Source organism: Pristiophorus japonicus, chromosome 13 (genome assembly GCF_044704955.1).
Source record: "Pristiophorus japonicus isolate sPriJap1 chromosome 13, sPriJap1.hap1, whole genome shotgun sequence".
Classification (NCBI taxonomy): Eukaryota; Metazoa; Chordata; class Chondrichthyes; family Pristiophoridae; genus Pristiophorus; species Pristiophorus japonicus.
This window is the reverse complement of record NC_091989.1, coordinates 175,040,994-175,168,491: the sequence shown is the minus strand read 5'-3', so window position 1 is coordinate 175,168,491 and position 127,498 is coordinate 175,040,994. Positions and strand designations below refer to the sequence as shown.

The following is a 127,498-nucleotide window of genomic DNA, read 5'->3' as shown; positions in this document are numbered from 1 at the left end:
AAAAGCTTCTATAGATATGTGAAGAGAAAGAAATTAGTGTAGACTAATGTAGGCCCCTTGCAGTCAGAATCAGGTGAATTCGCAATGGGGAACAAGGAAATGGCAGACCAATTGAACAAATACTTTGGTTCTGTCTTCACTAAGGAAGACACGAATAACCTCCCGACAGTACGAGGGGACCGAGGGTCTAGCGGGAAGGAGGAACTGAGGGAAATCCTTATTAATCAGAAAATGGTGTTAGAGAAACTGATGGGACTGAAGACCGATAAATCCTCAGGGCCTGATAGTCTGCATCCCAGAGTACTTAAGGAAGTGGCCCTAGAAATAGTAGATGCATTGGTGGTCATTTTCCAAAATTCCATGGACTCTGGATCAGTTCCTATCGATTGGAGGGTAGATAATGGAACCCCACTTTTTAAAAAAGGAGGGCGAGAGAAAACAGGGAATTATAGACCAGTTAGCCTGACATTGGTGGTGGGGAAAATGCTGGAATCAATTATTAAAGATGTAATAGCAGCGTATTTGGAAAGCAGTGACAGGATCGGTCCAAGTCAGCATGGATTTATGAAAGGGAAATCATGCTTGACAAATCTTCTAGAGTTTTTTGAGGATGTAACTAGTAGAGTGGATAAGGGAGAACCAGTGTCTGTGGTGTATTTGGACTTTCAAAATGCTTTTGACAAGGTCCCACACAAGAGGTTAGTGTGCAAAATTAAGGCACATGGTATTGGGGGTAATGTCTTGATGTGGATAGAGAACTGTTTGGCAGACAGGAAGCAAAGAGTGGGAATAAACAGGTCCTTTTCAGAATGGCAGGCAGTGACTAATGGGGTGTCGCCAGGTTCAGTGCTGGGACCCCAGCTATTTACAATATACATTAATGATTTAGACAAAGGGATTGAATGTAATATCTCCAAGTTTGCAGATGACACTAAGCTGGGTGGCAGTGTGAGCTGCGAAGAGGATGCTAAGAGATTGCAGGGTGACTTGGACAGGTTAGGTGAATGGGCAAAAGCATGGCAGATGCAGTATAATGTAGATAAATGTGAGGTTATCCACTTTGGTGACAAAAACAGGAAGGCAAATTATTATCTGAATGGTGACAGATTAGTAAAAGGGAAGGTGCAGCGAGACCTGGGTGTCATGGTACATCAGTCACTGAAGGTAGGCATGCAGGTACAGCAGGCAGTAAAGAAAGCAAATGGCATGCTGGCCTTAATAGCAAAGGGATTTGAGTATAGGAGCAGGGAGGTTTTACTGAAGTTGTACAGGGCCTTGGTGAGACCACACCTTGAGTATTGTGTGCAGTTTTGGTCTCCTAATCTGAGGAAGGACGTTCTTGCTATTGAGGGAGTGCAGCGAAGGTTCACCAGACTAATTCCCGGGATGGCAGGACTGACATATGAAGAAACACTGGATCAACTAGGCTTATACTCACTGGAATTTAAAAGAATAAAAGGGGATCTCATAGAAACATATAAAATTATGAAGGAACTGGACAGGTTAGATGCAGGAAGAAAGTTCCCAATGTTGGGGAAGTCCAGAACCAGGGGTCACAGTCTAAGGATAAGGGGTAAGCCATATAGGACCAAGATGAGGAGAAACTTTTTCACCCAGAGAGTGGTGAACCTGTGGAATTCTCTACCACAGAAAGTTGTGGAGTTCAGTTCGTTGGATATATTCAAGAGGGAGTTAGATGTGGCCCATACAGCTAAGGTGACCAGGGGGTATGGAGAGAAAGCGGGAGTTGGGTACTGAAGTTGCATGATCAGCCATGATCATATTGAATGGCGGTGCAGGTTCGAAGGGCCAAATGGCCTGCTCCTGCACCTATTTTCTATGTTTCAATGTTTCTAAACCCTAGAGGAGTATAGAAAGTGCGGGGGTGATATTAAAAAGGAAATTAGGAAAACAGAGAGGGCATGAAAAAATATTAGCATATAAAAACAAGGAAAACCCAAAGATGTTTTATAAATGCATTAAGAGCAAGAGGATAACTAAAGAAAGAGTAGGGCCTATTCGGGACCATAAAGGTAACCTGTGTGTGACGGTGGAAGACGTGGGTATAGTTCTTAATGAATACTTTGCATCTGTTTTCACAAAACAGAGGAACGATGCAGACATTGCAATCAGGGAGGAGGAATGTGAAATATTAGATGAAATAAACAAAGTGAGAGAGGAATGAGAGAGGAATCATTAAGGCGTTTATCATCTTTGAAAGCGGATAAATCTCCAGGCCCGGATGAAATGTATCCCACACTTTTAAGAGATGCAAGAGAGGAAATAGCAGGGATTGTGACCATCATTTTCCAATCCACTCTGGATGCAGGTGTGGTGCCGGAGGACTGGAGGACTGCTAATGTTGTAATGTTGTTTAATAGGGGAGAAAGGGATAGACCGAGTAATTACAGGCCAGTCGGCCTAACCTCAGTGGTGGGAAAATTATTGGAAAAAATTCTGAGGGGCAGGATAAACCTTCATTTAGAAAGACACAGATTAATCATGGATAGTCAGTATAGATTTGTGAAGGGAAGGTCATGTCTGACTAACTTGATTGAATTTTTTGAAGAGGTAACAAGGAGGGTCAATGAGGGCAGTGTATATGATGTAGTGTATATGGATTTTAGCAAGGTTTTTGATAAGGTCACACATGGCAGACTGGTCATGAAAGTAAAAGCCCATGGGATCCAAGGCAAAGTGGCAAGTTGGATCCAAATTTGACTCAGAGGCAGGAAGCAAAGGGTAATGGTCAATGAGTGTATTTGTGACTCAAAGGCTCTTTCCAGTGGGGTTCCGCAGGGCTCAGTGCTAGGTTCCTTGCATTTTGTGGTATATATCACTGATTTGGACTTGAATGTAGGAAGTATGATTAAGAAGTTTGCAGATGATACAAAAATTGGCCGTGTGGTTGATAATGAACGAACAAAGCTGTAGGCTGCAGGAAAATAGCAATGGATTGGTCATGTGGGCAGAACACTGGCAAATGGAATTCAATCCGGAGAAGTGTGAGGTAATGCATTTGGGGAGGGCTAACAAGACAAGGGAATACTGAGAAGTGTAAAATAAAAGAGGGACCTTGGAGTGCATATCCACACATCCCTGAAGGTAGCAGCATAGGTCTATAAGGTGGTTAAGAAGGCATACGGGATATTTGCCTTTATTAGCCGAGGCATAGAATACAAAATCTTGAACTATATAAAAACACTAGTTAGGCCACAACTAGAGTACTGAGTGCAGTTCAGGTCACATAACAGAAAGGATGTGATTGCACTAGAGAGGGTACAGAAGAGATTTACGAGGATATTGCCTGGACTGGAGAATTTTAGCTATGAGGAAAGATTGGATAGACTGGGGTTGATTTCTTTGGAATAGAGGAGGCTGAGGGGAGACCTAAAAATTATGAGGGGCCTAGTTAGAGTGGATAGGTAGGACCGATTTCCCTTAGCAGAGGGGTCAATAAACAGGGGACATAGATTTAAAGTAAGTGGTAGGAGGTTTAGAGGGGATTTGAGGAGAAATCTTTTCACCCAGAGTGTGGTGGGGGTCTGGAACTCACTGCCTGAAAGGTGGTAGAGGCAGAAAACCTCACCACATTTAAAAAGTACTTGGATGTGCACTTGAAGTGCCGCAACCTACAAGGCTACGACCAACAGCTGGAAAGTGGGATTAGGCTGGATAGTTCTTTGTCAGCTGGCCGAATGGCCTCCTGTAAATTTCTAAAATTCTATGATTCTATGAAATAAAGGTCCTTCCATTTAGTGGACCGCCAAACAAACTAAGTCCCCCACAGTTGCTCATTTTGGGAGCTTGAACCCCCCCCCCCCCGCCGCCCCCCCATTGCCTGGAAATACACTTGTAAACAACCTTCATGGTCGCAGTCCCTTAAACCCTTTCAAATCACCTGCAAAAAGGCATCATTAGCATGAAGCAAAACTGCTGATACAGACCCCAGTGGTTGATTCGACAAACTGATTATCTGCTTTGATTATCTGTTGTTTCCCTCAAATTCTAATTTTCCAAGCGAGTCTATTTTGTTTTTTTAAATAACATTTTAAAATGAAATGTTTATTGCAATTTTCTTTTGCAGCTCGTAGATACACAATATATAGTGCCCTCAGGACACAAGAAGGCAAAGCAAACAACAGCAGGCTTCCCCTGATCCAAAGTCAAAAATATGGCTTAACAAGCCCCTGGAGAACAATATCCTGAACTACGTGCAGCAACAATTCACCTGGAAGAACACAAGTGCTCTAGAGGATGACAGCGAACAGATAGCCATGCCATAGAGCAAGGAAGAAAAGCAACAAAATGAATATAAACGAGCTGTGCTGTTTCTAATCAACGGGGTAAGGGTACGAGGTTTCCATATGGCACATATATTCCCTATCCCTCACAACGTTGAATCAAAGATTGGCAGGCAAAACCGTAATCGAACAATGGGCTGCCTTTAAAAGAGGAGATGGTTCGGGTAAAGTCGAGGTACATTCCCACGAGGGGGAAACGGAGGGCAACCAAAGTCAGAGCTCCCTGGATGACAAAAGAGATAGACAATAAGATGAAACAGAAAAAGGAGGCATATGACAGATGTCAGATTGAGAATATAAGAGAGAGCCAGGCTGAATATAGAAAGTTCAGAGGAGAAGTGAAAAAGGAAGTAAGAGGGGCAAAGAAAGAGTGTGAGAATAAATTGGCAGCTAACATAATAGGGAATCCAAAAGTCTTCTATGGCATATAAATAGTAAACGGGTGGTAGGAAGAGAGGTGGGGCCAATTAGGAACCAAAATGGAGACCTCCGCATGGAGGTAGAGGGCATGGCTGAGATACTAAATGAGTATTTTGCATCTGCCTTTACCAAGGAAGAAGATGCTGCCAAAGTCTTCATGAAAGAGGAAATAATTGAGATACTGGATGAGATAAAAATTGATTAAGAGGAGGTACCAGAAAGGCTGGTTGTACTTAAAGTAGATAAGTCACCAGGAACGGATGGGATGCATCCAAGGATGCTGGGGGAAGGTGGAAATTGCAGAGATACTGGCCATAATCTTCCAATACTCCTTGGATACGGTGCTGGTGCCAAAGGACTGGAAAATTGCAAATGTTGTACCCTTGTTCAAGAAAGGGTGTAAGGGTAAATCCAGCAACGACAGGCCAGTCAGTTTAACCTCGGTAGTGGGGAAACTTTTAGAGACGATAATCCGGGACAAAATTTGTCATGTATGTAACCTCTATATAACACCACTGCAATACTGTATATACTTAAGCAATGCACACTTTGACCACAGGGGATGACACTCCTTACTTGGTCATCCAGGTATATGAAGGGAGGTCCCACGCAGGGTCATCACTTCTTGGTCCTGTGAATAAAGGCTCAGGTCATAGAGCGACCTTGTCCATAGAATGTGCCTTGTGTGGGTTTTGTGCCATTGAGTAAGGACTTTACATTGGCGACGAGAAACGGGAATCAATGACCCATGAGAATTGCCACTGGTAGCACAGAGGAACGGTACTGTGTTGGTGAGGACTAGGACGATTTCATTGAGAGGATCCAGCAAAGCTTTCACGAAAGAATGGCTGGGAGATGCAGCGGCCGACAAGTGAAGGGCACATCTGCTGACTAGCTGCGGACCTAAGACTTGACCTACTAGCACCCGAAAAGCCAGCGGACAAAACCTTTGAAGAGCTCAGCAAACTAATCGGTGAGCACCTCAAACCGGCGAGCAGCTTACACATGGCCCGACACAGATTCTATACCCACCGACGTCGTGAAGGACCGAGCATACCAGACTTCGTTGCGGATCTCCGGCGTTTGGCCAGCCTCTGTAAGTTCACAGACGCCTGCAGGGGGGAGATGTTAAAGGATTTCTTTATTGAGGGCATCGTCATGCGGGGATTTTCCGAAAGTTAACTGAGACCAAGGACTTGACTTTGAAAGTGGCGGCATTGATGGCTCAGACTTTCATGGCAGGGGAGGAGTAAACCAAAATAATATACGTGCGCAATTCTGCCTCCAATGCGGCTGGGGATCATAAAAGTGACTCAGAGCCCCGCAGGCAGGCATGGGCAGTTCGACACACCCCAGGCAGCAATAGACCCCAGAGCAGGTTTTAAACAGAGACAATGGCAGGCTGAACGGACATTTACGTCATCACAGTGGACAATGCGGTCCGGGATGGGGCCATTGACACCCACTAACAGGGTACTCAAGGGCAATCAAAGGGACAATCAGCAAGGAATGCCGGGTCATAGCTCCTTTGTTCACAACAATGGGAATTTCAGCTCATGCTGGAGGTGTGGGGGCAAACACTCTGCCAGGACTTGCAGGTTTCAATAATTCGTCTGCAAAAATTGCAACCTCAGTGGCCATTTAGCTCGAATGTGCAGGAAGCCTGTAACCAGGCTAATTTACGAGGTGAATGGACCAGAAGAGGGGTCTGTGATGCAGGATGACTCTTGGGGCAAATCAATGGACGTTGAAGTTCAGCGGGTTCATGTGGCAAACATTCACAGTTCATATACCAAAACGCCACCAATGATGATGAAGGTTTTATTAAACGGCATCCCTGTACGCATGGAGCTGGACATGGGGGCCAGCCAGTCACTCATGAGCGTTCAACAATTCAAAAAGCTATGGCCACACAAAGCCAGCAGACCCAAACTAGAATGCATTGAGACACAACTACGGATGTATACCAAAGAAATCATTCCAGTACTAGGCAGTGCAATGTCACACACAATGGATCAGTGAACCGGCTGCCGCTCTGGATTGTCCCGGGCAATAGTCCCGCACTGTTGGGAAGGAGCTGGTTAGCTAAGATGAACTGGAAATGGGGGGATGTGCACGCAATGTCATCTGTGGAGCGAAGTTCGTGCTCACAAGTCCTACAACAATTTGAATTACTATTCCAATCTGGCTTCGGGACTTTCAAAGGTACCAAAGTAGTGATACGCATCACCCCGGACGCCAAACCAGTGCACCACAAAGCCAGAGCGGTGCGGTATGTGATGCGGGAGACAATTCAGAGCGACTGGGCAAGCCCCATCGTTCCCATCCTAAAAGCGGATGTTTCTGTCAGGATCTGTGGCGACTGCAAGGCCACTATCAATCGGGTGTCCCTACAAGACCAATACCTGCTCCTGAGAGCGGAGGATCTTTTCGCCACGCTGGCAGGCGACAAGCTGTTTACCAAGTTGGATCTCACTTCAGCCTACATGACCCAAGAACTGGCCGACGAATCTAAACTACTGACCACCATCACTACGCACAAGGGACTGTTCGTTTACAACAGGTGCCCGTTTGGCATTCGATCAGTGGCCGCGATTTTTCAAAGAAACATGGAAAGCTAGCTCAAATCCATTCCTGGAAAAATCGTATTTCAGGACGACACCCTCATCACGGGTCATGATACCGAGGAACCTCTCCGCAACCTGGAGGAGATGCTATGCCGACTGGACCGGGTAGGCCTGTGACTCAAGAAGTCTAAATGCGTGTTTTTGGCTCCTGAGGTTGAGTCAGGAGGGTTGCTGCAGATGGGATTCGGCCCACCGAATCCAAAACAGAAGAGATTCGACGAGTGCCCAGGCTCGGCAACACATCGGAGTTGCGTTCATTTCTGGGACTTTTGAACTATTTCGGGAACTTTCTGCTGAACTTAAGCACATTGTTGGAACTGCGTCACGTGCTCCTGCGTAAGGGTTGTGATTGGTTTTGAGGGGACTGTCAAGAACGGGCTTTCAATTGGGCGCGGAACCTACTTTGTTCAAATAAGTTATTGACCCTGTACGACCCCTGTAAGAAATTGGTTTTGACATGTGATGCATCGTCCTATGGGGTCGGGTGCGTGTTGCAGCAGAGTAATGCTGAGGGCCAACTACAACCTTTGGCTTATGCTTCTAGGTCGCGCTCTCAAGCAGAACGGGGATATGGGATGGTTGAAAAGGAGGCACTCGCGTGTGTCTATGGTGTAAAAAAAATGCATCAGTACCTTTTTGGCATGAGGTTCGAATTAGAAACGGACCAATAGCCATTAACATCCCTGTTGTCAGACAGCAAGGCTGTCAATGCCAACGCGTCAGCCCAAATACAGCGATGGGCTCTCACGCTGGCTGCTTATGACTACACCATCCGGCACCGGCCAGGCACTGAAAATTGCGCTGATGCGCTCAGCAGGCTTCCACTGGCCACCACCGAGGGGGCAGTGGAACAAAGCGCTGAGATGGTCATGGCCGTTGATGCCTTTGACAGCGCAGGCTCTCCCATCACAGCCCCCCAGATCAAAATCTGGACAAACAGAGATCCCCTCCTATCTCTGATTAAGAAATGTGTCCTGACTGGGGATTGGGACCCTGCACACGGAGCATGCCCTGAGGAGGTCAGACCGTTTCACAGGCGGGTGGATGAACTCTCCATCCAAGCTGACTGCCTACTATGGGGCAGCTGGGTAGTCATGCCCCAGAGAGGCAGGGAGGCATTCATCAGGGAACTCCACAGTGAGCATCCAGGCATCGTTCTGATGAAGGCCATTGCCCGGTCACATGTTTGGTGGCCGGGAATTGATTCAGACCTGGAACACTGTGTTCGCAGGTGCACGACGTGTGCCCAGCTGGGTAATGCCCCCAGGGAGGCCCTGCTCAGCCCGTGGCCCTAGCCCACCAGGCCATGGTCACGTATTCATGTAGACTACGCGGGCCCGTTCATTGGAAAAATGTTTCTCATTGTGGTTGATGCGTACTCGAAATGGATCGAGTGCATCATTTTGAATTCGTGCACGACATCCACCACTGTGGAGAGTCTACGTGCGGTCTTTGCAACCCACGGCTTGCCGGACATCCTTGTTAGTGATAATGGCTCATGTTTCACGAGCTACGAATTCCGGGAGTTCATGTCGGGCAATGGCATCAACCATGTCAGGACAGCACCGTTCAAGCCGGCTTCCAATGGCCAGGCGGAACGTGCGGTCCAAATCATTAAACAAGGCATGCTCAGGATTCAAGGACCCTCGCTTCAATGCCGCCTATCGTGCCTCCTGCTGGCCTATAGGTCCCGACCGCACTCGCTCACGGGGATCCCGCCCGCTGAGCTACTTATGAAACGAACACTCAAAACTCGGTTGTCCCTCATTCATCCAGTCCTGACCAACATAATTGAGGGCAAGTGCCAGTCCCAAAACGAGTACCATGACCGAAACTCAAGGGGGAGATGTATAGAAATAAATGACCACGTATTTGTCCTCAATCACGCCGTGGGGCCCAAATGGCTTGAGGGTACTGTAATAGACAAAGAGGGGAACAAGATCATCGTGGTTAAACTTAACAATGGGCAGATATGCCATAAGCATCTGGACCAAGTAAAATAAAGGTTCAGCATGGACACTGAGGAACTTGAGGAAGATCATGAGATGGTGCTCACACCACCGCCAGGGAACGAGCAACAAGAACATTCAGCAGCATGCACAGTCCCGGCGGTCAGCCCGGACAGGTGACAGACACTCACACCAAGGCTCAACAACCAGAGCCCCAACTGCGGCGCTCCATGAGGGAGCGTAGACCACCTGAAAGACTTAACCTATGATCCCAATAAGACTTTGCAGGGGGGGGGGGGGAGGTGATATCATGTTAGTAACCTCTATGTAACACCACTGCAATACTGTATATACTTAAGCAATGCACACTTTGACCACAGAGGGTGAACTTGTGGGAGACACTCCTTACGTGGTCATCCAGGTATATAAAGGGAGATCCCACGCAGGGTCATCACTTCTTGCTCCTGTGAATAAAGACTCAGGTCATAGAGTGACCTTGTCCATAGAATGTGCCTTGTGTGGGTTTTGTGCCATTGAGTAAGAACTTTTCAAAATTAACAGTCACTTTGACAAGTGTGGAGTAATTAAGGAAAGTCAGCATGGATTTGTTACAGGCAAATTGTGTTTAACTAAATTGATTTGAGTTTTTTGATGAGTTAACAGAGAGGCTTGATAAGGGCAATGTGGTTGATGTGATGTACATGGACTTCCAAAAGGCGTTTGATAAAGTGCCATAAAATAGGCTTGCCAACAAAGCTGAAGCCTGTGGAATAAAAGGGACAGTGGCAGCATGGATACAAAATTGGATAAGTGATAGGAAACAGAGAGTAGTGGTGAATGATTGTTTATCGGACTGGAGGAAGGTATACAGCGGTGTTCCCCAGGGGTCGGTACTAGGACCACTGCTTTCCTTGGTATATATTAATGACGTAGACTTGGGTGTATAGGGCACAATTTCAAAATTTGCAGATGACATAAAACTTGGAAGTACAGTGAACAGTGTGGAGGATAGTGATAGACTGCTGATGGAATGGGCAGACACGTCTCAGATGAAACGTAACGCAGAAAAGTGCAAAGTGTTACATGTTGATAGGTAGAACAAGGAGAGGCAATATAAATTAAAGGTACAATTCCGAAGGGGGTGCATGAACAGAGAGACCTGCGGGTATATGTGCACAAATCATTGAAGGTAGCAGAGCAGATTGAGAAAGCAGTTAAAAAAACATACGGGCTCCTGGGCTTCATAAATAGACGCATAGAGTACAAAAGCAAGGAAGTTATGATAAACCTTTATAAAACCTTTATAAAACCCTGATTCGGTCTCAACTGGAGTATTGTAACCAATTCTGGGCACCGCACTTTAGGAAGGATGTGAAGGCCTTAGAGAGGGTGCAGAAAAGATTTACAAGAATGGTTCCAGAGATGAGGGACTTCAGCAACGTGGAGAGACTGGAGAAGCTGGGGTTGTTCTCCTTAGAGCAGAAAAGGTTGAGAAAAGATTTGATAGAGATGTTCAAAATCATGTGGGGTCGAGAGCGAGTAGACAGAGTGAAACTGTTCCCCTTGGCAGAAGGGTCAAGAACCAGAGGACACAGATTTAAGGTGATTGGCAGAAGAACCAAAGATGACATGAGGAAAACCTTTTAACGCAGTAATTGGTTAAAATCTGGAATGCCCTGCCTGAAGGGGTGATGGAAGCAGATTCAATTGTGGCTTTCAAAAGGGAATTGGATAAGTAAATGAAGGAAATATATTTGCAGGGCTACGGGGAAAGGGTGGGAAGTGGGACTAGCTGATGTGCTCTTACAGAGAGCCGGCACAGGCTCGATGGGCCGAATGGCCTCCTTCTGTGCTGTAACCATTCTATGGGGCCAAGTTTCGGTCTGAGTTGCTCCTGTTTTTTTTGGAGCAACTGGTTTAGAATGGAGTATCTTAGAAATTGCAATTCTCGGCATTTAGTTTGCTCCAGTTCTAGTCAGTTTCAGTTTGGAACAGATTTTTTTTTCCAAAAGGGGGCGTGTCCGGGCACTTACGCCCGTTTTGAAAGTTTAGGCAGTGAAAACTTACTCCAAACTAACTTAGAATGGAGTAAGTGTAGATTTTTGTACGCTCAGAAAAACCTTGCCTACACTTAGAAAATCAGGCGTAGGTTACAAATCAGGCGTAGGGAACAGGGGGGGGGGGGGGTGGTGGGGCGGAGAAAGAGAAGTTTACAAACATTAAACACTTCAGTTTTACAAATAAGGAGCCATCATCAATAATAAATGATAAATACATCAATAAATCAATCAGAAAAAAAAAAATCAATAAATAAAAAATTTTCTACTCACTGACTGCAGCACCAGGAGCCCTCCAACAGCGTCCTGGGACGCCCCCCCCCCCACCCTCCCGCCCCGCCCGCAGTGTGTCTCTCTCTGACTCTGTCAGTGTGTCTCTCTCTCTGTCTGTCTGTGTGTCTCTCTCTCTCACTCTCTCTCTATCAGTGTCAGTGTCTCTCTCTCTGTCTGTCAGTGTCTATGTGTTTCTGACAGCGAGGGGAAGGGGTGGGGGGAGGAGGAGTGGGGAAGGGAGGAGGAGAGGAGGAGGGGGGAGGAGCAGTGGGAGGAGGAGGAGGAGGAGGAGGGGAGAGGGAGGGGAGGGGAGAGGGAGGGAGGGAAGTGAGAGGGAGGGAGGGAAGGGAGGGGGAGAGGAGAGGGAGGGAGGGAGGAGGAGAGGGAGGGAGGGAGGGGGAGAGGAGAGGGAGGAGGCTGAACGGGCCCGGTCGACGTGAAGAAGCCGGGCCCAAGACTTCGGGCGGGGCATGCCCCCAGCAAGATGCCGGGCGGACCCCGCTGAAGGAAGATGGAGCGGACCGGAATTAAAGGTAGGTGGCCAGGGGAAGCGGGAGCTTGGGGGTGTGGGGAAGCAAGAGCTGGGGCGGGGGGGGGGGGAGTGGATCGGGATCTGCGGGGGGAGCGGTGTGGGAGCTGCGGGTGGGGGGGTGGGAGCAGGCAGCGGAGCGGGAGCTGGGGGGAGGGGCGGGGAGTGGGAGCTGGGGGTGGGAGCGGGCAGCGGTGCGGGAGCTGGGGGAGGGGCGGGGAGCGGGAGCTGGGGGTGAGGGGGGTGGGAGCAGCCAGCGGAGCGATAGTTGGGAGCTGGGCGCGGGAGCTGGGGTGGGGTGGCGGTGGGAGCGGGCAGCGGAGCGGGAGCTGGGGGGGTGGGGGTTTGAGAGAGCCAGCTGAACAGGGGAGGAAGCTGGAGCCAGAGCAGGAGCTGGAGGAGGGAGGTGCAGCCTGATCTTCGTCGCCCCAGTGAGCCCATTCGGCCAGGGCTAGGGGCGGCGTGCTTCGGGCCCCTCCCACACAGTTTCGGGCGCCTGGAGCTGCTGCACATGTGCGCCCACTGTAGCGCGCATGTGCAGAGGTCCCGGCACTGATTTCAGCGCAGGGACCTGGCTCCGCCCCCCACAGCTCCTGCTGCGCCGCGCCAAGCTCCAAAGGACCTGCAGGGAGCTGGAGAATCTGCAGGTATTTTTTTAGGCGCACTTTCGGGCACGAAAAACGGGCGTCTAGGTCGGTGCTGCGCCATTCTAGGCGCGGCCCCAAACTTGGGTCCACTGATTCTATGAACAAAGCCTGGATTCAGTGAGGGAATTTCGTCGAGTGGGATTGAAGCAGCTGAAGGAACAGCCTGTAATAATAATAGGGCAAAGGGACAGAGGGACAGATAGACAAGATCAGTTAGAGGAATGGAAAGTACGGATGGGGAAGAGAGGGGCTGTAGAAGATTGGCGAGATTGTAAGACCCGGAAGGGATTTAAACACAAGAAGAAGAATTTTTCAATTGGGGGACCAGATAATAGATCAGTGAAAATGGTTGCAATGGGCAAGCATAAGTTGGTGTGGGTTGGGACAGGATAGGGGCAGCCAAATTTTAGGTGAGCTGAATTTTATGGACGATTTTCTGCAGTGGCAGGAGCAGCAGCAGCAACATGGTGAGTGGGAAGAGTGCCGAGGGAGTAGCAGCCAGTAAACAGGTGAGTGAACCCTGAGGACTTTACTGTGCATTAATAGAAAAAGATTATTTCCATTAGTGGGCGACTGGGGAACAAGGGAACAGAGACCGAGGATTCTCATTGGAAGAACCAAGGAAGGAGGAAGGATTTTGCACTTAGGGCTGGTACTCCATGGGATGTTTCACCAGAAATGGCTATTAGCCAGAGACTGGAACATAGTTTAAAATGGAATGGGATCATTATTTGAAAAGTTGGAATATAAAAAAGGATCTGGGTAAATGGGATTTCAGGAGAGCGTGCCAGCATCAGCACAGGCATCAGGGGGCTGAATGACCTTCGCTGGTGCTGTTATTTCTATCATTCTATAAATACTCTCCTTTGTTGAGTCCAAACCCAGATAGCAGTTTTGAAATGCTAGTGCTGAGTTGAGTTGAGGACGATGTGCCCTGTGAAAAGTGCCCCAAACACTGATCCTGCTGCTCTTTGCACTACCTCTTGGTTTGTTGGAGGTCGGTTGTGTGACGTCCAAGTACAGATCGGCCTTGACTGAAGTTCAAAGTTCAGAGTCGTCACCTTTACAAACAATCTGAGTGCAAGGAGAGAGGTATAGAGATGGGGTCTGTCTAAAGTAGCATCAACTGGGGAGTCTGACTGCACCTTAAGGATTCTGGCTGTAGTTATAGGGTGATTATTGTCGGTTTTAGTGCCACCCCCCCTTTTAGCCAGGGGGCACTTATTTAATTTGTGTTTTATAGTGCCCTCAAAAAAAAAGGGACACTGAAAAGTTTTTGGAGTGTGCCTCCCCCCGCCTCTTTAATCAGGGGGGCACTTGATTACTGATACAGACAATAATAGTTATAGGGTGATTATCCCCCCTCCTAGGTGGCGTGCGCTGGCGACGTATTTCTTCTGCCAGCAGTACTGCCTCAATTACGACACGCAGCTCCTGTTTGTGAGCCTGGGGGGGCATCAGGACCGCCATGCGGGGGCTGCCTAGCTTTTACCAGGAACTCATCAGGATCTGGAACAGAGTCGCCACCAGGAGCAGTTCTCCCCCGTCTGGAGTGGCGGCTATCCTTTGGAAGCCGCTGTTCAGGAATCCGTACCTCCACAACTGCGGTTTTAGGTTGCAGGCGGACGAGAGGGCTGTGTCTGGCAAGGTGACCAGGGTCAGGGACCTGCTAATGATGGAGGAGTGGGCTGGATGGCGCCAGATGGGCAGGCACGGCGCCTATCCTGGGCCGACGTCCGGCGCGCGGCCAATGCCATCGAGTCGCTAAAAGCAGCACTGGGCCCTGACTCCGTTAGGTGTGCCGAGGAGGCTCAAGCACACGGGGAGATCCCGTCCAAACTGACCCCCGTTCGGACGGAACTCCTCATTGGCACCAAGCCCCAAAACCTCCCTCGGGAGCCGGCGCCTCACAACTTGAGCCGCCTCGGGGAAATCCCCTCCGTGCCTTTCAGTTCTGCGCGGAGGGGATTCCTGTACGGGCTGCTCTTGTACACTCTCCACCTTGCCATCCTCGTCTGTCGTCCGGACACGCCATGGCGCACCATCTTGCCGTCCGGAGGAGGCGAGGGTCCCCAGTGGAGTGCACTTTACGTGAAAATCCTCCCTCTATTGGGGACTTGGCCTGGAGGGTGTTGCACGGAGCAGTCCCGTGCAATAAGTTTTTAAGTCGAGGTTCACGGGCTCCCAGGCCGCCTGTAATTTCTGCGATCGAGAGGAGTCCGTGTTCCATGTTTTTGTTGAATGTACGAGGTTGCAGCCTCTCTTCCAATATTTGAAGGGTCTGCTCCTCAAATTCTGGTTGCACTTCAGTCCCACACTCCTGATCTTTAGGCACCCTGTGCAGAGGGGAGCGGGCAGGTCAGAAGGCCTCCTCGTAGGACTGCTCCTGGGCATGGCCAAGGGGGCCATCAGCCGGTCCAGGCAGCGGGCGGTCGAGGTGGTCGTTCAGCCCGACTGCCTGCCTCTCTTCCGCGGTTACATCCGAGCCAGTGTGTCCCTGGAGATGGAGCAATGGTACGCTCGCGGCCTTCCGCGAGAGGTGGGCGCCGGAGGGACTGGAGTGCATCATCACCCCAGGCAACCAAATTTTGATTTGATTTATGTTACTGCCATAGTTTAATTTGTTTATTGTGTCGGGTTTAGTGTCCCCCCCACCCTTTTAGCCAGGGGGCACTTGTATAATTTGTGTTTTTAGTGTCCTCAAAAAAAAGGGGGCACTTGTTTGAAAGTTTTTGGAGTATGCCCCCTCTTTAACCAAGGGGGCACTTGTATTAAAGTTTGCAACAAAATAGTTATAGGGTGATTATCAGTGGATAATAGGATTACTACTAGTTACAGGTAGATAGGGGCATTACACCGAGATATCAGTGAGTTTTTTTCATTTATTCACAGAATGTGGGTGTCACTGTTAAGGCCAGCATTTATTGCCCATCCCTAATTGCCCTTGAGAAGGTGGTGGTGAGCTACTTTCTTGAACTGCTGCAGTCCATGTGGCGAAGGTGCTCCCACAGTGCTCTTATACTTCTTTGCACAACTGAGTGACTTGCTGGACCATTTCAGAGGGCAGTAAAGAGTCAACCACATTGCTGTGGATCCGAAGTCACGTGTCGGCCAGACCGGGTAAGGGCGGCAGATTTCCTTCCCTAAAGGGCATTAGTGAAGCAAATGGGTTTTTACGACAATCCGGTAATTTCACAGTCATATTACTGACACAAGCTTTTTAAACTGAATTTAAATTCCCCAGCTGCCGTGATGGGATTTGAACTCACGTCTTATAATACTGTTGGTTATGAGGAGAATCTGTGTATTACCAGTACTACTGTGAGTTATTGGTACAATTCAGTAAATTACTATTCATTAATGATGGAATCAAAATATCTGTCACCACTGCAAATCACTCCCCACTTTACGGTTTTCCCACTTCCATAGTGTCAGCTGTGGCTCAGTTGGTAGCACCCTCACCTCTGAGTTAGAAGGTTGTGGGTTCAAAATCCCACTCCAGAGACTTGTGCACAAAAATCTAGCCTGACACTCCAGTGTAGTACTGAGGGAATGCTGCACTGTTGGAGGTGCCATCCTTCAGATGAGATGTTAAACTGAGGCCCCGTCTGCTCTCTCAGGTGGACGTAAAAGATCCCTCAGCACTATTTTGAAGAGCAAGGGAGTTACAAAGAAAAGAAAAATTGCATTTATATAGCGCCTTTCACGACCACCGGAAATCTCAAAGCGCTTTACAGCCAATGAAGTACTTTTGGAGTGTAGTCACTGTTGTAATGTGGGAAACGCGGCAGCCAATTTGCACACAGGAAGGCCCCAGAAACAATGTGATAATGACCAGCTCCAACATCTGAAATTCGGCAACCTCGGGGCCGAGACCTTGCGGTTTTCGGACCTCGCTGTTGGCGCTCCTCGCCACCCGTCAATCCTCACCACCCGTCGATCCACGCTGCCCGTCAATTCCAGCCGCCAGCTGGTGTTGCGGTTTTTACCGGTTTTTAACTGGTTTCCTTGTCCCTCACTACGCGATGTTGCCAGTTTGGCCACCTCAAAAAATGTCCAGTTTTCGGACAATTACGACTTTCGGACAGCCGGATTTGAGACATTGTACCTGTAATCTATTTTTGTGATGTTGATTGAGGCATAAATATTGGCCAGGGACACACGGGATAACTCCCTGCTCTTCTTCGAAATAGTGCCATGGGGTCTTTCACATCCACCTGAGAGAGCAGACGGGTTTATCGTCTCATCCAAAAGACGGATCCCCAATGTCCTGGCCAACATCCATCCCTCAATCAACATCACTGAAACAGACCGTCTGGTCATCACCATGCCGCCGTCCGTAGGCCGCGTGCAGATTGGCCACCGCACCCCCCCACACAACTGTGACTACACTTCCAAAAGCACTTCATTGACTGAAAATCGCCCTGGAACATCCACTGATCTTGGAAGGTGCCATACAAATTTAAGTCTTTCTTTCTTCACCCTTAGTTTCTCTTCTTCGCCTGTTCTCGGAACTTCTCACACAACAGCTGCTGGTGCAAAACTGAAAACAAAGTTAGTCAGCTACAGGTGTTCCAAACTTTAGAAGGCAAACAATGCTTGTAGACATTGCATTATCAAACCTTCAGGCATGCCTCCAACCAAGTTGGCAAAAGCAGGAATAAACATTTTTTAACCCCCACCAATTACCTCTGTGAATAATGATTTGAACAGAGTAGTTGTTAAGTCTTTCAATTAATTTCTATCATTATCACTTACAATGGCTTCTCTTCCCACTATACATCGTTATCTCTGGTGCCCCCAAGGTTCTATCCTTGGCCCCCTCCTATTTCTTATCCATATGCTCCCCCTTGGCCACATCATCCGAATGCACGACGTCAGTTTCCATATGTACGCCGATGACACCCAGATCTACCTCACCACCACTTCTCTCGACCCTCCAGTCTCTGAATTGTCCCACATCCAGAGCAGAAATTTTCTCCCAATTAAATATTTTGAAGACCAAAGCCATTGTGTTTGGTCCCCGCCACAAACTCTGTTCCCTAGCCACCGACTCCATCCCTCTCCCTAGCATCTGTGTGAGGCTGAACCAAACTGTTCGCAATCTAGGTGTCATATTTGACCCTGAAATGAGCTTCCGACCACATATCCGCAGCATAACTAAAACCATCTATTTCCACCTCTGTAACATTGCCCTTCTCCGCCCCACCTCAGCTCATCTGCTGAAACCATGCCTTTGTTACCTCTAGACTTGACTACTCTAACGCACTCCTGGCTGGCCTCCTCCATTCTACTTTGCGTAAACTTGAGGTCATCCAAAACTCAGCTGCCCATGTCCTAACTCGCACCAAGTCCCACTCTCCTATCACCCCTGTGCTTGCTGACCTACATTAGCTTCCGGTTAAGCAACACCTTGATTTCAAAATTCTCATCCTTATTTTCAAATCCCTCCATGGCCTCGCCCCTCCCTATTTCTGTAATCTCCTACAGCCCCACCCACCGAAATTTCTGCGCTCCTCTAATTCTGCCCTCTTGAGCATCCCTGATTATAATCGTTCAACCATTGGTGACCGTGCCTTCTGTTGCCTAGGCCCCAAGCTCTGGAACTCCCTGCCTAAACCTTTCTGCCTCTCTTTCCTCTTTTAAGATGCTTAGGATCTACCTCTTTGATCAAGTATTTGGTCATCTGCACCGGAGTGTCAGCCTAGATGCTCAACCCATAAACATTTGACTCCGAGGCGAGAGTGCCTACCCACTGAGTCAAGGCAAACTCAAGTCATGATCCTCCACCCTCTCCTGACCCGACTTAATCAGCTTTTGGATTTGACAAACAGTGGTAATCCTATGATTGGTTGAGTGAGCCTTTCCTAATGCAACACTCAAGGCTTTCAACAGCGACTGAGAGCTGGCCTGACACCAATTGGCCAACAATGCAGCTTCATGACATCACCCAAGCTGAGCACATCCGAGTCAAGGGTCATTTCCGATTCCCCTTAGCAACCGTTCGTCGCTCGGGTGCGGGTGTTGTTTCGTTGCTGGATCTCGGGAGGAAACGATGGTAAAAACAAAAAAATATATATAAAATCAGTATGATAAAAAATGTACTCTTGTTATATCGAAGAGAAGGTGGTGAAACAAGTGGGTTTGCGAGCGAGGTTGTGGTGTCTGCTTTGGCCCTCCCGGCCCTCGGGGTCTGTCAGTGAATGTCCGGCACTGGGCCCAATGACTGCATTCACCCATTGGGTTTGGGTTAACTGTGTGTGTGTTTTAAACATTATGTTCGCGCAGACCCAGCCTCTTCTGCTCACACCCCGCTTAATTATGCTTAAAGCAACAACAAAAAAAAACAACCCACAAAGTTGTTTTGTCGGTTTAAATGGCAAGTTTTCATCGCAATTATATTTTATATTTTGGGGAATGGGTTTTGTAAAATGGTTTTCTTTCTTTTTCTCACTCTCTCTCTCTCTCTCTCTCTCTCTGTAGCTCTATTGATTTTTAGGCAGAACTGAGCTTCAACATTTTGTTTAATTACCCCAACCACGCCTTTTAAATATCTGGGCTGCTGGAAGTGCTCTGTGCAGATTCTTTTCTATAAAGGATTAGCTGAATCTTCGACTCAGCAATATGGTAAATTAATTTCAAATTCATTTATTTGTCACTCGGATTGTGGTTATGGTGAGTTATTGTCAGTATATGACGAATGATGATGATTCGTTTAGAATAGCCCCTAGCAGTCTGATTACAGGTTTTGGCCTTCCAAATATGTGTTGTTGCAGAGAGAGAATTTTGAGCTGTATAATAATAGGTTAAATCGCTGGTCATTGCGGGCCTGTCAGGAGCAGTTTGAGGTACTGATTTAAGAGCATTGCATATTGACAAAAGTGCTTTTTTCAACCAACAGCATATTGGTGTTGATAATTCTACTGATAAAATTCAAAATGACAAGATCATCACAATATTGTTTTAAAAAAAAATTAATTTGTGGATGTGGGTGTCACTGGCAAAGTCAGCATTTATTGCCCATCCCAAATTGCCCTTGAGAAGGTGGTGGTGAGCCGCCTTGAACTGCTGCAGTCCATGTGGTGAAGGTGCTCCCACAGTGCTCTTGGGGAGGAAATTCCAAGATTTTGACCCAGTGACGATGAAGGAATGGCGATCGGTTTCCAAGTCAGGAAGATGTGTGATTTGGAGGGGAACTTGGATGTGTTGGTGTTTCCATGCGCCTGCTGCCCTTATCCTTGGAGGTGGATAATGCACTCGTAAATAAAAACAATGATAATTAGAATTGTGCTTGTTGGAAATCTCTAAACTGACACCTATAAATTTGCTTTTGTAACTACCTTTGTTTGAAAGCAGTACCGCCCTTAAGACTAAAGACTAAGTACAGTGGTTCAATTACAGTAAATCCCATCCTGCACCAAAAGTACCTTTTTTGGACACAAACTGTTGATGCAAAATGTCTCCACTTCTCAAATTCTTCCCTCTTGAACATCCCTCATGACAACTGCTCATCTGTTTGGGCCCCAAGTTCTGGAACTGCCACCCTACACCTCGCCGCTTCTCTACCTCTCTCCTCCTTTTAAGATGTTCCTTAAAACCTACCTCTTTAACCAAGCTTTTAGTCATCTGCCTTAATTTCTTTTGTGGCTTGGTGTCAAATTTATCTGTTCTGTCTTCTAATACTGGTGAGAAGCACCTTGGGACCTTTTACTACGTTAAAGGTACTATATAGAAACGTAGAAAATAGGTGCAGGAGTAGGCCATTTGGCCGTTTGAGTCTGCACCACCATTTAATAAGATCATGGCTGATCATTCACCTCAGTACCCCTTTCCTGCTTTCTCTCCATACCCCTTGATCCATTTAGCTGTAAGGGCCATATCTAACTCCCTCTTGAATATATCCAACGAACTGGCATCAACAACTCTGTGGTAAGGAATTCCACAGGTTAACAACTTTGAGTGAAGAAGTTTTTCCTCATCTCAGTCCCTTATCCTGAGACTGTGTCCTCTGGTTCTGGACTTCCCCAACATTGGGAACATTCTTCCTGCATCTAACCTGTCCAGTTCTGTCAGAATTTTATGTTTCTATGAGATCCCCTCTTATCCTTCTAAATTCCAGTGAATACAGGCCCAGTCGATCCAGTCTCTCCTCATGTCAGTCCTGCCATCCCGGGAATCAGTCTGGTGAACCTTTGCTGCACTCCCTCAATAGCAAGAACGTCCTTCCTCAGATTAGGAGACCAAAACTGAACACAATATTACAGCAGTCAGTCGGCGAGGCGCGAGCTCGGAGCAGCGCAAGTCCGGGGATTTCGGGAGGCCTATAAAGGCCAGCAGGAGTTCGAGCAGTCAGTCGGAGAGGCGGGAGCTCGGAGCAGCGCGAGTCCGGGGATTTCGGGAGGCCTATAAAGGCCAGCAGGAGTTTGAGCAGTCAGTCGAAGAGGCCAGCTGGAGCAGCTGCAGTAGGGAGGCAAAAAAGAAGTAGAAAGAATTCGAAAGGTGACATCACAACCAAGGAGGTAAGTGATTGACTGGTGATTGGTAAGTAGTTTTTCTTTTTTTCTATATCAGTAAGTAACATTTAGCATTGTTGCCAAATTAAGTTTATCTAAGGGTTAAGTCATGGCAGGACAGCTCAGACACGTGTTATGCTCCTCCTGTACTATGTGGAAAGTCAGGGATGCTTCCGGTGTCCCTGACGACTACGCATGCGGGAAGTGTATCCGCCTCCAGCTCCTGATGGACCGCATTGCGGCACTGGAGCTGTGGGTGGATTCACTCTGGAGCATGCACGATGCTGAGAATGATGTGAATAGCACGTTTAGTGAGTTGATCTCCCCACAGGTAAAGAGTACACAGCCAGATAGTAAATGGGTGACCAACAGGAAGAGCACTGCAAGGAAGGTAGTGCAGGGGTCTACTGCGGTCATCCCCCTGCAAAACAGATACACCGCTTTGGGTACTGTTGAGGGTGATGACTCATCAGGGGAGGGCAGCAGCAGCCAAGTTCATGGCACCGTGGGTGGCTCTGCTGCACAGGAGGGCCGGAAAAAGAGTGGGAGAGCTATAGTGATAGGGGATTCGATTGTAAGGGGAATAGATAGGCGTTTCTGCGGCCTCAACCGAGACTCCAGGATGGTATGTTGCCTCCCTGGTGTAAGGGTCAAGGATGTCTCTGAGCGGGTGAAGGACGTTCTGAAAAGGGAGGGTGAACAGCCAGTTGTTGTGGTGCACATGGGTACCAACGATATAGGTAAAAAACGGGATGAGGTCCTATGAGACTAATTTAGGGAGCTAGGAGCTAAATTTAAAAAGTAGGACCTCAAAAGTAGTAATCTCAGGATTGTTACCAGTGCCATGTGCTAGTCAGAGTAGGAATCGCAGGATAGCCCAGATGAATACATGGCTTGAGGAATGGTGCAAAAAGGAGGGATTCAAATTCCTGGGACCTTGGAACTGGTTCTGGGGGAGGTGGGACCAGTACAAACCGGACGGTCTGCACCTGGGCAGGACCGGAACTAATGTCCAAGGGGGAGTGTTTGCTAGTGGGGAGGAGTTAAACTAACATTGCAGGGGGATGGAAACCAATGCAGGGAGACGGAGAGAAATAAAATGGAGGCAGAAGTGAAAGATAGAAAGGAAAATAGTAAAAGTGGAGGGCAGAGAAACCCAGGGCAAAAAACAAAAAGGGCCACATTGCAGCAAAATTCTAAAGGGGCAAAGTGTGTTTTTAAAAAAAACAAGCCTGAAGGCTCTGCTTCAATGCGAGGCGTATTCTTAATAAGGTGGACAAATTAACTGCGCAGACAACAGTTAACGGATATGATGTCATTGGCATCACGGAGACATGGCTGACCAGGGTGACCAAGGCTGGGAACTCAACATCCAGGGGTATTCAACATTTAGGAAGGATCGGCAGAGAGGAAAAGGAGGCAGAGTGGCATTGCTGGTTAAAGAGAAATTAATGCAATTGTAAGGAGGGACTTTAGCCTGGATAATGTGGAATCTGTATGGGTGGAGCTGCGGAATACCAAAGGGCAGAAAACGCTAGTAGGAGCTGTGTACAGACCACCAAACAGTAGTAGTGAGGTTAAAACGCTAGTAGGAGCTGTGTACAGACCACCAAACAGTAGTAGTGAGGTTGGGGACAGATTCAAACAAGAAATTAGGGATGTGTGCAATAAAGGTACAGCAGTTATCATGGGCGACTTTAATCTACATATTGATTGGGCTAACCAAACTAATAGCAATGCAGTGGAGGAGGATTTCCTGGAGTGTATTAGAGATGGTTTTCTCGACCAATATGTCGAGGAACCAACCAGGGAGCTGGTCATCCTAGACTGGGTGATGTGTAATGAGAAGGGATTAATTAGCAATCTTGTTGTGTGAGGCCCCTTGGGGAAGAGTGACCATAATATGATAGAATTCTTTATTAAGCTGGAGAGTAACACAGTTAATTCGGAAACTAGGGTCCTGAACTTAAGGAAAGGTCTATTCAAAAGGAGTTAGATGAAATCCTTACTATTAGGGGATCAAGGGGTATGGCGAGAAAGCAGGAATGGGGTACTGAAGTTGCATGTTCAGCCATGAACTCATTGAATGGCGGTGCAGGCTAGAAGGGCTTAATGGCCTACTCCTGCACCTATTTTCTATGTTTCTATGTAACTTTGACAGTATGAGGTGTGAATTGGCTAGAATAGACTGGCAAAAGATACTTAAGGGGTTGACGGTGGATAAGCAATGGCAAACATTTAAACATTGCATGGATGAACTTCAGCAATTGTACATCCCTGTCTGGAGTAAAAATAAAACGGGGAAGGTGGCTCAACCGTGGCTAACAAGGAAAATTAAGGATAGTGTAAAAACCAAGGAAGAAGCATATAAATTGGCTAGAAAAAGTAACAAACCCGAGGACTGGGAGAAATTTAGAATTCAATAGAGGTGGACTAAAGGTTTAATTAAGAGGGGGAAAATAGAGTATGAGAGGAAGCTTGCTGGGAACATAAAAACTGACTGCAAAAGTTTCTATAAATATGTGAAGAGAAAAAGATTAGTGGAGACAACGGTCCCTTGCAGTCGGATTCAGGTGAATTTATAATGGGGAACAAAGAAATGGCAGACCAATTGAACAAATACTTCGGTTCTGTCTTCACGAAGGAAGACATAAATAATCTTCCGAATGTACTTGGGGACAGTGGGTCTATGAGAAGGAGGAACTGAAGGATATCCTTATTAGGCGGGAAATTGATGGGATTGAAGGCTGATAAATCCCTGGAGCCTGATCATCTGCATCCCAGAGTACTTAAGGAAGTGGCCCTAGAAATAGTGGATGCATTGGTGATCATTTTCTAACAGTCTATCGACTCTGCATCAGATCCTATGGACTGGAGAGTAGCTAATGTAACACCACTTTTTAAAAAAAGGAGGGAGAGAGAAAACAGGTAATTATAGACCGGTTAGCCTGACATCAGTAGTGGGGAAAATGTTGGAATCCATCATTCAGGATGAAATAGCAGTGTATTTGGAAAACAGTGACAGGATCGGTCCAAGCCAGCATGGATTTATGAAAGGGAAATCATGCTTGACTAATCTGCTGGAATTTTTTGAGGATGTAACTAGCAGAATGGACAAGGGAGAACCAGTGGATGTGGTGTATTTGGACTTTCAAAAGGCTTTTGACAAGGTTCCGCACAAGAGATTGGTGTGCAACATCAAAGCGCGGGTAATGTATTGACGTGGATAGAGAACTGGTTGGCAGACAGGAAGCAGAGAGTCGCGATAAATGGGTCCTTTTCAGAATGGCAGGCAGTGACTCGTGGAGTGCCGCAGGGCTCAGTGCTGGGACCCTAGCTCTTTACAATATACATTAACGATTTGGATGAAGGAATTGAGTGTAATATCTCCAAGTTTGCAGGTGATACTAAACTGGGTGGCGGTGTGAGCTAAGAGGCTGCAGGGTGACTTGGACAGGTTCGATGAGTGGGCAAATGCATGGCAGATGCAGTATAATGTGGATAAATGTGAGGTTATCCATTTTGGGGGCAAAAACAAGAAGGCAGAATATTACCTGAGTGGCGGCAGATTCGGAAAAGGGGAGGTGCAACGAGACCTGGATGTCATGGTTCATCAGTCATTGAAGGTTGGCATGCAGGTACAGCAGGCAGTGAAGAAGGCAAATGGTATGTTGGCCTTCATAGCTCGGGGATTTGAGTATCGGAGCAGGGAGGTCTTACTAAAGTTGTACAGGGCCTTGGTGAGGCCTCACCTGGAATATTGTGTTCAGTTTTGGTCTCCGAATCTGAGGAAGGACGCTCTTGCTATTGAGGGAGTGCAGCGAAGGTTCACCAGACTAATTTCAGGGATGGCTGGACTGTCATATGAGGAGAGACTGGATCAACTGGGCCTTTATTCACTGGAGTTTAGAAGAATGAGAGGGGATCTCATAGAAATGTATAAGATTCTGACGGGACTGGACAGGTTCGATGCGGGAAGAATGTTCCCGATGTTGGGGAAGTCCAGAACCAGGGGACATAGTCTGAGGATAAGGGATAGGCCATTTAGGACTGAGATGAGGAGAAACTTCTTCACTCAGAGTTGTTAACCTGTGAAATTCCCTGCCGCAGAGAGTTGTTGATGCCAGTTCATTGGATATATTCAAGAGGGTGTTAGATATGGCCCTTACGGCTAAGGGGATCAAGGGGTATGAAGAGAAAGCAGGAAAGGGGTACTGAGGGAATGATCAGCCATGATCTTATCGAATGGTGGTGCAGGCTCGAAGGGCCGAGTGGCCTACTCCTGCACCTATTTTCTTTGATTCTATGTGAGGCCTCACCAAGGCCCTGTACAACTGCAGTAAGACCTCCCTGCTCCTGTACTCAAAACCTCCTAGCTATGAAGGCCAACATACCATTTGCTGCCTTCACCGCCTGCTGTACCTGCCAACTTTCAATGACTGATGCACAATGACATCCAGGTCTCGTTGCACCTCCCCTTTTTCTAATCTGCAGCCATTCAGATAATATTCTGCCTTTGTGTTTTTGCCCCAAAGTGGATAACCTCACATTTATCCACATTATACTGCATCTGCCATGCGTTTGCCCACTCGCCTAACCTGTCCAAGTCACCCTGCAGCCTCTTGGCGTTCCCCTCACAGCTCACACCGCCACCCAGCATAGTGTTATCTGCAATATAAATAAAAGTTGTTGTCTTTGGTAAAGATTGTACATTCATGATTAGTTGCCTGTTAATTCTGATGCAACATTCGACATTTGGGCCCAATCCCTTTTTTCTGCTCCAGTGCATCTTGCATACAGTAAGTACATGTTTTTATTCTTTCCCCCCCCCCCCACCCCCTGCCTTTCTGCTTTCTCTGCCCTGGTCTCCGGGATGGCTGGACTGTCATATGAGGAGAGACTGGATCAACTGGGCCTTTATTCACTGGAGTTTAGAAGGATGACAGGGGATCTCATAGAAACGTATAAGATTCTGACGGGACTGGACAGGTTAGATGCTGTTCCACAGTGCAATAGAATATGGATTGTTAACTACCAACCTGGATTTCAGCGCTATCCGGTGAAGGGCTAAGTGAAATTATGGTGTTTCCCTTGAGGGAGAGCGAAAATTGGAGTGTCACTGTCATTGCATCGTATCTGCCTGACTTCTCAGAAGAGCATGGAAATGATGGGAAGGGGAATTTAAAAAAAAAGTTTGAAATGAAACCTACATATTTTATTGCACACTTCCTCCTGCATTGTTTACAGATGCTAGGAATAGCACATATTGAAAGAATGCATCCAAGAAAAAAAGAAAGACTTGTATTTATATAGCGCCTTTCACGACCACTGGACATCCCAAAGCGCTTTACAGCCAATGAAGTATTTTTTTGAAGTGTAGTTGCTGTTGTAATGTGGGAAACGCAGCAGCCAATATGCGCGCAGCAGCCAATATGCGCACAGCAAGCTCCCACAAACAGCAACATGGTAACCACATAATCTTTTTTTTTAGTGATGTTGATTTGTGGGATAAATATTGGTCAAGACACCAGGATAGTGCCATGGGATCTTTCACATCCACCTGAAGGAGCAGACAGGGCCTCGGTTTAACGTCCCAACTGAGATACGGCACAGCACTCCCTCGGCACAGCACTCCCTCGGCATAGCACTGCAGTGTCAGCCTCGATTTTTGGGCTCAAGTATCTGGAGAGGGACTTGAACCCACAACCTTCTGGTTCAGAGGGGAGGTTGCTACCAACTGAGCCACAGCTGACTCTGACCCAGCTGTAAATTTTTTTGCACCCCGATTTTGGTTGGCGGGGCGGTGGGGCGGGCGTGGTGGTTGATGCCTCTACTCCCTACTCTTTCCTTGCTAGTTATCTGACATTTCGGAGGGAATTACAAGTGGTAAAGCACATTTCAAAGCCACTTGTTTTTTCTAATTATTCCTTTGATAGCCATGCCCATGTATCATCTCTGAAAGCGACATTGTATGCATCTGTGTACTCTGATTCCAGAATAATGCGAGCCCAACTGAAATGTTTCTGGAAGGGTTGGCTGTCTGACTCCTTTAAACTTTTGGTAATGTTCTGTACTTTTGTCCCTATGTGTCGCACAGCACGTTTCGTGATGTAGCCAGCTGCCAGCTTAGTGTGGCTTAAGAGTTCTGTCACTGCTGTTTCCAATCCTAGCATTACCAGTGGGTGAAAAGAGTGTGTTTCAAGAAAAATTCATTTGTTCATATTTCTGAGTATCAAATGCTGATCGAGGTTTAAGAAGTTAAGTTTAGAGCATACATTGATCATTTATTGCAATTGAGAAGAGTGTAGAATTGCTCTAGGATCTTTGATTAGTTTATTAGGATTCTTGGCTGCTATATTTATTGGAATGAGTTTTAATCTCTTTACATATCACGAGTAGATTTTTGTTTTCCTTGCTTTTGCTTTTGTGGTATTTCTTCCCCTCCACGTGCTATTTTCCCAATCGAACTGGTCGAACAGCCTATTTCCTGGCCTCTTGCCAAGTCTACTTTTGAGATAGCCATCAAGATGTATGTCATTGCAGCACCACCCTTTAATTTGAGCAAGTACCTTTCTCAGGTGGGTTGGCCACGGTTGAAATATTTGCATTCGTGTGGAATTATAAACTTTATACTTTCCTTGGGCTCAATACTTTTACAGTGCTGTTTGCTCACTGCTGACTTGAATCAAGGTTTTTCCCAAATGTCTCCTTGTCTCTTGGGTACTTGCTGCTTCTTGTGGCTCACTTCCCATTGAGTCGTGTTGTCTTTCTTACTTTGTGATTTCTCTTTCATTGCCCTGCTTGGCTCTGCAGTCTTTCTCTTCACACTTTTTTGTTTGCTTTTTTTATGTACTTTTCTCTCACTTATAGAATCATAGAAATTTACAGCATGGAAGGAGGCCATTTTGGCCCATCATGCCCGCACTGGCCGACGAGCTATCCAGCCTTATCTCACTTTCCAGCTGTTGGTCTGTGGTCTTGTAGGTTATGGCACTTAGTGCACATCCAAGTACTTTTTAATATCTCGATTTAGTTTAGTCTCGTCCACTCTATATTCACATTTCAAAATCTTAAAATTAAATACACTGTAACAGAACTCTTTATAGCAGGCCATTAGTTCTATCCTGAAGGTTTCCACATCCTCAAGTTCTTAATCATTATTATACCAGTCAACACACTTAAAATCTGTCTAATGCCATCTTGTATTAATCTATTTTCTCTCATTTACAGAGTGAGGTAGAGGAAACTCTGAAGAGGATTCAATCTCACAAAGGTGTGATTGGCACTATAGTTGTGAACTCAGAAGGTATGTTGCTCTTTATATGTCTTAATGCATTTCTAAGTTGCTGTATACACCCAGACCTATAACACGACGTACAGAGCTGCTTTTATATTCCTGTCATTATAATTTGGATCCAGGAGACCAGAGTCCACAAATCGGCTTCGTTAACGTAGTGGTAGATTTGTACATCCAGTTATTCATGGGTCGACAAGTCTGCCGATGTGGCAAAGGAGTTTGCAGAATTATATAGCATAAAAGGAGATCTCAGAGCAGCAAAGGTTAAGAGGTGGTTTGATAGGTGTTCAAAATCATGAATGGTTTAGATAAAGTAAATAAGGAGAAACTGTTCATCGTGCCTGTGCAATTAATCCCACTCCCCTGCTCTTTCCCCATAGCCGTGTGTATTTTTCCCTTCCAAGTATTTATTCAATTCTCTTTTTTTAATTTTACTTTTGAATCTGCTTCCAACCACCTTTTCAGGTAGTGCATTCCAAATCATCATAATCCACCGTTTTTAAAAAAAAAAAAAAAATTGTCTTCAATCTGTGTCTTCTGGTTACTGATGCTTCTGCCATTGGGAACAGTTTCTCATTTACTCTATCAAAACCATTCATGATTTTGAACACCTTTATCAAATCTGTTCTTAACCTTCTCTGCTCTAAGGAGAACAACCCCAGCTCTAGATTATAGCCCCTCACCCCTGGTATCATTCTCGTAAATCTGGTAAAAGGATATTAGGAATGCTGAGAGAGAGCATAAGAAATTCTTGGCCAGTAAAATTAAGGAAAACCCTAAGATGTTCAATTAAGAGTTAAGAGGGTAACTAAGGAGCTAAGGAAAGGGTAGGCACTATTCGAGACCATGAAGGTAATCTTTGTGAGGAGGCTGAAGATGTTGGTAGGGTCCTTAACGAATACTTTGCATCTGTTTTCACAAAGGAAAGAGGTAATGCAGATACTGCTATAGAGGAGGAGTGTGATATTCTGGATGAAATAAATATAGAGAGAGAGGAAGTATTAAGGGGTTTGAAAGTAGATAAGTCCCCAAGCCCGGATGAAATGCATCCCAGGTTGTTGAGCAAAGTAAAAGAGGAAATAGCAGAGGCCTTGACCATCATTTTCCAGTCGTCTTTGGATATGGGCATGGTGCCGGAGGATTGGAGAACAGCTAGTGTAGTGCCCTTGTTTAAGAAGGGAAAAAGGATAGACCGAGTAATTACAAGCCTAACGTCAGTGGTGGGAAAATTATTGGAAAAAATCCTGAAAGACAGGATAAATCTGCATTTGGATAGGCAAGGATTAATTAGGGACAGTTAGTATGGATTTGTTAAGGGAAGATCGTGTTTGACTAACCTGATTGGATTTTTTTGAGAAGGTAATCGAGAGGGTCAATGAGGGTAGTACGTACGATGTAGTATATATGGACTTTAGCAAGGCTTTTGATAAGGTCCCGCCTGGTAGACAGGTCATGAAGGTTAAAGCCCATGGGATCCAGGGCAACGTGGCAAGTTGGATCCAAAATTGGCTTGCAGGTAGGAAACAAAGGATAATGATTGATGGATGTATTTGTGACTGGAAGGATGTTTCCGCAGGGCTCAGTACTGGGTCCCTTGCTTTTTGTGGTACATATCAACGATTTAGATTTGAATATAGGGAGTATGATCAAGAAGTTTGCAGATGACGACACTAAAGTTGTCTGTGTGGTTGATAATGAAGAGGAAAGTCATGGGCGGCAGGAGGATATCAATCCACTGGTAAGGTGGGCAGAGCAGTGGCAAATGGAATTTAATTCAGATAAGTGTGAGGTGATGCACTTTGGGAGGGCTAATAAGGAAAGGGCCACTTAATAATGTAGATGAACAAAGGGACCTTGGCGTGCTTGTCCACAGAACTCTTTTTGGGAGGAAACTAAAACATTAAATCGTGTCCCCCTCACACCAAACATTTTCAAGGCCCTTTTTTTGTGTTTTCTTTTGGTTTTTTTAGGGCACTAAAATCATATATTTTTTTTTCTCCAAGTGCCCCCTATAAAAGGGGAGGGGGACACTAAAAACACCGGCAATTAAAACAAATTAAACTTTAAAACATAAAATCAAATTAAAATTTGGTTGCCGGGCGTGATGATGCACTCCAGTACCTCCGGTGCCCACCTCTCGCGGAAGGCCGCGAGCGTACCGGTGGACACCGTGTGCTCCATCTCCAAGGACACCCTGGCGCGGATGTACGCGCGGAAGAGAGGCAGGCAGTCAGGCTGAACGACCACCTTGACCGCCCGCTGCCTGGACCGGCTGATGGCACCCTTGGCCGTGCCTAGGAGCAGTCCTACGAGGAGGCCCTCGGACCTACACGCTCCCCTCCGCACAGGGTGCCCAAAGATCAGGAGTGTGGGACTAAAGTGCAGCCAGAATTTCAGGAGCAGCCCCTTTAAATAATAAAACAGGGGCTGCAACCTTGTGCATTCGATAAAAACATGGAACACGGACTCTTCCAGACCGCAGAAATTGCAGGTGGCCTGGGAGCCCGTGAACCGGCTTAAAAATTTATTGCACGGCACTGCTCTGTGCACCACCCTCCAGTCCAAGTCCCCGATAAATAGTGGGAGGACTCCCGCGTAGAGTGCCCTCCATCGGGGACCCCCGCCTCCTCCAGACGGCAAGATGGTACGCCATGGCGTGTCCGGACGGCAGGCGAGGATGGCAAAGTTGAGAGTGTGCAGGAGCAGCCCGTACAGGAAACCCCTCCGCGCGGAACTGAAAGGCACGGAGGGGATTTCCCCGAGGCGGCTCAAGTTGTGAGGCGCTGGCTCCCGAGGGAGGTTCCGGGGTTTGGCGCTGATGAGGAATTCCGTCCGGACGGGGGGTCAGTTCGGACGGGATCTCCCCACGTGCTTGAGTCTCCTCGATGCACCTAACGGAGTCAGGGCCCAGAGCTGTTTTTAGCGACTCGATGGCATCGGCCGCGCGGCGGACGTCGGCCGAATTTAGGCGCCGCGCCAGCGTGTCTGGCGCCATCCAGCCCGCTCCTCCGCCATCGAGCAGGTCCCTGACCCTGGTCACCTCACCAGCCACAGCCCTCTTGTCCGACTGCCACCTAAAACCTCGGTCGTGGAGGTACGGATTTCCGAGCAGCGGCTCCTGCAGGACGGCCGCCACTCCAGCCCAGCCGGTGGAGAGCTGCGCTTGGTGGAGATTTTGTTCCAGACCCTGGTGAGTTCCTTGTAAAAGACAGGCAGCTCCTGGACGGCGGTCCTGACGCCCCCCCCCCATGCTCACAAACAGGAGCTGCGTGTCGTAGTTGAGGCCGTGCTGCTGGCGGAAGAAATACGTCGCCAGAGCACGCCACCTAGGAGGGGGCTCGACGTAAAGGTATCTCTGCAGGGTCTGAAGACAGAAAGTCGCAAGCTGGGTGCTGACGCACACCAACGACTGACCGCCCTCCCCAAGCGGGAGACTCAAGACCGCGGCAGAGACCCAGTGCTTCCTGTTGTTCCAGAAGAAGTCCACCAGCTTCTCTGTATCTTGGTGACAAACGCAGGGGGAGGGGTCAAAGTGACCAGCCGGTACCACAGCATGGCGGCCACCAGCTGGTTTATGACTAGCACTCGACCCCTGTAGGACAGCACTCGGAGCAGTCCTGTCCAGCGCCCTAGGCGAGCGGCGACCTTGGCCTCCAGCTCTTGCCAGTTCGCCGGCCAGGCTTCCTCGTCGGGGCTAAGATAGACTCCCAGGTAGAGGAGATGGGTCGTGCTCCAGGCAAAAGGCCTGAGCTCCTCCGGCAGGGAGCCCACCTGCCACTGACCCATCAGGAGTCCGGAACATTTCTCCCAGTTGATCCTGGCGGAGGATGCGGCCGAGTAAATCTCTTGGCACTCACCCATCCTCCGCAGGTCAGCGGGATCCTCTACCGCGAGGAGCACGTCATTGGCGTAAGCCGAGAGGATGTAGAGCCAGTCCCGTCAACCTCATCCGTAGGAGGCGCAGGAAAGGCTCCACGCAGATGGCATATAACTGGTCGGACATGGGGCATCCCTGGCGCACCCCTCTCCCAAAGCGAAGGGGCGCCGTCAAGGACCCATTAACCTTAATCAGACACTCCGCGGCGGCGTACAAAAGTCGGACCCGGGCGACGAAATGTGTCCCGAACCCGAAAGCGCGCAGAGTCTCGAACAGATAGTCGTGATCCACCCTGTCGAACGCCTTCTCTTGGTCGAGAGATAGGAAGACGACCGACAGACCAGCCTCCTGGGAATGATGGATGAGGTCCCGGACCAGATGGATGTTATCGTGGATTGTCCGGCCCGGGACCGTGTAGGACTGGTCGGGGTGGATCATGTGGTCCAGCACGGCGCCAAGGCGAGCAGACATCGCCCTGGCAAAGATTTTGTAGTCCGTGCTGAGGAGGGAGACCGGGCGGCAGTTCTTAAGGAGGCGGAGATCGCCCTTCTTGGGCAGCAGGACGATGACTGCCCTGCGCCAAGAAAGGGGCATCTCCCCGGTCGCCAGACTTTCCCCCAGGACCCGCGAGTAGTCGCCCCCCAGGACGTCCCAGAACGCCCTGTGGAACTCCATGGTCAGCCCGTCCAGCCCCGGGGCTTTTCCCCTCGAGTGCCGGTCGAGGGCGCCGGTCAGCTCCGCCAGGCTTAGCGGAGCTTCCAGATTTTCGCCGAACTCCGGGAGGACCTTCGGCAGGTTCTCCCACAAAACTCTACGCGCTTCCTCGCTGGACAGATCCAGAGAGAACATAGCTCCATAATATTCACGGGTCCTGTTGTTGACGCCCTCCGGATCCGAGACGAGAGAGCCGTCGTCGGCCAGCAGCGTCAAGAGCAGCTTACGGACACTGTCTTTTTTCCAGCGATTAGAAGAAGGGGGAGCCGCGGTCCAGATCCCTCACGAACGCGCCTCGGGACCCGACGAGCTGAAGGTTCTTCAGCGCGGCCTTCTTCGCTTCGTACACCGTCTGCAGGGCCGGATCCTCGACGACTTGACCGAGACGGGACTCCAGGTCGAGCACCTCTTTTTCTAGGCGCCCGACCCTGGCCGCCCGCCTCTTGGTCGACCCCCTCGCATACTCTTGACAGAAGACGCGGACGTGAACCTTGCCCACGTCCCACCATAGCCTCAAGGAGGGGAAGCCCCACTGCTTCCTTCTCCAGTCGGCCCAGAAACGACGGAACGAGTCCTGGAACCGCACGTCCTCCAGCAGCTGGTTGTTAAAATGCCAGTATGCGGACCCCGCCCTCGTGCGGAGCGAAGCGAGCTCCGCCCACACCAGGTAGTGGTCCGAACACGCCACCGGCCGCATGGAGGCCGCCGGGACGCAGGAAACATACGCCCGAGACACGTAAAGGCGGTCGATTCTGGACCATCCTACTCCAGGCCTCACCCAAGTAAAGGCGCTGGAGTCGGGGTGGAGATTTCGCCAGACGTCCACCAAGTCGAAGGACCCGACCAGGTCCCTCAACTTCTCGATCGCCGTCATGCTCTGCGGGGCACCGGAGCGGTCCCTCGCCTCGAGGGTGCAGTTAAAATCCCCCCCCCGAGGACAATGCAGTCACCGATGTCGACGGAGCCAAGAAGCGCGCTTGCTGCAGGCCGGGCTGAGGGGCGTACACGTTCACGAGATGGAGCGGCATGTCCCCCAGGCGAACCGTGACATGCAGCAAGCGGCCTGGCACGGGCTCCTCGACCCCCAAGATTTCCGGCTGAAAATGCGGGGCCAGCAAGATGGCCACCCCACAAGAAGTGGCGGTGAGGTGGCTCATGCGGACCTCTCCTTGCCATTCCAGGAGCCACATGGCTTCGTCTCCCGGAACGGTGTGGGTTTCTTGCAGGAAGCACACCGCATATTTCCCCTCCCGCAGGAGCGAAAAATTGTTAAATCTACGGCGTGCCTCTCTGCCGCCGTTGATGTTGAGGCTGGCTATGGTTATCTTCATGACAAAAGCATAGTGCAACCTCTACCTAACCTATTGTGGGGGTGGGGGGGGGGGGGGAGTGGAGTCGTTTATTGACCTCCACTCCCTCAGCAGCCCAGCGAGGAACCCTTTGAGCCGGCTCAGCTCAAGGCCTTGCGCCTTTGATAAGGGCCCGCCCGCGGCCATGGTTTTAGCGGCGGCGCGGACGGACGCGATGAACAGCCCCGGCTTGGACCATCTTTCCCGGGCCAGATGGACTCTGTTGCGGCGACCCTGGCTCTGGACCAAAAAGTCCCGGAGTTCCTTTACAGGAATGAGGGGGGACTCGGCGGCGGGCACGAGGAGATCCACGCCTCACTGGTGATGGACTCTAGATCTTCTCCCTCGTCCCCCTCCGGGAGGTCGCCGCCAGCAGCCGGTCCTGGCTCTGCCCCGATCCCACCCCCAGGATCGTCGGCAGAGGAGTCCCCACTGGGCTCTTTTAAAAGTGGTGCTGGGTCAGGAAGCGACAGCGGAAGGGGTTCCTCCTCCGCCCCAGGAACCGGAGAACATGGAGAGACCTGGCCAAAGAAATTCTCCAGGTCCTCCAAGTACCCCAGCTCCAAAGTAGGGGGCGAGGGTTGGTGTTCTTCCCCCCCCCTCCCCGCCGCCACCCCCCGGCCCAGCGTGTGGATGTATATTAAAAATTTTTACATTTTCATTTTCTGCCGAGTCGTGCAAGTCCCGGGGGAAGTTGGATATTGGCTGGGCGGGCTCAGGTTCGGCCTTTTTGGCCCGCCCGCCTCAGTCCCTGGGACGCTCGACCCGGCGGCAACGCATTCCTCCGCTGGCCCCATGCACCCCATGACAGGCAGATCTTCCACGCCATCCCCGGGAGGCAGAGGCTGGGCAGCCTCAACTGCCCCACCCTCCCCGGGGACAGATTCCTCTCGCCTACGGCGCAGTTTGGGGGTGCTGGTGGGGGACGCGGGACCCGTGGCGGACACCGACTCCTCCGCGGAGGGATGTTGTTCCCCCTCTGCCTCATTGGAGCGGCGCCTCCTTTTGTTCCTGGGGGGGCGCGGAGGCAGGGAGACCTCCATGTCTGCCGAGGCCCCCTGCTCCACTCCCCCCTTTTCCTTTTCTTGCCCGCGCCCAAGCCCCTCTGCGGTAATGGTCAAGGGCACGGGCTCAGGGCACCCCGCGCTCGCCGGTGACAGGGTTGGGCTGAGCGCGGTGATCAGAGTGTCTGGCGCACTGAGGGGACCCGCCTCGAGATGTTTCGCCTTCCTCCGCGCCGCCTTTTCGGTCGGACGCTCTTCCTCCCCCCTGCCGGAGGCCGTGAATACAAAGGCCTCCGACGATGTCCGCGCACCTACGGCTCCCGCTTCGCGGACGCAACTGGGGGGAGGGGTGGCGGCGGCGCCAGCCTTGGCCGCCTTCTTGCGAACGTGCCCCACCTCCCTACAGGCATGGCACCGCACGCCGTCCGACGTCCAGAAGACGCGGTCGGCAGTCCCCTCGTGCACCACATTAAATGATCCCTCTGTTGTCTCCTCCCGCGCCAGCCGGACAAAGAGCTGGCGGCGGAAGGAGAACACGTGGCGCAGGCTGGTCTCCCTGAGGCCGAGCGGTATGGGGTTAATCCCCGACCTTACCTCCCCCAGTTGGTGCAGGTGAGGGAGGAGGAGCTCAGCGGGAACAAAGGGCGGGACGTTCGACACGATGACCCTCTGCGCGGTGTCCTCGTGAGGGTCCACCGGCAGGAACGTCCCGCCCACCGTGAGCCCCTTTTCAATGGCCAGGGACACCGCCCGCTCCGACCCCAGGAAGAACACCGCCTTCCCAGACATTTTGGAGGCTGCGACAATGGCCGAGGGGCCGACTATCCCAGCCATTGCCCGCACGCACTCCTCAATGCTCATAGTGGGGTGAGTGTAGCTCTTGACCCCGTGTTTTTTTTGTAATTATTTTAAATGGTGGCAGGGCAGCAGGAGGCGCCGTGGATGTGGATGCCGCCTGCGCATATGTCTTAGCTGGCCCTGCCACCGGCGTGGATGGGGTCACCATCACGGGGTCCCTTAAAGGGCTACACCCACCCCAAAGTCACAGGCCTTAATGTTCTTAAATTGGCCTCGTTGGTGTTTGAGCAGAGGGAGCTCTGAAAGAGGCACACCTCTCCCCTAGTTGACGATTGGGGAGGGGCCTTGCTCCCTCTGCTCAGTTGTCTTATAATTGATTTTCCCAATTCGGAGAAAGGGGCTTTCAGAGAGAGTGACAGAGAGAGAGAGGGGGGGTGGGAAAGAGGGAAGCTGTGAGGGCAGGTCTCCCCTCACAGTGATGGGTGGTTTTTTTTTTGTGCGCTTCCCAGATGGCAAACAAAACAGTCTTTGTAGATAGTCTTCGGGTGGGGGGGGAGAAGATGTCTTCACCTAGGGCAGCTGGAGCCTCCCTGGCACACACTCCCAATGATGTTAATCAGTCTTCAGCCAGGTAGCTCCAGCTATCCCAGGCTAGGCAATGGGGGAGGGGTGCTTCAGTGGTGTGTGGGGCCTAGTTATTTAGCAAGACCCCCACACACACTTCCACACGCACACAACCCCCGCGATGTTCCGGCCCTCTAGCAAGTCTTCTTTCCTCCCCCTACCGATATAACAAAGTCTTTTGGGGAATGCACCAATACACCCACGTTTTGATGATGAAGTCTTTCCCTCCTTCCACACTGGATAGTTGTTCTTTTCCCCCTCTCCAACTCTTTGTAAAAGTAGTAATGATGTTGAATTTTCTACTCTCCTCTTCTCCCTCTGGATGAATTGGAATTGTAGTAAGCCCCTTCCTCCTCTTCCTGGGCTGTTTCACAGGGCTCCCAATGGCCTTCCAGGCAGGAGCAACAGCAGGGAGCTCCTTCTCTCACTGCAACACAGCTCCAAGTGAATAGGCCACGCCTCCAACAGCTCCACCATTGGTCCACAGATCCCTGAAAGTAGCAGGCCAGGTGGATAAGTTGGTTAAGAAGGCATATGGAATGCTTGCCTTTATTAATCAAGGCATAAAATATAAGAGCACGGAGGTTATGCTTAAATTGTATAATACTTGGGTTAGGCTACAATTGGAGTACTGGTCGCGATAGTATAGGAAGGACGTAATTGCACCAGAGAGGGTGCAGAGGAGATGTACTAGGATGCTGCCTGGAATGGAGAATCTTAGTTATGAGGACAGATTGGATAGGCTGGGTTTATTCTCATTGGAATAGAGGAGTTTGAGAGGAGATCTCATCGAGGCTTTTAAAATATTGAGGGGCCTGGACATAGTGGATGGTAAGGGTCTATTTCCATTGGTGGAGGGGGCGATTACAAGGGAGCATAGTTTTAAGAGGGTTGTGGGAAGATTTATAGAGGGGATTTGAGGGGGGGTTTCTTTACGCAGAGGGTTATGGGGATCTGGAACTCGCTGCCTGGAAGAGTGGTGGATGCAGAAACCCTCACCACTTTTAAGAGATGGTTGGATGGGCACAAAGTGCTGTAACCTGCAGAGTTACGGACCTAGAGCTGGTAATTGGGATTAGACTAGATGACCTTTTGTCAGATATAATGGTAAGTACTGCAGGGAATAGAATATGGCCAGGGTGATGATCTGGACTAGTTTCGATCGCCTGGAGAGGAATTTTCCCAGATTTTTTCTCCCTAAATTGGCCTGGATTTTTATCTCTTTTTTTGCCTCTCCCAGGAGATCACATGGCTCCGGTTGGGGTGGAGTGTAGATGTTTTTGTATAAGGGATGTTGCAGTGGTGTGGGGCAGAATGGTGTTGGGCTGGGTGCTCTTTGCCTTTCTGTCATTGTTCATGGGTTTGTATGTAACCTTTAGGACTGCTAACGAAGGGCCGTGCAGCTCATTGTCGGCTGGCACAGACACGATGGGCCGAAATGGCCTCCTTCTGCACTGAAAATTTCTGTTTTTATCTCTTCTGCGCTCTTCTCAAGGCCTTGACATTCTTCCTGAAGTGTGGTGCCCAGAATTGAATTGATGGTATAGAGCTGGGAGCTGATTCACATATCTGTCTCCCAGAATTTCAAACTAAAATGCTACCAAAAAAATGCCGCTTCTATACTCTTTTTGGATGTTGAAAGTAAGATCTTTGTCTCCGCGCATTATTGTGGATGGTGTTTGGCTCACTATGGAGAGTTCAATCACTTACTCCTGGCCCAGTATCACTCTCCTGGTCTCCTACTTGCATCTTCCAGGTCTTCTGCTCCCTGTTTGAACAATAGTAACAATACATGGACCAGTTAGCACAGGTCAAATTTTCTGCCCTCTGGGGAGCTGCAGTGACTGATGTGGTGTCACTCGGTTGCAGTTTCTTCCCCCACCCCCCAAAATATGGTACACTGACATCAACAACAGTTTAGTATGGTAAATGTGGATGAACAGAAGAGTGGGCAATATGGTGTCAGTGACATGGTTTAAAAAACATTGTGTGAAAGATCTTCAAATTTACTCAAACCAAATTGTTCGATATTTTAAATATAATCAGTTTATATGAAGTGTGAGCGGAGTAAATACCAGCCAACACTGATGCATTGAATAAAATGGCATGGACAAATGTAGCATGTTCTAATTCAAGAATGCTTGCTAACTCCATTATTTTGTTTGTTTCTGGCAAAGCCAGTTAACTCTGGCAGTGACAATGGATGAAACAGGACCTTTTCAATGAGCACTTGAAGCAGCAAATGTAATTGGAGTATTTCTTCATGTTTGAATTCCAAACACTAACATTTCTATTTTAGTCTTGAGAGCAAATTGGGTGTGTAAGTCATTTGTAACACCTATTTCTGGGGCTTAGAAGTAAATTCTGAGAGCCTGTGCCAACATGAAATGAAATCAGAGCTCTGACTGGTGTTGCTTGACCCACAATTTTGAGTACGGTATCATGGGAAGATGACCACTTGTATCAGGCAGGGTGTGGAGGGTAGTGGTAAAGATGGTTCCACAAAGTGGGTTCAGTAAATACTTGAGTTCGGGCTGTGTTGCATGGAGGATGTGTATCGAGGATATGGTGGTTATCCTCTAATTCTGCCCTCTTGATCATTCTTGATGATAATCGCTCAGCCGTTGGTGCCTATGCCTTCTGTTGTCTCGGCCCCAAGCTCTGTAACTCCGTCGAAATCTCCCCGCCTCTCTACCTCTCTCCTCCTTCAAGACGCTCTTTACAACCTCTTTGACCAAGCTGTTGGTCACCTGCGCTAATTTCTACTTATGCGGCTTGGTGTCATTATTATCTCATAATACTCCTGTGAAGCGCCTTGGGATGTTTCACTACGTTAAATGTGCTATATAAATACAAGTTGTTGTTGGTTTATGGAAAATAAAACTCCCAAGGGTGTATTCAGACTAGAACTGTAATGTTGGTGTAAAGCAGTTTTGCATCTTTTGATACGTCCTTATTTCCTGCAGTTATAATAAAAATGCAATCCCAATCTGGTGTCTGAGTTCTGAGACGAGTGAAGTGGAGTGAGACTTATGGAAGAGGTAGTAATTTCCCGCTGATTCACTTTGGGGTATATGGATTTTAGCAAAGCTTTTTGATAAGATCCCACATGACAGACTGGTCATGAAAGTAAAATCCCATGGGATCCAGGGCAAAGTGGCAAGTTGGATCCAAAATTGGCTCACAGCCAGGAAGCAAAGGATAATGGTTGATGGGTGTTTTTGTGACTAAGGCTGCATCCAGTGGGGTTTTGCAGGGCTCAGCGCTGGGTCCCTTGCTTTTTGCGGTATATATCAATGACTTGAATGTTGGGGGTATGATTAAGAAGTTTGCATATGACACTAAAATAGGCTGTGTGGTTGATAATGAAGAAGAAAGCTGCAGATTGCAGGAAGAGATCAATGTCCTGGTCAGGTGGGCGGAATAGTAACAAATGGAATTCAATCCAGATAAGTGTGAGATAATGCATTTGGGGAGGTCCAACAAGACAAGGGAATACACATTAAATGGTACGTCACTGAAAAGTGTAGAGGAGTGCAAGTCCACAGATCCCTAAAGGTAGCAGGCCAGGTAGATCAGGTGGCTAAGAAGGCATATGGAATACTTGCCTTTATTAGTCGAGGCATGGAATACAAGAACAAGGTTCTGCTTAAACTGTATAAAACACTGGTTGGCTGCAGCTGGAGTACTGTGCGCAGTTCCGGTCACCACATTACAGGAAAGATGTGATTGGACTGGAAAGGGTGCAGAGGCGATTTACAAGAATGTGCCCTGGACTGGAGAATTTTGGATCTGAGGAAAGATTGGAGATGCTGGCTCTGTTTTCATTGGAACAGAGGCGGCTAAGGGGAGATCTGATTGAGGTGTATAAAATTATGAGGGGCCTGGATAGGAAGGACCTGTTTCCCTTGGCAGAGGAGTCAACAACCAGGGGACATAGATTTAAAGTAATTGGGGGGAGATTTAGAGGAGATATGAGGGGAAATTCCTTCACCCAGAGGGTGGTGGGGGTCTGAAACTCACTGCCTGAAAGGGTGGTAGAGGCAGAAACCCTCATCACATTTAAAAAGTACTTGGATGTGCACTTGAAGTGCTACGGACCAAGAGCTGGAAAGTGGGATTAGGCTGGATAGCTCTTGGTCAGCTGGCGTGGACAAGATGGGCCGAATTGGTCTCCTTCCGTGCAGTAAATTTCTATGATTTCTATATTTGGGCTTTGATGCCCAATTCACACTGCCAAATTTAGTGCTTGTGAAGTGAACTTGCACTGGAATATTGTCTGTTTAACTCATGGAAACCAGAGGTACAATGGAGAATTTATTTGACTGCAATATGAGGAGTTTATTGTCTGAACATTCTGTTTCTTGGCTTTCTTTCCTCCCCCCCCCCCCCCCCCTCATTGGGACTGGACATTATAATTAGACATGTTGTCCTTTCATGTCTAGAGTCTATGTTTGAATCTCGGTAAGACTGGTGGTATCAAAGTACTCTATTTCTGTAGACTTTTTGCAAAATGAGCCCAGTACCTGGGGTTTCACGTTCATAGTGCAAAATTAAGGGCAGTGTTTGTACTAATTGGCAAGCTGATTCAGAGAGGCCACAAAGATGGTTGATGTAAATGGGGAAAAATTCACATTGGTCCAAAAGTGGCTGCTCTTGAGGTTGGGGCCTCAGGTATAGTTCTGTGACAGATTAGAGGGAACTTTGTTTCTGCATCCTTATTTCAGATGCTAATGCTGACTATCTGAAATAGGAAAGTGCTCCATTCATCAATGCTGACATCTCTTGCCTTGATCAGCACAAAATCTCACTGGATTTTTTAAAAGACTAACACCCATATATATCTCATTTGTACAATATCATGGCTGGATATTCAAATGTACTTTCAATATTTTATAGTATTGCTGTTTTTTTTGGCACACTTACTGTTACTCAGTGTTAAGTGATGGATTTTGTTACATCATTTCATGATTTAGTTCTACACCTTTGCTCAGTGTCAATCTGAGGCTGGAGCCTGGAAGGTGAGGCTGTACAGCAAATCAAAAAGCAGCATCCTCCGCCTTACCAGTCAGCACAATTATGTCAGTCCATAAATTACTCTACCCTCGCCCCTTCCGATTCACTGGGGAATATTGTGCGGTGTTTATTATTCCCAAGTGAGGCTAAATCTTGGGAATGGATTTTTTTTAAATGGCTGAATGGTAGAAAGTAGCAGTTACAAATTACAGGAGTTTTGTGGGGGTGGTGGGGAGAAGAGGAACTGCTGACTATAATGCTTCAGTATTGGGACCCCTACTCTTTGTAATGAATAATTGATAATATTTGCAGATGATACCAAACTCGGTCAATTTTTAAAAAAAAATTAATTCATGGGATGTGGGGGTTGCGACCAGGGCCGGCATTTATTGCCCATCTCTAATTGCCCTTGAGAAGAAGCTGGTGAGCCACGTTCTTGAACCGCTGCAGTCCGTGAGGTGAAGGTTCTCCCACAGTGCCGTTAGGGAGGGACTTCCAGGATTTTGACGGAGCGTCAATGAAGGAATGACGATGTACTTCAAAGTCAGAATGGTGTGTGACTTGGAGGCGATGGTGCCCCCATGCACCTGTTGCCCATATCCTTCCAGGTGGGTTTGGGAGGTGCTGATGCAGAATCTAAGAAGGCAGTTTGGCAATTACAAAATGATTTGAACAATATAAATAAAGTGATGGAACAATGCCAGATTAAATTTAATGCAGACAAATGCAAAGTACTGCATGTTGGAAGAAAAAATGGGTAACATAAGTAGTTCATGAATTATGCTGAAATAGTTAGGGGATGGAGTTGAGCGATCTAGGGATCTTAGTAGATTTGGAGCTCAACGTGTCTCGCCATGTTGGACAGCAATCATAAAAGCAAATAGAATGCTGAACACGCTAGCCTAAGGAATGGAGTGACAAAGTCATGTTCAAACTGTACATACCTTGAGTATTGTATTCAGTTGCGAAGGAAGACACTTCAGCCCTGGAGGCTGTTTGTCGAAGAGCCACATGTTGACACTGCCTGGCAGAGAGCCGAGGTGTGAAGAAAGACGGGTGAAACTTGAGGCGAGTGAGAGGTGATCTTCTAACATATGAAAAGACGGAAAGGAAAAGACCATCTTGTTCATCAAGCCTGTCCCAAATGGGTAATAGTATGGCAGATCTGGGAAATTATTTAAAACTAAATCATGATAAGACAGTACAGGTTCACAGTTCAAACTAGTAAAAAGCATAATTGCGAGAGATATCAGGTGATCTTGACATTGATGCATGGAATGAGGTTGTGAGTAGAGTAGTGGAAGCGAAAACCATGGCATAATTTAAACAGTTGAATACTATGATGCTCTTTTTAAAGATGGTTGAGCTAGGATGGGTTGATTGTCTTCCTCACACTTTTGTCTTGTGACCTAAACATTTGTTTTCTTGAATCCGAATGCTCAACACCTTTTTGTTTTTCTCAAGTTTGAGAAAATCTACTTCATCAAAATCAAAAGTACCTGTAGTAGGATTTTTATAGTTGATTCCTTGACCCAATCAGACACTCTCCATATGTTAAGTGCATGCGTCTAAACCCGACACTTGCAATCTATCAAAAATTCTTTTGACAAATCCGCTGCATCCGAAAGTAAAGGGCCTCCGTGGACGGAGAGTACTCCTGCTTAGCGAGTAGCCTTCAAATTCTTACGACTAAAAAAAAAAATCAGCGCAAGTACAAAAAAATACATTATTAAAAATAATTTTCCAACATTTAAAATCTTATTAAATAAGGCAAATTTATTTTTAGATCCGTTAAAAATTGTAAAATGAATTTTCAAAAATTTAAATTTTTGTTTTACATAATTAAATTCCGTTTTTATTTATTTGAAATGTGATTTAAAAAAAAAGTTATTTTCAGTTTGTTTTTTGTGGTATTCCCATTCATACTTGTGGTAAGTCCATACATACGGGGATTCCCCCTACTCTGATAGGTTGGGCTGGCCCACGTGATCCCATTGATGCGTACGAAACCCTTACGCTCCTGGGACACGTGAGTCTACAAAGGCCTTCACATAAGGGCCAGGACTGCAAGCCTACAAACCTCCAGGACTACCATTCGTAGAAATGTTTCAGGTCGGAGGCATATGCCTGCGGGAAGCCTCCAATTGCAATTTCTGGGCTTTAGAACCTGGAACTTGCGGGGACCCCACAGGCATGTGCGCGCCCGTGGGGAGCGTGATTTCAGGCCCAGGATGTTAAACAACTTCTCACTTGCATATCAAATAGTAGTGCTGACTGAGTAGCAGGATTACTATTCCATTGCTTTCATTGGGCCCAATTTTCCCCAACCCCTTTTTTCGGCGCACTTACCTTAATTGCGCCGACTTTACGCGCTGGAAACGGTGTCGAAAAAAAGGGGCCCATCCTGCCTGCTCTGCCGACTCTCCGGTGTCCCAGTGTGGTATAGCTAGTGAAGCGGGGGGGCGGAGCAACAGGCGAGCGCAGAAAGCACTGCCGGCAGCTGCGCGCATGCGCAGTGAAGTCTGCGCACATGCTCCTGCCCTCCCTGCGGGCTGAGCGCAGGACTCAATGCTCACAGCGCCTATCCCTGGCTAAAAGGACGCCCTGATCTTTGCTGCACCCTATCCCCGGCCGAATGGCCTTCCGGTTGGCCCGCTGACTTCCCGGGGCTTCGGTTTTATTTTTTATTTATTGATGGTTGTGTTTGAGAGTTTTGATTTGGGGGGGGGGGGGGGGTGCAGAGGAGGAGGAGGAGAGTTTTGCGTGGGGGAGGTCTTTTTAAAAAAAAAAACTTGATTCTGGTATAAAGGTAGGATTTCTATTTTTTATTCTTGATTGATTGCTTATTAGTTTTTATGATTTGTTTATTGCTTTGTAAGTCTTGGTGCAGGTCCTCTCAACTTCCTTGTATTTTTTATTTCTTATTGAATGCTTATTTTTGTGCTTTCAGTGCTTTGTAAGTGTTGGTGCTTTAAATGTACTAACCTGCGCTGAATTCTTAACTGCCAGCAATGTTTTTCAGAGCTGGCCACATACGCTGACCTAAGTTGATTTGGAGTAAGTTTTAGCTGGCCAAAGTGGCATAAATGGCCAAAACTGGCCTAAGTGTCTGGGAACGACCCCTTTTTGGGAAAAAAAAAACTGAACTTAAAATAAAATCGTACCTAACTGACTTACTCTGGAGCAAATATTTTTGGGGAAAATGGCATTTTTTAAACTTGCGCCAGAAAAAACAACTTCAAAAAAAAATTGATGCAAGTCATGGCCAAAATTGGGCCCATTATTTGGGCAGATTTGCATGCTTATTAAAATCATTGACATGGTTCAGGATTCTTTGGCCATTTTTCCACAAAGACGACTTGGATGCATGTTTTTTTAATCTGTTTTCTGAGCAAAAGCTGCCAGCCTTTTGGGACAGCCCCATATTGATTGGACATGTAGGCAGCTGTATTTAAAATTCTTTTGCACAGATTGCAAGCAATTCATTGGCAATGTCGGAGCATTCGGGAAGATATCTAGTACCTTGGTTTTGACGAACCCTTTTGATCATGACTAGTCTTTTAAAGTAAGTGTTTTTGAAATCACGATGCAGACACCAGAGAGGCTGGCTACGAGGGGGGGGGGGAACCCCTTGTGCTGGTAGGAGAGTTCCTGTTTTTACATTCATTATGCTTATCCACCGAAATGGGCTAGCGTGTGTGTTGTCCTTATTTTGTATTAAAATGCGAATCGAATTGTCAGCTGTGGCTTAGTAGGTAGAACCCACGTTGCCACGTTTCCTACATTACAACAGTGACTACACTTCAAAAGTACTTCAATGGTTGTAAAGCGCTTTGAGACATTTGAGAGATGCTATATAAATGCAAGTCCCTCTTTCCTATCTTTGATATGTTTTGCCTACTGTGAAATAAAGCAGCTTCCAAGTCTAACCAAACCCCGTTTAAGGGAGCGACTAATACCACCAAAACTGGGTAGATATCTATACCAGACCTGAATTCATAATTGTCAGCTTATGAATTGTTTTTTGAATTTGACACTTGACCCATTGCTTTAGCATCAGCCTGGAACAGTGGGAAGTCGACTCACTGACTGAATTCATTTTGCATAGAACCAGTGCATCTGACAGAGAAAGCGGAGATAGGTATGATACGGATTAGATGCATAATAAAGCTCCACACAAAAAGCTCTACGTACAACCTCAGAAGAGCGCTTCAGTTTTGTACATGAGCTGTATTTGTGATCTCAGACTGTCAATTTCAGTGTTGTGTCTTCACACTTGAATTCATTTCCTTTGAGACTTGTACATCTTTTGGAAAGGGAAGAGGCTTTCATCACATCAGTCTGGATTCAAACCCAGGTCTCTGAGGGTAAGCAGCACTGTGTTATCCGAATGTCACCCGTTACATTATTAGTAATATTGCTGGTATCAAACATTAATATGTATTCTTTTTAAATCAATAACTGATGGTGAAACAGACAGAATTCTGAATGTAAGAAATAGGAGCAGGAGAAGGCCGTCCAGCCCTTTGAGCCTGCTCCGGCATTCAATAAGATCAAGGCTGATTTTCAACCTCCACTCCACCTACCTGCGCTATCCCGATATCCCTTGATTGCTTTCGTATCTAAAAATCTGTAATAAACCAGTGCAACTTGAAAAGCCTAACGATCATGAATATTCTGGGACAGATTAAAAATCTCCCATTGCTTATCCCTAGCCTGTTGGGATACTTTGGGAGCAATACATTCTAACAAATAATCTGTTGAGATTTTGGGCTCAAATTTCCCCATGAGTTGCACTGTTTTTTTTGGTGTAACTTGATTTTTCTGATGTATCTTTTTAGTTGCAAATATGGCCATTTAATTAGCGCCAGTGTAAATGAGTTAGTTAGGTTTTTGTTGGGTCAGTTTTTTTTTCAAAAGGGGGCATTTCCAGCCACTTACACCATTTATGCCAATTTGGCCGGAAAAAAGTTGTACAAAACTAACTTAGGGCAGCGTATGTGTCCACTGTTGTCCGCACAGAAAGACCTTACTTACAGTTAAGGAATCGGCTCAAGTAACTACATATAATGCACCACCATGCACAAAAAGTAATAAGCAATTAATGAACAAATAAAATAGAAAGATCCCTGCACCTAAAGCACCAAGACCAAAGTAATAAGTAATCGATAAATAACACATACAAAAATAGAAGGAACCCTGCACCTCAATCAATCAAACAAATAAAAAAAATAGAACTCCTACCTTAGGGAACGCAGTGGGCCGCTGATGAGGGAGCCCATTCGGCCAGGGCTAGGGACGATGTGCTTCGGCCCCTCCCACACAGCCTGCAGAGCGCATTTGCAGAAACAGCCTGCCAGGAGCTACTGCACATGCGCGCAGACCCGAGAATCGGCCTTGATTGCAACTATTTTTGGGGGCGTTGCTCCTGATCTAAAATGTTGGCGGGGGTTTTGGAGGTGCGCTGAAAAACCAGCGGGCCAAATTTGGGCCCTTTGTATTTAAGTTCAAGTTGAGCCAAATTAAAAATGATAGCAACATGAAACATTGCAAATCGTTCTTTTATTCCCATATTTCCATGCACAACAAATTTTCCATCTTATCTGCTTTTTGAACTGCCTAGAGAATTTCAAGCACTTCCTCACAAGGTGCCACTTAGCTTCTCCTTGTAGAGCAGCGGTGGTAGAAACGAGGATGGAGATTGTTTGCCCATCTCTGGGGCTAGGTAATAATGGACTTCGAATTTTGTGGGCGAGGGGAGAAAGCAGGGGAAAGCAAAGATGGAAAGGAAAAATAGAAAAAAATGGGAAAGAAAACTTGTATTAATGGAATAATAAACAGTTTTATATGTATTTTCTTATATTGTGATGTGCAACTGGTGAGCTTAATCAATTTTCTCTGGCATAGACTCACAGAAATATGATTTGTTGTTAATCTGAAAGTTTTTCTAATCATCTGACTGGTAAATCCAAAATCTGCTCAGAAGGGGGAGTCAAAAGTCATTATCTGCCACTATAGTTTGTTTCCCCCTCACTCTACCTTGCCATTTCAGTACTGTACTAAGTTGTTGCTTGGGGGAAGCTCATTAAAAGCTGCCTCAGCTGCACCGACTGCACATAGTTGGGTGCTCTGGCTTCTTTCCAAACCTGTGAGCACCACTGCATGTGCATATCATCGGTGCTGCAATTGGAGGAAGCTGCTGTGTGCGTTTGACCAATATAACTAGCATAGTGCACAAATAGGAAGATACATCTCTATGTGCAGCCCCAAGAGATAGAACCAATGAGATAAGTAGGTATGGGGAAACTCCAATGTGTATCTTCATGTCACAACATTCAGGGGATTTTAGAATATTCTCCTAGGTCCAGATATTCGATTGGTGCAGTTTTGGTTGGACTCAAAGTTGGAGCAGATTTAGTGGCTGTGGTCTGTCATTTCTGCACTGCACCGACACCACAATGGCTATAAACATGGTGTTACAATGGTGTGTCTTTTTTTTCTCTCCGTTTTCTTCTTCATATATCCGGCTCTTTTGAGTCCCTTGTGCCATCTGATCTTATCAGCACAAGACAAATAGTAAAACTACAGCATATCAAAAGTATTGCAGTGCAGCCTCTGGTGAGATCAACTGGTTATGATAATAAAGGGTAAAAAAAATAAGTAAAAATTAAAAACCGACCAACCAAATTATATTTATGCAATGAAAGGGGTTCTGTTATTTGTTTTGTATAATTGCTTGCAGGGTCACAGAACCCCATTGTAATAGTGCATCTTGGACTGCAGCAATAAACTATTGAGTGTCTCTCTGTGTAAGCGAGTAATACTATCTCTGCACATCAGGATAATGGAATGCAAGTCCACTGGCACAGTTTAGTTCTCCACATAATGAGTTTCTACTCTCAATTGTGCAGTTTTGGTGAGGTCTTACACTAAAGCACCACTCTTACTTTCCAGGAATTAGAAAATCTCTGGGGAAAGTAAATCGGGGATGCTCTTATGCATCTCCCGATGTTAGACAAGGATTCTGGCAGCATGGAGGCAGTGGTGGAGAGGTCATGCAATGTGTCATCAGCATATACACTGAAACCTGTAAATTGCAGACACCTTGGGCACTGGCATGAGCTGTCCTTTTTATTTCAGGTGTCCTTATTTTCAAAATGGTAATTGTACAGGTACAGTGGTAACATTTTTCCCAACAGTCTTGAAGAACCAGCTGAGATTATGATCAGAACCTAGGGTGGCCAACTCTGGTTTGAGACAATCCTGGCGGTTTCACCACATTCTGCCTGACCACACGCCCCCAGTCTCCAGCTCTCTCCCCGAGCCCCCATTCCCCAGATGCCATCTCTTCCCGGATTGCCGACTCCTGAGCTCCCTCTGAATTCCAGCCCTCGTGTGTTCCCGACTGCAGTCGGTCCTGGTTCTCTGCGGCGGTGAAGGTGATGGGAAATTACGCCGTGGGGCAGTGTCTAGAGTTCATTCACCCTGCCAAGGGACAAACGGCAGCATTGACATACAAGCGCGAACTAGCCATACAACTGCATTTTCACCTGTGTTGCCCAAGAATTTGGGGGCAGAAAAGAAGCAAACAAAGGGGAAAGTGCTGGTATTCCTGACTCAGTGAAACTTCCAGATACAACAGCTTTGCAACATGCTGTGTCCCATGTTTTAAGTTGTATAGGTTGAACCTGCCTTATCCGGAACCCTCGGGACCTGGCCTGTTCTGGATAAGGGATTTTTCCGGATGAGGGGTGGTCATGTTAAATTGGATGGTACAGGTACTGAGCAAGAGGATATCTGGGCTGGCTGGCTTGAGACTGGGAGTGCGGCGGCGGTGTGGGGGGATTGCGGTCAAGCCAGCGATTGTGGGAGTCTTCAATTTGTTCATGTCTGAGTTCTGCACATGCACCACCCGGTGGCCAGGAATGGTTCCGGATAAGGAAGGTTCAACCTGTAATCGGTGGTTCATAATTTGCGAGAGTGTGTGTGGTTTCAGAGTGCCTCTTGTATATTTTACCACGCAGTTTATACTGAGACTGTAGTTCATGACTTTGGTTAGGGCTGTTTTAGTGCTGTCTTGATGGAAAACAGAATCTCTCCATTTAAACAGGGAGGTGGGCATGGATGAGTGAAGCAACAACACATTTGAGGACCTTTGGATAAACTCTCCTTCATATACTCATAATTGTTCCTTGGAGAGGAAGAGGTTGGATATGGGCTGGTTGTTAGGTCAGCAAGATCAAGGATAGTGTTTTCCAGGTAGATCTTGATTGCATTGGTAAGCTACTTGGGAGAAACGTTTTTTTTTTCCAGATGAGGATGTGTTTAAAAAGCAGGAGGAGAAGGGGATGTTGATGGTCAGAGGTAGCCTTGACTGAGATCGAGACTACGGAAATGGAGACCATGGAGATGGTCTAGTTGAGGTGTGGCCCTGAATATGGTTAGGAACACGTGGGTTTGTATGGAGTGAGGTTCAATCGTTTTAACTTTCAAATCTCCTTGCATTTAATTTTATCTTCATTTTTAATTTTAATAAAAACGATGTACTGCCAGTTACATGGTTGTGGGGCATGTTTTATTCCCACATAACAGATGTCCAGTTTGTAGGGGATGATTTTATGCTCAGTCACAAATTTGGAGTCTGATATTTAATGGTAATCTACAGTTTGGGATGGTTTTAAGCCCTGTAATATTTAGTATAATATTCTAAATGGCCTATTTCCTAACTAGTAATGTGATCATACATTAGTTGGTGCTTTAATATCCCATGTGCACTCTGTTATTCGCTGAGTAAATGAGAACTATTGCAATCAAATTAAAGATGATGATGGTTATGCCATTAAATTGTCCATGGTCCTAATATAGTATTTCCTATGAGATTGCACATTGAATGATTAAGGCAGCATTTTATTGAAGCTGTAGAATTTATTGAGGCAGTTTTGTGACACTTGGCCGTAAATCGCCTTGCGAATCTGATAGAGGCACTATTATTTTTCTTCCCATCCCCAAGTTCCGCAGCTGAGATCAGCAGGCAACCTTTTGATGAGCTGTAAAACAGAAACTCTTCAAATGCTCAGCAGCTCACCTTGCTTCTAAGAGTGAAAGAAAAATTCAGTGAGTTGGGTGTGGCCCAGGTAACAACACCTTGTATTTATGTAGGAAGGACATTAGCTTGGATGATGTGGAATCTACATGGGTAGAGCTGCAGAACACCAAAGGGCAAAAAACGTTAGTGCGAGTTGTGTACAGACTTCCAAACAGTATTGGTGATGTTGGGGAGGGCATCAAACAGGAAATTAGGGGTGCATGCAATAAAGGTGCAGCAGTTATCATGGGTGACTTTAATATGCACACAGATTGGGCTAACCAAACTGGAAGCAATACGGTGGAGGAGGATTTCCTGGAGTGCATAAGGAATGGTTTTCTAGACCAATATGTCGAGGAACCAACTAGGGGGGAGGCCATCTTAGACTGGGTGTTGTGCAATGAGAGAGGATTAATTAGCAATCTCGTTGTGCAAGGCCCCTTGGGGAAGAGTGACCATAATATGGTGGAATTCTGCATTAGGATGGAGAATGAAACAGTTAATTCAGAGACCATGGTCCAGAACGTAAAGAAGGGTAACTTTGAAGGTATGAGATGTGAATTGGCTAGGATAGGATAGATTGGCGAATGATACTTAAGGGGTTGACTGTGGATGGGCAATGGCAGACATTTAGAGACTGCATGGATGAACTACAACAATTGTACATGCCTGTCTGATGTAAAAATAAAAAAGGGAAGATGGCTCAACCGTGGCTATCAAGGGAAATCAGGGATAGTATTAAAGCCAAGAAAGTGGCATACAAATTGGCCAGAAATAGCAGTGAACCTGGGGACTGGGAGAAATTTAGAACTCAGCAGAGGAGGACAAAGGGTTTGATTAGGGCAGGGAAAATGGAGTACGAGAGGAAGCTTGCAGGGAACATTAAGACGGACTGCAAAGGTTTCCATAGATATGTAAAGAGAAAAAGGTTAGTAAAGACAAACATAGGTCCCATGCAGTCAGAATCAGGGAAAGTCATAACGGGAAACAAAGAAATGGCAGACCAATTGAACAAGTACTTTGGTTCGGTATTCACTAAGGAGGACACAAACAACCTTCCGGATATAAAAGGGGTCAGAGAGTCTAGTAAGAAGGAGGAACTGAGGGAAATCCTTATTAGTTGGGAAATTGTGTTGGGGAAATTGATGGGATTGAAGGCCGATAAATCCCCAGGGCCTGATGGACTGCATCCCAGAGTACTTAAGTAGGTGGCCTTGGAAATAGTGGATGCATTGACAGTCATTTTCCAATATTCCATAGACTCTGGATCAGTTCCTATCGAGTGGAGGGTAGCCAATGTAACCCCACTTTTTAAAAAAGGAGGGAGAGAGAAAACAGGGAATTATGGACCGGTCAGCCTGACATCAGTAGTGGGTAAAATGATGGAATCAATTATTAAGGATGTCATAGCAGCGCATTTGGAAAGAGGTGACATGATGGGTCCAAGTCAGCATGGATTTGTGAAAGGGAAATCATGCTTGACAAATCTTCTGGAATTTTTTGAGGATGTTTCCAGTAGAGTGGACAAGGGAGAACCAGTTGATGTGGTATATTTGGACTTTCAGAAGGCTTTCGACAAGGTCCCACACAAGAGATTAATGTGCACAGTTAAAGCACATGGGATTGGGGGTAGTGTGCTGACATGGATTGAGAACTGGTCAGACAGGGAGCAAATGGGTACTTTTCAGAATGGCAGGCAGTGACTACTGGGGTACCGCCAAGGTTCTGTGCTGGGGCCCCAGCTGTTTACATTGTACATTAATGATTTAGACGAGGGGATTAAATGTAGTATCCAAATTTGCGGATGACACGAAGTTGGGTGGCAGTGAGAGCTGCGAGGAAGATGCTGTGAGGCTGTAGAGTGACTTGGATAGGTTAGGTGAGTGGGCAAATGCATGGCAGATGAAGTATAATGTGGATAAATGTGAGGTTATCCACTTTGGTGGTAAAAACAGAGAGACAGCCTATTATCTGAATGGTGACAGATTAGGAAAAGGGGAGGTGCAACGAGACTTTGGTGTCATGGTACATCAGTCATTGAAGGTTGGCATGCAGGTACAGCAGGAGGTTAAGAAAGCAAATGGCATGTTGGCCTTCATAGCGAGGGGTTTTGAGTACAGGGGCAGGGAGGTGTTACTAGAGTTGTGGCCACACCTGGAGTATTGTGTACAGTTTTGGTCGTCTAACTTGAGGAAGGACATTCTTGCTATTGAGGGAGTGCAGCGAAGGTTCACCAGACTGATTCCCGGGATGGCGGGACTGACAGATCAAGAAAGACTGGATCAACTGGGCTTGTATTCACTGGAGTTCAGAAGAATGAGAGGGGATCTCATAGAAACGTTTAAAATTCTGACGGGTTTAGACAGGTTAGTTGCAGGAAGAATGTTCCCAATGTTGGGGAAGTCCAGTACCAGGGGTCATAGTCTAAGGATAAGGGGTAAGCCATTTAGGACCGAGATGAGGAGAAACTTCTTCACCCAGAGAGTGGTGAACCTGTGGAATTCTCTACCACAAAGTTGTTGAGGCCAATTCACTAAATATATTCAAAAAGGAGTTAGATGTAGTCCTTACTACTAGGGGGATCAAGGGGTATGGCGAGAAAGCAGGAATGGGGTACTGAAGTTGCATGTTCAGCCATGAACTCATTGAACGGCGGTGCAGGCTCGAAGGGCCAAATGGCTTACTCCTGCACCTATTTTCTATGTTTCTATATACGCCTTTAATTAATTAAGGCGCTTCACAGGAGTATTGTAAGACACAAATTTCACACCGAAATTACATCAGATGACCAAAAGCTTGGTCCAAGAGGTAGGTTTTAAGGAGCGTCTTAAAAGGAGGAAAGAGGGGGAAGAGGTTTTGGGAGGGAGTTCCAGAGCTTAGGCCCTAGGCAGCTGAAGGCACGGCCACCAGTGGTTGAGTGATTATAACCAGGGATGCTCAAAAGGGTAGAATTTGAGGAGCACAGAGGGGGTTGTGAGGCTGAATGAGATTAGAGATAGGGAGGCGCAAGGCCATGAAGAGATTTGTAAATCAGGATGAGCATTTTGAAATCGAGGTGTTACTTGACTGGGAACCAATGCAGGTCAGCGAGCACAGGGGTGATGGGTGAATAGGAATTGGTGCTCGTTAGGACACGGACAGCCTAGTTCGGATGACCTCAAGTTTATGTAGGGTAGAATGTGGGAGGCCAGCCAGTAGGTATGTTGGAGTTGCTAAGTCTAGAGGTAACAAAGTCATGGATGAGGGTTTAAGCAGCAGATGAGCTGAGGCAGGGATGGAGATGGGCAATGTTATGGAGATGGAAATAGGTGGTCTTAATTATACCACGGATATATGGTTGGAAGCTTGTTTCAGGGTCAAGTATGACACCAAGCTTGTGAACAGTCTGATTCAACCTCAGACAGATGCCAAGGAGAGGGATGGAGTCGGTGCCTCGGGAACGGAGTTTGTGTCGGGACCAAAGACGATGCCTTCGGTCTTTCAAATATTTAAGTGGAGAAAATTTCTGTTCATCCCGTACTGGATGTCTGACGAGCAGTCTGACAATTTAGAGACCATGGAGGGGTCGAGAAAAGCATTGGTGTAAGGTACTCCGAGGCCGAACTCTAAACAATCGCCCAAACCTTCACCGAAGCATATGAGAGTATGGTCCGTCCATTAAACATCCGTAAGACAAAGGTTCTCGACCAACCTGACCCCGCCACACAGTACTGCCTCCCGATTATCAAGATCCATGACGAGGCCTTGGACAACATGGACCATTTTTTATTTCTCTGGAGCCTCCTGTCAACAACGGCAGACGTCATGACTATGTCCAACACTGCCTTCAGTGTGCCAGTGCAGCCTTCGGTTGCCTGAGGAAGAGAATGTTTGAAGATCAGGACCTCAAACCTGGCACCAAGCTCATGATCTACAGAGCAGAAGTGATACCTGCCCTCCTACATTCTTCAGATACATGGACTATTGTGTTCCTAACATAGATGAGACTGCACACAGGGAGGTTAAAGTAACAGTGACCTCAGTCTTTATTATGACACTCCAGAGTGAGGAACAGGCCTTCGGGGCTGGCTTCTATACAGTGCTCCCAAGGGATGCTGGGATCCCTTGAGACTTCAGGGGATGCGTTCCCTGGTGGCGGAACATGGGAATGCATGCTTTACAGATACACATCATCACTTCCTCCGCCGCCCCCCCCCCCCACCCGCCGCAAAGTGAAAGTGAAAACTATTTACAAGGTGAGGCGGTCGGGAGCCTTTCTTTCCCTGGTGGACCGCCTCGGTACAAATGTCTGTTCTGGTGTGTTGGCTGGGCTGGCGCGTTGTTGGCCCTGCAGGGCTGCTGGGTGAGCCTGGGCTGTTGGGCATGATGGTTTCGATTTCCTGGTTCGGCGTGGTGTCGTTGATCCTTTGGGTGTGTGTTGTGGGCTCTCAAAAGGTGGTGTCTGCTGTGGGTTGTTCAGGGAAGTCTGTGAACCGCAGCCTCGTTTGGTCCAGGTGCTTTCTGCAAATTTGTCCATTGTCTAGTTTGACTACAAACACCCTATTCCCTTCGTTAGCTATCACCGTGCCTGCGATCCAGTTGGGACCATGTCCATAGTTTAGTACACCGGGTCATTCAGATCAATTTCCCGTGACACAGTGGTGCGGCCATTGTTTACATTTTGTTGCTGCCGCCTACTCTCCCAACTGATCATGCAGGTTGGGGTGAACCAGCGAGAGTCCGGTTTTAAGTGTCCTTTTCATGAGTAGCTCAGCTGGGGACACCCCTGTGAGCGAGTTGAGCAGTACTCGGGGCAGGCAGGTTTGGAGTGAGCCTTCTGTGACTCGTTTAAGGCTCTGTTTGATGGTTTGTACTGCCCGCTCTGTCTGCCCATTGGAGGCTGGTTTAAACGGGGCCGAGGTGTCATGTTTGATCCCATTGTGGATCATGAATTCTTTAAATTCGGCACTAGTGAAACATGGCCCATTGTCACTGACCAGTATGTCAGGCAGGCCGTGGGTGGCAAACATGGCCCTCAGGCTTTCAATGGTGACGGTGCTTCCCGACATTATTTCATATTCAATCCATTTTGAAAAAGCATCCACCACCACCACCAGGAACATTTTATCGAGAAACGGCCCGCAGAGTCGACATGGATCCTCGACCATGGTCTGGAGGGCCAGGACCACAAACTTAGTGGTGCCTCTCTGGGCGCGTTGCTCAACTGAGCACACATGCTGCATTGCCATACACAGGACTCTTAAGTCAGAGTCGATACCGGGCCATCACACGTGGGATCTGGCTATCGCTTTCATCATTACTATACCCGGGTGTGTGCTGTGGAGATCCGAGATGACCGTCTCCCTGCCCTTTTTGGGTAGCACTACGCGGTTACCCCACAACAGGCAGTCTGTCTGAATGGATCGCTCGTCCTTTCGCCGCTGGAATGGCTTGATTAGCTCTTGCATTTCAACGGGGATGCTGGCCCAGCTCCCATGCAGTACACAGTTTTTTTTTTTTACTCGGACAGCAGAGGATCTTGGCTGGTCCAAGTCCTAATCTGGCAGTCTGTGACAGGTGATTTATCATTTTCAAACAAGTCTGCAGGCTGTGCCATTTCCACCCCCGTGGTGGGCAATGGTAGCCGACAGAGCATCCGCACAGTTCTCGGTGCCTGGCCTGTGGCAGATGGTATAGTTGTACGCTGATAGCGTGAGTGCCCACCTTTGTATGCGGGCTGAGGCATTAGTATTTATCCCCTTGTTTTCAGAGAACAGGGATATGAAGGGCTTGTGGTCGGTTTCCAGTTCAAATTTGAGGCCAAACAGGTACTGATGTATTTTCTTTACCCCGAATACACATGCTAATGCCTCTTTCTCAATCGTGCTGCAGGCCCTCTCAGCTTTAGATAAGCTCCTGGAGGCATAGGCGACAGGTTGCAACTTCCCCGCAACATTAGCTTGTTGTAATACACACCCGACTCCATACGACGACGCATCACATGCTCGAACAAGTCTTTTACACAGTTTATACAATACAAGCAGCTTGTTGGAGCATAAAATGTTTCTGGCTTTCTCAAAAGCAATTACTTGTTTTTTTTCCCCCATACCCAGTTCTCACCTTTACTCAATAACACATGTAGAGGCTCTAAAAGGGTACTTAACCCTGGTAGAAAGTTACCAAAATAGCAGAGGAGTCCCAGGAACGACCGCAGCTCCGTGACGTTCTGTGGCCTGGACGCATTCCTGATAGCCTCTGTCTTGGCGTCTGGGCTGAACGCCGTCCGCCGTGATCTTTCTCCCCAAAAACTCCACTTCTGTTGCTATGAAGACGCATTTCGACCTCTTCAGCTGCAGCCCGACGCGATCCAGTCGCTGGAGGACCTCCTCCAGGTTTTGCAGGTGCTCAATTGTGTCCCGACCCGTGACCAATATGTCGTCCTGAAAAACCACCGTGCATGGTAGCGACTTGAGTAGACTCTCCATGTTTCTCTGGAAGATCGCTACAGCCGACCGAATTCCAAACGGGCATCTGTTGTAGATGAACAGTCCCTTGTGCGTGTTGATGCAGGTGAGGCCCTTCGAAGACTCCTCCAGCTCCTGTGTCATGTAGGCCGAAGTCAGGTCGAGCTTGGTGAATGTCTTGCCTCCTGCCAGCGTCGCAAATAGGTCGTCTGCTTTGGGTAGCGGGTATTGGTCCTGTCACGAGAAATGGTTAATAGTTACTTTATAATCGCTGCAAATCCTGACCGTGCCATCACTTTTGAGTACTGGAATAATTGGGCTGGCCCACTCGCTGAATTCCACTGGGGATATGATGCCCTCGCGTTGCAGCCTGTCCAGCTCGATTTCCACACACTCCCTCATCATGTGAGGTACCGCTCACACCTTGTGGTGAATGGGTCTTGCCTCTGGGACCAAGTGGATCCGCACCTTCGCCCTGGAAAAGTTTCCAATGCCTGACTCAAAGGGACGGAAATTTGTTCAGAATCTGGGTACATGAGGCCTCATCGACATGTGACCGCGCTCGGATGTCATCCCAGTTCCAGCGGATTTTGCCCAGCCAGCTCCTTCCAAGCAGTGGGGCCATCGCCCGGGACAATCCAGAGTGACAGTTCGTGCACCATGCCCTTGTAGGTGACCTTGACCATGGCGCTGCCCAGGTTAGCAATGAGCTCTTCGGTGTACGTTCTCAGTTTCGTGTGGATGGGGCTCAGGGCTGGTCTGAGTGCCTTGTTGCACCACAGTCTCTCAAACATCTTTTTACTCGTGATGGATTGGCTGGCGCCAGTGTCCATGGCTACGGGTAAGCCATTCAATTTTACATTTCGCATTATAGGTGGACATTTCATCGAAAATGTGTGCACCTCGTTTAATTCAGCATCTGCCTCCTCCTGAGGCTCAAAATTGCTTTGATCCACCATGGACTGATCTTCCTCTGCCACGTGGTGGTTAGCAGGTTTTGCAGAGCTTGCAGCTTGTCTGCACGCTCGTTGGAGGTGCCCCATTGTTCCACAGCTCTTGCAAACATACCCTTTGAAGCGGCATGAATCGACTGAATGGAAACCTCCACAACACCGACAAGGTGTGAATTTCCTTAGATTCATCCTTTGTTGCAGACTCTGGATCATCTGGGTCACCTGAGGCCTGTTGGCAGTTGCAGACTCGTGGTTTCTGTCCTGTACATTTCTGCTTGCAAACACAGTTCCAGTTAATTTATGAACATTGCTAGCATTTGTATGCTGAGAGATTTGTTTGGTGTTATCACTGGTGGACATAAATGCCGGTGCTATCGCAATGGCCTTACTGAGGGTCGGTGTCTCTACAATCAAAAGTTTTCGTAGGATGGTCTCGTGGCCAATGCCCAGTACAAAAAAGTCTCTGAGCATTTGCTCCAGGTAACCATCAAACTCACGGTCCTGCAAGTCGCCTTAGCTCGGCGACGTAGCTCGCCACTTCCTGACCTTCAGATCGCTGGCACGTGTAGAACCGATACCTTGCCATCAGCGCGCTCTCCCTCTGGTTAAGATGCTCTCGAACCAGTGTACACAGCTTCTCATACGACTTATCTGTGGGTTTAACCGGAGCCAGAAGATTCTTCATGAGGATGTAGGTTGGTTCCCCGCAAACCATGAGGAGGACCGCTCTCCTTTTTGCAGCGCGTCCTTCTCCGTCCAGCTCGTTGGCTACAAAGTACTGGTCTAGCCGTTCGACATCAGCTTCCCAGTCCTCACCCTCCGAGAACTTCTCCAGGATTTCCACAGTTTGCTGCATCTTTGCGTTGGATTCGTATACTCGTCGCCAGTTATTGTGTTCCTAACACATGAGACTGCATGCAGGGAGGTTAAATTAACAGTGACCTCAGTCTTTATTAAGACACTCGAGTGAGGAACAGACTTATATACAGTGCTCTCAAAGGATGCTGGGATCCCATGGGACTTCAGGGGATGCACTCCCTGGTGGTGGAACATGGGAGCGCATGCTTTACAGATACACAACATGGACTATGCACAGCAGGCACCTCAAAACATTGGAGAAGTACCACCAATGCTACCTCTGCAAGATCCTGCAAATCCATCGGCAGGATCGGCGCACCGACATCTGTATTCTCTCTTTCAGGCCAACACCCCCAGCATCGAAGCATTGACCACGCTCAATCAGCTCCAATGGATGGGCCATATCGTCCGCATGCCCGTACTAGACTTCCAAAACAAGCGCTCTATTCGGAGCTCCGACATCGCAAGCAAGGCCCAGGTGGGCAGAGAAAGTGCTTCAAGGATACTCTCAAAGCCTCCCTGAGAAAGCGAAATATCCCCACCAACACCTGGTATACCCTGGCCCAAGACCGCTCAAAATGGAGGAGAAGGCACCGAACGGGCTTGACTTTTCACCTCGCATCGCTCATATATTCCCATGTATCGTCCAAAACGGTCATCTGTCGCCCATTTTGAACAAAAAATGGTAACTCGGGCCTCAGCATCGCCGGAAAATTAAGCCCCCACGTTCCGGCTCACTTCGCCGGGCTGATCGCTCGCCGAGGATCGCTGTATAATAATTGCTTTTCCCGGGCTTTCCTGACCGAACTGGGCACTACGTAGACCATTTTGGATTTCGGAGGAAGGGCGAAGGCAGCTAAAAAACTCAAGCTAAGATATGAGAGTTATTTAAATGACTTTTATAGATAGATCCACTCAGATTTATACTTATATTTAATTGTACAATAGCTTAGTCGATTAGGCATTGTTTACTGAAAAGTGCATTTATAGCAAGTGAAAATAATTATTGATAATGGGGGGCCTATGCTTTCTGTGCCATTACTCGTAACTGCTCACATGCTGGTTTCTGAAAGGATCAATCGAAGAGGTGGCAGAGTTATGCGTAGACCAAGGAGGTGAGCGTACAGCCGACGAAGGTACAAAGAAATGCAATCTTACCTCAACTTGTCTGAAAACACGTGTCTTAGGAGGCTGTGCTTCCAGAAGGAGGTAATTCCCCTTGACTTGCCATCTCAAGGGGTATCTGCAGCCTTCCAGCACCATCAGAACCACACTGCTGTTGAGGTGAAGATTACTGCGGCACTATCCTTCTACGCTTCGGGATCCATTCAGGCTTCAGCTGGCGACATCTGCTGTATCTCGCAGCACGCCACAGACTGCTCCATTCAGCAGGTGACTGAAGCCCTTTACACTCGCAGGATGGACTTTATAAGCTTCCCTATGACCAGGGAGGGCTTTGGGTTTCTCGACTAGCGATCTTCTCCAAGGTGCAGGGAGCAATAGACTGCACGTACATTGTCCTTAAAGCCCCTCTACAGAACGCGGAGGTGTTTCGTAACAGAAAGGGATTCCACTCCCTGAATGTGCAGCTTGTCAACCATAAGCAAATAATCATGACAGTAAATGCTACATTTCCTGGCAGCATCCATGATAAGGACATCCTATGTGAGAGTGTTATCCCTGACCTATTTGTTAATCAGCCAGAAGGTCACAGTTGGATGCTGGGTTATTAGGGATATGGCCTTGCCAGCTGGCTGATGACCCCACTGTGTAATCCCGTACTGAAGCAGAGAAATGTTACAACAAAAGCCACATAGCGACACGCAACATCGTCAAAGACAAATGGGAGTCCTAGAGCAGTGATTCAGATGCCTGGACCATGCTGGTGGCAGCCTATAGTACCACCCTGATCAGGTCGCTGTATTTATTGTGGTGTGTTGCATGCTGCATAACCTAGCTATAAGGAGAGGACAACTAATGCCAGATGGGGCTGCAGGGGAGACGGGAGAGCCAGCTGGCGAGGAGCAAGAGGAGGCGGAAGAGGAGGCTGGTGAGGACCCCCGGGGAGGCCAATCAACCTGGCGATCTTGCCATGGTTCCCCCCCCCCCCCCCCCCCCCCCCCCCCAAAGAAGACCAATACCCCGTGGCAGTTACGGTAGGCTGCTTAGCTGTTAGTCAGCAGCTCATTTATGAACGCTTTGCATGAACTTACTTTGGGGATAGTCACATTTACATTTGCAGTTAAACAAAAGTTGCATTTGTGTTGTTATGTTTTGGCCTTGCCTGCAATGGCCTGGCCTTTATTGTACAACATTTGCATTAATGCTTAACTTAAGTAATAAGAGAATGCACAATTGTTAAATTCAGTATTTCCACCGAATTTTAAATTTTATCAACACCCTCCCTCTCTCCCCTTTCTCCCCCCCCCCCCCAACAACAACGAACGTACATAACTATAAAAAAATTTAACATTGCAAAAACAACCCCCCCCCCCTCCCTACCTGCGGCCGCGTTTCCCTCCAGGTCCTTTACCACCCCGTGTTTTAACACCACCCACCCGTTTTCGTTCCGGCAGATCGTGATGATGCTGGCGTGCAGCAGGTGACAGCAAGACTTCCTGCCGTGTTGGAGGTCTTGGAGTGGAAGACGAAGCTGGCTGTTCGTCTTCCGAGTCGAGAGGAAGTGTATCCTCCGTACTCACTTGAGGGCTCGGGGTTGTACTCAGACCCAACTTTGGGGTGCAGCGCCGTGTTCAGCCAGCAGCGCATGCCGAAGGGCATTGATTGCGGCAGTCTGCTCTCGCATCCCCTCCAGTGTCTGCCGTGCTAACTGCACTTGCATAGCAGACACCTGGGAAAAGGTAGACGCAAACTGAGGGAACCCCTGGAGAAGCTCGCGACCTATCGTGACTGTCTCTGAGCACAGGGAGATCAAGCCCTCCAACTGACCATCCGAGGGAGACGATTGTTGACCTTGCTGACCCGGCCTCCGTAGGGTTGGCGTGCGCCTTGGCGGTGCCGGCTGCACACTGCTTGGTCCCGGTGCCTCGTCTATCTCGAGTGAGATGACTGCAGGTTCCCCCCCCCCCCCCAGCTGTCTGCTGTAGCTGGTGCACCTCCTCCTCCTTGAGGTCAGTGGTGGCGATAGTGTTGTCTAGCTCGTCCTCTTCCTCTTGCTCCTCAGCAGGTGCTGGTTGCACCTCGACCAGCGCCTCAGGTTGATCTTAGAAACACATGTTCTAATAAGCTCTGTAATAAGGGCATAACAGTGCACATTAACGAGAGATGTTACATATCAATACATTTCACTACCCCAGAAAGCTATAGCAGCTGCATCCTCTGCTTCCTATGCAAAAAGGCTGCATGCATGACATGACATGACATCATTCGTATATTGCATTATAATTACAGGACATTATATTACTCACAAGACGCATAGCTGGGCTCCGCCAGACCATCGGTGGTGGCCGAATGGTTTTGGTGGCCCACGACCACGGTTGCACGCTCCGAGGTCTGTCAGCAGTTGAAGCTGAGCAGAGCCCCCCCCCCCATATCCCGGTGCGCCTCTGCTCAGCCCTATTGATTAATTTCTTCTGCAAACGAGAAAAGAGTATAGCATAAGCTAATTGACTAGGGAGTATCATGGAGTCACAACAATTTAAAACGTTACATGCAATAGCTTAACACATACATCTCTCTATACTGCAGCAGCCAGAGTGAAGCTCCCTCCACACTCCCAGGGCATCTGCAGCATGGGGTTCCATACAGAGTAAAGCTCCCTCCACATTGTCCCATACATAGTCCAAGGTTCAGAGCCCTGTCCGGATCTTAACATGTAATTTATGTAAAACATTTATGAATAAACAAATTAAATTCAATACAGGAGATTCATTATTATAATTCAAATTTGCATTAGTACAATATAAAATGCAACTTACTCTTGCTGCAGCTACCAAGCTGTTCTAGCGTTTCCGGAACTGGTCCGACCCCCCTCGCCTCATGGGGTGCGGAGGACATCACTGCAGCAATCTCCGCCTAAATTTTTCTATAAACTCGAGGTGGGGGTTTCCCGTGCGCACCCCGAGTCAGATAGCCCCACCGGGAATGGACCTCTTTGACTAGGGCCTCATTGGCCTCATTGCTAAAGGCATCATGATGCATTTCTGACATTTTAAGCTATATTATAACGTGTAAATATTGCAAAGTATTTCATATCTTTAAAGCACTTTTAAACTCTGTAAAACTTCTCTCCTCCAATTCACTGCCTTCTCCTCTCCTCTCTCTCTATCTCTCTCTCTCTCTCTCTCTCTCTCTCTCTCTCTCTCTCTCTCTCTCTCTCTCTCTCTTTCTCCCCCCCCCCCCCCCCTTCTGCGTATGTGTGGATGACCCCTGACTTCCCGAAACTTGGGAAAACCAGTCCAGAAAAAAAATTGCATGCGCAGTCGGCTGTTGCTTGGGAAGCTTTGGCCTTCCACATTGCTGGCCGTTTGATGGGTGAACGTTGCATTGCTCACATTTCACATCGCTGGCCTATCGCCGAGTGGAAAATTAGTATCCAAGAAATGGGCTATGTCCCAGCGATCAGTAAGGCTGAGACATCGTACATCACTGATCCATCGCCCATTTACCAAGTGCAAACAGCGGAAGGAGCGCACGGCAACCCAAGTACCCCACCCATGTGTCCCTCCCACCTGTGATAGAGACTGTGGGTCCCGCATTGTACTTCAGTCACCTGAGAACTCCTATTAGTATGGAACCAAGTCTTCCTCAACTCCGAGAGACTGCCGAAGAAGAAGAAGTACAGCTGGGTGTCATCAGCGTACATGTGGAAACTGATGCTGTGTTTTTGGATGATGTTGCCAAGGGGCAGCATATAAATGAGAAATAGGAGGGAGAAAGGGATAGATCCTTGGGGGACACCACAGTTAACGGTGTGGGAAGTGAAGCCATTGATTTTCTGGCTATGATTAGAAAAGAATGGAACCAGGCAAGTGCAGAACACCCAGCTGGAGGATGTTGGAGATGCATTGGAGGAGGATGGTGTGGTCAATCGTGTCAAAGGCTGCAGACAGATTGAGAAGGACTAGGAAGAATAACTTACCTTTGTCACAGTTACAAAGGATATCAGTTGTGACTTTGAGTGCTATTTCGGTACTGTGGCAAGGGCGGAAACTGATTGGAGAGATTCAAAAATGGAGTTGCGGAAAAGTTGGGCACGGATTTGGGAGGCGATAACACGTTCAAAGACTTGAGAGGATGGGGTGGTAGTTTGCGAGGCTAGTGGGATCTAGATTTGTTATTTTGAGGAAAGGGGTGATGACGGCAGATTTGAAGGAGAGGGGGACAGTACCCGAGGAGAGCGAACCATGAACGATATCAGCTAACATGGGAGCCAGAAAAGGAAGTTTGGTGGTCAGCAGTTTAGTGGGAATCAGGTCGAAGGGGCAGGAAGTGGGTCTCGTGGACAAGATGAGCTTGGAGAGGTCAAAGCGGGAGATCGGAGAGAAACTGGAGAAAGATGCAAGGCTAGGTCAGGGGGGAACCTTGGAGGAAGTTTGACCAAGTGAGTTAGGGGAAGGAAAGGAAGTGGCAGAGGCAGCTGATCGGATGGTCTCAATCATAGAGGCAAAAGTCCATGAGCTCCTCGCACTTGTTGTGGGAAAGGGGTTTACGAAGATGGTTCAGAGAATAGTAGAAAAGAAAGGCTTACATTTATATAGCGCCTTTCACGACCACCGGACATCTCAAAGCGTTTTACAGCCAATGAAACACTTTTGGATTGTGGTCACTGGTGTAATGTGTGTTATTTTTGCATTCCAGAATGACCCTGGAATAGTGAGCAGTTTTGGCAGACAAGAGTAGGACCCGATGTTTTATGTGGTCCAGTTGGATCTGACAGTGATTGGCTAAACCAGTTATCTGCCATGTCCATTCAAGTCTGTGTCTCTTGGACTTGAGGGAGCGAAGGTGAGGGTCGTACCAGGAAGAACGCCAGAGTGAGAGAGAGTAATGGTTTTAATAGGGACTAGGGCATCAAAGGTGGTGGTGAGGGTGTAGTTGAGCAGATCGGTGGCTGCAGAAATGTCATGGTGAATGGAGGACCAAGGGCGGAACAGTGGGATTTCGTAAGTGCACTTGTAAGAGTTTTTTCCAGGGGCGACACAGAAGGAAGTAGGATTGGGTGCGGAAAGGGGGATGTGGAGGGAGAGCAATACAAGGAAGTGGTCAGAGATGGCCTTGTCTGTAATTAACACAGTGGGAATAACAAGACCACGAGTGATGGCAAGGTCAAGGGGAAGGCCGTGAATATGGGTTGGGGAGTTAACACGGAGATTGAGAGGATAGAAGAGTAGTGAACTCCGAGAAGAGAGAGAGAGCATGATGAATTAAGATGGAGGTTGAAATCACCGAGGAGAATTTGCTCGGGGCAGAGGGAGGAAAGCAGTGAAGATATGTGATAATTTTTATCGTCCTTTGGTAGGCGGAAGAGAATGAGAATTTTAAGTGAGAGTGGTGTAAAAAGGTCAGATGCTCAAACGAGGAGAAAGTGACAGAGGAGTAGGGGGACAGACCAAGGTGTGATTTGGTGATCAGAGCCATGGCAGTCTGGGCAAGGCAAGTGGTGGAAGGTATAACCAGGTGGGAAGGCTTCATTTAAGGATAAGGTGTCATCACCCCTCTGCTAAGTTTCCATCAGGGCCATGATATCAATGCAATCATTGACGATAAGCTCATGGATGGCAAGGGGCTTGTTCGCAAGTGAACGGACATTCTTCAGGGAGATGCGTAGAGGGTCATTGATGGCTGATCCACAGTCAGCGCTTGGAGGGGTAAGTTGGACAGGGAGGAGATTTGCAAGATTAGCCCCCCGTTAGTGAGGAAGTACAATAGGACAGTTGGGGTGTGTGTGAGGAGACAACGACGAGTGCCATGGCGGTTCCTTCTGAGGAATTCAAAAGAGGCACAGAGGGAAGCTGTGGACTTATCCAAAGGAGTCAAGCCTGGGATGATGGCAGGTGAGTTGGAAGGTCGAAGAGTAATGTAGGGTTGGGGAAGGGATTTGGGAGGGCAGAGTATCCAAGAGGGGAGAGATGAAAGGCGGCATGGCGACAGGAGACACGGTCAGGAAGGGATAGAGAGAGAAGAAAAAGGAGGGGGGGGGAAAGTGGAAATAGAAGTAAATGGCGCGGGTCCGGAGCGGCAACCAAAAATGCGCATGCAAATGGACACTGAAAAGCTCCAGTTACATCGGCCTGGTTATGTAGGAATTATAGGGGTGCGTATTTTCTGGGCGTAATAGCGAATCGATTGATGACAGTACCAAGGAGTCCAGAGTTAGTTGGAGTTTCCGTGCAGGGAAAAAGTTGACGATGGTGAGATGGAGTCTGCATGGAGCATCGACTAACAGTTGTCCAAGTTCGGAGACCGATGTACCAGGCAAGAGAATTCCAGAAGCTATTTGAAGGGTAGAGAATTGAAGGTTGGGAAGTTATTGCCGTGGTGATGAGAATCGATTGCAGTGCAGTAAGATGACCATGAAGTTGGAGGTCCCCCTAAATCAGAAGCAGAGGAGTAAATGTGAAACCAGTGACCAACAAAGCAAAAAAAAACACAGTAGAACGAGTCACCCAGCTCAGCAGCGAAACAGCCATAGTGGGGAAGATATATTTGACACAGCAAATGAGTCTCGCTGTGTAGTCCAGTGCAGAAGCATAGTCTTGATGTCCAGAGAAGTCCAGGAATTCAGAAACCAAATTTGAGAAGCAGAGAGCAGGGGAGGGTTTAAAACCATTAACTTGTAGTTGGTGATAAAATGCACCAAGGAGCTAGGAGAACTTGACCAGTGGAAGCTAGGAGATTTGGGAGAGGATGGCTGGAGATTCCCATGGATAGAAGTGAAGAGCTCCTTATAGAACTGCCCGTCTACATAGAAACATAGAAAATAGGTGCAGGAGTAGGCCATTCGGCCCTTTGAGTCTGCACCGCCGTTCAATGAGTTCATGGCTGAACATGCAACCTCAGTACCCCATTCCTGCTTTCTCGCCATACCCCTTGATCCCCCTAGTAGTAAGGACTATATCTAACTCCTTTTTGAATATATTTAGTGAATTGGCCTCAACAACTTTGTGGTAGAGAATTCCACAGGTTCACCACTCTCTGGGTGAAGAAGTTTCTACTCATCTCAGTCCTAAATGGCTTACCCCTTATCCTTAGACTGTGACCCCTGATTCTGGACTTCCCCAACATTGGGAACATTCTTCCTGCATCTAACCTGTCTAAACCCGTCAGAATTTTAAACGTTTCTATGAGATCCCCTCTCATTCTTCTGAACTCCAGTGAATACAAGCCCAGTTGATCCAGTCTTTCTTGATCTGTCAGTCCCGCCATCCCGGGAATCAGTCTGGTGAACCTTCGCTGCACTCCCTCAATAGCAAGAATGTCCTTCCTCAAGTTAGGAGACCAAAACTGTACACAATACTCCAGGAGTGGCCTCACCAAGGCCCTGTACAACTGTAGCAATACCTCCCTGCCCCTGTACTCAAATCCCCTTGCTATGAAGGCCAACATGCCATTTGCTTTCTTAACCGCCTGCTGTACCTGCATGCCAACCTTCAATGACTGATGTACCATGACACCCAGGTCTCGTTGCACCTCCCCTTTTCCTAATCTGTCACCATTCAGAAAATAGTCTGTCTCTCTTTTTACCACCAAAGTGGATAACCTCACATTTATCCACATTATACTTCATCTGTCATGCATTTGCCCACTCACCTAACCTATCCAAGTCACTCTGCAGCCTCATAGATCCTCCTCGCAGCTCACACTGCCACCCAACTTAGTGTCATCCGCAAATTTGGAGATACTACATTTAATCCCCTCGTCTAAATCATTAATGTACAATGTAAACAGCTGGAGCCCCAGCACAGAACCTTGCAGTACCCCACTAGTCACTGCCTGCCATTCTGAAAAGTACCCATTTATTCCTACTCTTACTCTTTGCTTCCTGTCTGACAACCAGTTCTCAATCCATGTCAGCACACTACCCCCAATCCCATGTGCTTTAACTGTGCACATTAATCTCTTTTGTGTGGGACCTTGTCGAAAGCCTTCTGAAAGTCCAAATATACCACATCAACTGGTTCTCCCTTGTCCCCACTCTACTGGAAACATCCTCAAAAAATTCCAGAAGATTTGTCAAGCATCTTCCCTTTTACAAATCCATGCTGACTTGGACCTATCATGTCACTTCTTTCCAAATGCGCTGCTATGACATCCTTAATAATTGATTGCATCATTTTACCCACTACTGATGTCAGGCTGACTGGTCTATAATTCCCTGTTTTCTCTCTCCCTCCTTTTTTAAAAAGTGGGGTTACATTGGCTACCCTCCACTCGATAGGAACTGATCCAGAGTCTATGGAATGTTGGAAAATGACTCTCAATGCATCCGCTATTTCCAAGGCCACCTCCTTAAGTACTCTGGGATGCAGTCCATCAGCCCCTGGGGATTTATCGGCCTTCAATCCCATCAATTTCCCCAACACAATTTCCCGACTAATAAGGATTTCCCTCAGTTCCTCCTCCTTACTAGACCCTCTGACCCCTTTTATATCCGGAAGGTTGTTTGTGTCTTCCTTAGTGAATACCGAACCAAAGTACTTGTTCAATTGGTCTGCCATTTCTTTGTTCCCCGTTATGACTTCCCCTGATTCTGACTGCAGGGGACCTACGTTTGTCTTTACTAACCTTTTTCTCTTTACATATCTATCGAAACTTTTGCAGTCCGTCTTAATGTTCCCTGCAAGCTTCCTCTCGTACTCTTATTTTCCCTGCCCTAATCAAACCCTTTGTCCTCCTCTGCTGAGTTCTAAATTTCTCCCAGTCCCCAGGTTCACTGCTATTTCTGGCCAATTTGTATGCCACTTCCTTGGCTTTAATACTATACCTGATTTCCCTTGATAGCCACGGTTGAGCCATCTTCCCTTTTTTATTTTTACGCCAGACAGGGATGTACAATTGTTGTAGTTCATCCATGCGGTCTCTAAATGTCTGCCATTGCCCATCCACAGTCAACCCCTTAAGTATAATTCGCCAATCTATCCTTGCCAATTCACACCTCATACCTTCTAAGTTACCCTTCTTTAAGTTCTGGACCATGGTCTCTGAATTAACTGTTTCATTCTCCATCCTAATGTAGAATTCCACCATATTATGGTCACTCTTCCCCAAGGGGCCTCGCACAACGAGATTGCTAATTAATCCTCTCTCATTACACAACACCCAGTCGAAGATGGCCTCCCCCCTAGTTGGTTCCTCGACATATTGGTCTAGAAAACCATCCCTTATGCACTCCAGGAAATCCTCCTCCACCATATTGCTTCCAGTTTGGTTAGCCCAATCTATATGCATATTAAAGTCACCCATGATAACTGCTACACCTTTATTGCATGCACCCCTAATTTCCTGTTTGATGCCCTCCCCAACATCACTACTACTATTTGGAGGTCTGTACACAACTCCCACTAATGTTTTTTGCCCTTTGGTGTTCTGCAGCTCTACCCATATAGATTCCACATCATCCAAGCTAACTATTGCATTAATCTCCTCTTTAACCAGCAATGCTACCTCACCTCCTTTTCCTTTTATTCTATCCTTCCTGAATGTTGAATACCCATGGATGTTGAGTTCCCAGCCCTGATCATCCTGGAGCCACGTCTCCGTAATCCCAATCACATCATATCCGTTAAAATCTATTTGCACAGTTAGTTCATCCACCTTATTACGGATACTCCTTGCATTAAGACACAAAGCCTTCAGGCTTGTTTTTTTAACATCCTTTGTCCTTTTTGAATTATAATGTAGTGTGGCCCTTTTTGTTTCTTGCCTTTGTTTACTCGGCCTTCCACTATTTTTTACCTTTCTACCATCTGTTTCTGACTCCATAATTACTTCGCCCTATCTCGCTGCATAGGTTCCCATCCCCCTGCCATATTAGTTTAAACACTCCCGAACTGTATTAGCAAATGTTACCCCTTGGATATCAGTTCCAGTCCTGCCCAAGTGCAGACCGGCCCTTTTGTACTGGTTCCAATGTCCCAGGAATTTGAATCCCTCCCTCTTGCACCACTGCTCAAGCCACGTATTTATTCTAACTATCCTGCTCCCTCTACTCTGATTAGCACGTGGCACTGGTAGCAATCCAGAGATTACTACCTTTGAGGTCCTACTTTTTAATTTAACTCCTCGCTCCCTAAATTCAGCTTGTCGGACCTCTTCCCGCTTCTTACCTATATCGTTGGTACCTACATGTACCACGACAATTGGCTGTTCACACTCCCTCTCCAGAATGCTCTGCAGCCGCTCCGAGACATCCTTGACCCTTGCACCAGGGAGGCAACATACCATCCTGGAGTGTCGGTTGCGGCCGCAGAAACTCCTATCTATTCCCCTGACAGTAGGGTCCCCTATCACTTTAGCTCTCCCACTCTTTTTCCCACCCTGCTGTGCAGCAGAGCCAGCCACGGTGCCATGAACTTGGCTGCTGCTGCCCTCCCCTGATGAGTCATCCTCCTCAACAGTACCCAAAGCGGTGTATCTGTTTTGCAGGGGGATGACCGCAGGGGACCCCTGCACTACCTTCCTTGCACTGCTCTTCCTGCTGGTCTTCCATTCTCTAGCTGGCTGTGGACCCTTCACCTGCGGTAAGACCAACTCGCTACACATGCTACTCACATCATTCTCAGCATCGTGGATGCTCCAGAGTAAATCCACCCTCGGCTCCAACTCCACAACGCGGTCTGTTAGGAGCTGGAGGCGGATACACTTCCCGCACACGTAGTCGTCCGGGACACCGGAAGAGTCCCTGAGTTCCCACATGGTACAGGACCGAGCTCTCCTCTGTCATGACTTAACCTTTCGATTAACTTAAATTGGCAACAACAATGCTAAAGTTTACTCACTGTTATAGAAGAGAAAAACGAAAAGCTACTTACCAATCACTTACCCACTTGGCCTCTCGCCGACCCCGGACTCGCGTCTCTCCACGCACCTCCCGACGCCTCTCGCGGCCTTTTGTAGGCCTCTCGCCGACCCCGGACTCGCGTCTCTCCACGCACCTCCCGACGCCTCTCGCGGCCTTTTGTAGGCCTCGAGAGGCGTCTAGTGGTAGCCATCTTGCCCAAGACGAGTTCTGTTGAAGGGTCGCACGTGAAGTGTTGGCTTTTCTTTCTCCTTTCAGGTGCTGATTGCCCTGGTATTCATTTCTAGCATTTTCTGTTTTGATTATGATTTTAGCATTTTACCTTCTTTTTAAATCTCTTGGCTATTTTGACAGTCGCATCCTGTCAGCAAGCATGAGATGATTTGTACAAAGCACCCTTCTATCTATGGTAAAGTGCTTGTTCCACCATTGAACTCGCAATGTGAAGCCACAAGCATGAACATAAGAACATAAGAACTTAAGAAATAGGAACAGGAGTAGACTATTTGGCCCCTGAAACCTGCTCTACCATTCAGTGAGATCATGGCTGATCTTCTACCTCAATTCCACTTGCCAGCACTATCCTCGTATCCATTGATTCCCTTAATATCCAAAACTCTTATCGATCTGTCCTTAATGTACTCGACGACTGAGCCCTCTGGGGTAGAGAATTCCAAAGATTAACAACCCTCATGAGTGAAACATAGAAACATAGAAAATAGGTGCAGGAGTAGGCCATTCGGCCCTTCGAGCCTGCACCACCATTCAATAAGATCATGGCTGATCATTCACCTCAGTATCCCTTTCCTGTTTTCTCTCCATACCCCTTGATCCCTTTAGCCATAAGGGCCATATCTAACTCTTCAATATAGCTAACGAACTGGCATCAACAACTCTCTGCTGGAGAGAATTCCACAGGTTCACAATTCTCTGAGTGAAGAAGTTTCTCTTCATCTCGGTCCTAAATGGCTTACCCCTTATCCTATGTCCCCTGGTTCTGGACTTCCCCAACATCGAGGACATTCTTCCGACATCTAACCTGCCCAGTCTCGTCAGAATTTTATATGTTCCTATGAGATCCCCCCTCATTCTTCTAAACTCCAGTGAATACAGGCCCATTTGATCCAATCTCTCCTCGTATGTACATAAGAACATAAGAACATAAGAATTAGGAACAGGAGTAGGCCATCTAGCCCCTCGAGCCTGCTCCGCCATTCAACAAGATCATGGCTGATCTGGCCGTGGACTCAGCTCCCCATAACCCTTAATTCCCTTATTGATTAAAAATTTATCTATCTGTGATTTGAATACATTCAATGAGCTAACCTCAACTGCTTCCTTGGGCAGAGAATTCCACAGATTCACAACCCTCTGGGAGAAGAAATTCCTTCTCAACTCGGTTTTAAATTGGCTCCCCCGTATTTTGAGGCTGTGCCCCCTAGTTCCAGTCTCCCCAACCAGTGGAAACAACCTCTGTGCCTCTATCTTGTCTATCTCTGTCATTATTTTAAATGTTTCTATAAGATCACCCCTCATCCTTCTGAACTCCAACGAGTAAAGACCCAGTCTACTCAATCTATCATCATAAGGTAACCCCCTCAACTCCGGAATCAGCCTAGTGAATTGTCTCTGTACCCCCTCCAAAGCCAGTATATCCTTCCTTAAGTAAGGTGACCAAAACTGCACACAGTACTCCAGGTGCGGCCTCACCAATACCCTATACAGTTGCAGAAGGACCGCCCTGCTTTTGTACTCCATCCCTCTCGCAATGAAGGCCAACATTCCATTCGCTTTCCTGATTACCTACTGCACCTGCAAACTAACTTTTTGGGATTCGTGCACAAGGACCCCCAGGTCCCTCTGCATCTCAGCATGTTGTAATTTCTCCCCATTCAAATAATATTACCTTTTCCTGTTTTTTTTTTCCCAAGGTGGATGACCTCACACTTTCCGACATTGTATTCCATCTGCCAAACCTTAGCCCATTCGCTTAACCTAACTAAATCTCTTTGCAGCCTCTCTATCCTCTACACAACCCGCTTTCCCACTAATCTTTGTGTCATCTGCAAATTTTGTTACACTACACTCTGTCCCCTCTTCCAGGACATCTATGTACTTTGTAAACAGTTGTGGTCCCAGCACCGATCCCTGTGGCATACCACTAACCACTGATTTCCATCGGTACACCTCTATCCACCATGCTCGTTATATCCTCAAAGAATTCCAGTAAATTAGTTAAACGTGATTTCCCCTTCATGAATCCATGCTGCGTCTGCTTGATTGCACTATTCCTATCTAGATGTCCCGCTATTTCTTCCTTAATAGTTTCAAGCATTTTCCCCACTACAGATGTTAAACTAACCGGCCTATAGTTACCTGCCTTTTGTCTGCCCCCTTTTTTGAACAGAGTCGTTACATTAGCTGCTTTCTAATCCGCTGGTACCTCCCCAGAGTCCAGAAAATTTTGGTAGATTATAACGAATGCATCTGCTATAACTTCCGCCATCTCTTTTAATACCCTGGGATGCATTTCATCAGGACCAGGGGACTTGTCTACCTTGAGTCCCATTAGCCTGTCCAGCACTACCCCTCCTAGTGATTGTCTCCAGGTCCTCCCTTCCCACATTCCTGTGACCAGCAATTTCTGGCATGGTTTCTGTGCCTTCCACTGTGAAGACCGAAGCAAAATAATTGTTTAAGGTCTCAGCCATTTCCACATTTCTCATTATTAAATCCCCCTTCTCATCTTCTAAGGGACCAACATTTACTTTAGTCACTCTTCCGTTTTATATATCTGTAAAAGCTTTTACTATCCGTTTTTATGATTTGTGCAAGTTTACTTTCGTAATCTATCTTTCCTTTATTGCTTTCTTGGTCATTCTTTGCTGTCGTTTAAAATTTTCCCAATCTTCTATTTTCCCACTAACCTTGGCCACCTTATACGCATTGGTTTTTAATTTGATACTCCTTTATTTCCTTGGTTATCCACGGCTGGTTATCCCTTCTCTTACCGCCCTTCTTTTTCATTGGAATACATTTTTGTTGAGCACTATGAAAGAGCTCCTTAAAAGTCCTCCACTGTTCCTCAATTGTGCCACCATTTAGTCTGTTTCCAGTCTACTTTAGCCAACTCTGCCCTCATCCCACTGTCGTCCCCTTTGTTTAAGCATAGTACGCTCGTTTGAGACACTACTTCCTCACCCTCAATCTGTATTACAAATTCAACCATACTGTGATCATTCATTCCTAGTCAGTCCTGCCATCCCGGAAATCAGTCTGGGAATCAGTGAAGACATTTCTGCTCATTTCAGTCCTAAATGGCTGATCCCTTATACTGAGACTGTGACCCCTGGTTCTAGACTCCCCAGCCAGGGGAAACATCCTCGTACTCCTTGCATCTACCTTGTCGAGCTCTAATAATTTTGTAAGTTTCAATGAGATCACCTCTCATTCTTCTAAACTCTAGAGAATCGAGGCCTAGTCTGCTCAATCTCTCCTTGTAGGACAATACCCCCCCCTCCCCCCCCTGCATCCCAGGAATCAGACTGGTGAATCTTCGTAGCACTCCCTCTATGGCAAGTATAACCTTCCTTCGACCATGTATTCCGCTCCAATAAGGCTTCAGGTACTTGCTATTGGCACAAAGGCTTGATCAACTGGTTTCAGTTTGTGGGGGAGGAGGGAAATAATGTAGATGATGAAGCAGCATTGTTGTAGACGAGTGACTAGGGTTAGGATCGACATTGCTTCCCGTCATAACTGATTTATGGGAAAGTGAACGAACAATTTAGATTTATAGAAAGAGTTATCGATTAGGGGAAATGTCTGTTCAAAGAGACAGTGGAGATGAATAATAATAGCAGATTCAAGAAGGGGCTAGATAAATAGGGCTCAATTTTCCCCAAAGCTGTTTTTTGGTGTACTTGAAGAGTTCCACCCATTTTTTGGGGGCCCAAATATGCCAAAAACAACCATCTAAGTTTCCCCGTTTGAATTCTTCATTTTGGCGCTGCCTGGCCTGTCGTTTAGTTTATGGGGTGGAGCCCAAAATCTGTGCAAAAAAAGGATCGGGTTGCCATGGTAACCAGGGACACAATGCGGGCTGAGGCTGGAAAGTGACACATACAGCCAGCTCACAGCAACCTGCACAAGCACATTACACATTGCAGTAACTTACCTCCATTAAATTATTCAAGTATAATAACAAAGTTTATCTCATCCCCCTTCCTTCTGATGCTGGCCTCCTGGTCCTTGCTCCTATCCCAGGCCTCCTAGTCCTCACACTTATCCCTGGCCAAATGTCCTCCCGATGTTGGTCCCTGCACTTAATCCTGGCCGAATGGCCTCCCTGTCCCTGCACCTATCCCAGGCTAAACAGCCTCCTCCCTCCTGGTCCCCGCACCTAACTATGCCCGACAGGCTTCTTTTCCCCCCTCGCCCCTCTCCCCATCCCTCTATCCCACTCTCTCACCCCTCTGCTGCTGCTGTCCGGGAATCTGCTGCACTGATTTACTTCTCTGCGCCGATTTTCTTAATTCACCACAACGTTTTTCCACAGAGGCCAGAATTGGAATAAATCGGAGCTGGCCAAACTTGCTCAAATGGCCCGAATTGGCGCGGGTGGCAGGTTACGCCCCCTATGACACAAAAAAAAACTGACACAAAAAAAAACTAACCTAAAAAAAATCATATCTAACTGAGTTACACTGGCGCACATTGATTGGAGAAACTTGTATTTCTTTTATCTTAGGCCGAAAAAAAGCAGCGCAAATTACTGGGGAAAATTGAGCCCTTAGATTGATATGTCATTAACTGCTTCCAGGCGCCTTTTATGGCTGATGCAAATTTCCATATTGACCTTTATTTACTCAATACTGATATTGTTACATTTTAAATATTATTTGGCAGCTGGCTGGGCAACCAGGGCGCAAGTGTTTGAAGCTGTAACACAAGTAAAATATGAATGTAATTTATAAACAGCTATATAATTGTTTTTGTATGCTTTGATCTGCAGGAATTCCAATAAGGACAACCTTGGATAACTCCACCACTGTGCAGTATGCAGGCCTGTTCCATCAACTTGCCATGAAAGCCCGAAGCACTGTCCGAGATATTGACCCACAGAATGACTTGACCTTCTTACGGGTCCGATCGAAAAAACATGAGATAATGGTTGCACCAGGTAAAACTATTTGACTGAAGGAGCGAAATAGATTCATTCCTTGATGGGTGGCAATCCAAATAATTCCAAGGCACAAAGTCTTTATGCCTGTTGAAAACCAAAGTTAATAGTTACAGCTTTTAAAGCTTCAGGAAAATATCAACGCATCTTTGTGAAGGACACACTCTCTATTAACCACAGGGTCCTTCCATTGCTGGTCTAGCCTTGTACAGCCAAGTTAAATTTAGTTTAAAAAATGCTTGAAGCTTTACTTTGAAGGCTGACAAAAGTTTTAATGCCAAGAAAGAGTTCTGTTATAAAAGCAAGGCATTTGCCAGAAGTTTGTTTTTAACCAAATGCACTTGCGGAAGTCACAGAACCCTTGTAGCTACTGATGCACTACTCTCATTTCTTACAACTATTTTGTCCCTCTTTATGCTTGGGCATGGTTACCTAGGGGTTGTAATGTTGGACAAACAACCCAGAGGTTGTGAATTTAAAGTAGTGAAACCAAATTCAATCAACTTGGCAATTTGCCAGCTGGCACCAGAAAAATGACTAATGACAGATTATCCTAAAAACCCAAGTGGTTCACGAATGTCCTTCAGGGAAGAGAACCTACCAGCCCTGCTTGGTTTGGCCTACATGCAACTCCACCTCCACGCTCCGTAATTGACTCGGCAACAAAGGATAGGCAGTAAATACTGTCTTGCCAGTGTTGCTCAAATCCCAAGAGCAAATTTTAAAAAATTGTTTCTATTCCCAGGCTGAGAGCAGGTGATGAGCTCCTGGGTCTCTGCCAATTGCCCACTGATGCCAGCTACTTTGGTGTGCAGGAGGGGGTCCTGGAATGACTTGCCTTCTGATTTTCCACTTTTTGGAGAAATATTGATCCGACACATGTGCTGAATTCACCATCAGAGGGAATCAACATCAGATATGCTGTGTAATTAACTGAATGCAAACCTATTTCTCACCACTCTGCTTACAGTGTGTTTGCCTGAGACTGCCACATCTAGTCACAGAATGATGAATGTGACTGGATATACTTTCATTCTATATTGATTCTCCCTCCTCCACATGTCTTTGTTCCTACTAATGAATTTTCCAGGAGGTGGCCTAAGAGCTATATTCATTGTCCCAGCTTGATTCAAAACAGATACCAAGTTACAGAGTTAGGTTAAAATGTTAGCTCTATGATCCAGTCACCGAATGATGTAAAAGTACTTTCAAATACTTCTGATCAATCAGTTTGGAAATCGATAACTTGATTCTCTACAATGCAGTATGCAAATACCAATTTCAAAACAATTGGCATGGGTAGTATTGGAGCACCAGTGTGAAATGTGGGTAGAGGATAGAGCTTCTGCATACAATTCCTTGATAGCTGGCTTTAAGCAGTATTGGCACAGATTTGGGAGCAGTTTGGGCGCAAATAACAAGGGCTCCAGAGACCACAGCAAGAAAGGGATAAAATTAGTTTTCTTTAAAAGAGGAGATATAAGGATCTTCAAAACAGAAAATATTTTACGTTATTCCATCTGTGTTGCATCTCGGTGATAAATCATTATCCCTGGTCTTTGATACTGTGCCATAAAGTATTATATTGTGGGCTGAAATTATTTGTAGGAGCTTAATACTTTTTTCTTGCTGACGAGGTGGGATAGTGCTCAGGGTGACCTATTAAAATTGGTTGCCTCTTGTTCTATCTAATATTTATTACATATTTTTGTAAGCATAATATATGCTGTGTGAGTAACTTCAGAATATTCATAAAGCCAAGAAGGAAAATCTTGACTCATTATGACTTCAACACTGCACTCATGAGGTACTGGACCTTGGTTACTCATGGAATAAATTGTGTATTAGTTTCTTATTTAGCATGCTCTACATATGCTGCCATTTATCAAATTATCAGCACTGACTTTTTTTATTCACCATCGAAGAAACTGACTGCAGTATGGTCACCAGACTCATTTAACAGATTTGGTGCCAATGGGGGAAAAATTGGACTTAGACCAGCATGCTTCAGTGGTGTGTCATACTTTAAATTCATCACTTCAAATTATGTCCACCACTAGTGACCGAGCTGCAACAACCAGGGCTACACCTTTGTGTAATGAGGCTCAAATTGTTTTCTGCATATAACACTCTCTTTTGTGGGGTACAGTTTAAGCATGAACATTTCACACAGCCGCCATCATTTTACCCAAATCACAGTAGAATTGGGGGGAGGGGGTGCAAATAAAATGTTGCATCATGAAAACATGTCGCAACCAGCTTTATTCTGACATTCTAAAATCAACACTGTTCCTTTACCAAGGAGTTTCTGCAGAACAAAGTAGCTTGAAAGGACATTGTCTCCTTGTACACTTTCTCCCTCCTGCAAGTTTATCTGTGTCTGTAAATCTCCCGTAATTAATAATGCCACAGAAATTGTGAAATATGCTGAAAACTTATGAATTTAATTTAAGAAAGGCATTAAATATTTTCTGCAAATCATGATACCAATGTTTGAGGTGCAACAATGAATGGAAGTATTGATTTGTGCTGCTGACAGCAGTGTTTAATTTTGTCATTGTTTGTCTCGATAATTTTAGTGACCGGAGATATCGACTGTTTCATTTCAAGTCGATTTCCTTCAAGTTTAAGGAAAAACTTTAACATCATCCATCATGAATTCACTTCTTTGTTTAAAGCATTGACAATTGCACAAGATTGTGTATTCAGCATGGCTATAGAATGATACATGGAATTTTTTGTTATCACAAGTGAACCTGCTGTGGAGTTACTCACGATGAGTCAGAGGTTGAGGTATTTTATAAGTCTGGTCCTGAAAGTAACATTCCCTCATATTTCCAGTAAAGATTCCACCACTCCCTGCCAGGGTCTGTCTCACCCTCCCACTACTTAAATAAGGTTAGGAGTTTTTACATTAGAAACAGATAATTGTGGATACCTGAGATTGACTGGAAGAATAATCGGGGTTTGCACAGAAGCACAAACTGCAAGAATAGCTTATAAGAACATAAGCAGGAGTAGACCATTCGGCCCCTTGAGCCTGCTCCGCTATTCAATAAGATCATGACTGATCTTCTACCTCAACTCCACTTTCCCGCACTACCCCCATAATCCCTTGATTCTTTTAATATTCAAAAATCTATCGCTCTGTCTTGAATATACTCAATGACTGAACCACCACAGCCCTCTGGGGTAGAGAATTCCAAGGATTCACCACCCTCTGAGTGAAGACATTTCTCCTCATCTCAGTCTTAAATGGCTGACCCCTTATTCTAAGACTCTGACCTCTGGTTCTAGACTCCCCAACCAGGAGAAATATCCTCCCTGCATCTACCCTGTCGAGCCCTGTAAGAATTTTGTATGTTGTATAACAGTCAGCTGACACTCAAGTTTAGTTTATGTTTTGAAATCTTTATTCCTGGTACCTGTTCAGACTAATAAAATAGTGTTTCAGTTTAACATGGGGATTTTCTGTGCTTCTTGAGTCTGCTCTTGTTCTAACAGCAGTTGTCACTATGGAAGCCAGCCATGTCTGTACCTAGTGTCCTTTAAAACACAATGAAATTCACACTGGGTGGTTAATAAGTATGAAGAGAAACAATCTGTAGTTGGTTAAGACAAAAATCTATGTCTGGTTCAGATGAGTACTGAATGTTTGATGTAAGAGGTCTGCAATGTGTTCAGTGAAGACCACCATAGCTTTGTACCTGCAAATAGAATGGTTCTCAAACATGTTTTTCAAATTGGAAGAAAAATTATAATTTGCAATGACACAATCTGATGAGATGTTGGAGCTTAATCTCTTTTACTTTTCAAATAGAAAGTATTGAACATTTAAAATGTGGAAATTATTATAGAAATTAATTGTACAGCTGGAAGAAAGAAACCTTTTTGTGTTCTATTCTTGAGTTTTGTGCTTTTTATTTCCTTTACAGATAAAGAATACCTTCTAATTGTCATCCAGAATCCAAGTGAATGAATTCAGAGAGCATACTGAAAGGCACCAAGATAAATATTCAGCTGTTAAAGACTATCAATATAACCTTAAATAAGTTAATAGTGAAAAGTGAATTTGCAACAGTATGACGGACCAGTCATGGTTTTGAATAAAACATTAACTAATACTGAATTTTGTTTCTTAACACACTTCATTAAAAAAAATGACGACGTGCAACTCATTTTTGTTTTCCTTTCTTTGTGCCATCATTATTTCAGTAGTGAATTTGATCGCAGATGTGGTCCTCTTGTCTATGGCATGCAACTTCCTTCCCTTGATTCGCTGACCAGAATTTGTAGAGATGTAGGGTTTCTTTGCAAAGTAATTTTAGTGCCAGAATACAAGTGCCAATTGGAATTGAGAAGACATTTTAAAATCTGAATGTGAGCTGTTTATTTGCACACATCAAAATCTCAGTCATTAATTATGATGGGTTTAATAATTAGTATGGCAACATTTTTTTAAATTACTAGGTAATTCGAAACATTTAATTTTAAATTTTTTGTCTGCCATTCCTTAACTGAGGTGAGGACAAGTTACTGATGAGAAAAAAAAAAAGACTATTTTTATATAGCGCCTTTCACGACCACCGGACGTCCCAAAGCGCTTTGCTCCGAATGAATTACTTTCGAAGTGGTCGTCACTGTTGTAATGCAGGAAACGCAGCAGCCAATTTACGCACAGCAAGTTCCCACAAACAGCAATGTGATAATGACCAAATAATCTTTTTATGTCATAAGAACATAATAAATAGGAGGAGAATTAGGCCATCTGGCCTCTCGAGCCTGCTCCGCCATTCAATAAGATCATGGCTGATCAGATCTTTGCCTCAACTCCACTACCCTGCCCTCTCCCCATAACCCTTGACTCCCTTATCTCTCACAAATCCGTCTGCCTCCACCTTAAATATATTAACTAACCCATCCTTCCCAGCTCTCTCGGGTAGAGAATTCCAAAGACTCACGACCCTCAGAAGAAATTCCTCCTCGTTTCCATTTTAAATGGGCGACCCCTTATTCTGTTCTAGATTCCACTACAAGAGGAAACATCCCCTCTACATCTACCCTGTCAAGCCCCCTCGTAATCGTATAAGCTTCAATAAGATCATCTCTCTTCTAAACTCCAATGAGTTTAGGCTCAACCTTTCTTCATATGACAGCCCCTTCATCTCAGGAATCAACTTCGTGAATGTTCTCTGAACTGCCACCAATGCAAGTATTTCCTGCCTTAAATAATACTGTACGCAGTACTCCAGGTCTGGTCTCACTAACGCCCTGTACTGGCCCAGCAGGGCTTCCTTATTTTTATACTCCATCCCCTTTGCAATAAAGGCCGACGTTACATTTGCTTTCCTTATTACCTGCTATACATGCATGCTAACTTTGTGAGTTTCGTGTACAAGGTCTCCCAGATCCCTCTAACGGAGCATTTTGTAATTTCTCTCTCAAATAATTTTCTTCTTTTTCTCACCAAAGTGGGATAACTTCTTCTTTTCCCACATTATATTCCATCTGCCAAATTTTTGCCCACTTCGAGATTGAGGGATAAGTATTGGCCAGAACACCGGGGTTAATCCCCTGCTCTTCGAAATATTGCCATGGGATCTTTTCCATTCACCTGAGAGAGTTTAATGTCCCATGTGAAAGATGGCACCTCCGACAGTGCAATACTCAGTATTGCACTGACGTGTCCGTATGGATTTTTGTGATCAAGTCTCTTGAGTGGGACTTGAACCCACAATCTTCTGACTCAGACAAGAGTGCTTGCCCACTGAGCCACAGCTGCCACATGATGAAAACTCTGCCAATGTTACTCTGTAATTGTGTGCTGGGAGATGTACAAGAGTACCATTTCCATTCTATTTTCTCCCCCTCCTCCACTCAGTGGATAAATTGGTAGTTTACATGGAACATAGGGTTAACTGGTGGCGACCTGGTCTCTCCTTCTCCAGCGGTGACCTGGCCTCCTCCTCCAACACGCAGTGAGCACAATGGCTGTAGCCTCTCTGACCTCTCCTCCTTCCACTCTGAACACCCTGACCTCTCCTTCCACAAAATGGACCTCTGACCTTCCCAATGTCAGTCAGGCCTCTGATCACTTACCGTCTCATTGAAGGGCGCTGCTCAGCGCTGAGCTTACAGCCTGCATCTCCCCGTAGGTAGTTAGGTTCATACAGCAGTGCCTGGTCACCAGTCGTCTTGGACCCCCTTGCCATTGGACCAAGACCTTGCCTGGGAACTTAGACGCTTCGATGTTGACATTGCTACCCTAAGCGAGACGTGGTGGGCAGGGGTAGGCCAACTCAAGGAACAAGGTGGAGGTTACACCACCTTCTGGAAAGGCAAACCAGATGAAGAATGCCGCCTCCACGGAGTCGGTTTCGCTATCAAGGACAAGCTGGTCGACTGCCTCAGAGACTCCCCCTGCGGGATTAGCGAATGTCTCGTGACTCTCCGACTCACCCTATCCTGGAACTAGTGCGTCACAATCATCAGCCCCAACACTCGATGCAACAGATGAGACCAAAGAGGGTTTTTACGCCAGCCTTGAAAAATCCCTGTCCCGTGTCTCTATGGACAACAAACTGATCCTCCTCGGTAACTTCAACACCAGGGTCGGCAAGGACACAGCCCTCTGGGGAGGCATGATTGGCAGAGAGCGGGTAGGGAAAACCAATTCCAGCGATACCCTGCTCCTGATAAAATGCCGAGAGCACGACCTTGTCATCACTAACATCTTGTTCCGCCAGAGGGACAAGTGCAAGGCATTGCGGCAACACCCTTGCTCCAAACACTGGCACCTGCTTGACTATGTCATCGTTCGAGCCAGGGATCGCAAGGATGCGCGCATTACCCACGCCATGACAGGAGCTCATGACTGCTGGACGGACCACCGCCTAATCCGATCCATCATCGACATCAGCATAGCTCCAAAGTGGCAACAGCAGCAGAAGCAGTGCTGCAAAGAAGTCAATGCCGGGGCACTCAAAGACCCAGCTAAGAGAGCCCTATACAGCCAGTGCCTCACTGCTAACTCGGCGACCCTTGATGACCTCAAAACACAGAATGCCCACAGTGCTTGGTCTGCCCTCCAGGCCACCATAACCAATGCCTGCGAAGAGATGCTCGGTCACTCAACCAGGAAACACCAGGACTGGTTTGATGCGAATTACCAGGCGATAAATTGCAAGCACAGGGCATTTCTGAACCTAAACCAACAACCCAACTCTGGAGCAGCAAAGCAGCATTATAGACGGCTTAAGACCGAGGTCCAACAAAAAACCCACGACCTAAAGAATAGATGGTGGGTGGAGAAAGCACTGGAGATTCAGCAGTTGGCCGACAGCCATGATGTGCGAGGATTCTTCACCGCAGTCAAGGCCACCTACGGCCCAAGCACCCAAGGCCCCTGCTGGCCAAGAACGGGGAGACACTCATCAGGGACAGCGAAGCAGTCAAGACACGCTGGAAGGACCACTTCAAAGATCTCCTTAACCGAGACTCTGCCTTTGACTCGAGTGTCCTCGACTCCATCCCGCAGCATGTTACCTCGGTAACACGCCAGCCCTGCATGAGGTAGAAAAGGCCATCCTCCTGCTCAAGAACAACAAGGCAACAGGAGCGGATGGAACCCCCGCTGAGGCACTAAAGTATGGCGGAGAGGCGCTATTGGCACGAATGCATGACCTCATCTGGAAGGAGGAGAGCATGCCGGGAGCTCTCCGAGATGCGTTATCGTGACCATCTTTAAAAAAGGGAACAAGTATGACTGCGGCATCTACAGAGGAATCTCCCTGTTATCAACCACTGGGAAAGTCGTCGCTAGAACCCTCCTCAACCGTCTTTTATCTGTGGCTGAGGAGCTCCTCCCGGAGTCACAGTGCGGATTTCGTCCTCTACGGGGTACAACGGACATGGTTTTTACAGTGCAACAGCTGCAAGAAAAATACAGGGAACAGCACCAACCCTTGTACATGGCCACCTTTGACCTTACAAAGGCCTTTGACACTGTCAACCGCGAGGGACCATGGAGCGTCGTCCTCCGTTTTACTGCCTGCAAAAGTCGTGATCCTGACCAATGGATTCATCACAGACCCAATCCACGTCCAGACCGGGGTCAAGTAGGGCTGCGTCATCGCGCCAACCCTCTTCTCAATCTTCCTCGCTGCAATGCTCCACCTCACACTCAACAAGCTCCCCGCTGGAGTGGAACTAAACTACAAAGCAGTGGGAACCTGTTCAATCTTCGTTGTCTCCAGGCCATATCCCAGACCGTCCCAACCTCTGTCATTGAACTACAGTACGCGGACGACACTTGTGTCTGCGCACATTCAGAGTCTGAACTCCACGTCATAGTCAACCTCTTCACTGTGGCATACGAAAGCATAGGCCTTACACTAAACATCCATAAGATAAAGGTCCGCCACCAACCTGACCCTGCCACACAGCATTTCTCCCCAGTCATCAAGATCCACTGCGCGGCCCTGGACAATGTGGGCCACTTTCCATACCTTGGGAGCCTAGTATCAGCAAGGGCAGACATCGACGATGAGGTTCAACACCGCCTCCAGTGTGCCAGTGCAGCCTTCGGCCGCCTGAGGAAAAGAGTGTTTGAAGATCAGGTCCTCAAATCTGCTACCAAACTCATGGTCTACAGGGCTGTAATGATTGCCGCCCTCCTGTATGGCTCAGAGAAATAGACCATATACAGTAGACACCTCAAATCGCTGGAGAAATACCACCAACGATGTCTCCGCAAGATCCTGCAAATCCCCTGGGAGGACAGACACACCAAGGTTAGCGTCCTCGATCAGGCCGACATCCCCAGCATCGAAGCACTGACCACACTCGACCAGCTCCGCTGGGCGGGCCACATTGTTCGCATGCCTGACACAAGACTCCCAAAGCAAGTGCTCTACTCGGATCTCATACACGGCAAGCGAGCCCAAGGTGGGCAGAGGAAACATTTCAAGGACACCCTCAAAGCCTCCTTGATAAAATGTAACATCCCCACCGTCATCTGGGAGTCCCTGGCCAAAGACCACCCTAAGTGGAGGAAGTGCACTGAGGGCGCTGAGCAGCTCGAATCTCGTGACCAAGAGCATGCAGAAAACAAGTGCAGGCAGCGGAAGGAGCGTGCAGCAAACCAGTCCCACCCACCCTTTCCATCAATGACTGTCTGTCCCACCTGTGACAGAGACTGTAATTCCCGTAATGGACTGTTCAGTCTCCTAAGAACTCACTTTTAGAGTGGAAGCATATCTTCCTCGATTTTGAGGGACTGCCTAATGAAAATGAGGATTAACGGTGATAGTTTTGTCCTAGGGTCAGAGATGATAAAGCCTTTGATGAATTATGAAGAATATCTGCTTTTCTGCAGCCCCAACTGTGACACTGGCTATCTTCCAATTTTATTTGTGGCTTCTCCAAAAGGTTAGCTTGGGGATATTTAAAATAAATTACCCGTTATAAATTTAATTTCTTCAGAAAACGTTTAGTGGGGACTTGAAATAGCAAGACATAACTATACTGCTCCTTGCTCCTTACTCCTCTGCTGGTGTAATGGATCAGCTGTGCATTACTAACACCAAGGCCACTGCTCAACTTTGCTGGACACTTGAATCAATCTCTGGTGGCTCATGGTCGATTCATCATGCTTACTGGGCTCTTTAATTTCCATTGGACAACCCCCAGCTGTGTACCCATAAATATTTAAACAGATCCTGGACTCTCCCTCCCTCCACAACTGTCTCCGAATCTAGATGTTGGTTCGTCAATGCTCCAAGCTGACTTCACCTGGCCACAAGGTAATTTGATCCGACCACAGCACTTCAGACTTTGGACTCTTTAATATTGGGCCAAAAATTGCGATCGGAGACTTCCCGCGGGCAGATGCCTCCGACCGAAATCTGTTTAATGAAAGTAGCTGGTGGTCCCGGGGGAACGGACACTTCCTGTCCGAGGCTTAGATGCGCAGCCCAGCACAGAGGCCTACGCATCCCAGGAGCCTAAGCGCTTCCTGAGATCAGGTGGGCCTGGACCACCAATCACAATGTAGTTTTCTATTTCCCAGTAAGCTCCCATTACTTTCAATGAGAATACCCATAAAAACAAAAAAAAAAATGCATGCATAAATAAAAAGTACACTTCACTTTTTTAAAAGTAATAGAAATTAAATTAAATCCAATGTTTTATTAAAACAAATATTTTTTTGAAAAAGATAAACTGCCTATGAAGGTTCATTGGCAGGATTTTTAGTATAAAAATAAGTAATAACATTTATATTTTCTATCTTTTAAAACTCTTATGTTGGTAAAAGCAAGCCCTACGACTTTTTATCAGGTGTAAGAGTTTGAAGGACATTCATTGGGCCCTTCTCCTTGGACAGATCGCAAGCGCACATTGTGCGCACGTTGTACGCACCTAGAGGCCCAATATCTCCTCACTGTCTTTTTACAACCTGGACATGTTTCTCCTAATTTTTGCATTTTGGCTGCCACTCCCAGACTTGAGCCCATTCTATTGCTTTATGTTTCTTCTCTTGGGCCCTTCATCTGTCTCATCCCTCCTGTCGCATGGTCATGCCACCATTCATTTCTCCCTTCTCTGTCATTATTCCCCATCCCTACCCCAAGCCATAACTACTCTTGCCTTCCTACTCTTATTTACTTGCTGGTGAGAGACTAGATACTGTGGAGGAGCAGAGGGATTTGGGTGTTCAGGTACACACATCACTAAAAGCTGGCGCTCAGGAACAAAAAATAATCCAAAAGGCTAATGGAATGTTAGACTTTATCTCAAGAGAATTGGAAGACAAAGGAGAGGAAATTATGCTTCATTTGTACAAAGCCTGGATCAAACCCCATCTGGAGTAAGAACATAAGAAACAGGAGCAGGAGTAGGCCATTTGGCCCCTCGAGCCTGCTCCCCCATTCAATAAGATCGTGGCTGACCTGATCTTGGCCTCAACTCCACTTCCCCGCCCGCTCCCCATAACCCTGACTCCCTTATCGTTCAAAAATCTGTCTATCGCCACCTTGAATATATTCAATGACCCAGCCTCCACAGCTCTCTCGGGTAGAGAATGTCACAGATTCACGACTCATCTTCGCTTTAACTGGGCGACCCCTAATTCTGTGTTCAGTTCTGGGCACCGCACCTGAAAGGATATATTGCCCTTGGAGGGAGTACAGGCCGATTCACCAGATTAGAGCTTAAAGGGTAATAGAGGATGGTTGCATAAACCTGGTTGTATTCCCTTGAGTTTAGAAATTCTAAGTGTGAGGGTACATATACACTGCATTGGCCCTTTTGATGCAGCTTTGGATTTCCTAGTACTAAGAACTAGTCGAACTGTACCCAAATACAGGTGCTTAGATATTTATCGTTGTATTCTCGATTTTGGCCTTGTTCTTGCAAGTTGAAAAAGATCAGCTACAAGAAAACAATTTTGCAGAAGCTATAGGGATGGCAGATATAGGAGTTGGAGCAAAAAGGAAAAGCTAGACTCTAAACCTAGCCTGTATTATACTCCACTTAGGACTGCTTGATGAGACTGAACACAAGTTGTCCAAGTCACTGGAAGAAATGAAAAAAGATTGGAAATCTGAAGCAAGCTTAACTTTAGTTATTATTTACTATTATGCCATGTAGTTTACCAAAATCAAAGGTAGGAAAATGTCCCTTTTCCTTCACTGACATCCCACATACTGTCATGTAGAAGCTGTTCTGTTTTGCTAAAACCAAAGCTGGAAAGTATTTGGCTTACAAAAAATTGGCTTGTTGGCAAGTGAAATTTACAGACGTGGTTTCAAACATCTCTCTGAAAAAAATCTCCAAATCTACTTGTCAAGACTATGAAGTGCTGACACAGATGTTTGTTTATTGAAGGTTTTCTGTTAAGCACCACTTCCTGTTTTTATGGGCAGCTATTATGAAACTATTTTCATCAACCGTCTTGAGCTAAAAAGTAGAAAAATAGTGTGCTTGAACCTATCAAGTAATTTAGTTTTTTCCTACCAGAAAGCCACTTAACTCTCAAGCAACTTCTGTCTTTGATCAAAGGTATTGCTATTTATAGTCTAAATCAAATGCAGCTGATTTATGTTCAATATATAGTTCTATCATTTCATGAAGCCTTTTCACATGTTCTTCAAAGAGGAATGGAGTATTTTACTGAGTAACTGCTAACTCTAAGCTGTCTAACTATCAAAAAAGATGTCTAGTTCTTAAAGTTAAACCAATAAACTGGCTACTTCATACTGTAGCCCTGCAAACACTAAGGTTTGAAAAGTAGAGTTCAAAAGAGAAAATCATTAAAGTGATCTACCAGCATATAATGATGACAGAGTGCTTCACTGGGCTGAATCATCTTTAAAGGGTAAAGTTTCTGATTATACCCTTTCACAGACCCCGCACAGGCAGCGCACAGTTGGAAAGTTTTACCACAAAATATATTCTTTGGCAGCAATTTAGAGTTGATTCACATGACTGAAAGTTAAAGAAAACAGTCATTCGCCCAAGCAAAAAAGCACTTGTACAAAACTATTTTTAGGCTGATTCCCTGATGGCGCAGCAGATAAACGACGCTGGGCGGTACGGTGCTAAACTGGAGAGATCAATGTGCTCTGAGGTTCAATTCCTGAGCTCTGCTGAGTTGGCAAACTTTGAGCAATAGCAGGAGTGTAACAACTGGCCGTAATGTACTTGTGTGAGGAAAAGAAAAAAATCAACTTGCTGGAAAGAATATTTGTGTGGATGTTAGGCGAGGGCAAGATTGATTTGGCTGTAACCATAGAATAGTACAGCACAGAAGGAGGCCATTCGGTCCATCGTGCCTGTGTCAGCTCTTTCAAAGAGATATCCGGTTAGTCCCACTCCCCGGTTCTTTCCCCATATCTCTGCAATATTTTTTCCACGTATTTATCCACTTCCCCTTTGAAAGATACTATTAAATCTGTTTCTCCCACCCTATCGGGCAATGCATTCCAAATCCTAGTCACTGGTTGTGCAAAAAAGTTTTCCCTTGTGTTGCCTCTGGTTCTTTTGTCAATCACCTTAAATCTGTGCCTTCTAGTTATCGACTCTTCAGCCATTGGAAATAGTTTATTTTTATTTAGTCTATCTAAACCCTTCATGATTTAAAACACCTCTATCAAATCTCCTCTTCGCCTTCTTTGTTCGAAGGAAAACAACCTCAGCGTCTCCAGTCTAGCCACGTAATCCAAAGTATTAATCAAGAAACAATAGGAGCTTGTAACAACAGTAATACAATAATCCTGGGGGATTTTAATCTTCATATAGACTCGGCTAATCAAATTGGCAAAGGTAGTCTGGAGGATGAGATCATGGAATATATTTTAGACAGTTTCCTAGAACAATATGTTGTGAAACCAACCAGAGTACAGGTTACTTTAGATCTTGTATTGTGTAATGAGACAGGGTTAATTAGTAATCTCATAGTAAAGGAACCTCTGGGGAAGAGTAATCATGATATGATAGAATTTCACATTGAGTTTGAGAGTGAAATGCTTAAATACAAAACTAGAGTCTTAAACTTAAATAAAACCAATTACATAGTTATGAGGGCTGAGTTGGCTAAGGTAGATTGGGAAATTAGATTAAAAGGTATGATGGTAGATAAGCAGTGGGAAACATTTAAAGAAATATTCTAAAATTCTCAGCGAATACATATTCCATTGAGAAATAAAAATTCAAGGAAACAATGATTCACCCGTAGTTAATAAAGAAGTTAAGTGTACTTTTAGATTAAAAGAAGAGGCTTATAATGAAGAATAGTTGTAAGCCTGAGGATTGGGAGTGCTTTAGAAACCAGCAAAGGATGACCAAAAATTTGATGAAAAGAACATGAGAGTAAACTAACAACAAATATAAATACAGATTGTAAGAGCTTCTACAAGTATGTAAAAGGGAAGAGAGTAGCAACTTAGAGACTAAGACAGGAGGAATTATAATGGGGAATAAGGAAATGGCAGAGACTTAAAAAAAATATTTTGCATCTATCCTCACAGTAGAAGACACAATAAAATATCTAAAATATCGAGGAACTAAGGGGCTAATGAGAAACTTAAAGTAATTAAGATCAGTAGAGAAAAAGTATTTGAAAAAACAATGGGACCAAAAGTCAACAAAATCCTCTGGAGCTGACGGCTACATCATTGGGTTTTAAAAGAAGTGGCTGCAGAGATAGTGGATGCATTGGTTGTGAACTTCCAAAATTCCTTAGATTCTAGAATGGTCCCAAAGGATTGAAAGGTAGCAAATGTAATCCCGATATTCAAGAAAGGAGAGCGCATGAAAACAGATAACTACAGGCCAGTTAGCCTGACATCAGTCATTGGGAAAATGCTGGAATCCGTTACTAAGAACAGCACTTAGAAAATCATAATATGATTAGGCAGAGTCAACATGGTTTTACGTAAGGGAAATTATGTTTGAAGAATTTATTAGAGTGTTTTGAGGATGTAACGAGCAGGGGAACCAGTGGATGTAGTATATTTAGATTTCCAAAGGGCATTCAAGAAGGTGTCACATAAAAGGTTGCTATGCAAGATAAGAGCTCATGGGGTTGGGGTAATATATTAGCATGGATAGAGGATTGGTTAATGGACAGAAAGCAGAGAATAGGGATAAATGAGCCATTTTCAGGTTGGCAGGCTGTAACTAGTGGGATGTCGCAAGGATCGGTGCTTGGGCCTCAGCTATTCACAATTAATGACTTAGATGAAGGGACCAAGTGCAATGTATCCAAGTCTGCTGACGATACAAAGCTAAGTGGGACAATCATAGGCAGTCCTTCGGAATCGAAGAAGACTTGCTTCCACTCTTAGAATGAGTCCTTAGGTGGCTGAACAGTCCAATACGAGATCCACAGTCCCTGCCACAGGTGTGACAGACAGTCGTTGAGGGTAAGGGAGGGTGGGACAGGTTTGCCACATGTTCTTTCCTCTGCCTGCGCTTGTTTTCTGCATGCACTCGGCTATGTGAGGAGGACACAAAGAGCCCATAAAGGGATATAGACAGGTTAATTGAGTGGGCAATAAGGTTGGAGTATAATGTGGGAAAATGTGAGGTTATACACTTTGGTAGGAAGAATATAAAAACAGAATATTTTTTAAATGGTGAGAAACTATTAAATGTTGGTGTTCAGAAAGAGTTAGGTGTCCTCATACATGAAACAGACAGTATACAGGTACAGCAATCTATTAGGAAAACAAATGACATGTTGACCTTTATTGCAAGGGAGTTGGAGTCCAAGAGTAAGGAACTTTTGCTACAATTGTACAGGCCTTTGGCGAGACCATGCCCGGAGTACTATATTCTCTGGAGTTTAGAAGAATGAGATGTGATCTCATTGAAACATTTAAGAATCTGAGGGGGATTGTCAGGATGGCGAGTCTAGTATTAGGGGGCATAGTCTCAGGATAAGGGGTCAGTCATTTAAAACTGAGATGAGTAGGAATATTTTCACTCAGAGGGTTGTGAATCTTTGGAATTCGCTACCCGAAAGGACTGTGGATGCTCAGTTGCTCAATCGTTGAGTATATTCAAGGCTGAGATAGATAGATTTTTGGACACTAAGAGAATCAAGGGATATGGGAATCGAGTGGGAAAGTGGAGTTGAGGTCAAAGATCAGCCTTGATCTTATTGAATGCCAGAGCAGGCTTGAGGGGCCATATGGCCGACTCCAGCACCATTCTAGTAAATCTCTTCTGTACCCTTTCCAAAGCCTTCACGTCCTTCCTAAACGTGGTGCCCAGAATTGGACACAAAACTCAGCTGGGGCAAACTAGTGTTTTATATACGTTTAGCAGAACTTCCTGGCTTTTGTACACTATGCCTCTCTTTATAAAGCCAGGATCCCAAATTCTGATCAGAAAAGTAAAAACCTATGGGATCCAAGGGAAGGTGGCAAGTTGGATCCAAAATTGGCTCAGTGGCAGGAAGCAAAGGGTAATGGTCAATGGGTGTTTTTGTGACTGGAAGGCCGATTCCAGTGGGGTTCCACAGGGCTCAGTACTAGATCCCCTGCTTTTTGTGGTATATATGAATGAATTAGATTTCAATGTAAGGGGCATGATTAAGAAGTTTGCAGATGACACAAAAATTGGCCGTCTGGTTGATAGTGAGGCAGATAGTTATAGACGGCAGGAAGATATCAATGAACTGGTCAGGTGGGCAGAAAAGTGGCAAATGGAATTCAATCCAGAGAAGTGCGATTAATGCATTTGGGGAGGGCTAATAAGGCAAGGCAATACACAATAAATGCTAGGATACTGAGAACTGTAGAGGATTGTCAGTCATGGCTCAGTTGCTAGCACTCTCACCTCTGAGTCAGAAGGTTGTGGGTTCAAGTCTCATTCCGGTAGACCTGAAAACAAAATTCTTGGCTAATAGTCCAGGGCAGTACGTTTAGCTTGTATTGCCTCTCCTCATTCTTCCTATTAAAACGTATCACTCACTTTTCTGCGTTGAATTTCATCTGCCATGTGTCCGACCATTCCACCAGCCTGTCTATGTCCGCTTGAAGTCTATTACTCTCTTCCTCAATGTTTACCACACTTCCAAGGTTCGTGTCAAGTTAGAAGAAAAAAAATGGTGCACTCTCAGAATCATAAGACATCGTAGATAAAGGTGAGAATTAAATCACGTCCATTCAGCAGAATTGCTGCTCCCTTGTTTTCAATGGGAAATGAAAAGAACCATTTCTTCACATTGCTTACACAATTGATCTGCTTATTTTTCAGATAGCCCAATTTTGTTTTAAGTTAAAAATAGCAATGTAATAAATAAAAACCATGCACAAAATAGATGTATTGTGCTGCATCCAGTATTCCTGTAAATGTGAACGCTATATAATGTAGAGTTAAAAGAGTCATTGAGGTGATCTACCAATATTATCTACCACTTATAGTACATATTGGTAGAATTATCTGCTTCTTTAAATCGATTAAATGACAGCAAGTGTAGTCCCATTAAGTGTTCAGTGTTTTGGAAGCTTGACAGTATGTAGAAAATATCTTGTAGTACTTGCCCTTCAACTCCCAATCATCTTTTAGTGGCAAAACTGTAATCCGTAACTTAATTTTGAATTGTCTTAGAATTAGCATGTAGGAATTGCATGAAAACAATTCTGATGTTGCCTCTCACTATGGAGCAGGGAGGGAGTAACATCTGTTTTCAGCCCAGACCCAATGTCCAGCAGAAATCAGGAACCTGTGTGGAAAGGTACCAGTGCAAATATCTGTCGGACTTTTAAAGAAAGAAAGACTTACATTTATATCGCACTTTTCACGACCACTGGACGTCCCAAAGCGCTTTGCAGCCAATGAAGTATTTTTGGAGTGTAGTCACTGTTGTAATGTGGGAAGCGCAGCAGCCAATTTGCACACAAGCAAGCTCCCACAAACAGTAATGTGATAATGACCAGATAATCTGTTTTTTTGCTATGTTGATTGAGGGATAAATATTTTCCAGGATACCGGGGATAACTCCCCTGCTCTTCTTCAAAATAGTGCCATGGGATCTTTTACATCCATCTGAGAGAGCAGACGGGGCCTTGGTTTAATGTCTCATCCAAAAGATGACACCTCCGACAATGCAGCACTCCCTCAGCACTGCACTGGAGTGTCAGCCTAGATTTTTGTGCTCAAGTCCCATGGAGTGAAACTTGAACCCACAACTCTCTGACTCAGAGGCAAGAGTGCTACCCACCGAGCCACAGCTGACACAAAAAACTAATTCAGAGATGTTCCTTAGTGCCTTCAAACTCTTGAAGAGACATGCAAGATTCTCAAAGTAAATAAATTTTTTGTTTCTTACATGTACTTGGTACAGATATAAATGTAATTTTTGATCTATGGTCATAGTTCTCTCAAACCGTTGCTTTCTCTTTCCCATGTTCACATCTACAAAATACTCTGAAGTTGTACACGTAGTTTTGCAGCAGTTACCATATTTTAAATATGGATGGAGCGTCGTCAGATGATCATTAAGGTCAATGAAGTTTGCATGCTAATTCATTAATTTTTTGGTAAGTTATTCGCTTTTTGTTTTTTGTCAGGCAAGTGTGATGGGTAAGTATAACTTACTCTCTGATTTTATCTCCTTCCAATTCCTTGAACAGTTGAGATTCAGAGCTGACAACTTAAGGAATCATAGGCATAATGCTGCGCCATGAGCAATGCTGCAATTTGCCTCTGAATCTGCTTATTTTAAAAATAAGCAATGTCAAACTATGAATTGAATTTCTGCCAACTGAAGTCTATTCTAAAGCTTAATATTCAAGGTCAACTATTGAGATTGTAGGCAACAAAACAACTAAAATGAAGACCAAAGGATGAAATTACAAGTTTGATCGAAAATTATCTTGAGAATCGAAACCAGAGGGTGGACTTTATTTGAGTTTGCTTGTAGTGACTAATGTAATTGAGGTGTATAAAATTAGATAGAAAGAATAGGAAGGACCTATGCCCCTTAGCAGAGAGGTCAATAACCAGGGAGCATAGGCTTAAAGTAATTGGTAGAAGGATTAGATGAGAGTTGAGGAGAACTTCTTTCACGCAGAGGATGGTGGGGATCTGCAACTCACTACCTGAAAAGATGGTAGAGGCAGAAATCCTCAGCACATTTAAAAAGTATTTGGATGTGCACTTGAAGTGCCGTAACCAAGCTACGGACCAATAGCTGGAAAGTGGGATTAGGCTGAATAGCTCTTTATTGACCGGCACGGACATGATGGGTCGAATGTCCTCTTTCTGTGCTGTAAATTTCTATAATTCTAGATTCTAACAAGGATCAGGTCTGGGGCCTCTGCCACATACAATAAAGGAGCAAAGGGATTGTAAGCACATTGTAAGTATCTGGGCAGTACCGCACTGTGTGGGAAGCCTAAATGCACTGTGGAATTGGACATCACCAGAAATTAAATGGACAAACCTTATAACAATTAATTGGCAAATTGAGTGCAGTATTTGTAAATGCATGGAAAAGCATATAAATGCTAAAATTAATGACTTTGATTATGCCATTGAGTGTTTCAGTTCTGCGTAACCATAGTTGCTTTTTTTTACATCTGGCAGAATATGGAGCAAGGATGAAGACGTTGATTCGATATTTGCTCGCCATTGAAGTGATATAGTGATACGAATATTCTGTTCCGACAATGTACCTCAGCCTCACCTTCATATGAGTAATCCTGCTGCACCACAGGTAATTTTTCACCCCCCACATTTTTCCGGTGGTCCCTTTGGGTGAGTGTGCAAATTGTGCAAAAGGTCGTTTTGTGCCATAAGCACATGCCCATCAGGAACTGAGTTGAGTCCATGCAAACACATGAACACATGTCAGTGACATTGTTATTAAGAGTTATTAAGAAATAATTAGCAGTTCCCTATACTGATAGATTTTACATTCAGTCTTATACTATGTTAATAGGTTATATTTAAAAATTCAAAGCACACAGCTCATCCTTCCGACAGATTTTTGTCAAACATTTTCATAAAAGTATTCGAATATTTTTACAGTGGCTTTTTATCACAGGACTGTTGCATGATGTAGTGTTTTAGAGCATATTTACACTACAAGCTTAGCATCAGTGTGAAGCACTTTACACATTGCGCAGCAATAATTGTGTGTAAATCTGAAATTGGGATCCTGCCTGACTCCGGGGTGAAGCAAAATGAGATTTCCTCCCCCTGGAAGTCTCACTCCATTTCATTCTGGAGTCATATTGGGCCAGACTCAGGATATAGGCTGCATTTACATGATAATGGAAGCATTGGTGCAAAGTGTTGCATCTACACTACAGTTGTAAGTGTAACCAGACCATTCATAGCCTTGGTGTAATGTTTAATCATGAGCTTCACACCCGACATCCTACCCTTCATTTATTCCAGCAAGGCAACATTTCACAGCTCTGTAGCCCTTGCTGAAACTCTTTCAGACTTGACCATTCCAATGGCTTTGCAGCCTCCTCTCTTCATAAGCCCTAACTTGATCAAAACTCTGCGGCTCATGTTCTATCCTACACTATGTCTCATTTGTCCATCTCCCTGTAATCACTGACCTTCGCTGGGTCCCCATCTCTCGGCCGATCAACTATAAAATCACTATCTATGAAATATCTTGTGATGCTTTCTATGTTAAAGGCACTGGGCTAGAAATTGCGTAGCGCCTCCCCCCACCTCCCCCCCTCCTGCTTTGGGGTGATAATGTTTGAAGGAGCATAACATTATCGCCAGGTGAAAATGATTTGATGCTCCCGGGAACTTCTGTTTTAGCACTCCAAGAGAGAAGTGGAGCGCCAAATCAAACGCTAAAGTGTGTGGGAGGGGCAGTAGCGGCAGAGCGCTGAACAACGTTCGGTGCAGCGCTGCTGTCTTTAGAGGGCACCAGACTGGGGAGAGTAAAAAATTTTGCCCATTTTTGAAAGTGACATCTTTTGGATGAGACTTTAAACAAGGCCTTGCCTGCCGGTTCAGGTGGTTGTAAAAGATCCCATGGCATTATTTTGAAGAAGAGAAATAAGGTCTACTGGTGTGTCCTGGCCAACATTCATCCCTGAACAGACACTAAAAACAAATTATCTGGCCATCAAATCATTTGATGTTTGTGGCACCTTGCTCTGTGCAAACTGGTGGCTGTGTTTTCCAATATAACAATATTAATTTGCTGTAAAGCACTTTGGGATGTTCTGAGGATGTGATGAGGCACTATATAAATGCAAGTTCTTTCTTTATTATAAATACACCCTAAGACTATATTATGCAATTAATAACAACAACAACAACTTGTATTTATATAGCACCTTTAACATAGTAAAATGTCTCAATGTGCTTCACAGGAGTATTGTAAGACAAAAAATTTGACACTGAGCCACAATAAGAAAAAATTAGGGCAGATGACCAAAAATTTGGTGAAAGAGGTAGGTTTTAAGGAGCGTCTTAAAGGAGGAAAGAGAGGTAGCGAGGCGGGGAAGTTGAGGCAGGGAATTCCAGAAGGAATGGTTGAGCGATTATAATCAGGGATGCTCGAGGGGGCAGAATTAGAGGAGCGCAGATATCCCGGGAGGGTTGTAGGGCTGGAGGAGATTACAGAAGTAGGGAGGGTTGAGGCCATGGAGGGATTTGAAAACAAGGATGAGAATTTTGAAATCGAGGCGCTGCTTAACCGGGAGTCAATGTAGGTTGGGGTAATTGATGCAAGTTAGGACACGGGCAGCCGAGTTTTGACTGACCTCAAGTTTACGTAGGGTAGAATGTGGGAGGCTGACCAGAATTGCATTGGAATAGTCAGGTCTGGAGGTAACAAAGGCATGGATGAAGGTTTCAGCAGCAGATGCGCTGAGGCAGGGATGGAGACTGGCGATGTTACGGAGGTGGAAATATGCGGTCTTAGTTATGCCGCATGTATCCAGCAAGGGGAGCTGTATCTTGGAGTAATTCTGGGACTCATTTGGTAAAATCCTGGTTGGAATAAAGAGGTTAGCATAAGGACTGCTGAAATCCTGGTCGGAACAGGAATAAAGGCATAAACACATTGAACCTGCAGAAGGATAAAGAATAAGAGAAGTCCAAGATGAAGGTGGGAAATTTGTTCATTTCCATAGGATAAAAGTACACCTGGCTCAGATTAGATGGTTGGAAAAATGTTTGCTTAAACAGTCATCATCATCATAGGCAATCCCTCGAGATCGAGGAAGACTTGCTTCCACTCTAAAAGTGAGTTCTCAGGGGACTGTACAGTCCAATATGGGAATTACAGTCTCTGTCACAGGTGGGACAGACAGTCATTGAAAGAAAGGGTGGGTGGGAAGTCTGGTTTGCTGCACACTCCTTCCGCTGCCTGCGTTTGCTTTCTGCATGCTCTCGGCGACGAGACTTGAGGTGCTCAGCGCCCTCCCGGATGCTCCTCCTCCACTTAGGGTGGTCTTTTACCAGGGATTCCCAGGTGTTGGTGGGGATGTTGCATTTTATCAAGGAGGCTTTGAGGGTGTCCTTGAAATGTTTCCTCTGCCCACCTGGACACCCTCAAAGCTTCCTTGATAAAATTAAACAGTGGAACAATCGTGGAAGATTGTTAAATACAAGATGAATAAGGTGCAGAAGAAATACATTCTTACTTGTAGTCAAAGGCTGTTGTTTCACGGGTGAAGCATAAACTTAGATTTGAAAAAGAAGTTCATGGTAAATATAGAGGGGGAAATTATATAAGGAAACTAGAAACATATATAAAGTATGGATGTACTTGCATTGGAGGCAGTTCAGAGAAGGTTCACGAGGTTGATTCCTGAGATGAAGGGGTTGTCTTATGAAGAAAAGTTGAGCAGTTTGGGCCTATACTCATTGGAGTTTAGAAGAATGAGAGGTGATCTTATTGAAGCATATAAGATTCTGAGGGGGCTTGACAGGGTAGATGCAGAGAGGATGCTTCTCCTCATGGGGGAATCTAGAACTAGGGGGCATAGTTTCAGAATATGTGGTCGCCCATTTAAAACGGAAATGAAGAAGAATTTCTTCTCTCAGAGGTTCATGAATCTTTGGAATTCTCTGCCTCAGAGAACTGTGGAGGCTGGGTCATTGAATATATTTAAGGTGGAGATAGACATATTTTTGAATGATAAGAGAGTCAAGGGTTATGGGGAGAGGGCAGGGAAGTGGAGTTGAGGCCAAGATCAGATCAGCCATGATCTTATTGAATGGTGGAGCAGGCTCAAGGGGCCAAATGGCCTACTCCTGCTCCTATTTCTTATGTTCTTACAACTCAAGAAGGAAATTAGGAAGACTGAGAGGCAACTATAATAGCTTTTATAATCACATGAAATAAAAGATTAATGAAAGAAGCAGTGGTACTACTTAAGAGATGATAGAGCCATCTTATATTTGAGGGTGAAAAAATGGTGACAGTATGATTATAGAGGAACCCGAAGATGATACGGAAGAGCAACAAGATAAATATTCAACCGACAACTGTATTTAAAAAAATGAATGGGATTATAAATAAAAAAGTTACCAGGCCCAGATAATATGCATACCTGAATACCAAAGGATTTAGGGAGGAAATAGCAGAGTTACTTACCATAATTTTTCAAAAGTCTTTGTAAAAGTGAGTTGTGCCAAAGGGAGTATACCAAATGTTATACCAGGAACCTACAGTCTCCTCTTGTCTGTGGGTAAAGTTCTAGACCTCAAAACTACAAGATTTTGCTGGTGGAATGGAATCTGGTCATTGGCTAATGTTGGTCGAGAAATCAGGCCTGTGCTCAACTTACTCAATTATACTTGCTTTGGAGGCAGTTCAGAAAAGATTACTAGGTTGATTCTGGAGTTGAGGGGGTTAACATGAGGAAAAGTTGAGTAGGTTGGGTCTCTACTCATTGGAATTCAGAAGAATGAGAGGTGATCTTATTGAAACGTATAAGATTATGAGGGGGCTTGACATGGTGGATGCAGAGAGAATGTTTCCACTGATGGGGAAGACTAGAACTCGGGGGCATAATCTTAGAATAAGGGGCCGCCCATTTAAAACTGAGATGAGGAGGAATTTCTTCTCTCAGAGGGTTGTAAATCTGTGGAATTTGCTGCCTCAGAGAGCTGTGGAAGCTGGGTCATTGAATAAATTTAAGACAGAGATAGACAGTTTCTTAACCGATAAGGGAATGAGGGGTTATGGGGAGCGGGCAGGGAAGTGGACCTGAGTCCATGATCAGATCAGTCATGATCGTATTAAATGTTGGTGCAGGCTCGAGGGGCTGTATGGCCTACTCCTGCTCCTATTTCTTATCTTCTTATGTTCTTGTGCTCTGCACTGCATTTTGCAGCAAAGAACTTGGTTGGCTTTCAGGAGACTGATTTGCTGGCTATCACAACGTCAAAAATAAATTGTCACTGCCACATTTTAATGGAAATGAAAATCAGGCAGTTTCTAGAACAGGTGGCTGATCCACATCACCAATTTTACACCCATGACAGTAAGTTGAAAGTCTTTCCCTATAAAAATAAATATGCGGAACTGTTATGTAAAAAATCAGCCTCAGAAATGATGGTAAAATTTGGAAAACAAGTGCACAATCGTACTAAATAACCGAGGCTGCAGTGTGTACAATCTACAAGCTGCACAACAGCAACTCGCCAAGGCTTCTTCGAAAGTACCTTCCAGTCCCACGACCTCGAGCACCTAGAAGGACAAGAGCATCAGGTGCATGGGAACAACACCATCTCCACGATCCCCTCCAAGTCACACATCATCCTGACTTGTAAACATAGCGCCGTGCCTTCATCATTGCTGGGTCAAAATCCTGGAACTCCCTCCCTAACAGCACTGTAGGAGCACCTTCACCACAGGGACTGCAGAGGTTTAAGAAACATAGAAAACACAGAAACATAGAAAATTGGTGCAGGAACAGGCCATTCGGCCCTTTGAGCCTGCACCACCATTCAATATGATCATGGCTGATCATGCAACTTCAGTACTCCACTCCTACCTTCTCTCCATAGCCCCCTGATCCCTTTAGCCATAAGGGCCACATCTAATTCCCTTTTGAATATATCCAACGAACTGGCCTCAACAACTTTCCGTGGTAGAGAATTCCATAGTTTCACAATTCTCTGGATGAAAATGTTTCTCCTCATCTTGGTCCTATATGACTTACCCCTTATCCTTAGACTGTGACATTCCGCAACATCGGGAACATTTTTCCTGCATCTAACCTGTCCAATCCCGTCAGAATTTTATATACTTCTATGAGATCCCCTCTCATTCTTCTAAATTCCAGTGAATATAAGCCTAGTCGATCCAGTCTTTCTTCATATGTCAGTCCTACCATCCCGGGAATCAGTCTGGTGAACCTTCACTGCACTCCCTCAATAGCAAGAATAGGAGAGCAAAACTGCACACAATACTCAAGGTGTGGTCTCACCAAAGCCCTGTACAACTGCAGCAAGACCTCCCTGCTCCTATACTCATATCCTCTCGTTATGAAGGCCAACATGCCATTTGCTTTCTTAACTGCCTGCTGTACCTGCATGCCTACTTTCAATGACTGATGTACCATGACACCCAAGTCTCATTGCACCTCCCCTTTTACTAATCTGTCACCATTCAGATAATATTCTGCCTTCCTGTTTTTGCCACCAAAGTGGATAACCTCACATTTATCCACATTATACTGCATCTGCCATGCATTTGTCCACTCACCTAACCTGTCCAAGTCACCCTGCAGCCTCTTAGCATCCTCCTCACAGCTCACACTGCCACCCAGCTTAGTTTCATCTGCAAACTTGGAGATATTACATTCAATTCCTTCATCTAAATCATTAATATATATTGTAAATAGCTGGGGTCCCAACACTGAACATTGCGGTACCCCACTAGTCACTGCCTGCCATTCTGAAAAGGACCCGTTTATTCCCACTCTTTGCTTCCTGTCTGCCAACGTTCTCAAGCCTGCACCATCTTCTCAAGAGCAATTTGGGATGAACAATAAATGCCAGCCTTGCCAGAGATGCCCACATCCCAAGAATGAATTCAAAAAGTTTGGAGTTTCATATATCATTATCTAGCAACAACTTCATACAATCATTATCATAGCAACCACAGCTCAACTCCATCATAACATTGAAATGAAACATCGAATTGCCTGCTCTATGCTGTAAATACTTTGTAGATTACTATGACATCAGAAAATATAACCTAGATCCTCGACTTCTACTAATCATCACGAATGAGCCTTCAGTGAACAAGCTGCTTATAGCTGCTGAATAAATCAGGCTTCCACATGAAAAATGGATAAGAAACCATCAGCAGACAATACATACAGAAAATTATCAATAAAGAATCTCAAAATATGAGCTCCTGTGCTGGCTCACTGGCTCACTTGATGTGCGTTTAAACCATAGAGGGTCGTAGGTTCAATCACTGTTCTGTTGTCATGAGTCACACGGGGCTCAGTGAGTAGACCTCGCCTCTGAGTCAGATGGTTCAAATCCCACTCCAAGCTCGTGAGCACAAAACTCCATTCTGACACTTCACTGAAGAGCTGAGGGAGCATTGCACTGTCAGAGGTGCCGTCTTTCAGGTGGACGTAAAGTACCCCAAGTCACTAATTCGAAGAAGAGCAAGGGAAGTTCACCCTGAACAGAGAGTCGGGATAAATGGTTCATTCTCTGGTTGGCAACTAGTAATTAGTGGGGTGCCGCAGGGATCAGTGCTGGGACCCCAACTATTTACAATCTATATTAATGACTTGGAAGAAGGGACTGAGTGTAATGTAGCCATGTTTGCTGATGATACAAAGATGGGAGGAAAAGCAATGTGTGAGGAGGACACACAAAATCTGCAAAAGGACATGGACAGGCTAAGTGAGTGGGCAAAAATTTGGCAGATGGAGTATAATGTTGGAAAGTGTGAGGTCATGCACTTTGGCAGAAAACATCAAAGAGCAAGTTATTATTTAAATGGAGAAAAATTGCAAAGTGCCTCAGTACACCGGGACCTGGGGGTACTTGTGCATGAAACACAAAAGGATAGTATGCAGGTACTGCAAGTGATCAGGAAGACTAATGGTATCTTGGCCTTTATTGTAAAGGGGATGGAGTATAAAAGCAGGGAAGTTTTGCTTCAGCTATACAAGGTATTGATGAGGCTACACCTGGAATACTGCGTGCAGTTTTGGTTTCCATATTTACGAAAGGATATACTTGCTTTGGAGGCAGTTCAGAGAAGGTTCACTCGGTTGATTCCGGGGCTGAGGGGGTTGACTTATGAGGAAAGGTTGAGTAGGTTGGGCCTCTACTCATTAGAATTCAGAAGAATGAGAGGTGATCTTATCGAAACGTATGAGATTATGAGGGGGCTTGACAAGGTGGATGCAGAGAGGATGTTTCCACTGATAGGGGAGACTAGAACTAGAGGGCATCATCTTAGAATAAGGGGCTGCCCATTTAAAACTGAGTTGAGGAGGTATTTCTTTTCTCTGAGGGTTGTAATTCTGTGGAATTCGCTGTCTCAGAGAGCTGTGGAAGCTGGGACAGTGAATAAATTTAAGATGGAGATCGACAATTTCTTAACCGATAAGGGAATAAGGGGTTATGGGGAGTGGGCAGGGAAGTGGACCTGATTCCGTGATCAGATCAGCTATGATCGTATTAAACGGCGGAGCAGGCTCGAAGGGCCCTATGGCCTACTCATGCTCCTATTTATTATGTTCTTATTGTTATGTCTGTAATGCACTTGTGAATGACTCCACGAGGCAATGTTCTACTCAAACTGTAGTGACCTTGGTCCTTTATTTGTAACTCCAGAGTGAGGCACAAGCATAGTGGGCAGCCTTTTATACTGGGCCCTGCACACCTATGCAGGTGACCCTCAGGTCTCCCATTGCAGTGCCCTCTAGTGGACAGCCTCTGCCACAGGGGCAGGAAACCCCGGTCTCCACCAGTTGCACCCTCTAGTGGTGCGAGCATAGTATATACACAGTATAAACCTTATTGATAGTACATCAGGTAACAAGTCTCCATCTTATGCAACTGTACAGTGACTACACAAAGAGTATATCTATAGTCTGCATATATAACACTTATGTTCTTAATTAAGATTGTTGTTGATGCTGACTTGTTTTTTCTAGTCCTTCAAGTGTACTTTTGTTAAAAAAGATATATTAGGGAAATTTGGTGGAAATCTTGTCACATGATCTTCAGCTCACCTGACATTACAGGCTTCGATAGGCTGAAGATGGCACAACAAAATTACATACAATTCTACAGCTGGAGGAATAGAAAAAGGAAGTATTAGTATCAGCAAATTTAACATCTCAAACTCCTGCTACACATGGAATAAAAGTATGTCATTTCCTGCAGCTAAAAGGCAAACTCAGTGAATGCTGAAAATGAAATTAAAGCCAAACCATTTCTGTAAGGGCACAGCAACTCAGGTAGCACCTGAATGAGAAAGCTTAGGTAACATTTTAGGGGGAGTACATTAATAATTTGTCACACAAGTTTTATTGGATGCTTGCAGAATTCAAAATAAAATAATAAACCCCCTATTTTGTCCCTGTGTTTTTTTTTTACCTCTCACAGGAGATTACATAGCGATGGGGGGTGGTTAGGGGGTAGGGGAAAGCGGGTGTAGGGTGTGGTAGGTACGAGGGGTACAGGATGGATGGTGGTGGGGTAGGAGTGGTGGGAGCGATTTAAGGGGGTAGGGAGGTGGAAGGTGAGGGTAGCGATGGTGGGGGTTGGAGGATAGGAGGGGTGGGTGGGCTGGGTAATAGTGGATTGGAGGGGTGAGGGTTAGGTGGGGAGGTAGGTGGTGAGAGTAGGGGTGGTAATTGGGTAGGGGTGGTGGGGGGAAGGGTATTTGGGTGTGTGGTTTTGTGGGGAGGGAAGGAAATGTTTCGTCCTGAGGTTCCAGCCAGCGTGGTGTGGGGCAGGCTTGATGGACCAGCTGGTCTTTTCCTGCCCGTCAGTTTCATATGTTCGCTATTACAGCCATCTCAGTCCCACCACAGCCAAACCATGGGCCCGATTTTTCTTTGGTCATTAATCTGAAGGAATGTTGCAGATAGTTGCCATGTACTATTCTGAGGATCTCCTCCTTCCAAAAATAGGTATGCAATAATGATAAAGGATGTCCCAAAGGTTTGCTTATTCCTAACTTAGCCTTTAGTTCTCTTTTTTTGGCCTATCCCGGAAGACGGTGTGACTGGGGGTGACAGGGAGGGGGTTAATGTATACAGGTAGCAGTATACCTGGATGGTATAGGTCATATGGACCAATTGGTTATTTCCTGTTCTTTTTCAAATTTGTGCCGAGATAGTAAATATTTTTAAATTACTATTGAGAATCCTAAGTCTAGGACCAAAGCTAATTCTGTTCGACACCACAACGAAGGAAATAAAGAAACGAATTGCATTTATGACCCCAGGATGTCCCAAACCGCTTTACAGCCAATTAAGTGCTTTTGGAAGTATAGTCGCTGTTGTAATAGAAACATAGAAAAATAGAAAATAAGTGCAGGAGTAGGCCATTCGGCCCTTCAACCTGCACCACCTGTCAATAAGGTCATGGCTGATCATTCACCTCAGTACCCCTTTCCTGCTTTCTCTCCATACCCCTTGATCCCTTTAGCCATAAGGGCCATATCTAACTTCCTCTTGAATATATCTAATGGACTGGCATCAACAACTGTCTGTGGTAGAGAATTCCACAGGTTAACAACTCTCTGAGTGAAGAAGTTTCTCCTCATCTCAGTCCTAAATGGCTTACCCCTTATCCTTAGACTGTGATCCCTGGTTCTGGACTTCCCCAACATTGGGAACATTCTTCCTGCATCTAACCTGTCCAGTCCCGTCAGAATTTTATATGCTTCTATGAGATCCCCCCCTTATCCTTCTAAACTCAGTGAATACAGGCTCAGTCGATCCAGTCCCTCCTCATATGTCAGCCCTGCCATCCCGGGAATCAGTCTGGTGAACGTTCGCTGCACTCCCTCAATAGCAAAAACGTCCTTCCTCACATTAGGAGACCAAAACTGAACACAATATTCCAGGTGAGATCTCACCAAGGCCCTGTACAACTGCAGTAAGACCTCCCTGCTCCTATACTCAAATCCCCTAGCTATGAACGCCAACATGCCATTTGCCTTCTTTATCGCCTGCTGTACCTGCATGGCAACTTTCAATGACTGATGTATCATGACACCCAGGTCTCGTTGCACCTCCCCTTTTCCTAATGTGCCGCCATTCAGATAATATTCTGCCTTCACGATTTTGCCACCAAAGTGGATAACCTCACATTTATCCACATTATACTGCATCTGCCATGCATTTGCCCACTCACCTAACCTGTCCAAGTCACCCTGCAGTCTCTTAGCATCTTCCTCACAGCTCACAGCACCACCCAGCTTAGTGTCATCTGCAAACTTGGAGATATTACACTCAATTCCTTCACCTAAATCATTGATGTATGATGTATAGCTGGGGTCCCAGCACTGAGCCCCGCGGCACCTCACTGCTTGCCATTCTGAAAAGGACCCATTTATCCTGACTCTCTGCTTCCTGTCTGCCAACCAGTTCTCTATCCACGTCAATACATTACCCCCATGTGCTTTAATTTTGCACAACAATCTCTTGTGTGGGACCTTGTCAAATGCTTTTTGAAAGTCCAAATATACCACATCCACTGGTTCTCCCTTGTCCACTCTACTAGTTACATCCTCAAAAAATTCTGGAAGATTTGTCAAGCATGATTTCCCTTTCATAAATCCATGCTGACTTGAACCGATCCTGTCACTGCTTTCCAAATGCGCTGCTATTTCATCTTTAATAATTGATTCCAACATTTTCCCCACTACTGATGTCAGGCTAACCAGTCTATAATTACCCGTTTTCTCTCTCCTTTCTTTTTTAAAAAGTGATGTTACATTATCTACCCTCCAGTCATAGGAGCTGATCCAGAGTCGGTAGACTGTTGGAAAATGATCACAATGCATCCACTATTTCTAGCCCACTCCCTTAAGTACTCTGGGATGCAGACTATCAGACCCTGGGGATTTATCGGCCTTCAATCCCATCAATTTCCTGAACATCATTTCCTGACTAATAAGGATTTCCTTCAGTTCTTCCTTCTCGCTAGATCCTCTGTCCCCTAGTATTTCCGGAAGGTCATTTGTGTCTTCCTTTGTGAAGACAGAACCAAAGTATTTGTTCAATTGGTCTGCCATTTCAATGGTCCGCATTATAAATTCACCTGATTCTGACTGCAAGCGAGCTACATTTGTCTTCACTAATTTCTTTCTCTTCACACATCTATAGAAGCGTTTACAGTCAGTTTTTATGTTCCCAGCAAGCTTCCTGTCATACTCTATTTTCCCCCTCCTAATTAAACATTTTGTCCTCCTCTGCTGGATTCTAAATTTCTCCCTGTTCATAGGTTTGCCGCTTTTTCTGGCCAATTTGTATGCCTCTTCCTTGGATTTTACACTATCCCTAATTTCCCTTGTTAGCTACGGTTGAGCCACCTTCCCCATTTTATTTTTACTCTAGACAGGGATGTACAATTGTTGAAATTCATCCATGTGATATTTAAATGTTTGCCATTGCCTATTCACCGTCAACCCTTTAAATATCATTCGCCAGTCTATTTTTAAAGCCAATTCACGCCTCATACCATCGAAGTTACCTTTCCTTACGTTCAGGACCCTAGTCTCTGAATTAACACTGTCACTCTCCATCTTAATAAAGAATTCTACCATATTATGGTCACTCTTCCCCAAGGGGCCTCGCACAACAAGATTGCTAATTAGTCCTTTCTCATTACACATGATCCAGTCTTGGATAGCCAGCCCTCTAGTTGGTTCCTCGACATATTGGTCTAGAAAACCATCCCCAATACACTCCAGGAAATCCTCCTCCACCGTAGTGCTATCAGCTTGGTTAGCCCAATCTATATGTAGATTAAAGTCGCCCATGATAACTGCTGTACCTTTATTGCACACATCCCTAATTTTTTGTTTGATGCTGTCCCCAATATAGGAAATGCAGCAGCTAATTGCACACAGCAAGCTCCCACAAACGGCAATGTAATAATGACCAGATAATCTGTTTTTTTATATGTTAATTGATGGATAAATATTGGGCAAGACACCGGGGAGAACTCCTCTAATCTTCTTCGAAATAATGCCATGGGATCTTTTCTGTCCACCTGAGAGGGCAGACGGGGCCTCGGTTTAATGTTGAATCCGAAAGATGGCACCTCCGACAGTGCAGCACTCCCTCAACACTGCACTGGAGTTTCAGCCTAGATTTTGGTGGGCAGTTCTTTGGAGTGGGACTTGAATCACTCCAATAATAATACTAATAGACACCACCAAGGGTGAACAGAAGGTAGAGATTAAGTTAATTGAGAAGCAGCAATTAGGGAATACCAAGCTCGTGTTTTAAAAGCCTGTAAATTTCAGGAAGAAAAGATGACAGTGTGGGCAAAAAGGAATTCCACAGCTCTGAGGTCCTGTGAAAGAACCAATTAGAGCAGAAAATGGTACAAAGGAGCGATTCGATGCTCCCAGCAGGAAGTCTAATCCCTTGAGGATAGAAGATTAAGGGGTGCTATAATTGAGGTGTTTAAAAGATTTGATCGGGTAGATAGAGAGAAATGATCTCCTCTGGTGGGGGAAGTCCAGAAGAAAGGTGTATAACCTTGAAATTAGAGATAGGATGTTCAGTGGTGATGTCAGGAAGCACTTCTTCACACAAAGGATAATGGAAATCTGGAATTATCTCCCCCAAAAGGCTGTTTAGGCGGGACATCAATTGAAAATGTTAAAACTGCGATTGATAGACTTTTGTAAGGTAAGGGTATTAAGGGTTACAGAACCAAGGTGGGCTGATGGAGTTAAGATGCAGATCAGCCATGATCTAACTGAATGGCGGAACAGACCCGACGGGCTGAATGACCTCCTCCTGTTCTTATGTTTCCTAGCGCACGTCGGGAAATTGCGTGATTTTCCAAGATGCGTGCAGTGTAGGGAATGTCAGACTGTGGAATCACCCCGCACCTCCCCCTCACCCCGGTGAATCTTGGCTTCAACAGAGTGAGGCATCAGGGAGGGGAAAGAACATGGAGGCGAAATTCGATTGTTTAGCACCACCATTAGCGCCAGAAAGGGGGCGCTAAGTGGGCCGCTAAGCACCTACCGCCTGAGCGCTGCACTGTCAGCTCCTGTCACAAGCTTCAGTGAAGGTTCAGTGGGGGCGCTGACAGTTTGCGCTGCGCTCTCTAGCGCTACCCACTCGGTTACATCATCGAGTGTTCAACGCCCCCGTAGTCCTGCATTTGCTAAATTTACTTTGTCGCCTGCCGTCGTGCCTGGCACTGAGAAAGGGGAAAGCAGTCGGTATGGTGACGATCCCGGGGAGATATCGTCTAGAGTGAAAGGTAATGCTCAAATTTCAGTTTTTAAACTTCTATTTATTTGTTGCCGTAGCGGGGAAGTGTGGGTGAAAGTCATTGTCATTTTCACCAGGATTTTTTTTTCATGTTCAGGCGCGAGGAAGCCGGCATCCTAGCGCCAAAAAATTGAGTCGGCCTCTGCGCTGTTGCTCCGTTAGCACCCTAGGAGGACTATGGAACGCTTCTCTTCGCGCTCCACTCTCCCTTTGGGGTGATACAACTGAATATCCCACTTTGAGGCGATAGACATCGCCCGGCGCTAAAAGTAGCGCTCCGGCACCGTCACCGCCTCAAAGCGGGCATTAACGAATTTCTAGCCCATTGTATTTAGGGCTTGGTTGAAAGAAAGAGAAGCGGAGAGGACCTTATTGCCAATTAGCCTGACGATTTATGATGTTTGTTTATTTCTAACACTGTTTCTTAGCAAATGAGACAGAACATAAATTTGACTCAATCAATGAAAGAGTCTCAAGTGGGTTTCACTTTGCTCAGATTGAGTACGATCATTGGAAATCTAAAATATTAATCAGAGAGTAAGCAGTTTATTAAATCTGTGGGCCAATCGACATGGCAGTAGAACATTAGGAACAGCTAATTGTCACTCATTTTTGGTTACAAGGTTTTTGCAGAAGAACATTTGAAAATGTAATCCTAACTAATTGTAGAGGTTAAGAATCTTCATTTACAGACCAAATAGACATCCTGACAGTGTATTTTCTAGCAAGATCTTGGCCTTGCAATGAGATGTTGCTATTATAGTTTCCATGGTTACAGTATTCAGCTGAAGGGTGGGTTGGATCCAAAGCGTAGAGTTAAGTTTTGTCTCATTAACACTAATGCATCTTCGAGGGCTGAAAGCCCTTCACAGGATTTAAACTAGGCATTTTTTTCTTTCAGCTCATATATACGTAAATTTATTTACTGGAAGGGTCTAGTGTTAACTATAATAGATGTAAAATGGAATTAAAGGAACGCACAAGATCTCTTGTGTATTGCACATCTCTCCAATTGGGAGGCTGCACAAAGCAAGATGTGTTAGATTCCAATTAACTACTTTGTAGAAAGAGAGTACAGTGAGCAGTAAAAGAAAGAGCCATTTCCAAGAGACATTAATCAAGTTAACGATCTACAGATTGAAACATATAAACAATAGTCCATATTTTGCGTTAAGAATAACAGTGAGGCTATCAGCGCTCACCGTTATTGAGGAATAAATCGGACAGCAACTTCCAGTGTCTATACATCCGCAGTTTAAAAAAAATTCATTCATGGGATGTGGGAGGCGCTGGCAAGACCAGCATTTATTGCCCATCCCTAATTGCCCTTGAGTAGGTGGCGGTGTCAGCTGTAGCTCAGTGGGTAGTACTCTCGCCTCTGAGTCAGAAGGTTGTGGGTTCAAATCCCACTCCAGAGGCTTGAGCACAAAAATCTAGGCTGACACTCCAATGCAGTGCAGAGGGAGTGCTACAATGTCAGAGGTGCCATCTTTCAGATGAGATGTTAAACTGAGGATCCCGTCTGATCTCTCAGGTGGGCGTAAAAGATCCCATGATGCTATTTCGAAGAAGTGCAGGGGAGTTATCTCTGGTGTCCTGTAAAATATTTATCCCTCAATCAACATAACAAAAAAAACAGATTGTGGTCATTATCACATTGCTGTTTGTGGGAGCTTGCTTGTGTGTAAATTGGCTGCCATGTTTCCTAAATTACAACAGTGACTACATGCCAAAAGTACATAATTGGCTGTTAAGCGCCATGAGATGTCCAGTGGTCATAAAAGGCGTTATATAAATCCAAATCGTTCTCTTTTTCTTAAACCGCTGCAGTCCACGTGGTGAAGGTGCTCCCACAGTGCTATTAGGAAGGGAGTTCCAAGATTTTGACCCAGGGTTGATAAAGGAACGGCCGATATATTTCCAAGTCAGGATGATGTGTGACTTGAAGGGGAACATGGTGTTGCCCAAGTGATTGCCACCCTAGTCCTTCTCGTCAAAAGCGGAAATCAGGAAATTGCTGTGCGAGTTGCCCTGCTCCTGCACAAGCTCTAACATTATCTCACTGAGACTCTTGGCATTCACATAAATGCAATGGAGTGAAGTTGGGGTACTTACCCACTGGTTACTCACTAAACATGTCAGAAAAAGCTGGGACTGGTGCATTCGAGTAAGTGAACTTTTAACAGCGTGATAAGTCTTAATTACTGCCAAACAACCTCTCTGGCACTGAAAATTCTAGGTAGCGTTAACATCCTAGGTGAACCCAGACTTTGTGAATCTCATTGTGGGTGATGTGTGAGAGGGATTAAGACACAGTGGAAACAATCCTAACCCAGGTTTTCTGCTAGACTGCAAGATGCATTTTTTATTTTCTCCTTCCTCCTCAGTGATTTACTGTGGCTTGGTGGTTTAACTTAATTCCTTATTCGGCCTTCCAGCCTTCTACCCTCATCAATCTTGGACAGTTCTGATGGGTGTTACTGCAGAAGAATGAGATTCTGTGAAAAGAAGAGGCCACGGTTCGAAATTGCATCAATGGTTATTACTGTGGTTGCCTCCATTAGACAATTGCCAATCAAAATCATCATCATCATAGGCAGTCCCTCGGAATTGAGGAAGACTTGCTTCCACTCTAAAAATGAGTCCTTAGGTAGCTGAACAGTGCAATACGAGAACCTCAGTCCCTGTCACAGATGGGACAGACAGTCGTTGAAGGAAAGGGTGGGTGGGACAGGTTTGCCGCACGCTCTTTCCGTTGCCTGCGCTTGTTTTCTACATGTTCTCACCGATAAGACTCGAGGTGGTCAACGCCCTCCCGGATGCACTTCCTCCACTTAGGGCGGTCTTTGGCCAGGGACTCCCAGGTGTCAGTGGGGATGTTGCACTTTATCAATCAAAAATTCTACAGACGGAGGCCCTAAAATGGTTTCCTCCTCTCGGTAACAAGGACCAAATTCCATACAGTGGATGACGCTGAACCAATTTACAGATAATCGACATCACGGCATTGACAGCAAACAAAATCTTTATTTTAGAGTGACCATATTTTCTGAACCGAATCCGGGGACTCACACAGTGTTAGAACACAGCAAAGTAGTCAGGACAGATAATGTAGGTTGTGCAGCATAGCGAGGCGAAAATTTTTAGCAGCCTATATTTTAACAGTTGCACATATACATTCCAGATACAAAAGAAATGTGCATACAATTATCGTGAATGTGACATCACCCGATTGAAGCACAGACACCGTTTATAAATAATGCAATAACACTGATCAGTCCATTGACCTGAAATTGTGATTATGTCTAACGGTATGATCTGCATATATTCCAATGACTGTTGCTCTAGTTCTTTTCGTGGACGAGTTTCGTGAACCATTGTCTCTTCCTGGGACACTGTTTGCCCAGTGACACAGTACCTCATCCGGGGAATTTTTGATCTACTTATTCGTTCATGGGATGTGGGCGTCGCCGGCAAGGCCGGCATTTATTGTCCATCCCTAATGGCCCTCGAGAAGGTGGTGGTGAGCCGCCTTATACAACTGAGTGGCTTGCTATTGCTAGGTAATTTCAGAGGGCAGTTAAGAGTCAACCACATTGCTGTGGGTCTGGAGTCACATATGGGCCAGACTGGGTAAGTACGGCAGGTTTCCTTCCCTAAAGGACATTAGTGAACCAGTTGGGTTTTTCTGACAATCCGGTAGTTTCACGGTCACCATAACTGACACTAGCTTTTTATTCCAGATTTATTTTTAAGTAACTGAATTTAAATTCCCCAGCTGCTGTGATGGGATTTCTACTCATGTCACCGGATCATTAGTCCAGGCCTTTGGATTACTAGTCCAGTAACATAACCACTATGCTACCATACCCGGAAACTGGGTACGTATAGTCACCACACTTTCATTGGCTTTTTAACCCCATTGTAAAAATACTCCATTTCTGGTTTATCCGTAGACTCATGATTTATAGCCTATTTGTCATCTTATTTCCAAGCATTTCTCCATCACTAAATGGACTAATTAACCATGACGTTTCATGGCTCTGCCCTCAGCGTGGAGTCTTGTTTGACAGGAGTACAACCAGAGAATCTGGCCTGGAGGTCAGAGTGCCTGATTGATAGTCTGACGATCTTCTGTCCATTACCTGCTTCAATTGCATGAAGCTCAGGGCTGGGAGTGTTCGATTGTAAAATTCACCCCGCAAGTTAAGAAGAGCAGCGATGATCTGCTACATTTGAAGCTAAACGTAACCAGCAGTGAAACTTAGCAGACATACTGGATCCCCAATACAGTGCACCCAATGATGACTGATGCAGCATACGTTGCTATTCACAGTGACCTCTCGAACAGAAACAGTAACACGTGACCTAATTTGTAGCATGCCTTTTAAGGAAAGCCAATAGGTTTTTCCTCTGGGGCGACTCCACTGCCAGGGGTGGGTTGGCCCAGAACCACAACCCTGCTGCTTCATATAAAATGACTCAATTTCTTGATTTGGCCCAAACACGTCCTGCAGGGCAGGCTTGCAGTGGCCTCTATGTAGACTTACATTATATAGACTTTACAGCCAATTAAGTACTTTTTTGAAGTGTCGCCACTGTTGTAATGTGGGAAACGCGGCAGCCAATTTGCGCACAGCAAGCACCCACAAACAGCACTGTTTAATGACCAGATAATCTGTTTTTTTTCCACCACAAAGAGCAAGCGTGTCACTGTGGATGAGGAAAAATAAGTAACACTGCAGTGGGATATACAGTTCAGTGTCAGACTGGGCAGGAGGATGGCTTAAAGAGGGCGGTCACTAAAAGGTTTCTTTTGATAATCATAGAATCATAGAATAGTACAGCCACAGAAGGAGGCCATCCGGCCCATCGAGTCTGCGCCGTCTCTTTTGAAAAGCAATCCAGTTTTTAAAAATTTGTTCCTGGGATGTGGGCGTCATTGGCAACGGCAGCATTTATTGCCCATTCCGAATTGCCCTTGAGAAGGTGGTGGCGAGCCGCCTTCTTAAACCACTGCAGTCTGTGTGATGAAGGTGCTCCCACAGTGCTGTGAGGGATGGAGTTCCAGGATTTTGGCCCAGTGACGATGAAGGAACGGCGATGTATTTCCAAGTCAGGATGGTGTGTGAACTTGGAGGGGAACTTGGAGGTGATGGTGTTCCCACGTGCCTGCTGCCCTTGTCCTTCTAGGTGGTAGAGGTCGCGGGTTTGGGAGCTGCTGCTGAAGAAGTCTTGGTGAGTTGCTGCAGTGCATCTTGTAGATGGTACACACTGCAGCCACAGTGTGCCAGTGGTGGAGGGAGTGAATATTGAAGGTGGTAACTATCCAGTTAGTCCCACTCCCCCGCTCTTTTCCCATAACCCTGCAATTTTTTCTCCTTCAAGTATTTATCCAATTTCCTTTTGAAGACTACTATTGAATCTGTATTCACCTCCTATAAGGCAGTGCTTTCTCAATCCTAACCACTCATTGATTCCTTCAGGTTGGTGTCCAGAATTGGACACAATACTCCAGATAGGGCCATAGGGCCCAAGTTTCCGCCCTCTGTAAAAACGGCGCACCTCCATAAGGTGCGGCAACTTTCTAGAATAAAAAGGGCACCGAAAACTTGCTTGCTAATTCTCTGAGCTCCTCAGGACGTCTTCGGGCTCGACGTAGTGCAGCACAAGGGGTGGGAGGCGGAGCCAGGCCCTGGTGCTGAAAGCAGTGCTGGGACCTCTGCACATGTGCGCTAGAGTGTGCGCGCATGTGCAGTAGCTCCTCGCAGCCCGATGTTCTGCAGTTCAGCCTCCTGCTCAACCCCACCCCCCAGCGCTCAGCCTTCGCTCAGCCTCCTCCCCCTGCGTTCAGCCTCTGTTCAGCCTCTCGCCTCGCCCCGCCCCCTCCACATTCAGCCTCTGTTCAGTCTACCCCTCCCTCCCGTTCAGCCCCTCCTCCCCTCCTCCTCTCCCCTTCCCCCCTTCCCCTATTACTATCTTCCTCACTGTTTACTGCACTTCATGCGGCGATTTTGTGTACCGAGATGGGCCTGCTGAGGCCGGGGTCTGTATCGCGGTCTCAGCCCACTGCTGGTTCCATCCCGCTCTGTTGAAGTGATCTTATGATGATGGGGCTGCTTAAGCCCGTCCAATGAGGTTCCCGGCCAATTAAAACGAAGCGGGTTTGATGACCTCATTTGGCAATGTGTCATCAGCCGATTTCCTTAAAGGGACCATGTCCAAATTGATTTTGACAGTTGTGCTTTCAGTGTTCTGCACATTGAGGTGCTGCAAACACCGACAAGCACTGCACAGAGGTGCACGGCTGCACCCAGGCTCTCCCACGACTCCCTCCAGATGCTTATGGTGGGAGTCCCAGCATGCAGGGAGGTTCTTTTCCCTTCCCATGGGCGGAAGGGACCTCCCCAGGACACCAACACAGCCTGGTTGCACAATGTACAGGAGGGCACAAGCAGGGATGGCGTCAGGAGGACCTGGCTGCTGTTGTGCAAACCTTTCAATGATCTCAGTAGATTACAAAACGTCACTGCAAAGCCACACTCAACCTCATTCTGCTGTGCCACTCATCACATCCCCATCACTCTGCTTTCCCTACCCTAACTCCTGCACATCCTTAAACACACCAACTTACCTTGCACCTCCACCCATCCCTCTCTCTCTCCCCGAGATATCCCTGAGCAGTGGGAAAGCCGGGGAAGGGATGTGGGGGGGAGGAAAACCTAACATTGTGCTGGCGGGGGGTGGGGATTCCGGCAGCCGGCCTCCCTATCCCACTTCCCTTCATTTTCTGCTGCTATCCTACCCAATCTTTGGCAGAATAGCGGAGCAGAAACCTAGCCCAAGATATCGTAGTCTCCCAGAAGTGACTTTGTAGTTCCTTCTGCAACTACTCTCACCAGTTACAAAAACCAATTGTCCTTCAGCTCAAATTTTATGATTGTTTCAACTATCACCATAGTTAATACTAAACCTTATCTGAATACAATGTGGAGATCGTGGGTTGATATTATGGTCAAATTAGTTTTATTGTAGTGACACACAAATTATTTCAATATTTTTTTTCAAAGGATAATTTAAATTGGACCGTTCTATTTCGAGAAATCAATCTTTATCAATGATTAATGTTATGAGCCTTTTTTTTTTACAATTTTCTTTCTCAGTGGTTATACAGCAATTACTGTACATGGGTCTTGTTCCCTACGATTTTCTTTTTAAGCGATCTGCCTTTGCAGTGATTACATAACAAAGGACCAACAATAACCCCAAAAGCAATAATCTGCTTACTGGAACAATCATAGACACGTACATTTTTAATCACCTTAATATTGTAGAATAGCAAAACGCAGATCAGAACTTTTAAAGGCAGAAGTAACAACAACTTGCATTTATATAGCAACCTTAACGTAGTAAAATATCCCAAGGCGCTTCATCATCATCATCATCATAGACGATCCCTCGAAGCAAGGATGATTTGCTTCCACACCAAAGAGGGATGAGTTCACAGGTATTTCAATGAAGGACCTAATATTCCAGATCCAGAACTACATCTTGAAGGGTGGAAGATGCCTGTGCTTGGATTTTTTTAATGTGTGGTGGCCGTTGCACACCAGCCACCACATGGGCTTGACAGAGCTAGGTCTTGGTCCAGTGACAAGGATTACCCAAGACTAACTGGAAACCAGCTCTGCTGCACAGACCGAGCGCACACACATATCGCCGTGTGGGCTGGCCCATGCTGCCCCTGGGCCCTCGCCTCTTCTGGGCCCCAGATTCAAGCCTCTTCTGGACCACGGTCACATCCCTCTACAAACTCTTGCTGCTCCTTCGCCCCTCCTGCAGTCCCTGCCCGCACTGCAATCAGTGACCTGGCTTCGTTCCTCGTTCCTCGGTCAGTTCCTAGTTAGTATAATGGTGAGCATCCCCGCCTGTCAAGCGAGTGACTGAGGTTCAATTCCCCAACAGGGTAGAAGCAAGGCGCTTCACAGGAGCATTATCAAACAAAATTTCACACCGAGCCACAAAAAGAGATATTGAGGCAGGTGACCAAAAGCTTGGTCAAAAGGCTTTAAGAACATAAGAAATAGGAACAGGAGTAGGCCATACGGCCCCTTGAGCCTGCTCTGCCATTCAATGAGATCATGGCTGACCTGATCATGGACTCAGCTCTACTTCCCTGCCCGCTCGTCTTATCCCCTTATCATTTACGAAACTGTCTATTTCTGTCTTAAATTTATTCAATGTCCCATCTTCCACAGCTCTCTGAGGCAGCGAATTCCACAGATTCATAACTCTCTGAGAGAAGAAATTTCTCCTCACCTGTTTTAAATGTGTGGCCCCTTATTCTAAGATTATGCCCTCTAGTTCTAGTCTCCCCCATCAGTGGAAACATCCTCTCTGCATCCACCTTGTCAAGCCCCCTCATAATCTTATACGTTTCGATAAGATCACTTCTCATTCTTCTGAATTCCAATGAATAGAGGCCCAACCTACTCAACCTTTCCTCATAAGTCAATCCCCTCATTCCCGGAATCAACCTAGAGAACCTTCTCTGAACACCCTCCAAAGCAAGTATATCCTTTTGTAAATATGGAAACCAAAACTGCACGCAATATTCCTGATTGTGGCCTCACCAATACATTATATAGCTATAGCAAGACTTCCCTGCTTTTATACTCCATCCCCTTTGCAATAAAGGCCAAGATACCATTGGCCTTCCTGATCACTTGCTGTACCTGCATACTATCCTTTTGTGTTTCATGCACAAGTACCCCCATGTCCCGCTGTACTGCGACACTTTGCAATCTTTCTCCATTTAAATAATAACTTGCTCTTTGATTTTTTTTCTGCCAAAGTGCATGACCTTGCACTTTCCAACATTATACTCCATGTACCAAATTTTAGCTCACTCACTTAGCCTGTCTTAAAGGAGGAAACATCCCATGACTGCCCAGGCAATGCGTGACAGGGCTGTGGGCTTCTCCAGGAATGCTAACTTTCCAAAGGTACAGGGCTGCATTGGTTGTACCCACATCGCCTTGCAAGCACTTTTGGAGGATTCTGAGATGCACAGGAACAGAAAAGGTTCCCACTCCATTAATGTGTATGACGGCATGCATTACATCATGTAAGGGAAAAACGGGAAGGCTTCTCCTCCCACGAGTGGACCCTCTGATATAAAGGGTCGACGCTCGCACCAACCCGCGTAACAGCCCCTGGAGTTAGCAGACAGAGACGAATGGCAAGGTATAACGATCTTTATTACGAACGTCCGGGAACACCTCTCATCACAGCAGCCTGTGAGTGGAGATGCTCCCTGAACAGCACAATCATACAACTTTTATACATTTCAAAAACCCCTCCGTTCCCTGGTAAGACCTCCCTAGATCTCTAATTGGACTGCCTTATCAGTGCTACATCTCTAATTGGACTACCTTATTAGCGCTACTTTGGATTGATAGGCCAAGACCCTCGTGACCACCTTAGGCCGTGACTAGAATTACTTCATTAGGTCAGAATTTGTTGATTCTCCTTGATGCCCGTGAGTCTGCCTCGAGCCTCTTCGCAAGGTCTTATCAATGTCTGTTTAGGTTCTCACATCGTATCCTGTCGGAATATTATTGAATTGATAACTTCTGGAGCCTTGGTACAAGGCCGAAGAGAGGCCTTTTACCTCCTTATTGGTCGGTGCAGGAACCAGCACTTTAACCCTTGTCCCGCTGGCACCCCTAATGCCAAATTTCTCTTACAATTCCCCTCTTTTGGCCCTTGACTATATGCCAAGCTGGCCATATTTCCCGATAACTATCTCCCTGTAGGCAAGTTCCAGATAGGTCCGTTCACCTGGGTGGCCATCCCCCAAGCTTCGGGATCTCCTGAGACCTTTCCCGCAGAGTTATATAAGGTACGTCCTTCCTGTAGGACAGTTTAAATTTTCATCCCTTATGGTCTTAATCATAGCACGTGCTCTACCGTGTCATTTGGCCTGTTTAATTCATGCACAGGTTAGCCCTACCAGTACCATCAGGACCAGGCCTTGTATTACTACAATTGCATGTGATATAATTCTTATCCATGGGTGGATCTGAATATTAAGTCCAATGTTCCACAGTTTTGAGTACCAAGGCTGGTTGGCCAGCATCGTGTTAGTGTCTCTTTGTAGGTTTGTCTATTTCTTCCATCAGCTGGATATTGCACCAATTGTTCCTCACTTAATTCGGGTATCTGTTTTTCTTGCGGTTTCCCTACTGCTTCCTTGTACCCTTCTCGGAGGGTATCCGTGACCGTTCCGTGGATGATTTCCGTTGTCTCGGGACATATGTGGTATCCATTTATGTCTATTTTTCCCATGGGCCTGAAACAGAAGTTAGGGTTGGTGATGACACAGGGGGTGACTCCTCCCCTGGTCTTAATCGTCGGGTTGGCTGCTCCTGTGCTCACACACCAATCTCCATTCCCTTGTGGAGCAGCGATTGTTTCGGAATCGTGTTCAAGAGGAGTGATACTCAGCATGCATCCCTTTGTTTGGTGGAATCTGCAATCATCATTCATCATTCGTGGCGTACCCCGACATAAAATCACTTGATTATTTTTATAGCAATCGGTTATGTCAATGCCTTTCGTACTAATTTAATCACCTGTCTGGAGGAGTGTTGGCAACGTAACTGTGTTCGGTTTGGTATAAGGAGTATCCCTTTGTTCCGTCATACTGTGGTATTGCACCTGTAGGGCTTGGTTATCCATGTCCCTCTCCAGTAAACCCCTTAAGATTTGCGTTAAGTTGTTAACCCGGTCATCTATTGCATACAGGTCTATGGAATTCATCGTCGTAACCCCTGCTGCATAACCCGTGCCTAGTGTTTCCAGTATTCCCCTTTTTGTTCGACCTTGTCCTGTTCCCTTTCTGACATTAAATCTCAGGGTAGTAGATTCCGGGCCTTCGAGGATCCGTTGTGTCGGGTTCTGGGAAAGACTTATAGTTTCATTCCCACAGAAACTAGGAAGAATAATATCCATTAGGTTTAGGTTAAGTAGTCGCTGACGCACCCCAAATTATATCCTTTCTTTAGATTCTATTATTACTAGCCCCCCTTTGGCTCCAATCTTTATGGATGGGCTTATGGGGGGGGGATTTGCGTGGTTGTGCTGGGAAGAGTTGTTGTCCCTAGGGTGGTTGTTGGGGCAGCGGTAGGGCTTCATTTGGGCATGTTTGGTGTCCCAACCGGACCTTTATTTTCCAGAGACCTCCCTTGGGCTTCATTTTGTCCCATTGGCCAGTTTTTCTAAACATCCTGGGGTCCCACCCCCCTTTTTGCTCCGTTCTGTTCCCACCCCTCTGTTTCTTGCGGGGTGGATTTGGCTACTTGTTTTGCAGCTTCGTTTGCCTAGGCATGAGCTTCTAGAACTGAAATTCCATCCAGTTGGATTTCTGTGCCCTTCCCCTTTTGGTCCTATGAACTTGCTCCTGTCCTCGAAATCTACTGGCCCCATGGCATACTGCATTACAACCTTACTTAATACACTATACATAGCCAAGCGTTAAAATAAGTTCTGTCCTTGCTCCAGTCCTTGGCTGCTGGGATGCATATTTCGGCAGTTAAATTAAACAAAGCTAGTTCATGTAGTTGTGTCTTCCCTGCGTGTGCTATATCTCTCGTAGTCTGTCTGCATTATCCAGTCCTTGCGTGGGCCTTAAGGTTCCCAGTATCCTGAGTCTCCAGAGTCGAAGTAGCTGCTGCGGTCCCATCTCGGTAAGTGTTTTATCTGCAAATTTTAAAGAGATAGCCTGGTCGTCACCAGGTGTTAGGTTCTGGTCTACTCATCTTTTATCCATGCATGTCGAGGTCACTCAGTGAAATCGGAGGTAAGGGTTAGGTTGGGTTTGTGGACTACACTTACCCACTGTGGGCTCTATTGCCATAGGTGATGGTGCTATGGCTGCGCACTGCACTATCCGTCTGGTCCCATTTAAAAAAAATCTCTTCCAGCTTATTTATCTTAGCCTTTAACTCTTGAATTTGTTTTGTTTGAGTATCTTTCTTTTATTTGTATCTGGCGAGTATTATTACATAGGCTATTCTGTTTTATTTTTATTCTGATTATCCCACCATTTCCTCTATCTGTCAGATGAGTCTTTTTTATTCTATTAAGAAATCCAAATTAATAATGTCCAGTATAAAACAGCTGTCAATGGAAAGGGTTAACTCCTTTACAGGTTTGTAAGAAGGCCTGATGTCATTACGTGACTTTGTATAATCATTTTTTTTTAAGTCTTTGTGCCTTCAAAACTTGCTTAGAAATTAGGAATCCGTTAAAACAGCAGAAATCATTAGTAAAGCCGTCATAATAAAAGTCTTCTCATCAGGAAAGACAGCATTTTAGATTAAACTCCAATTTTTTCTTAACTTCTAATTCAAGTACTTGCCAAAGATTTTTTTTTAATTGATTTGAAATGAGACCACATATTTTAAATTGCTATTTTGTTTACTGAAATCCAATTTTCACACAAGCTGTATACATTCCAACATTTCGGGGTTTTTTTATGGTCCCGTTCACTGGGCAAATCTTGTGTTTTATTTCTCTCTCAGCACAAAATCTAAACTTCCGTGCTAGTTCCATTTTGTATAAGAACTTTAAAATTCAGTAAGATTCTCTAATTCCCAGTTTTTTTCTTTCTGTGCTGAGTTTGCATAGCTTAGATCTTTTCTCCTCATTATTTTCAAAACCCTCCTGCTTGTTTAGACTGTTCGGGACTTTTCTTGATAAACGTCCATTTTGGAAATCTTTCAAACTGCAGTGAAACTTTCTCGTAACTTAAAATCATTATCAATGGAGAGTGTCTTTTACCTCTTCAAATTCTTTTTTTTTCAATTAAACCAATATCTTTTTCACAGCCGATATCACCAAATATTTAGTAAGTTATGTCTTTTTCCATCGCAAACACCTCTTTTTTTTGTCAGCACCTATTTAGTACGTTTCGTCTTTTTTTTTCCGATCTCCTTTCTTCAAATTAGGTTTTGTATTTTACACGGCAGGCTCGTGTCTCCGTAAATTTGTTAATTTAAAATCATCAGACAATCAAAGACACTTTCTCTTTCAAATTCGTTCAATTTGTTTTCTTTCAAAGTTGCGTCTTTATTTTTTTTTCTTTTCTCCATAACTAGAACGGAGTCTAGCACGTAGGCTCCTTTTCGTTATCTCAAATGTTTCAGTTTCAAGGCCGTTACAATGTCCCTTTTTCTAAACTGCTAAAGCTTGCCGTTTTGACATTTTTTTTCTCAAAAGTCCCTTTTACACCTTCGCAGATAGCTCGCCACTCGCCCAGGAGTTTGACCTGATCCCTGAAGGTATTTCTAGATTGTTTCCAAACCTTTTAGTTTTATTCCTCTTTTTTTTAAAGAGATCAGATTTAATTTAATTTTTTTTTAGTTTGAATCCATCTCAGTATTTTGCTGTTCCTTCTCTTAATATCATCCGAATAAATCCACACCTGCGTTTCTAACTTAAAACTTCCTACATACAGGACAACACTACAAAGGTTAAAAAAACTTTCACCCTGTCTGAAAAAGTGGGTGGAGCTAAAACAAACAGACAACTCCCCCATTTTTCCCAAACAGGCTTTCAGACACAGGAAAAATTTATTCCGCAGTCAAAAAATCACACAAAGACTCTCACTCAACGACAGACGTTCACAAAACTCTCTTTTTATTCAACAAAGCTTATTAATTGTTTGGCCGGCTCTATTTTTTTTGGATCCATATGTCACTTAAGATAGTCACTATCAGCTTTTTTATGGCATTACGTAGTTATGCAAGTTACAATTAATGATTGGTTTTCTTCGCCTTTTTAATAGCCGAGTTACCCATCTTCTGCAGGGCTATGAGGGTCTTGGGCACTCCCTTTAGTTCATGTTAGGTATGCAGGACGTTATTTATATTTATATGTCTTCCCTTGGCGTGGTATACTCGTACTACCACACTTTTGGGTCAATATATCCCGTCACTGCGGGGTCGTCATCTCCATGTCCTCAATATATCTATATGTCTTCCCTTGGCGCCGTACACTCGTACTGCCACGCTTTGGGTCAATATGTCTCGTCCCTGCACCATGCGCTCGTACCGCTTCGGGTCAATAGACCTTCCCCTATATCTTCCCTTGTGTCATATCCTCGCACTGCCGTGCTACCTCCACGCGCGCGTTTTAGGATGCACCTTTTGACCCCTAGATCGTCCCTGTCCTCTGTCTCCGTCCCTCCTGGAACTGCTACAAATGGTCCTTTGTACAGATGTCCTACCCTTGCGGTTTACAATGCCACAGCTCTAACTTGAAGGTGGTAAATTAAAACATACTCACCCCAACAGCTGGGTCATTGTTCCGTTCGGGAAGTCCGTAGCCTGCTCGCAGCGCCAAATGTAAGAGAAAAACGGGAAGGCTTCTCCTCCCATGAGTGAACCCTCTGATATAAAGGGTCGATGCGTGCCCCAACCCGCGTAACAGCCCCCGGAGTTAGCAGACAGAGACGGATGGCAAGGTATAACGATCTTTATTACGAATGTCTAGGAACACCTCTCATCACAGCTGCCTGTGAGTGAAGATGCTCCCCGAACAGCACAATCATACAACTTTTATACATTTCAAATACCCCTCCGTTCCCTGTTAAGAACTCCCTAGATCTCTAATTGGACTACCTTATCAGTGCTACTTCTCTAATTGGACTACCTTATTAGTGCTACTTTGGATTGACAGGCCAAGACCCTCGTGACCACCTTAGGCCGTGACTAGAATTACTTCATTAGATCAGAATTTGTTGATTCTCCTTGATGCCCGTGAGTCTGCCTCGAGCCTCTTCGCAAGGTCTTATCAATGTCTGTTTAGGTTCTCACATCGTATCATGTCGGAATATTATTGAATTGATAACTTCTGGAGCCTTGGTACAAGGCCGAAGAGAGGCCTTTTACCTCCTTATTGGTCGGTGCAGGAACCAGCACTTTAACCCTTGTCCCGCTGGTACCCCTAATGCCAAATTTCTCTTACACATCATGTCAGTTGATGCAAGATACCCTGGGAGCACCCATGATGTGTTCATTCTATGTGAGAGCGCTATATCTGCCATGTTTCAGCAACAGCCAGAAGGGTAGAGCTGGCTGCTGGGAGACAAAGAGTACGGCCTCGCCACCTGGCTCATGACGCCCCTATGTGTAACGGAAGCTGACCAGGAATACAACATGTCGCACATTGCGATGCGCGGCATAATAGAGAGGACCACTGGCATCTTGGAACAGCGTCTCCGATGCCTGTACCATTCTGGAGGCTACTTGCAATACTCCCCTGAGAATGTCAGTCAGTTCACTGTTGTGTGCTGCATGCTGCATAACTTAGCCATCATGAGGCAGCAGCAACTGGTAGTAGAAGACCCACCTGAGGTGAGAGTGGCCGATGATGGGGAGGAAAATGCCGATGACGAGGAGATGGAGTAGGAGGGCGAGGAAGCCATGCAACTACCTGAACCCGGAGCACAATGGCGGAGATGGGCAGGCTGTCATGCCCCTTTAATGATTGCTCGAGCCTTGCACCAGCAGCTCATTCCATGAACGCTTTGCTGCCTGAAGGCTCAGCGACATGGCCATATTTACTGTTTGGACCTATTCCGTAATGTTGTGTTGTGTTAATGGAACAAATAATGGAAATGATTCTTGTTTACTTCAAAAAGTTGTGCTAATAATGGAACAAATAATGGAAATGATTTAGTTATACTTTAAAATATATTTTATTCAAAAGTTTAACAAACACTTGTTTGTACTTAAGAATTTTAATAAAATTATTCTTTAAAGCTTAAAGTTTTCAGTTAAGATCACTTACAAACTCTAAGATCACTTAAAAATGTTAAGATCACTTACAAACTTTTAAACTTGTAAATTCACATAACTTACAAAAATTTTTTAATTTGAGAACAGTTACAACAGTAACAATAATAATAAGAACAACAACAGCAGCAAAGAAAGGCTGCACCCATCTCCCCTCGACCTTATTCAAAGACTGCCCGCTGCGCTTGGTCTTGGTGACTCCACCCCTGCCTGCAGGCGGTGGCACAGTGTTTCTCGGGTTGATACCAAGCTTATTCCTTTGAACATCTGAGGTAATGCGCACTTCTTGATGTGGGGGTTGTGGGGGGGGGGGGGGGCGGCAGGGGCAAGCGGTAATGTGGGGGGCCCGGCTTGGGCCTCTTCAGAGGCTGGTCTGGGGATTGGAGTGGGAGCGGCAGTTGATTCTGTCAATGGGCGCGGGGTCTGGGCGTGTTCCTTAATTGCAGCAGCTAACTCCGACATTCCCTCCCTCATGTGCCCTGACAGTGTCTCAACTACCTGAAACATTTCCTTCCTCATGTTTGCTGACAGTGTCTCAGCTACCTGTGGCATTTAATTTGTGGAGTTAAATTAAAAAGTAGGACCGCAAAGGTAGTAATCTCAAGATTGCTACCAGTGCCACGTGCTAGTCAGAGTAGAAATAGCAGGATAGTTAAGATGAATACGTGGCTTGAGAAATGGTGAAAGATGGAGGGATTCAAATTCCTGGGACATTGGAACTGGTTCTGGGGGAGGTGGGACCTGCTTCGTGGTCAACCGTGGTGTTGGTTGCCACTGGTGTGTGTGTTGGGGGATCAAAAAAGGTAGGGTCCAAGGTGGGTTGTTCAGGGTAGTCCATCAATCTGAGTTTGATTTGGTCCAAGTGTTTCCATTTGAAAGTTTGACCCGAAACACCCTGCTCCCCTCTTTGGCCACGACAGTGCCGGGAAGCCACTTGGGACCTTGCCCATAATTTAATACAAATACAGGATCATTGACTTCAATCTTGCATGACACATTTGCGCTCTCATGGTATGCACTTTGTTGAAGCCGCCTGCTCTCTACCTGTTCATGTAGATCAGGGTGAAATAGCGGGAGCCTTGTCTTAAGTGCTCTTTTCATGAGCAGTTCAGCAGGTGGGATCCCAGTGAGTGAGTGTGGTCTCGTGCGGTAGCTAAGCGGGACTCGGGATAGGCGAGCCTGCAGTGAGCCTTCAGTTACCCTCGTCAAGCCTTGCTTGATGGTTTGCACGGCTCTCTCTGCCTGACCATTGGACGCTGGTTTAAATAGGGCAGATGTGACATGTTTGATCCCGTTACGGGTCATAAATTCTTTGAACTCAGCACTGGTAAAACATGGCCCATTGTCGCTCACCAGGACATCGGGTAAGCCATGTGTGGCAAACATGGCCCGCAGGCTTTCAGTGGTGGCAGCGGACGTGTTGGCCGACATTATCTCACATTCAATCCACTTGGAGTACGCGTCTACAATCACAAGGAACATTTTACCCAAGAACGGGCCTGCATAGTCGATGTGTATCCTAGACCACGGTTTGGAGGGCCAAGACCATCAACTTAACGGCGCTTCCCTGGGTACATTGCTTAACTGTGAGCATGTATTACATCTGTGAACGCAGGACTCTAAGTCTGCATCGATGCCGGGCCACCACACATGGGATCTGGCTATCGCTTTCATCATTACGATGCCTGAGTGGGTACTGTGGAGGTCATTGATGAAGATGTCTCTGCCCTTCTTGGGGACCACTACTCGATTGCTCCATAGAAGGCAGTCTGCCTGTATAGACATTTTATCTTTGCGCCGCTGGAACGGCTTTTTCTCTTCCTGCATTTCCACTGGGACACTGGACCAGTTCCCGTGAAGAACACAGCTTTTGACTAGAGATAATAAGGGGTCCTGGCTTGTCCAGGTTTTGATCTGCCGGGCAGTGAAGGGTGATTGCTGACTCTCAAATGCTTCCATAACAATGGCTAGATCTGTGGGCTGCGCCATTTCCACCCCCGTGGTGGGCAATGGCAGCCTACTGAGAGCGTCGGCGCAGTTTTCTGTGCCTGGCCTGTGGTGGATGGCGTAGTTGTATGCGGACAATGTGAGCGCACATCTCTGGATGCGGGCCGATGCGTTGGTATTTATCCCTTTGCTCTTGGAAAAGAGATATAAGTGGCTTTTGTTCAGT

At 46.0% G+C, this 127,498-nt stretch overlaps 1 protein-coding gene across 1 annotated transcript; it reads left to right on the top strand.

The window, feature by feature from the left end:
• Nucleotides 1–18,782: 18,782 nt before the first annotated feature.
• LOC139278981 (dynein light chain roadblock-type 2) lies at nt 18,783–80,677 on the top strand. The gene is made up of 4 exons (XM_070898279.1): nt 18,783–18,864; nt 28,550–28,625; nt 76,332–76,499; nt 80,435–80,677. Exons 1-4 carry the CDS (start codon nt 18,862–18,864, stop codon nt 80,476–80,478), a joined length of 291 nt encoding a protein of 96 aa, XP_070754380.1. The 5' UTR covers nt 18,783–18,861; the 3' UTR covers nt 80,479–80,677.
• Nucleotides 80,678–127,498: the final 46,821 nt, after the last annotated feature.

What these genes read in the sequence shown, in the direction of transcription:
- LOC139278981 (XM_070898279.1), top strand. An exon ending in TATAGTTGTGAACTCAGAAG is followed by an intron (nt 28,626 to 76,331) that starts GTATGTTGCTCT and finishes TTTGATCTGCAG; the next exon opens with GAATTCCAATAAGGACAACC. An exon ending in TGAGATAATGGTTGCACCAG is followed by an intron (nt 76,500 to 80,434) that starts GTAAAACTATTT and finishes TTTCCTTTACAG; the next exon opens with ATAAAGAATACCTTCTAATT.